At 40.5% G+C, this 144179-nt stretch overlaps 1 pseudogene across 1 annotated transcript; it reads left to right on the top strand.

Moving 5' to 3' along the window:
• Positions 1 to 124062: 124062 nt before the first annotated feature.
• On the top strand, positions 124063 to 124563 carry LOC309962543 (myocardin-related transcription factor B-like; annotated as a pseudogene). The gene has a single exon. The product of its transcript is annotated as a myocardin-related transcription factor B-like (transcript).
• The last annotated feature ends 19616 nt before the right edge of the window (positions 124564 to 144179 follow it).

Raw genomic sequence — 144179 nt, 5'->3', positions numbered from 1 at the left:
ATGAAACAGAGATAGTGTCAATGTCATGGGTCAATGGACACATGAATCAAGCATAATGACTTTCAAACTAGAAACAGTGGAATAAGAGATAGGAAAACACCAAAACAGAAAAAAATAAAATAAAATGCAAATAAATCCACAAATTATTTTTAAAGCAAGATTTAAATAAGATATTTGTTTAATATACAAGATTATGTCAAAATTAAACAATAAATAAAACTAATTACATTACATAAGCCAGGAACAAACATGAAATTTTTAAAAGACCATTTACATGCTGAAATATTTAGAGATGAAATAATATAAGATCTAAGATTTGCTTCAAAATAATATGGAAGAAAAATAATAATATGGGATAGAAGAGTGGATGGAAGTGTGAATGAAATAAGATACGTCATGTAATGACACTTGTTGAAGCTGGTTGATGAATAAACTGAGTCAATTACACTATTCTCTATGTGTTTGCATGCTCAAAAATTTTCATAATAAAAAAGTTTAAGATACTATTTATTGACAGATGTACTAGAAGAAAACATGAGTTAATTTCTTTATAACCTGGAATCAGGAAAACTTTCCTATTTGTCCATGTAAAACAGAAAAGTTTCATGGCGAAAAACAAAAACAAAACAACACCATAAGTAAAGACAAAAACAAATGTCAAACTGGAAAAAATATCTGTAACATATCACAGACATAGGGCAAATTCCCTAACATACAAAGAACTCCTAAAAGTTGAGAAGACCAATAATTCAGTACAAAAATAGGTAAAAAATACATATGTATATATATAAACAGACAGCTCACAGAAATGAAAAGATGCTCAACTTTGTTCATAAAAAGAGAAGCAAATTACACTGAAGATCTATAAGATCAGAACTACCTACTAGATCAGAAAAAAAATCCAGATCATAATAGCATGATCTGCTAGCAAGTCTATGGGAAAACAAGCAGTTTCCTATAATGGTGGTAGGAATGCAAAACTAGTGTCACCCCATGGAGACAAATTTAGCATTATTCAGAAAAATTTTATAAGAATATTTGATCCAGCAATGCTACTTCTAGGACTGTATCTCAAAGATGCACTGGCAAAATGCAGATAATGTAGGTACTAAGCTATTCATTGTGGTGTTATTTCCAATAGAGAAAGACTGGAAATAATCCAAAGTCCATTATTGAGGACTGGTTGGATAAACTACAGTACATCCACACAATGTGAGATAATGCATCCATAGAAATAAGTTGTAAAAAAAAAATCTCTAAATGTTGATGTAGATTTATCTCCAGATATATATTGCTAAACAATAAAAGCAACATGCAAAAAAAAATTGTTTATTGTGGTCTTTTTAAACTTTTATTGTTATTGTATGCTAACTATAACCATATTATTGTGCAAAAGGGGAAAATAAAATTTTTATGTAGCTATTTATATTTTTGAAAAGAAGCAATAAAAGGGCAAATTAGAAAAAAAATTTTAAATGGTTACCTATGAGGGAGATGGGGGCAGGATGAAGGGGATGAGGTAGAAGTCAGACTTCAGTGAACATATCTTGTTCCAGAGTTTTGACTTTGGAACTATATAAATTTTAAAACAAAATTAAATCAAAAAGGAATCATTAGTGCTTCAAAATTGAAAACAGAGTGAAAGAAATGAATCTAACTAAATATCAAATTGGTGGCATAATAACTCACAGAAAACTACTTCAATTGACTCCAAAACACTCTATCTTGAGTGTACCTCTCTAGTAGGATGTATTCTAAAAACAAAAAGAGTCACAGAGAAATCTTAATTTTCATTCAATACTCTTATTGCTAGTCATAATGCTAGTATTTCCATTTTTATTGAAGTACTGTATAGTTGACTTACAATATTATATTATTCTCAGGTGTACAACATAGTGATTCAATTTTTTATAGATTATACACCATTTAAATTTATTACAAAATAATGGCTGTATATTTCCCTGTGCAGTACAATGTATCTTTGCTGCTTATTTATTATATACATAGTAGTTTGAGTCTCTTAATCCCCTACCCCTATCTCACCACCCCTTCCCTCTCCCCACTGGAAACCACTAGTTTGTTCCCCAGATGTGTGAGTCTTTTCCAGTTTTGTTACATACGTTCATTTGTTTAATGTTTTAAATTCCACATAAAAGTGATACCATACAGTATTTGGCTTTCTCTCTCTGACTTATTTCACTAAGCATAATACTCTCTAGGACCATCCACATTGTTGTAAATGGCAGAATTTCATTCTTTTCTATGGCTGAGTAGTATTCCATTGTATATATATATAAACCACATCTTCTTTATCTGTTCATCTGTTGGTGGGCACTTGGGTTGCTTCCATATCTTGGCTAATGTAAATAATGCTGCTATGAACATTGGGATGTATGTATCTCTTCAAATTAATGGGGTTTTTCCCAGATATATGCCCAGCAGTGAGATTGCTGGATCATATGGCAACTTTATTTTCAGCTTTTTTGAGGAACTTCCATACTATTTTCTGTAGTGGCTGCACCAATTTACATTCCCACCAATTGTGTGCAAGGGTCCCCTTTTCTCCACTTCCTCTCCAACATTTCTTATTTGTAGGCTTTATGATGATAGCCATTCTGACAGGTGTGAGATGATGTCTCATTGTTGTTTTGATTTGCATTTCTCTAATAATTAGCGATGTTGAGCATCTTTTCATGTTGAGCATCTTTTCATGTGCCTGTTAGCCATCTGTATTTCTTCTTTGCAAAAATGTCTGTTCACATCTTCTGCCCATTTTTTGATGTTTTTTTATATTGAGTTGCATAAGCTGTTTATATATTTTTGGACATTAACCCCTTGTCAGTGATATCATTTGCAAATATTTTCTCCCATTCCATAGGTTGCCTTTCCAGTTTTTCAATGGTTTCCTTTGCTGTACAAAAGCTTTTAAGTTTAGTTAGGTCCCATTTTTAAATTTTTTTCTTTTATTTCTTTTGCCTTAGGAGACAGATCCAAGAAAATATTGCTGTGATTTATGTCAAAGAATGTTCTGACTATGTTCTGCCTAGTTTTATGGTTTCAGGTCTTACATTTAGGTCTTTACTCCACTTTGAATTTATTTTTGTATATGGTGTTAAAGAATGTTCTAATTTCGTTCCTTTACATGTAGCTGTCCAGTTTTCCCAGCACCACTTATTGAAGAGATTGCTTTTTCTCCATTGTATATTCTCACCTCCTTTGTCATAGATTAATTGATCTTAGGTGTGTGGGTTTATTTCTGGGTTCTTTGTTCTGTTCCATTGATTTGTCTGTCTGTTTTTGTGCCAGTACCTTGTTGTTTTGATTACCATAGCTTTGTAGTATTGTCTGAAGTAAGGGAGTGTGACACTTCCAGCTTTGTTCTTTTTTCCCAAGATTGCTTTGGCAATTTGGGGTCTTTTGTGGTGCCATATAAATTTTAGGATTATTTGTTCCAGTTCTGTGAAAAATGTCATGGGTATTTTGATAGAAATAGCATTAAATCTGTAGATTGCTTTGGATAGTATGGACACTAGCAGTGAAATTAAATTTGTAATTAAAAAAAAAAACCTCCCAGCAAACAAAAGCCCAGGACTGGACAGCTTCACAGGGGAATTCTACCAAATATATAAAGAAGAGCTAATACCTATTCTCAAACTATTCCAAAAAAATTGAAGAAGATAGAACACTCCCAAATTCATTCTATGAGGCCACCATTACCCTGATACCAAACCAAAGACACTATAAAAAAAAATATGACAGGCCTATATCTCCAATGAATAAAGATACAAAAATCCACAAAAAAATATTAGCAAATTGAATTCAACAGTATATAAAAACGATCTCACACCATGATCAAGTGGAATTTATTCCACGGACACAAGAATGTTTCAGTATTCACAAATCAATCAATGTGATAAACCACATTAACAAAAGAAAGGATAAAAATCACATGATCATCTCAATAGATGCAGAAAAAGAATTTGACAACAGTCAACATCCATTCGTGATAAAAAAAATACTCATCAAAGTTGGTATAAAAGGAACATATCCCAACATAGTAAAGCCCCTTTATGAAAAACCCACAGATAACCTTATACTCAATGGTGAAAACTGAAAGCTTCTTCTCTAAAATCAGAAACAAGAGAAGGATGCCCATTCTCACCACTTTTATTTAATACAGTATTGGACATCCTAGCCACAGAAATCAGATAAGAAAAAGAAATAAAAGGCATCCAAATTGGAAGGAAAGAAGTAAAACTCATTATTTGCAGATGACCTGATAATATATATTTCTCTGAAAACTATAAAACACTGATGAAGGAATTTGAAAATCATACAAAGAAATGGAACGATATCCCAAATTCTTGGATTGGAAGAATTAGTATTGTTATTTTGAAAACATTAATATTATATTATAAGATAAAGCAAATAATTGTGCCCTTATTAACCAAGATTTTCTGGATAAAAGAAAAAGTATACAATCAGAGTTAAGTTAAAACTTCATAAACTGAAGTTTGAGTTGGAAAACACTCATAAAATTTTTACTTTTACAAAATTTCACATATTTCCTAGTTCTGTCCACTTTAAAGTCCTGGAAGCAATGGTGACCCAACCTAGGACTCAAAATTAAGACTTCTAAACACCAGTTGCCAAAGAAGGAATAAAGGTTTTTTGGAGAAATTACTGCTTATAGCTCTGGGGTAGGAAATGTAGAAGATAAGCTTAGGACATCTTTCTTTCCAGAAAGGAAGAAAGCTGTAAAAGACTAACGTAGTCATCTCAAAAGGACACAGGAACCAACATGAAAGAGCTCCTGGGACAATTTGAGCATTAAAAAGAATAATGACCCTAATAGTTGAAACATACCAAATATATAAAAATCCATAGTTCATAATGATATTGATAAAATCTCATGTCACCATTGAAAGTTGCTAAGACATCAACTAATTACTCTGAACATCAATTAGTCCATTGAAAGGGTCAAGCATTTATTCTGCCTCTTCATACACATTGTATTTTCAGAGAAATCAAATGGTAAATGAAAGGAAAGCTTTCCTTACAGAAAAATTCCAGCTAATGAATACAGAAAGAAGGAAAGAATTAGATAATGACCATTTTTGCACTGCTTAATGAAATAATAGAATTAGATAATAATCATCAGTGAGCGCTGATTATTCTTTGTTGGTCCCTGATTCTCTGCCCTTCCGTGCACTGCCCTGTCACCCAGGAATCTGACCTCGATGAACTGCTTCACACGAGTTCCCAGTTGGCTTCAGCCAGTGGACAGCACCTGCTAGGGATGGAGAGTGGGAGGAGAGAGGGATGAGTGTCATTCTTCTCACTGCAGGCCAGACTGCATTTCTGACAATGGATGCTTTTCCCTTTGGCCACATCTCTCTTCAGGTGGCCCATCTTCTACCCTTCAGCTCTTACCTGGTAACAACGTTCTCTCCCTTCACCTCTTCAATCTTAGGGGCAGTAGCAGTCCTATAAGGTATATCTATACCCTGAATCCAATCCAATCTAGCCTCTAGATCTAACTCCCAGATGACAGGAAATATGAGTCATAGAGGAAGAAGCAGCCGAATCCATACCACAGGACCTTCCACAGGGAAAATATTTCAATACGTCAATTAAAAATGAAAGAGGAGGATGCATGAGAATAAGAGATTTGAGGACAACCAAATGCAACATGTAGAATATTTTTGAATCCTCATGCAAACAAACTAGCTATCTTGGAGACAATCAAGGAAATTTCACCGTGGACTTGGTATTACATAATATAAACGAACTACTAATTTTCTTATGTATGACAATGACACGGTCCCTGTGCTTTTAAAAATAAAAATCCACATTATCTAGACATGAATACTGAAGTATGTGTAAGTGAAATAACAAAATGTCTGGGGTTTTCTTTCAAATTATCCAGAAAAAAAAGAGGAGAGGATAAATGGAACAAGATGAGCATGATTGATATTGTTGCATAATAAAAACTTAAATATTACCATATTCAAGGGCAAGAAAAAGATATAAAATTCCTAAAAAAAACTGACAAAAGATGTAAAAAAAAAAACCCAAAAAACCTTGATGGAGGAAATTATAAAAATTTTAAAGACAATAAAAAGGCCTAAATAAATGGAATGGATAATAAATAAATGGATAGGCAGTATCAATATAATGAAAGATCAACACTGCCCAAGTGTATCTAAAAAGTCAATGTGGGGGAAACCTTCAAGATGGCGGAGGAGTGAGATGTGGAGATCACCTTCCTCCCCCAAAATACATCAGAAACACATCTACATGTGGAATAACTCCTACAGAACACCTACTGAACACTGGCAGAAGATCTCAGACCTCCAAAAAGGCAAGAAACTCCCCACGTACCTGGGTAGGGCAAAAGGAAAAAGAAAAAACAGAGACAAAAGAATAGGGACGGGACCTGCACCAGTGGGAGAGAGCCGTGAAGGAGGAAAGGTTTCCACACACTAGGAAGCCCCTTCGCGGGCGGAGACTGCGGGTGGGGTAGGGGAGGAGCTTCGGAGCCACGGAGGAGAGCGCAGCAACAGGGGTGCTGAGGGCAAAGCGGAGAGATTCCCGCACAGAGGATCAGTGCCAACCAGCACTCACCAGCCTGAGAGGCTTGTCTGCTCACCCGCCGGGGCAGGCGGGGGCTGGGAGCTGAGGCTCAGGCTTCGGAGGTCGGATCCCAGGGAGAGGACTGGGGTTGGCGGCGTGAACACAGCCTGAAGGGGGCTAGTGCGCCACAGCTAGCAGGGAGGGAGTCTGGCAAAAAGTCTGCAGCTGCCTAAGAGGCAAGAGACTTTTTCTTGCCTCTTTGTTTCCTGTTGCGCGAGGAAAGAGGATTCAGAGCGCCACTTAAAGGAGCTCCAGAGACGGGCGCGAGCCGTGGCTATCAGCACGGACCCCAGAGACGGGCATGAGATGCTAAGGCTGCTGCCGCCGCCACCAAGAAGCCTGTGTGCAAGTACAGGTCACTATCCACATCTCCCCTCCGTGAACCTGTGTAGCCCGCCACGGCCAGGGTCCCGTGATCCAGGGACAAATTCCCTGGGAGAACACACAGCGCACCTCAGGCTGGTGCAACGTCACGCTGGTCTCTGCCGCCGCAGGCTCACCCCACATCCGTACCCCTCCCTCACCGCTGGCCTGAGTGAGCCAGAGCCCCTGAATCAGCTGCTCCTTTAACCCCGTCCTGTCTGAGCGAAGAACAGATGCCCTCAGGCGACCTACACACAGAGGCGGGGCCAAATCCAAAGCTGAACCCCAGGAGCTGTGCGAACAGAGAATGGGAAATTTCTCCCAGCAGCCTCAGGAGCAGCGGATTAAAGCTCCACAATCAACTTGATGTACCCTGCATCTGTGGAATACCTAAATAGACAACGTATCATCCCAAAATTGAGGCAGTGGACTTTGGGAGCAACGATATATGTATATTTTTTCTTTTCCTCTTTTTGTGACTGTGTATGTGTATGCTTCTTTGTCTGATTTTGTCTGTATAGCTTTGCTTTTACCATTTGTCCTAGGGTTTTCTCTCCGTTTTTTGTTTTTGTTTTTTTAGTATAGTTTCTAGCACTTGTTATCATTGCTGGATTTGTTTTTCAGTTTGGTTGCTCTCTGCTTTCTTCCTTTTTTTTATTACATTTTTTATAATTAATTTTTATTTTAATAACGATATTTTATTTTCTTTTTTCTTTCTTTCTTTCTTTTTTTCTCCCTTTTCTTTGGAGTCATGTTGCTGGCAGGGTTTTGGTGCTCCAAACTGGTGTCAGGCCTGTGCCTCCGAGGTGGGACTGCTGTGTTCAGGACATTGACCACCAGAGACCGCCTGGCTCCAGGTAATATTAAACAGCAAAAGCTCTCCCAGATATCTCCAACTTAACGCTAAGACCCAGCTCTGCTCAACGACCAGCAAGCTACAGTGCTGGACACCCTATGCCAAACAACTAGCAAGACAGGCACACAATGCCACCCATGAGCAGAGAGGCTGCCTAAAATCATACTAAGGCCACAGACACCCCAAAACATACCTGCGGACGTGGTCCTGGCAACCAGAAAGACAAGATCCAGCCTCATCCTCCAGAACACAGACACTAGTCCCCTCCACCAGAAAGGCTACACAACCCACTGAACCAACCTTAGCCACTGGGGACAGACACCAAAAATAATGGAAACTGCGAACCTTCAGCCTGTGAAAAGGAGACCCCAAACACAGTAAGTCAAGCAAACTGAGAAGACAGAGGAACACACAGCAAATGAAGAAGCAAGGTAAAAACCTACCAGACCAAACAAATGAAGAGGAAATAGGCAGTCTACCTGAAAAATAATTCAGAGTAATGATAGCAAAGATGATCCAAAATCTTGGAAATAGAATGGAGAAAATACAAGAAACTTTTAACAAGGACCTAGAAGACATAAAGAGCAAACAAACAATGAGGAACAACACAATAAATAAAATAAAAAATTCTCTAGAAGGAATCAATAGCAGAATAACTGAGGCAGAAGAATGGATAAGTGACCTGCAAGATAAAATAGTGGAAATAACTACTGCAGAGCCAAATAAAGAAAAAAGAATGAAAACAATTGAGGAAAGTCTCAGAGACTTCTGGGACAAAATTAAATGCACCAATATTCGAATTATAGAGGTCCCAGAGAAGAAGAGAAAAAGATAGGGACTGAGAAAATATTGGAAGAGATTGTAGTTGGAAACTTCCCTAATATGGGAAAGGAAATAGGTAATCAAGGCCAGGAAGCGCAGAGAGTCCCATACAGGGTAAATCCAAGGAGAAACATGCCAAGACACATATTAATCAAACTATCAAAAATTAAATACAAAGAAAAAATATTAAAAGCTGAAAGGGAAATACAATAAATAACATACAAGGCAATCCTGATAAGGTTAACAGCTGATCTTTCAGCAGAAATTCTGCAAGCCACAAGGGAGTGGCAGGACATACTTAAAGTGATAAAAGGGAAAAACCTACAACCAAGATTACTCTACCAAGTAAGGATCTCATTCAGATTCGACAGAGAAATTAAAAACTTTACAGACAAGCAAAAGGTAAGAGAATTTAGCCCCACCAAACCAGCTTTACAACAAATGCTAAAGAAACTTCTCTAGGCAGGAAACACAAGAGAAGGAAAAGACCTATAATAACGAATGCAAAACAATTTAGAAAATGGGAATAGGAACATACATATCGATAATTACCTTAAATGTAAATGGACTAAATGCTCCCACCAAAAGACACAGATTGGCTGAATGGATACAAAAACAAGACCCTTATATATGCTGTCTACAAGAGACCCACTTCAGACCTAGAGACACATACAGACTGAAAGTAAGGTGATGGAAAAAGATATTCCCTGCAAATGGAAACCCAAAGAAAGCTGGAGTAGCAATTCTCATATCAGACAAAATAGACTTTAAAATAAAGACTATTACAAGAGACAAAGAAGGACACTACATAATGATCAAGGGATCAATCCAAGAAGAAGATATAACAATTTGAAATATTTATGCACCCAACATAGGAGCACCTCAATACATAAGGCAAATGCTAACAGCCATAGAGTGGAATCAACACTAACACAATAATAGTAGGGGACTTTAACACACCACTTTCACCAATGGACAGAGCATTCAAAATGAAAATAAATAAGGAAATACAGGCTTTAAATGACACATTAAACAAGATGGACTTAATTGATATTTATAGGACATTCCATCCAAAAACAACAGAATACACATTTTTCTCAAGTGCTCATGGAACATTCTCCAGGATAGATCATATCTTGGTTACAAACCAAGCCTTCATAAATTTAAGAAAATTGAAATTATATCAAATATCTTTTCCGACTAGAATGCTATGAGACTAGATATCAATTAGAGGAAAAAATTTGCAAAAAATACACACACATGGAGGCTAAACAATACATTACTTAATAACCAAGAGATCACTGAAGAAATCAAAGAGGACATCAAAAAATACCTAGAAACAAATGACAATGAAAACACAACGACCCAAAACCTGTGGGATGCAGCAAAAGCAGTTCTAAGAGGAAAGCTTATAGCAATACAATCCTACCTCAAGAAACAAGAAAAATCTCCAACAAACAACCTAACATTACACCTAAAGGAATTAGAGAAAGAAGAACACAAAAAAACCCCAAGGTTAGCAGAAGGAAAGAACTCATCAAGATCAGATCAGAAGTAAATGAAAAAGCAATGAAGGAAACAATAGCAAATTCAATAAAACTAAAAGCAGGTTTTTTGAGAAGATAAAAAAAATTGATAAACCATCAGCCAGACTCATCAAGAAAAATAGGGAGAAGACTCAAATCAATAGATTTAGAAATGAAAAAGAAGTAACAACTGACACTGCAGAAACACACAGAATCATGAGAGATTACTACAAGCAATTCTATGCCAATAAAATGGACAACCTGGAAGAAATGGACAAATTATGAGAAAAGCACAACCTTCCGAGATGGAACCAGGAAGAAATAGAAAATATAAACAGACCAATCACAGCACTGAAATTGAAACTGTGATTAAAAATCTTCCAACAGGGCTTCCGTGGTGGCACAGTGGTTGAGAGTCCGCCTGCCAATGCAAGGGATGCGGGTTTGTGCCCCGGTGCGGGAGGATCCCACATGCCATGGAGCAGCTGGGCCCGTGAGCCATGGCTGCTGTACCTGCATGTCTGGAGCCTGTTCTCCATAATGGGAGGGGCCACAACAGTGATCACCATGATCAACTGGAGTTCATCCCAGGAATGCAAGGATTCTTCAATATACACAAAGCAAACAACGTGATAAACCATATTAACAAACTGAAGAATAAAAGCCATACGACCATCTCAACAGATGAAGAAAAAGCTTTGACAAAATTCAACACCCATTTATGATAAAAAAAAAAAACCCTCCAGAAAGTAGGCATAGAGGGAACTTACCTCAACATAATAAAGGCCATATATGACAAACCCACAGCCAACATCATCCTCAGTGGTGAAAAACTGAAACCATTTCCACTAAGATCAGAAATAGACAAGGTTGCCCACTCTCACCATTATTATCCAACATTGTTTTGGAGGTTTTAGCCATGGCAATCAGACAAGAAAAAAAATAAAAGGAATCCAAATCAGAAAAGAAGAAGTAAAGCTGTAACTGTTTGCAGATTACATGATACTATACATAGAGAATCCGAAAGATGCTACCAGAAAACTACTAGAGCTAATCAATAAATTTGATAAAGTTGCAGGATACAAAATTAATGCACAGAAATCTCTTGCATTCCTTTACACTAATGATGAAAAATCTGGAAGTGAAATTAAGGAAACCCTGCCATTTACCCCTGCAATAAAAACAATAAAATACCTAGGAATAAACCTACCTAAGGATGCAAAAGACCTGTATGAAGACATATAAGACACTGATGAAAGAAATTAAAGATGATACAAATAGATGGAGAGATATACCATGTTCATCGATTGGAAGAATCAATAGTGTGAAAATGACTATACTACCCAAAGCAATCTACAGATTCAGGGCAATCCCTACCAAAGTAACAATGCATTTTTCACAGAACTAGAACAAAAAAATTCACAATTTGTATAGAAACACAAGAGTCCAAAGAGCCAAAGCAATCTTGAGAAAGAAAAACGGAGCTGGAGGAATCAGGCTCCCTGATTTCAGACTATACTACAAAGCTACAGTAATCATGACAGTATGGTACTGGAACAAAAACAGAAATATAGATCAATGGAACAGGATAGAAAGTCCAGAGATAAACCCACACACATGCCTGTCACCTTATTTTTGATAAAGGAGGCAGGAATATACAGTGGAAAAAAGACAGCCTCTTCAATAAGTGGTGCTGGGAAAACTGCACAACTACATGTAAGAGAATGAAATTAAAACACTCTCTAACATCATACACAAAAATAAACTCAAAATGGATTAAAGACCTAAATGTAAGGCCAGACACTATCAAACTCTTAGAGGAAAACATAGGCAGAACACCCTATGACATACATCACAGCAAGATCCTTTTTGACCCACCTCCTAGAGAAATGGAAATAAAAACAAAAATAAAAAAATGGGACCTAATGAAACTTCAAAGCTTTTGCACAGCAAAGGAAACCATAATCAAGACCAAAAGACAACCCTCAGAATGGGAGAAAATATTTGTAAATGAAGCAACTGACACAGGATTAATCTCCAAAATTTACAAGCAGCTCATGCAGCTCAATATCAAAAAGACAAACAACCCAATCCAAAAATGGGCAGAAGACCTAAATAGAAATTTCTCCAAAGATGATATACAGATTGCTAACAAACACATGAAAGAATACTCAACATCACTAATCATTAGAGAAATGCAAATCAAATACCATGAGGTATCATCTCACACCAGTCAGAATGGCTATCATCAAAAAATCTACAAACAATAAGTGCTGGAGAGGGTGTGGAGAAAAGGGAACCCTCTTGCACTGTTGATGGGAATGTAAATTGATACAGCCACTATTGAGAACAGTAGGGAGGTTCCTTAAAAAACTAAAAATAGAACTACCATATGACCCAGCAATCCCACTACTGGGCATATACCCTGAGAAAACCAGAATTCAAAAAGAGTTATGTACCACAATGTTCATTGCAGCACTATTTCCAATAGTCAGGACATGGAAGCAACCTAAGTGTCCATCGACAGATGAATGGATAAAGAAAATGTGGCACATATATACAATGGAATATTACTCAGCCATAAAAAGAAACGAAATTGAGTTATTTGTAGTGAGGTGGATGGACCTAGAGTCTGTCATACAGAGTGAAGTAAGTCATAAAGGGAAAAGCAAATACCGTATGCAAACACATATATATGGAATCTTAAAAAAAAAAAAAAAAGGTTCTGAAGAACCTAAGGGCAAAACAGGAATAAACACACAGATGTAGAGAATGGACTTGAGGACACAGGGAGGGGGAAGGGTAAGCTGGGACGAAATGAGAGAATGGCATGGACTAATGTATACTACCAAATGTAAAATAGATAGCTAGTGGGAAGCAGCCACATAGCACAGGGAGATCACCTAGGTGTTTTGTGACCACCTAGAGGGGTGGGATAGGGAGGGTGGGAGGGAGGTGCAAGAGAGAGGAGATATGGGGATATATTTATAGGTATAGCTGATTCACTTTGTTATAAAGCAGAAACTAACACACCATTGTAAAGCAATTATACTCCAAAAAAGATGTTTAAAAAAAAAAGAGTCAATGCAGTTCTAATCAATACCCAAACAGAGGTTTTCAAGGAACTTCATCTGCCAATTAAAAAGTGTGTATGGAAGAGCCAAGGACCATGAATAGTCAGTCATGAAAAACAACAAGGTAAGGGAAACTGCCCTACTAGGAAACATGTATGTATTAAATCCATAGTAATTAATAGAGTTTAGGCACAGAGATAGACGTATAGACCAAATGAGCAGTTAGAGAGCCCAAATCAGACCCCAATATAAATGATAACTTGATTTATGAGAGAGGTGGCACTGCATATCAAAGAGGAAATAATTAACTGTAGTTATCCATAATGGAAAACAAAATAAAACAAGATCAATACTTTTGCTATAGACAAAAAATCAATTCAAAGATGATTAAAAACTTAAAAGTAAAAAATAAGATGTTAAAGGTTTTGGATATGCCATCTAAATGACCTTAAAGTTAGGTAGGATATTTTTAATATAAAAATCACAAATCATAAAGTTAAAAATTAATAAGTTTGACTCTGTTAAAACAAAGAATTTCTTTTCATCAGTTGGTACCATAAGGAGAATAAAAGTATAATCCACAAACTGGAAAGAGATAGTTGTATCATATATAACACAGAAAAACGTCAGTATCCAGAATACATAAAGAATCCTTACTCATGACTAAAGAGTAAAAATGTTAAAGTGAACAAAAGAAATCATATAAGTTAGACTATGCTGGAACAACAAATAAACCTAAAAATCTCAGGGGATTAAACCCTGCAAAGACTTATTTCCTGCTCACAGATTGTCTGCTGAAGGCCAAGTGACTCTCCAGGGCTGCTGTCCTTTATGCAGTGATTCAGTCATGCAAACGGTTTCCATCCTGCAGGTCCACCATCTCCATATGCACCCCTGTGATCACTGTCTCAGGAGAAGACAGCTCAAGAGTCATGCACCAGCTTGCAAATGCTCTGGTTCTTCTCCTGGCCCATTGGCCAGAACTACTCATACAACCCTCCCAAGAGGAAGGAGGATGGGAAACTGGGGGGACTACCTAGGGAATAGTGAGCAGAAATTCCTCTGGGATAGGCATAAAGAAGGGGGGACATAGCCAAAGAAACATATGAGGAAATGCTCCAATGTAACCAGGGAAGCCCATACTAGAATCCCTATCAGATACCATTTTACCTACATACACACTGGCAACAATTCAAAAGTCTGACTACACCAATTGTTGTTGACAAGAGTGGGCAGCAACAAACCAACAAATCTCCTTTTGCTGATGGAAGAGGAAATTGGAACAGCCATTTTGGGAGACAATTTGGCCTCCTCTTGAAAAGCTGAACATGCACACAAACCATAACCCCGCAGTCCTATTTCCAAGTGGTCTTTAAAACTATTTGCTCATTGTAAAACCAGAGTTGTAAGCCATAGAGGCCCTGTCACGAACTGTGTGTGTATGTAAAACACGAGGTCACAACAGACAAAAACACTTCTGAAATTAAAATGTTGGTCCCTTAAAAAAATAAAAATTTTTAAAAATAAAATAAAATAAAACTATCTGCTCTTCTAAGGTCAAAAGAATTTTTTTTTTTGATTGTGTGCCTTCTTGCACAGTTTTAAGTTATCTAAAACGTTTTCTCACCAATTTAAACAGTCCCAGAAGTGGTAGTTTCTGGCATATGAGAAATATTGAAATTTTTACATCCCTAGAAAATGTATCCAAAGATATCTAAAAACCATATTAACTTGATAAATCCTCATAATTGCCATCTTCCATTTAAAATACAGGTACAAATTCTTCTTCAAAGTCAGAAATTTTACATTGTTCCTAATGTAATGCCTTATATGTTTGAAAGTATTTTATTGATCACTCTACTATACTTCTCTGCAATAAGAATATACCTTTAATAAATTAAAATGTATTTATTTTCTTAATGTTTGGCCCCTGGAATGCTTATGGCACCATGGATCACGTGGCGCCAAGAGACAGAAACAAATCAAGGTGTTGTCAACAGGCAACTCTACAAATATGTTGAGGTTACTCACATAATCGATTACTATACAACACTGAAAAACTGGTAAGCTACTGCTACACATATCAACATGGATGAATTTCCGATACATAATTTTAGTGGAAAAATCAAATCACATAAAAAACATGTAAAACAGACAAGATGAGACCGCTTACAAAAAAAAAATACAAAGCTAAACAATATATTATTGATAAACTTCTTTGTAATAGAACTCTAACAAAAGGGCAAAGGAATGATTAACCAAAATCAGAATGGCGATTGCATTCCTTCCAAGGAGGAGGGTGAAGGGTGGATTTAGAATAGGTGAAATGGCATTTACAATGTCCCACTCCTGACATTGGGTGTTTATTTTACTGTTTTATTTTTTATGCACAGAATATTTTTAAATGTTTTTCAAGAGGAGATTAGTAGCTACAAGGGTACTGACCGACCCGCTGTAGCGAGTCCTCATTATGACCCAGGTGATGTGCCTGGGGAATGTCCAGGAAGCCTGTCCTTTCTGCCTGAGCCCTCTATGTTGGGGTGCTGTCAGATCAGCTCTCTGCTAGAAAGCTCTCACATCTGCGCTTAGAATTTATCTGGTAGGACTGAATGTTTTTCTCTAAGACTTCATCTCCAGCTTTGATTGACATCTCATTGGCTCTTTTAAGCCTTTGCTTATCCACGCAGGAAATCTCCAGCATAGAGTATCATTTTCTTTTACACAAACAGAGTCATTCATTCATTCATTCACTCATTCATTCATCAAATGTTTATTAACCTCCTACTCTGTGTCAGATCCTGTGAAGACCACAAAGCAGTCTTTGTTCTCTTGAAGCCTAAGGGAATTTTAATATAAGAAGTCAGGATTATTCAAAGGAAAGAACAGAAGAAGGGAGGAAAAGAGGGGAGGAGGAGAGGGAAAGAAGAAAGCTTTCTAAGAAAAGGAGATAAACAGATATGAATAGTAAGGATTTTACTTCTTCCTTGACAAAGCACATCCCCTTTGATACACTTGCTTTGCTGAGGTGTCAGCATTTTAGGACATTCCTGCTCTTCAGACCACGTGAGAAAGGAAGCAAGAACTTAGTACCTGACACTTGACTCCGGTGTGTTTCTGTATGAGCACCTCTCACGTTTCTTGGGTTATGGGTTATTTTCAATGGTCTACTCTATTTCAAGTCTATTTCTTTAACCTGTCTTGAGCCACAGACTCCTGCGAAAGCCTATGGACCTCTTCTCAGAGTAATGTTTCTAAAATGCATAAAATAAAAATATACAGGGTTGCAAAGAAACCAATTACACTGAAAGGCAGTTCTATTTCTGGACCTCCCTGAGAGGAGAGGCTGGGATAATAATGGGGAAAACAAGACCAGTCCTACTCCACCAAAGGTAACCAGAGACAGTATTGTGACAACTGAAGACAAATGTATTTGCCTTGCCCGACAGAGGAATAAACTAACTCAAGAAAACTTGATTTAAAAGTGAAGTGGCTGATTGTCTATTTCCTAATAAAGCACTGTAATCAAAAATACTTAGTGTTGTACTTCAACAGTGCTTCATTTATCAAATGTTTCCAGAACATCCAATCCATTTCTTAATTTCTGTTTACTCATTCATCATCTCCACCCCCCTCCCGCCCCTGCTTTATTCCAATCTTTGATCTAAGTCTTAGATGTTGACAAAGGATTTGGCTTATTCTGACTCACTGCACAGGAGTCTATCACCTGCCTATTAAAGAAGCAGATAGCACTAAAGGGGATCTAACATAAGGATTCTCTACGTGAACTGTGACCATGACATCAGGAGCCTTATAGATTGCTTGGTTGCACACCTCATCATTCGTGGTAATTCATCCACTGGGCTTGATTTGGGGGGCAATGCTTTTTGACATGCCAAATCCAACACCCATCACAACTCAGCATCTTTACAGAAAATATTCAACAGACATCTATATGCATCCACGCCATGCAATGTGGTCCCTGCACCATATCTTCATTTGAGAAACTCCCCAAGCACCCATTTAATAAAAGCCAAGGACTTAAATATCGCCAGACCCAGGAGACAGAAATACCTTGCTATTTTCTCTTCTCAGTAATTGCCTTTTTTCTCAAAGAACTCAATCAGCTATATCTGCCATATAATACAGTTTCAGAAAAAAAAACTATTGTATTTCTTGCATTATGATGTCCTTTCTGATCATTGATATCAGTTTACATAAACATTAAAATGCATTACCCTTCCAAATAGGACTCAATAATAGCCACCCTCTCTCGCTTTGTCTCTCTCTCTCCTTCGCACATACACACACACATACCCCTTTACCCAGCATCTTCTCCCCCTTTACGTCTAGAGTAGAGGGAGAGGAATAAAAAATTAAAAAATATTAGATATTGCCTTTTGACGTGACTGCTAACACAATAAAGCCGCGTCGTAAACTGAATCATCGGAGTCTGCTGTTCTTATTGCCCTCCTTGCTGGTATTGCTTCATGGATATTAGAACCCTTAGGGATATTGGAATATGAATAAAGATTTTTTTTTAAATCAGCTGGGGTTTTTTTCCTCTTCGTTCTGTTTCTAAAAATAATGCAGTTTGCAAAAAACAGAAGGTTTGGTTTATAACACAAACAAAATTGTTACATTCTGAATGGGTTGTAAGTACCTGATTCTTTGCCTTTTTACTCATCCCTGCAAAAAAAAAAAAAATCTGCAAATCCATTTGCTAACCAGCTGTACCTCTGTGCGAAATAGATAACAACCTGGAAGAGCCAGGGTTTGCTGTGAATCGGTGCTGATAGGCCTGAATCTCATAGCTTTTTTTAAATGCTAATGACAAGAAACACTTCCGAAGCCAAAACGCTCTTGTAGATCTGTCTTCCTCTATTATGACTGATATTTGCTTGTAAGTACATAGAACACTTGTTCCCTGTCCCTTATCTGCGGTGCTGCAGCATGCTGACCTACATACCATTCAGCACAATATGACGCACAAACATCTTCTATATAATTTTTCATTTTCGACTTAAAAACAGTAGAGGCAAAATAGGATTGCTGCAAATCTAACAAAGAGATGGCATTATTTCCAAATAAAAATGTGCATTTTTCCAAAGAATTTATTTGTCTAGCAGCATGAAGTTCATACATAGCAATGCTGGGGAAAGGGTGCTAAATTGTGATTAGGAAGGAAGGACTTAGGAAGGGAAACAAAACCCATCTTTTCTACTCCCCGAGCATAATTAAGCTAACTTCTTTCTCACCACAATTAAAAGTTCAGCTTTTCTGAACCGTGTTTTTGCAGTGTCATGAAATGCGGCGGATAGAATAATCCTGAAATACATATAGTAATAACAAAGGAAAAAGAGTAGAAAGTGACAGGGGGAGTTGTGGGAAGGGAAGAAAGCATCTATTCTCACACCTGCCATTGTCAGAACACTCCAAACAGAGTTCTTTAGCTTTTCAATTTCTTGCCACCATGGCTGCCATGTTGGAGGTTCTCCCTCCCCTTGAAATGCTACTTGGGTTTCCAGCAAAACTGTTCATAGCTGCAGCTGAAACCTTAAGCTGGTGGTTATCTGATGACTCAGCCTCTCTAATGCTCTGCAAGACCATTGTAATTGCAAGTACAGGTGTGCCACGGAAAAAGGAGAACTGTATTTCTAGGACAGTGGCACAAAAGAGGCCAGTAAAGGCGTCAACAAGGTCAAAGGGCAAAAAGGGCGAAAACCTCTCATTAACTGGGAACACAGCTGGAAATCTCCACTCACACCGCCTTCCCTTCGCCAAGAAGAGGTGGCTTATGAGTGCACCTAGGTTTAATTTTTAATGATAAGCTGTCTTGGTTTTCCAAGTTTGATGCATCTAAAACAATTGGAAAATCCCCAAGTATGATAAAAACAGCTTGGGTTGTGGCCGAAATGACCTCTTTCCTTGCACTCTAAGTGATTTGTTTCCTAATTATTTTGAGGGGACCCGAGTAAGAGGGCTGCAACAAATACTTTTGCCACTGGTTGGATGTTGACAATAGGGTCTAAGTGCAATTCACCTCTCTGAATCATTATTTCATGGTTCTCTAAAAGTAGAGCAACCTTTTGCAAAGGGTTAGCAGTTATTTGAATTTGACCAGCTAGAAGCCTCTTTTCCAAAAACACAAATCAAAGATGAAATACATTTTCACACTTTTTGCAATTTTGCAGTTATTCCGCTTCATTGTTTGCACCAGGCAAATTTATCCATCAGTTGCCAGACCCCTGCTTATTTATGAGCACTGTTAACCCAGCATTTTACAATTTCTATGTGATACGGGGAGCAGAGCATTCTGGGTGAGAGTCTGGAGACTCAGGGTTTTCATCCTGGCTCTGCCACAAAGTAGCTGTGTGACTTTGAGCAAGTTGCTTGACCTCTCTGAAACTGTTTATCTGGAGTTTGGCCTAGTTAAATGATAAGAGCTCTTCTGGCTGTATCGACAACTGGCTCCCCGTGTACCTTTTCATTTGGGACCACTTATCTCACCACTGTTGGCTCGTGTTAACTGCTAAATACCATAGAACAATTTTCTAAGTGCTTATTTCAGATGATACTGAAAGCTCTCGGAAAACCCTGTCTTTCGGCATCACCATAGATATGCTTATGTGATAACCAGCTCCCACTTTACTATACATTGCTAATGGCAACATTATACTGCCACACAAGCTCCATAGGTCTAACTTATTAATGGTCTATGTTAATGCAATTTCCAGAAAGTATGTTGTTATTAAATTTTCTGGAATTTCAACACAGCAAAACAACATATAACTGCTTGATAAATTACTCTGAATAGATTTAGTAATTTGTGTAAGGGAGGCTCTCATTTATGTAAGACGCCTAAATCCTTTTAATTTCTAATTTTCTTATATTTATGCCATTCAGAAATACACTGCTGGTCCAGCAGGAATCTTTCCAAAACCCAAGTGAACTATTAATTTTGTTTGGGTTAAAGCATAAAATGTTAACAGTGTACAGTATCCACAATTTGCCAGTTACCCTTCACAATTCCTTCCAAATACGGTTTACGGATTTTTTCTCACATGACTGAGATTTTGTATAGCATCTCTGTTTTTCATCTTAAATTCAAGGCAAAAGATAGATGGATTTATTAAACAAGAGTTCCTAGCAAACATCAAATTAACATAAAAAATTTCACGGATTAAGCAATTTGCCTTTTATAGTGCTTTCAATGATTTGGATGAAAATACAGTCCAAAATTCTTGGTCCCCTTCCTTAAGCTTCTATTTATAAAATACATCCAAACAAAGATTCTACTTCCTCATTGCTATTTTTTAAAAATCACCGAGTTGTTGAATTCTGTCTGAACTATGCTAGGCACTATAGGTAGAACCATTTATACAGTTATAACCGCTGCCCAGAAAAGAGAGGGAGATGACAGTAAAGACGGATTCACCCACACAGAACATGCAGATTAGGAACTATAAGCATCGAAGAGAATTCCTACAAGAAATGTAAAAAGTGTTGAATGTTAAATGCTGTGCTCTGGTAACATCTATGTCTTAGGCTTCAGCAGAAAGTTAATTATACACGCACACACACACACGCACACACACACACACACACACACACACACGTCAAACATAGCAATATAGGTCAATGACTTAAAAATGACTCAAACACAGATGGATATTTCTGCTAGGGGATAATTTCTTACAGAATTTTGGAAGTCCGGAAAGAAGTTGGAAAGCAAATGAGGGAGCTGATTTTTACTTTGGTTTAACCAAATTCATTTATTTGTTTATTAAGTTATTGGGTTCTCACTATGTGCCAAACAGCATGTTTTGCTAAGTTCAATATAATTCGTGAGAGAAATAAAAAGCTCAAGAAAGAAATCAGTTCGATCCTTAAAGCACTTTCATTGCAACATTTGCAAACCAAGTGAAATGGATAAGCTATTATATTGTTAATGAAATATTTTAAATCTGATTTTTAAAATCAAAGAACAATTAAAGAGGTACTTCCTTAACTGTCTTTTTAATGTCACTACTTGAAATATTTCAAATTTTATCCCACGTGTCCTTTTGTAGTAAACAGAATATATGATCCATGGCATTTAACTTTGAAGATACAATTGATCTGGTAACTCAGATGATCCAAATCACTGTCAGGCTTAATCTTCAGCTGGGTGTCTGCTTCTGAGCAGAACTGGCCATTAGATTTAGTGGAAAGGTAACTAAGAAGGGTTGTGTTCCCAGCAAGGTGTGGCCAAATAAATGCTGAGAACGTGACCATTAAAGTTGCATTTCAGCATTATTTCAATTTGGTGACCTTGGGTCTGGAGATAGCACAGTAGATGACATCAGGAACCCTTCCCCACCCCTCCCACAGGTATACTGAGAAAGCTGTAACTAGAGTGATCATACAGCCCATTTGCCCAGGACATCCCACTTTACTCCTGTTATCCCAGCATAATTATTAATAGCTTGCACTCCCTCTTTCAAAAAGGCCCTGGCTAGGGATGATTAATTACTCAGGTCCTCTAATCATAATACAATCTTTGATACACACTCCAAACCCTGATCCATTAGAACAAATTCCAGTCCAGCCCCAGCACTAGAAATGTGGCAGTCTGCAAAGTTACAGACGCTTGCTGGAATTTCCCCATGCAATGGACACGTTCTTTAAAGAAACTGACTGAACGAGTCTGATTCATGGGCCTGACCTATAGAAACATGTCCTGTTGAACCATAACTTTCCTCTACTCACATCCCCCAAATTCACTAAGAATTCCTGGGATGAGCTGAGCTCAAAGCCTGACTCTGTTACAGACTTCTTAGAAACAGAAGATGCATCTTATTCACCTTGGTGTCTCTCAATGCCTTTACCACTCAGCCTTATTTGTAAGAACCACTCCATACACTTTTGTTGAAATGCCTGGAACATCCAGTCAAAACACCTGGATGGTTGGCCTCATTCTTTACTTTCCGGCTATTTATCATCATGTAGAGCCAAAGAAACCCAGAAAACAGACAAATGCCAGCCCTGAGAACGTCTGCGGGGAGAAGTGCCCAGGTGCACATGGATGGAAATAACGTCTACACTTAAACCTTTGCTTCCCTCCTAGTAACTTCTCAATCTATCTTCATGTTCTTTTCTAAGGCAACTAATTAGCCACTTTCTACAAACCAGATATTCTAGAGGTAGGAGCCAGGTCTTCCCCAACAAACCCAGCAACAAAACAGTTGTTTCCACCCAGAGCTCCTGGACAAATGAAGTCAGAGCTCAAGACAGAATCTTGCTAAGGAAATATCAATACTTGCTTTTCCCTTGTACAGCATCCCCAGAAGTCTTAACTGCATAGAGGGACCAGCCATAGTGATGGCAGAATAAGGAGGAGATAATGGGAGATTTTAAATGAATTTTTTGCTCATTCTGACTTTAGAAAAAAGTTGAAGTCTGTCCACAAGTTATTAGAAAGAATTGCAGTATTTGAATCAACCCTTATAGATTGTGCTGAAGCATTTTGCCCCCAGTTTTCACATTCCCAAATTATTTTATTGATTTATTTTTGGCTGTCTTGGGTCTTTGTTGCTGTGCATGGGCTTTCTCTAGTTGCGGTGAGCAGGGGCTACTCTTCGCTGCGGTGCGCGAGCTTCTCATTGCAGTGGCTTCTCTTGCTGCAGAGCATGGGCTCTAGGTGCGCGGGCTTCAGTAGTTGTGGATGGCGGGCTCTGGAGTGCAGGCTCAGTAGTTGTGGTGCACAGGTTTATTTGCTCCGTGGCATGTGGGATCTTCCCAGGCCAGGGCTCGAACCCGTGTCCCCTGCGTTGGCAGGCGATTCTTATCCACTGGGCCACCAGGGAAGCCTCCCACATTCCCAAATTTTAATTCATGAATTTTGAAATCACATCGTCAGCACACTTGTGATTTTTTTTTTTCAGATCACCCAAGCAGACTAAATAAATGAGGTGACTGCGCCTAATGGCTTTTATGAACCTACCATATTGGGATGGAGTCAAAACTGTCATGTAATTTGGCATCATCTGGTTAGAAAAAGAGTTTCTACAACATCCATCCATGTCTGAAAAACAACAAGAAAGCAAAGTGAATCTCAAGCTGGAAAGAAGGGATACAAAGCATTGGGCCCTGGATACCAGACTCCACATTCACACAACGTGCTCTTTCGGAAGGTTTGAGTCTGGGAGCTTTCTCCTTTCACTGGCCAACATAAAAGTGGTTTCAGCGAGAAGTAGGGAACAAAGAAAGACTTTCATTTACAAAAGCAAGTTAAATGGCACAGCGTGTTAGGAGCTTTTATTTATGCCGCACCTGGCATTATTTTTAATAATAATGCGGCAGAACAGAATTGGCTTCGCCAACGCTAACCAGGAAAGAGTGTGTCTCTGCATCCGTCGCATAATCCCTTGTCATGCACGTTTGAACCCCAGGCTCCCATCAGCAGTATCGGTCCTGACTGGAGGAGTCCAGCCGAGAGGAGGTGGGCTGGCATTCTTGGTGAGGGCTGGTCTGCCTCTCGGCTTCACCAGGTAGAGGATTGTCACCAGGAGCTCTGGTTTGAGCCCGCTACAGTTTGTGCCAGCTCCCAACTGCCGTTGGCAAAGCTCAGTGCTTCCCTGTCTCCAGCTAAAATGGTCTTTGAAACAGCCTTGCCAACAGAAGATGAACGAAGCTCATCTTTGAGCTTGAGGAAATCTTTTCATTCCTCCTGGCCAAGGCAAGATTTTGGACTTTTTAATTGTAAAATCTCTAACTTCATCTAAAAGCATTATCTTTCCCTTTTTTTTTAACCAAAGAAAATACGAATCAGGTATGTGGTTATGTCTTGCTCTGCTAAGGAGAGCAAATTCAGTCGTTGAGTTAGCCTGGTTCAAGCCTAGAGGGAAACGCACAGCACTGGGATGGTGCTTCTTTGAACGTGCCACTTCATCTTTTCGTCCATCAAACTCTCCCATTGGTACAAAAAGAATCTTGGTCCGGATCATCTCAAATCTCCATTCCGACTGTAACACGAGTCCATGGTGCTCTAAGAGGAGCTTAACATTACTATCACGCCCATTTTAGTTGGTTGTGAACATTTTATTTCGACACATTTAAATGCTGATCATTAAGGAAAAGAAAGTTTTGAGCTACGAAAACTTCAGATCCTGACCATCAGCCCCAGTAAATTTGCAGATCGAATATTATCTTCTGCTTTGGTCAAACAGATGCAGATAGCTAACCAGTTACTCAGAGTCTGACAAACACATCTGGTGGCAAGTTATGTGCCTAATCTGCTCTTAAAGGAGATGCTGCATTTAATTCACACATAGAACTCAAACCAGGGGTTGGGATTAACCTTGAGGCAAGTTTAGACTACCAAAAAAAAAAAACAGTAATAACCTTTTGGAGCATATGAAATCTTAAGTTAACATCACTTCTGGTTAATTATGCCATTACCCCCAAAGAGTCCAGAATTTAGCCAGAACTCTGAAGACTCCAAATATTCAAACTACAGCTTTTTTCCTTGTGATTTTCAAACTTTGAAAATCCAGTGTCATCTCCCATGCGCACACGCCTGTAACTTAGAAAATTCCAATTATAAATTTGCTCCTCTGCCCTAAAATCCCTGCCCACCCTCCATCTCATCGTGGAATGCTTGCAGATTTGCTTGGCTTTCTGATGGGAGCAACCCCGACCATGTCAGCCAGAAACAAATCTGACTTTAACACATGCCCCTGAACTGCCAGAGCGCCTATAAAAGCTCGTTGCAGACGGCAGTGAAGGAAACAGTGCCCAGTTCCAAAAATCCTTCTCTGCCCTCAAAGGGGCAGCTTGCAGAAGCGCTCACGTCCACTCTGGGGTCGTGCCTTCACTGGCTCCCTCGACTGTAAGTAGACGTTCCCTCCCACTGCAGTTCAGGCATTTCCTGGGCAGGTAGGCCACCATCTGAGCTTGTCCAAGCGTTTCAACGTCACTGGAGCTGTGAGCTCCGTTCCGAGTTTCCCCGCACCACACACTTAGTTGAAGCGAGGAGGGGGTGGGACAGAAAAGATGTACACAGATGTACAGAGTTGGCGTTTATGTCCTGTAGGGATACCCTTGAAACTTGTTAAAAAAGGTCCATCAAGACATCTGGCCAGCTGCCCTAATCCATATTGGGGTTTTTAGGCTACTGTTATGCCCCAATATGCTTTGAACATTGCCAATCTGCTTTCTCCGCAGAAGCAGCAGTGCGTCCCCTTTGATTTCTCAGCTCGTCCCCAGCCCTGGTGTTTATAGCGTCACGTACCGAGCACAATGAAAAAGCACATACTGTAGCGCGTGTGTCTGGCTAATGAAACGGGTCAGACAAACCTTGTGCAATCAGGAACAGGGGCTGATTGGCTTAGGCCGGGTCCATCTTGCAGACTGCAAAAGAGTCAGCCGTCGCCAGGGCCATGCGGCAGATGGACAGTTTGCATCCGATTTCCAGGCCAGCGCCAAACCCTTTAGAAGCTTTGGCAGCCGAGCGCCATCAGGCAGCAGCTTTGATGTCCTGCAGATGGCTGTGGCGGCCACCGAAACTCTGCATCCCAACAGGCCCAGGGCTTACTTTCAGGCAGCATTCACTCTGGCCGGGGTCCGCGGTCAGCCAGAGACGTGGGTCCCTGGGCTGCGGTGCACTTGACACCAGCCAAGACCTTCCAGCAGCTTCCACTTCCACATGGATAGCAGCTTAAAAATGTTATTTTTTTAAAGGCTTTATTGAATTTATTACAATATTGCTTCTGTTTTATGTTTTGGCTTCCTGGCCACAAGGCATGCAGGATACCAGCTCCCAGACCAGGGGTCAAACCTGCACCCCCAGCATTGGAAGGTGAAGTCTCAACCACTGGACCTCCAGGGAAGTCCCTGTTACTTTTTTAAAAAGAGTAACACACACACACACATACACACATACACCCCTGCTCTGATTCCTCCCATTTCAGATTTCCTGACATAAACATGCCTCTTCACCTCTTCCCAGGTCACTATCCAACCCCTAGACACAGTGGCCTTTCTTCTTCCCTGGTAACTGAGAGGCTTCTCAGATATTTAGCAAAACCGTCCACCCATGTCCACTTCTATAGAGATGGCACAGGCTCCTGGAGGTTCCTTTAAAACAAAACAATACAAACAAACATTTACAAAACAGAAATAGACTCACAGACATAGAAAACAAACTTATGCTTAACAAAAGGGGAAGGGGGGATAAATTAGGAGTTTGGGATTAACAGATACACACTACTTTATATAAAATAGATAACCAACAGGGACCTACTGTATAGCACGGGGAACTATATTCAATATCTTGTAATAACTTATAATGGAAAACAATCTGCAAAAGAATATATATATATATATGTATATATGTATAGCTGAATCACTTTGCTGTACACCTGAAACTAACACAACATGGTAAATCAACTATACTTCAACAAAAAAAATCAGAAAAAAGAAAGAAAGGCAGGGAGAGAGGGAGAAAAAAACTAAAGTATGGGCTGCTTCCTCCTTCCTCCAGATTTCCTGGTAAATAGTGCATGTTTTCTCCTCCCCAGGTCACAAGTTTAGCCCTCAGACAATCTCAGACTCCGTCTTCCTCTGGCATTGCCGCCCAAAGTGGCAGCAATTGCAAACTGGGAGGTTTTGAATTTGGTGTCCATTTTAAGACCCCCCCTTCCCCCTCCCTGAGCTCTGCTTCATCTGAGTCTGACTTGCCCTAAGCCCCAAAGCATACTCTTCGTGGTGGTCAGTCTCATCTTGTGCTCTGAATAGCCCAGAGTAATCTGTCGAAAAGCTGAGGCTGGAGGTCTTCCAAACAGAGCCCTTGCGCATTTGGTAGGAGCAGTTAATTCTGACTGGCGCTATTAGAAAGAAACCATGTCACTGCACCAGAGGAGCAAGTGTGGGCTTCTCCCACCCCCAAGATCAACCTGGAAATTTCCCACTTCCCTCCACACCCCCTTGACAAGCGGGCCAGAGAAGGAGAAGTTTAGAGCAAATGGCTGACAAAAATGAAAAACAAACTCAGTGAAAATAAATTCAATCATGTGTGATTTCCAGCCACTCAAAAGTAACAGAAATATTTGGTAAAAATATATAGATATAAATTGCCAATTAATGAAAACTGGTTAAAGCCAGTAAATAGAAAAAAAAATTAAAAGTTAATTAGAGCTTTTTGAAGCTTTGTTATATATACATCTTTTGCAGGTGCTACAAAAGTGAAAAATAACCAATATAATTACTAGGATTCAAAGATTCATATTTTTCCCATGAATTTATTTAGGATTATCAGTTTCCTTGTAGTTATACAAAAGGCCTGTCAAGGTGTATCCCACGTGTTTAGCTTGTGTGTTCCAAAAACAAGCCAAAATGCTGTTGTATTTCACGCAGTACAGGAAAGCTACTCTGAGGAAAAAAAAAAAATAGGTCAAGTTTTACCTGGATCTCTATCTTGGTTAAATTACCTTACATATGTTTTAATTTTTTTTTCTTATTCTTTCTGTCTTTATCTCTCTCTCTCTTTGTTAAAATACATCTGTGTTTGTTGACTGCCCCAGATTATTGCTAGCTAAGTGAGGAGTGTGTGTCCTAGCACCTGGTATAGTATAGGTAGCTTAACAATACATATCATTACATTATTTACAGCTTGTTTTATGGTATTCAATATTAAACTGCAAATTAACCCTTCAACAACCAGTTGAAGAAAACGCTCCGTTCGGCATGAGATACCCAATGAAACTTCTTTTTTTCCCCTGACAGAATTGTTAAGAGTACATCTACGACTGTATTCATAAACAGGGAAGTGTGTTCATTACAGGAGGGATGCCCACCAGAGCCAGCTAATTCCTCTCCCAGGAAATCTGTTTCATAATGATATTCCTTACTACACCACACTTGTACTTATGCTGATAACACAGGTTATAAAAGGGACTTAGGACTGCAGTCAATTAATGTACTGGCTCTTTAACCTCCTTTATTGGAGTACATTAGGCACCAAAGGGACTCGATGTTATGTTGCTGGCAACAAAAAGGCCCAAGCAATACCATTTCATGTCGTCTCAGCCCTGTCTTCAGTTCCCAGGAATACACGTCGTGATCTGACCTCATTAGGCTCTGATTCAGCTGCAGGCCGGTGCAAGGACACAGGGGGAAGGTTGGTGAGAATGGGTGCCGAGAAAGCACCTTTCCCATGCCTGATAAAAGAAGTCTCCGTCACGGAAGCCGGTGCCAGGGTCGTGATCGACTGTGTCTCCTAGATCATCAAGCTCTGCTGACGTTTTGTTCACGTTTGGAGGAACCGAAGCCCAGTGAGACAGGAACAGCTAACCTAAAGCCACCCAGCTTGTTAGCAGCAGAGCCAAAACTACAGCATTCAGAGTTCCTGGTTCCTAGAAGGGAGCTCCCACCCGATCCCCTGATGCGTTCTAAATACAAAAAGCAATCACTAATGAGCGATCATTAAAGACTGGACTCAGAGAAGAGAAAGGAATAGACAACTAAATAGAAATGAATTTTAAAAGAGAGATACAGAGAGAGAGAGAGTGTGCAGGAATTTTAAATTGGACTGCAAGAGAAAAACTACGAGTTCCAAAATAAGTCCTCTTTGTTAATAAGAAATTTGGTTTGGAGTTAGCAGATGCAAACTATTATGTATGGAATGGATGGGCAACGAGGTCCTACTGTAGAGCACAGGGAATTATATTCAGTATCCTGTGATGAAGCACCATGGAAAGAATATAAGAAAGAATGTATATGTACGTATGGCTGAATCACTTTGCTGTGCAGCAGAAATTAACACAACCCTGTAAATCAACTATACTTCAATTTTTTAAGAAAAGAAATTTGGCTTCTCTTTTCTCCTCTAACAAGCACTAATGGGGAAATAAATGTATGTGCTAGACTGAACTCAAATGCATTCTTAATAACGTGGAGTTTTCTAAAAGAAGCCTATGATGTAATTTGAGATAAGAAAGAGTCCTTCTCTAAAATGCTACCCAAACGCTACTGCTAACCTTTAAGGAACCCAATAGCGTCTTGTTCCTGAATTAATCAGTCTCAAGACTATCAGCAATTTAGCTACATTTTGTTGGTAATTAGTTTGATAAATTAAGATTTGCAAGAGAAAACATGGCATCTTATTGTTCCCGAGGTTTTATGGTATTTTTCTAAGATCAGAAGCTTTCTTTGAAAACGTTCATTTCTACTGTAAGGAGACAAACAGCAAAACCCAAAGTTTGCCGAGTCTGGCTCCAGACGACAACAGCCTTCCCCAGATCCGCTGGGCGAAATATCAGAGATTAGCCATTCATAATGCAAACTTCAATTGTGTGGTTTAAAATAATATTCGAATCCTAGGACTGTAGGCAGTGGCTTCTAGATAGTGAGAAACTATTACTTCAGTTCCTTCATGTTCTGCCTTATTTTCTATAATCATGAAACAAATGGGCTGGTGGAGAAATATTATGAAAAATGGTGAAACATGGAGAGATGCTTCCATGTTTATCCAAATGGCTCCCTGCGTATTAGGAGTGCAAAAATGGCAGATTAGAAACTAAGCTATTTTTCATCAAAACTGTCCACAAACAAGATGATTTCTTGGGGCTAATTTCCATTCAGGGGATAGTGAAACTTATTTTAAATGACCAAAGCCATTTCAGAAGGGGATGAGCATCTCAACAAGGCAATAGGGTCAGAACTGCTCATCTCGAAGACTCAAGATGCTCCAGGACTGCCAGTGATACAATTCCCTCCCTTTCACAATGAATGGAAATGAGAAAGGTATCTTCCTCGGAAACATGCTAAAAATATAGCAATCACCCGATACAGATGTGGTGTTATAAGCTCCTATTCCAAAGCATTCTGTTTCAGCCATGATTTCCATTGCAGAAAACTGTACTAATAGAAACATCCCGATTAATCTGAATTTGAGATATTTCATGCAATGTATATTACCTTTCTGCTGCCTGCAACCTTCTGCCAGGTTTTTTTTTTTTCTTTTTAGGAGGTGCTTTGAGGGGACCATACCATGAGAACAATACACAGCTGCTGCTGTATAGAGATATCTAATTGTCAATATTGTGGAAATTCTACAGCTTATTACGTGCATTCAGTCTAATTCTGGGCAAATTGCCAGGCACTTCGGGGACAATCAAGTGAGCCCCATTACACGTGGTACAGCATCACAGCTTTAAGATACCCGGCTGTTTTGCCTCTGGCCAGAGAATGTTTGTACCAGTGCTACCGAGTGAAGGGGGGTAACTCCAAATAAAATAAAATTTGTATTTTTTTCAAGTGGGCTGCATTTCAAGCCCAGATGTTAGTAATGAAAGATTCAATTTAAGGATTTAAATTACAAATAAATAAAGTATGAAACAGATGTGATTTTTAAGGAAGTTCAAATTATCCAGGAAGAAAAATATCTCTGTGCATGACAAAGTAATCAGGATTGTCTTGGAGGGTCTGCTGAAGACAATCTGCTGAACACAATTCACCCTTAGGACAGGATTGGTTTGGGATGGGAAGGACTGGTGGAGCTTGTCATTAAACAAAAATTGTGTTTAATAAAACTTTATAACCATGATTAATCCTACGAGGCCCTAAAGGAGTTTGCAGTTTCTGATAAACACATTGTCCTTGTTTGCAATGGTAATGATATTTTGAAGTGAATGGATTAAGAACAAAAACTCTGAGGGTAGAAAAAGGAAGGTTTGGCAAGTTCCATCTATGCAGAAATTGCAGGGACGTATAAGAAACAGGGGCCACCCATTAAGAGATCGTCTTGATGTGTGTGCCGCACGTGTGCACGTAGACGGGGCAAATATCACCGAGAAACCAAGCTACCGAGCAGACAGTAATGGAGCACATGTTTATTTATACAGACAAGCTAATAAGACTTTTTTCATTCTAAGCTGATCATTAAGTTTGCCTATCAAAAGGATGACAGTGATTTAAGGCACAGTGTCTCACATTTGGAGACTATGCCTTGAAAATGAAATCAGAAGGGACCAACCAGAGTTGCACTGTCCAGTACAGTAGCCACTGGTCATATGCGGTCATTTAAATTTAAATTCATTAAATTGAATTGAATTGAAAATTTTCAGTTTTACATCATATTAGCCACATTTCAAGGACTTAAAAGCCACCATGTGGCTAGCAACCATCATACTGGACAGCGCTGATAAAGAACACTGCCGTCACCGCAGAAAGTTCTATTGAATGGTGTTGTCCAAAATCAAGGCAGGAAGGTTAGATTTGGACGTCAAGGGGGTGAGAGTTTGACACTCAGCTCTCTTCATTCTAGCCACAGGACCTGGTGCCATTTGGTTCTCCCTCATCTTAGCATCCTGAATCTCATGCACACCTGTGTGAGCAGACGCACACTGTCAGCCGCTGACGCTCAAGCAAGGCTGACGAAAGTAACCATTATGGTAAGCTTCGGGAAACCCCACGGAAAAGCAACCCCACAAGCCCAGCTCTGCTGACCTGACCTCTCCTGCTGGTCAGTTATCTCCAACAGGTGACTGGGGACAAGCTCATCCTTGCTGTACAGGCATAACATGCATGCTGTAGCACCAACAACCAAACCTCGGCTAATCAAAAGGCCACAGGGCTTCCCTGGTGGCGCAGTGGTTGAGAGTCCGCCTGCCGATGCAGGGGACACGGGTTCGTGCCCCGGTCCGGGAAGATTCCACATGCTGCGGAGCGGCTGGGCCCGTGAGCCATGGCCGCTGAGCCTGCGCGTCCGGAGCCTGTGCTCCGCAGCGGGAGAGGCCACAACAGTGAGAGGCCCGCATATCACAAAAACAAACAAACAAACAAAAAAAGGCCACAAAAGTGAATAATTTTCTGTGGCACCTTGGATGTGGGGGAATGCAAACTGGTAAAGCAATAGCCCTCTAACAGGAGAACCGATTCAGAAAAGAAGCATTAATTCCCTAACATAAAAGTGCTAACGTGGGCTTCCCTGGTGGCACAGTGGTTGAGAGTCCGCCTGCCGATGCAGGGGACACGGGTTCGTGCCCCAGTCCAGGCTAACAATTGGTCGGGTCTGTGGTGGAAATCTTACCTCCTGGGCATCTCCTTGGTACCCGTTGGGCATCCTTGGAGCACCGGCTCACACACAAACCCATCCTAGGAGAACCACACAGCTTCTTTGTGCACGGGGCACCGTCCCTCTGCCACGTGAACTTTTTCTGACTCAAGTTGGACTCAAGTCAGACCGCAAACAGTTCTCCCGAGTCATAATCAACCGCTATATTCACTATAACAGGCTACAGAGGGCATTTTTCTTCTTGCCCGTAGGTAATTAACTTGCCAAAGTCAATTCAAAATCCTTGGATCTTGCTTTAAGTCAAGAAAGCAAAAAATGTATCATAATTGACGATTTCACAGAAATGCTCAATTGAAGGAGTGTTATGTTCTGTGTTACTATGACCCAGGCTCTCAAGTTGTTACCTACATTGAGGGAAATTTGGGGAATTCAATATTGCTTTGCAAAACTTAGCTTTTTGCCTTTCCTTAGATTTTAGAATTATTTTAGAAAGAAGACCCCACCACTGGTTATTTTCTAGAGACATAATATTTGTTTCATTTTCAAAGACACTCCTTTACTGTATTGTGCTATACACCTTGGATTTGGGGTCAAGATAAGCACATGGATAACCAGGAGATGTATGTGTGTTAACATCACTTGCTCACCAGCAATTTTTAAGAGCTTGAAGAGAAGAAAAAGAAAACTTGTTTTTGAATTAAAGCTTTTAAGACTCTTGGAGTATGTTTGCTTATTTCTTCTACAGCATAATGGTTAAAAGCCCAAACTCAAAGCAGATGGACTTGGACTTAATCTTGGCCACACCCCTCACCATCACAGAAGCTCTGTGACCCTGGACAAATCGCTTAACCTCTCTGAACCACAGCTTTCTCATCTGTGCGATGAAAATAACCATAGGAGCCATCTCAAAGAATTGTGATGAGGATTATTATAAACCAATAAGCTCAAAGAGTTTGCACTGTGTACGGCACAGAGAAAGTGCTCAGTAAAGATGAGCTCGTGATTACGATAAATTTCAGATGCCAAAGGTCAGCTATTTTAAGGTATATAAGGGACTTCCCTGGCAGTTCAGTGGTTAAGACTTTGCCTTCCAATGCAGAGGGTGCAGGTTCTATCCCTGGTCGGGGAGCTAAGATCCCACATGCCTCGTGACCAAAAAACCAAAGCATAAAACAGAAGCAAAATTGTAACAAATTCAATAAAGACTTTAAAATTTGTCCACTTAAAAAAAATCTTTAAAAAAAAAATAAGGTATATAAGATCAACAAACCCATTGTAGCAGGTTGAATGATGGCCCCCGAAATGACGCATTGCCTCCTAAGCCCAGGAACCTGATTTGTAAAACGGATCTTTGCAGACGTAATGAAGTTAAAGGTCTTGAGAAGGTGATCATCCTGGATTATCCAGGTGGACTCCAAATACAATAAGTGTTCTTATAAGAGACAGATGGAGGGAGAAGAGGAAGCAGGTGAAGATGCAGGCAGAGATCAGAGCTACACAGCCCTGCTCCAAGGGTCTCCTGGGGCCACCGGGAGCTGGACGCACAGGGAAGGATTCTCCACTTGAGCATGGCTGACCAACACCTTGATTTCAGACCTCTGGTCTCTGGAACTGTAAAAGAACATATTTCTTTTGTTTTAAGCCAACTCATTTGTGGTAATTTGTTACAGCAGCCTCAGGAGACCAATACACCCGTTCTGCTTTAAGTGCAATTATATGTATTATTGATACACACATAGTCTGTCACAATAGAAAACTGGGATGATTTTAAAGCGGGTCCCACACATAATAAAACGTTTTATTTATACTTAACAAAACTGGCAAAAAGTTAACGAGGGACCTCATTCTTCCTGAGCGTTTCCCTGACTTCTAGGTCAAACCCAGGAATGACCTCAGTGACCACATTAAAGGAGCAAGCCGAGGAAAGGGCATCCCGGTGAAGGCGTGCACTGATTCAGTCCCACCAATGGAATTTTTCCTCTGCCTCTTTTGAGGATTCAGAATAATCAAAGGAGAGTGCTGCTCAGAAGGAAAAAAAATAATTAAACCAATTTTATCTCATTCTATCGCAAGAAGGTTAAATAATAATCTCTTTAAGAACATGCCCATAGGACTTGAGGACACCGGGAAGGGGAAGAGTAAGCTGGGACGAAGTGAGAGAGTGGCATGGACATATATACACTACCAAATGTAAAATAGATAGCTAGTGGGAAGCAGCCACATAGCACAGGGAGATCAGCTCGGTGCTTTGTGACCACCTAGAGGGGTGGGATAGGGAGGGTGGGAGGGAGACGCAAGAGGGAGGAGATATGGGGATATATGTATATGTATAACTGATTCACTTTGTTATAGAGCAGAAACTAACACACTATTGTAAAGCAATTATACTCCAATAAAGATGTTAAAAAAAATAAAAAGAAGAGAAATCAGCAAAGCACACACACAAAAAGAAGAACACGGCCATAAAATGGCTTTGCCCAATCAGTACTCAGCAATGCCAGGTAATGTTTTTCCAGTGACGCTGGTCAAACCAGTTTGGTCACCTGCCTTAGTGACCAACATGGTCAAATGCATGACCCATCTGATCATGTCAGTGCTTGGCCCAGGGCGCTGCATATCCCCTTGATGGGGTCTGTGCACCCAACCCCCAGCTTCTGAATTCTCCACTCTCAAGTTGCCCATTACAGCTGTAACTGACTCAAGGACCACCCTTCCCAGACTGGGGCTGCCTCACCTCACATGCTGAAGCTGGATGTTCCTGGGAGTTTATAACTGCCGCTTCCCTTCCCCACCCACCCACCCAACAGTCAAAAGTCTGTCACTGGCCCCATGTCACAAAACGTCTGGTGGTCTGTAGGGGATACTGCCTTCTCTCTCTTTCCCATAGCTCCTTCTTCCCCATGTTTATTCTTCTTGTATTACCACAGGAAGGAGCAAGAGACAAGGGTTCTTTCCTAATGTGACTGCTCCGGAGGACTGGCTGTCTTCTCTTTTGACCAAAAGCACTGTCACCTTACAAGAACAGCCCTCTAGACTGGGCTGTTCCTGGGTTAGGTGCCTGATCTATCTCACGTAAGGCACTTAGGGGTCTCCATCCACCCCACTAAAGAGGGAATCCATCCCTACCATTCCATTCCCCCTCCTTTGGCGGTTCCTTGGAAAAAATGCAACTGTATACGTGACTGACCCCCGGTGGGTGCTTTCTAATACATGAGACTCTTTGCCCAGCACTGAAAATGCAGCAGTCCCTAATCTCATCCATCCTCAAAATTGCCCATTCTAGAGCCTACAGGCATGACCATCCGTCTTCAGTGTCTCTAGGGAACTGGAAACTCAAGGAGGCCTCTTCTGCCAGAACCATCACACCGTCTCTCCCCTGTGCTTTTCCCCCACTCAGAGAGCCCAGGTCAGATCAGCAGGCCCAGTGGCTCAGCAGACACCCAACCCAGAAACAAGATGCTAGTGTCCCTTCTCTCTCTCAGCTTCTGAAGAGAAGACCTGGTCAATACTGCCCACAGGGGAGGAAATATGGCCAGCCTCTGCAGCAACGTGTGGAGGTCAGCATGGACTCCAAAGCAAGGCCATCTGGGTTCCAGTCCTAGCTTCATCATTTACTAGCTGGGTGTCCTGGTTATTTATCTATTTCCTATCATCAATAAAGTCATTCTTTCACCGTTCTCTACGATGTACCATGAATTGGGGTAGCAGTCTACAGAGCGCATTTCCAGACTCTCTTGCCAAGCAGCCTACCATCTTACAGATTGAAGAAAAGAGGAAGGGAACTCAAGCTTCCTGCTCCCAACTCCAGTCTGCATCACTCCATCAGCAAAGGACAGCTGTGGCTCAACCACCTAATTCCTTTGGCGTCAAGACTAATAGCAGCCATGCTAGTGGTCCCCATCCCACCTTCATGAGCTGAGCCCCAGCCGGCCTTGTTCTTTTGGCTGCCTGAATACCAATCAAGCCTCCGCACCTGCATTACTGGCTGTTTCCCCACTCCCACCAGATCTCAGAACAGCAGTCAGCCATGCCTCCTGCAGAAGTCTGAGCACCATGCCTTCAAAACTCCCTTCCAAGACTTACACACTTGTGCTGCACAAGCTCCTCCTCTAAGCTCCCAGCTTCTGGTAATGCTTCCTCTTCCCCCTCCAGTAATGGCTGGGTCCTACCCCCAGAGATTCTTAATTTATTGGTCTTGGGTAGGGTCTGGGATCGGGATTTGAAAATACACTATTATGCATCCAAGGTGGAGAACCACTGCGATAAGGCATTTTACAAATAATGAGAAAAGTTTTATGCAGATGCATCCACATCTTATCACACTAGTTCTCTAAGACATCTGCAGAAATGTTGTTCACAGGTAAGGTGGAAGCAAGGAGAGCTGTGTAAGAAGTCAGAAAGTAGTTATTGAAATTCCACATGCCCAGCACTAAGTTGGGTATTATTCAGGACACCAGGAAGTGAAAGATGCAGTTCCCGATCAACTTTAATTTAGTTAGAGAAGTCAAGATTAAAACACAGAAAAAAAGTTAAGGGACTACACAGAGATGTAAGGAGGTAATTGGCCTGAAAACACAAAGTTCAACAGAGATAGTTTAGTTGAGTGTTCAACACAATCCTTCTCTCTCCTTCATGCCTCACCGAAACAGGTGAACACACTTACCTCCCCCGACAGGTCTCAAATTAGACTGCGAATGCTCTACATCAGAACCATCCGTGTCATTTTTAGTTGAAGATTCTTGTGGTCTGAAGCAAGATGGCAGAGTAGAAGGATCTTGAGCTCACCTCTCACAAACACACCAAAATCACAGCTAACTGCTGAACAACCATCAGTAAAAAAAAGACTGCACCTACGAAGAGTCTCAAGCCCCACCCCATTGTCTCTGAGTCAGAGGGGCCTAGCAATCTGCATTTTAACTTTCCAAGTGATTTTTTAAAGTCTCCAACTGATTCCCAAATAGGTGGTTTCCAACTATACACAGAAAAAAAAAAAAAACTTGGATTAGGGATTACTCCCTTCCATTTTCTTTAGCTAGCAGTGCCCTGCACCTGGGATCCATGGTCTGGCCTCTCACCCCATGGCCCCCTTTCCTCGCCTGAGCTCCTGACTTCCTGACCTCCTTGTCACAAGTTGTCTCCGGCACCAAACAGCTCCTTCAAGACTTGACCAAGAGCTCTGCACCAATCCCACCTCTAATCCCTACCCTCACACCATTATTGCTGACCTTGGATTCTACAGAGCCCACCAGCCCCCAGGGCCTTCTCCAATGCCTCTTACCTGTCTACCACAGCCTTGTCTCCTTGCTCTTAATCTTGCCTCTGAAGCTCACAGCAAGTTTCCCTCAGGCCAGATGGGCTGACACATCTGAGCTGCCCTTCCTGGTAAGAGGGGCTTACTCTGTACCTTGCAGTGTAGCACAGAGTGATGCTTGACTGGCCATCATGGCCACCAAAACTCAGAGCCTCAGACTCATCAATTGAGAGTTTTGAGCTAACCAGCTAAAGGCAGGAAAGTATATTCAATTATAGAAATTACCAAATTATGCCTTCCTCCCTCTTGGGGAGGAAAACAGAAAGAGCTAAGGGGCTTTGCACTGTTCTGAATAATACTACTGCATGTGTGTGACAGTTTCTGCTACACCAAAGCTCTCATGTGTCTTACCTCTGTTGATCCCTTCAACAAATTTGTAAGGGAGGCCATGCTGTTATTTTCATGCCCATTTTGTGATTGAGAAAACTGAGGCCTTATGTCTAGCTTCGGAAGACTCATGATCCTCCAGAAGGCTCTTTGGTCACCGGAGTCCAGATAGCCCTACTGCAGGGGTAAGGAGAATCAACATGTGCCAGGCATTTTACACACAGGGGCTTTCTCCTCTCTTCCTGGCTCATTCCTCACCAGCTCCACTGGCTTCCCTGCTACTCCTCCAACACGCCAGATACCGCCTGTCTCAGGACCGTTAACCCTTGCTGGTCTCTGCCTGGGATGAGCCTCCTCCAGCTGCCTATATAACTGATTCCCTCCTTCCTTCCTTCCAGCCTTTAGTCAAATATTCCTTTCTCTGGGAAGCCTTCCCTGACCAACCTACTTAAAATCCCAACTCCCCAACACCAATGCCTGTCCCTTCCCTGCTGTGATTTTTCACCATTTGACACAATATCTCTGTTCATTATTGTCTGTCTCCCCCACAATAGCATCTAAGCTCCACCAGGGAGGATTCTTATCTGCTGTGCTCACCACACAGAGTAGGCAGCCAATAAATACTTGTTGAATGAATACATTGTATCATCCAAACCCTCAGCATCCCTGCAGGATGAGAGCTGTTAGTTCCGCTTTAGAGATGAGGAAACTAAGACAAAGAGAGTTTCAGTGACCTGCACTCAATCTAGAGTTGCCACATTTAGCAAAGAAAAATCTAGGACACCCAATTAATTTTGAATATCAGAAAACAAAACAAAAAAGAAATTTAAGTAAGTCTATCTCATACTTGGGACATAACTTAGAAAAATCTGAAATTTTATCTGAAATTCAAATTTAACGTCACATGCTGTATTGTATCTGATGGCCATATTTAAATCACATTATAAGCAAGAGATAGAGCTGGGAATCTAACCCATGTTTCTTTGCCCCCAAAGCCCAAAGTCTCTCATTCTGAAAAAAGAGTTCAAAGACAAACCTATCCATCCCACAGAAACCACAGACGAAGAAACCACCTTGTCAGGCCTTGCCAAGTTTCAGTCGAGTCTCTGATATTGTTGTACCTACTCATCAAAGGGAAAAAAGCCCACTTCATTCTCCTGGGCTGTCAGTCTCATAGCTTTCATAAGCAGTAAATTAATTTAAAAACCTAGAGCCTCTCAATGGAATTACAGTCCTCTAAGTCAGTTGCCTGTTACTTATTCTGTATTAATAACCCCATTCTATGACTGGCCATTGGATATAGAGGAGTTGATCTCATAAAATTTTAAAGTAAACCTGTTTCATTCCCAGGAGGGTCCAGTGTGACAGAGCATATTACAGAAGATTGACAAGAAAATATTTGGGTAGCCAGGACATTCTCTGGAGCAGCATAAGATATTTAAATGATTTGTTGGAAGTGAGGTGATACTCTGAGAAAAGAATGGGGGCTGACATAAAGAAACTTTTTCTGTGCATAAGTGATCCCTCAACCAATCATGTAGGGAAACTAACCAAATCTAATGCTGTTTAGCTTCATCATCCCTCATTTAGATTTTCACTAGCAAATATCTTTCCTCACCATTACCAGATATTATCATTTCCTAAGTATGAAGCTTATTATATATGTGAGGAATTTGAAATCTTGGAAAGAGCAAAGCTTAGACCTCACGATCTTTTGAGGAACTATAGGGTCCCAGAGTGTCTCTGAGTCTTTTCTATGTAGAGTTGCTCTAACCAGTTTGCTTAATAAATCACAAAACTCAGCACAGACCCAACTGAGCTAGGATTGATGCACAGAGGACCTTGGGAAGGCATTCTGCACATCAAGCAGAGGGTGGGGTGGCCCGTGAGGCACCTCCTGTTGAATTAATCACACCTTACTTTTTTTTTAATGAGCCCAAGAATTCGTTCCACAGATGCTAGTTTACTGCGAAGGTATTTAAGTTATTCCTCAAGGTAAATTACAAGTTCAGAACCTCTCATGAACTATATTTTATTAATTCTCAGAACATGTCAGTGACATATAAGAGATGTAGTAGTTCTTACTGTCTTCCTATCATACCTTTCCTCAACTTCTTCTAAAAGCATAAGTACAAACACATGCCCATGCAGTTGTACACAAAACCCAGCCTGGCAAATTTAAGTCCTCATCCTCCACATCAAGGTGATTGATTGGGGGTGGACATGTGACCGGAAATGGACCAATCAGAGCCTTTCCTTGAGATTTTCTAATTGGTACTAGCAGAGGTGTCCTCTTGCCTCTTAGGTTTCAGAGCTAGAATAGGAACCCAAGGTTGACTGTCATCATAATTTCTGGCCATGTAAAGACAGCTGTCTGCCATGGGAAAGAATGAAACTGAGTAAGGACAAGCTGGACAGAGAGAGTGTGCTAGCAGAACAGAGCTCCCAGGAACCCTCCTACACTGTTGGTGGGAATGCAAATTGGTGCAACCACTATGGAAAACAGTTTGGAAGTTCCTCAAAAACCTAAAAACAGAGTTTCATATGATCCAGCAATCCCACTCCTGAGCATATATCTGGACAAAACTATAATTCAAAGAGAAGCATGTTCCCTATGTTTATAACAGCACTATTCACAGTAGCCAAGACATAGAAACAACTTAAATGTCCATTGACAGATGACTGGATAAAGAAGATGTGGTACATATATACAATGGAATGCTACTACTCAGCCATAAAAATGAATGAAATAATGCCATTTGCAGCAACATGGATTGACCTAGAGATTATCATACTAAGTAAGTCAGACAAAGACAAATATCATATGATATCACTTATATGTGGAATCTAAAATATGACACAGTTGAACTTATATACGAAACAGAAACAGACTCACAGACATAGAGAACAGACTTGTGGTTGCCAAGGGGGTGGGGGAGGGATGGATTGGGAGTTTGGGATTAGCAATTGCAAACAATTATATATAGTATTGATAAACAACAAGGTCCTACTGTATAGCACAGGGAACCATATTCAATATTCTGGGCTAAACTATAATGGAGAAGAATATGAAAAAGAATGTATACATATATATATGTGTGTTGTGTGTAACTGAATCACAGTGCTGTACAGCAGAAATTAATACAACATTGTAAATCAACTACACTTCAATAAAATAAAATTTTTTTAAAAAAGAACAGAGCTCCCTGGTTTAGTCCCAGGTGCCAAGACTACCCATTTCCTCCTCAAGCTCTTGCTTCAGACTTTATGAGATGACCCAGAATTCTTCCAATAAAACCTTTTTTCCTTTAACTTAGGCTATTTTTTTTTTTTTTTTTTTTTTTTGCGGTATGCGGGCCTCTCACTGTTGTGGCCTCTCCCGTTGCAGAGCACAGGCTCCGGACGCGCAGGCTCAGCGGCCATGGCTCACGGGCCCAGCCGCTCCGCGGCACGTGGGATCCTCCCGGACCGGGGCGCAAACCCGTGTCCCCTGCATCGGCAGGCGGACTCCCAACCACTGCGCCACCAGGGAAGTAACTTAGGCTATTTTGAGCTGAGTTTCCTATCACTTGTCACCAGAAGAATCCAGGCTTAAACACAGGGAGAAAATATTATTCCCATTTTATAAATAAGAAAAATAAAGCACCATAGGTTCTGTGGCTTGGCCCTAACTGTAAATATAACATCAGACTTCGAAATTGCTGCTATCTATCTGAAAACTAATACTTACAACACATCTCTCCTAAGCAGTGACTTTCAGGGTCTTTTACAGTTCACTTTAAAAAAAAAAAAAACATTTTACCCTGTGGCCCAGTATATGTATATATATATATGTGTGTATGAAGCAAACATTTCACATAATACTTACCCTTATTAAATGTGATGCAGTCTTTTATTCTCTATTCTATTTCATTCTTTCAAATGTTGTTTGTGACCCACTAAATTGATTCCACCTCCCACTAAGCTGATTTCACAACCCACTAGTGGATCCAAAACTGTAACTGTTTTAAAAAATTTGTACCACAGACCTTTTCACAATATACCGCTAACTAAATAATCCTTCCCCCCACTATAAATTTCCCTTAGGTGAAACTCTAGAATATGTAGATTAACTTGCACATTAGGTGTGGTTTGAGCATATGTAAATGCAAAGTCATTCCTACCAGGAATGATTAGAAAAAGAGAATATTGGGGGATGGAAGGAGAAAGAGGGAAGGTAGGAGAACTTGAAAGCAGGATTTTGCCATCAATCAAGCCGCCAGAGAGATAAAGGGAATGAGTCCCTACGATGTCAGCCTGGCCTGCAGTCACTTCCTGTGTGTGTCTGTCTCACCACAGGTTTAACGTGTCCAAACCAGAGTTCTGGATTTCCTGCCTCCTTCTGCTCCTCTCGTCTTCTGGACTCACTATGGCACCACCATCCACCAGAGTGTTCAGTGCAAAGACTAGTCTCCAGGCCAAGCTCTGACGTCAAAGCCTATCCCTAAGCCAACCAGCACTTCCACTGAAAGCACTCAAGTTAGACCACCACCACCTTTCACTTGGGCTTCTACAATCGCCTCCTAATGCTTACCCCCAGTCCACTCACCCCGCCACGACCCAGTCTCCACAGAGCTGCCGGGGTAATCTTTTAAAAATCTGAATCAGACCATGTCACTCCCCACTTAAATCCCTCCAAAGTCTTCCCCTTCACGTTTAGAACAAAATCCAACCACCTTAGCTCGACTCCCTCTGACGTCTCCAAACTCACCTTCCTCAATTCTTCACCTCATTGTGCTCCAACAATCCTGCCGTTCCTTGAATACACTACAGTCGTTCTCACCTCAGGACTTACGTATTTCCTGTTCCTTTCAGCTAAAGCATCCCTTCCCCAAATCTTCTCATTTCCCTTAGGTCTCTGCTCAAATGTCTTGGCCCCAAAGAAGCCCTCCTGAGCACCTAACCTGAAATAGCCCCTGCCTCCTACCCTCTGTTTCTCTTCCCTGTTTTATTTTTCTTCATTGCACTATCAGTACCTTAAACTATCTTATGTGCTTGGTTAAGATCTGTCTCCCTCGGTGGATCGTAGCTTCCATGAAGACTGGTGTTAACGGCTGACCATCATTAACAGCTGGTGATCAAGCAAAGCCAAGTGTATGGCTCACAGCAGCCAAGAAAGCCAATGCCTTGACAAAGTCTTAGTAGCAACTCAGAAGGGAGACGTGAAGGGCAGGAGAGTTTAAAGTCTGGGGGTTCAGTTTAAGACAAGTATTTCAATACAAGTATCCTGATTGGAATTGAGTACATTTGCGATAGAATAGTTTAGGATTGGTGGACTCAGAGGGCAAGGATTTTTTTTTTCTCTTTTCTTTTAATTGAAGTATAGTTGATTTACAATGTCATGTTAGTTTCATGTGTATAGCAAAATGATTCGGTTATACATATATATCGATTCTTTTCTAGATTCTTTTCCATTATAAGTTATTATGAAATATTGAGTATAGTTCCCTGTGCTATACAGTAGGCCCTTGTTGGTTATCTATTTTATGTATAGTAGTGTGTATATGTTAATCCCAACCTCCTAATTTATCCCTCCCCTGCTTTCCCCTTTAGTAGCTATAAGTGTGTTTTCTGTGTCTGTGGGTCTATTTCTGTTTTGTAAATAAGTTCATTTGTATCTTTTCTTCTAGATTCCACATATAAGCAATATCGTGATATTTGTCTTTCTCTGTCTGGCTTACTTCACTTAGTATGATAATCTCTAGGTCTATCCATGTTGCTGCCAACGGCATTATCGCTTTCTTTTCTCTGGCTGAGTAATATTCCAGTGTGTGTGTTTATATATATATATGTATACACACACACACACACACACACATACATACCACATCTTCTTTATCCATTCATCTGTCGATGGACATTTAGGTGGTTTCCATGTCTTGGCTATTGTAAATAGTGCTGCTATGAACATTGGGGTGCAGTGGGCAAAGGTTTTGAAGAGTAAATAGCCATTTGATAACCTAGTCAAGTATTATTCTGAGAAAGAGTTCTTATTATCCTCATGAGACCTAGTTTACTTGCCTTCTACTCTAGAAAAAGTAGATTTTCACAGGTTCCTGAAACAAGTTTATTTGCAAATTCCTCTTCCCAGACAAAAATTTTCTGGGAGAGTAGTCATGTTAATGCAATCTTAGTTCTTAATCCTAAAAGTTGCATGTGGTTTCATATATAGTGATCTTGTTTGTCTGGGTTAATAACATAAAGTGTTTAGAAGCATGCCTGACACATGATAGGCACTTAAAAAATGTTTGTTGCTATTGTTCTGTAGTTGTGGAAAGTTCCTGGCAGGTACACAATAAATATTTGTTGGATTAGTTAATTAATTATTATGGTTCAAAGGACTAAGACAGAGCTAAATCAAACATGAGAGAGAAGACCTTGAAGACCTCGATGATCATGTCCTGCTCTTTCTTTACGAGTTCTTACGTGGAGCTATTATGGCAGGGATACTGGGAAGAGTGTCAGAGGAATTGTCTGCCTTCGTGAGCTGAGTGGATTAAATGAAGACTCCTCAGTTCTATCTTCACATCAAGTATCCTTGTACTGTGGACCATGGTGGGACCTCATCAAAAGTTAAAAATATAAAAAGCAAAATTGTTGAACTCTCAGACAGAAGATCAGACCGGCGATATCTGGGCCCTTCATCGCACCCACAAAAAAGCAAACGACTTTATGTCTTGTTGAAACTGCAGGGGGAGAGAGATTCTGAAAGTTTTATATTAAGCAAGGATGGTGAACTGAAACTGATTTTGCACTAATAATAATGTAAGATGTGTAAAATCCTATACATAATGGCGAAGTATAACTTTTTATAGTTGAAAACAAGACTGTCATACAAATATAAAATGAACACCTGACTAAGATTTATTAACTCATTAATGAGGGAGGTAGTAAGAAAAAGGTAAATCTAGTTCAAAGAACATTTTGAGGAATGGGTTATTTATAGGCATTTAAAAATAAATGTGAGAATTAGATTGCTAGGTTAGATACAAAATGGGAGTAATGTTCCACAGGACAATGAAAACCATAACCTTTGGGGTTATCTTTGCTACCAGACAGAAATTATTTGCATCTTTGCCCTACAAGATCTACAAGTTAACATGTAACTTCACAGAGTTTGAGCCCTTAATTAATAGTAAATAGCAAAGTCAAGCAAAGGAGCATCCCCAAGATAATTAATTATCCTTAGGTGGTCTTGTTAGACTATGCTCCTATATATCATTGCAAAGATATGCCTTTGCAAAGACATGCTTTATTTCCAAGCTTTGGAGAATTTTGTATCACAATATTCTCTTCACTTTGGGTGTTATCTTTTTTATTTTCATGAACTTAATTTCCGTAGCTTCTATAGGTTCGCTCCATCCTGATCCCCAACTCTATAGTATCCATAAGGTTTACACTTTTCAACTGCAAATTCTACCACGAGAGAGAAGTTTTTTTAATTTGTTTGTTTTTGGTGGAAGGTCAGCCTCGTGATTGAAAAGAATCATTTTGCATACAGATGGCCAACAGGCACGTGAAAAGATGCTCAACATCGCTAATTATTAGAGAAATGAAAATCAAAACTACAATGAGGTACCACTTCACACCAGTCAGAATGGCCATAATTTAAAAATCTACAAATAACAAATGCTGAAGAAGGTGTGGAGAAAAGGGAACCCTCCTACAATGTTGATGGGAATGTAAGTTGGTGAAGCCACTATGAAGAGCAGCACAGAAGTTCCCCAAAAAACTAAAAATAGAGCTACCATATGATCCTGCAACTGCACTCCTGGGCATATATCTGGACAAAACTATAATTCAAAAAAATACATGCACCCCAACGTTCACAGCAGCACTATTCACAATATATATTTATGGAAGCAACCTAAATGTCTATCAACAGATGAATGGATAAAGAAGATGTAGTGGGACTTCCCTGGCAGTCCAGTGGTTAAGACTCTATGCTTCCAATGCAGGGCACACGGGTTAGATCACTAGTCGGGAAATTAGGATCCCACATGCCGTGCGGCATGGCCAAAAGGATGTGGTATATATACAATGTAATATTACTCAGCCATAATAAAGAAGGCATTAATGCATTTACAACCCACACAAATCTTATTTTCTAATAAGGAAATAATACCAGAAAAGAGAAAATTTTCACTATACAGTATGCAAATTATAGGCTCATTTGCATAAATTATACAAAGAATTTATGTACAAATCCTTCTACAGGGACCCCAGATATTATGGTCAAAGCCTTCAACCCAAGTTTTACAAAAGCTGAATTTATGCTCTTTAAATTTCTGTTTCTAATATTACTGCTTACTGAAAGCTAAGTCTGCACTGTTAAATCATATGTAGCAACATATCCAGATAGGAAGCATTTGGTTGGTCTAACCAGATTCAGAGATACAACTTAAACAATTTGTAGAAATAAAGTTAGAAAGTCTTTTGGTTCAGCCACTTCAGATATCAACTTGACCTTCACTTTGACCAAAGCTATACAGAGGCCAATTCTAGACTGAGATATAAATGCTCAAAGGGCAGAGATACATCTCACTACTCTTTGTATTCTCCATGCCCATCATGGTTCCTGGCACATAGTAGGTGCTCAATAATACTTGACAAAGAGCAGTAGTGAGTGTGGAGCAGCCAGAGCACCCTGAGGTAGCAAAGATGGCCTTGAAGAGGACTCACGTTGGAATCTGGGTAGAGAAGGGACACACCCTCACTGCCTGTGTTAGTGTAAACTATACTTCTTCAGCCTCAGGACTCCCTGCAGTTATGCAGTGATACCTTCATCTATAATTTTAGTAACATATGAAAGTTAAGTGCTCAAAATCTGCACATAGCTTATTCTTTCATAGGGATTTGCCAACAAATCCTTTGCTGTTTCTCTAGGAAAGTAGTAAAAGGACTTTTTCTTTTTTAAAAAATTTTAGTGAAGTATAGTTGATTTACTATGTTCTGCTAATTTCTGCTGTACAGCAAAGTGATTCAGTTATATATATATACATATTCTTTTTCAGACTCTAAAAGGACTTTTTCTTTAACTTTTTCTTTAGCATCCAATGGACGCTCCTACAGTGTTGTGGCTCCTTAATCAGTGGGATGGGCAACAGGGCCTTACAGCAACCGTTCTCCAGCAGGCACCCGTGATAACGCCAAGATCAAGGTGATTCTAATGACCCGCTTCAAAAATCAACCTGCCAGACAATCACAACTGCCCCCCCAGGGGCCTTCTTTGTTTTCCCTAGTCCAGTGCAACCTGTAAATGAACACAAAACTGATTTTCTGAAAATATAACTTTGTGTTATCTCTTACCTTAAAAACATTCCATGGCACAGACCTACTAGACAATGGACTTGAGGATATGGGGAGGGGGAAGGGTAAGCTGGGACAAAACGAGAGAGAGGCATGGACATATATACACTACCAAACGTAAGGTAGGTAGCTAGTGGGAAGCAGCCGCATAGCACAGGGAGATCAGCTCGGTGCTTTGTGACCACCTAGACGGGTGGGATAGGGAGAGTGGGAGGGAGGGAGACGCAAGAGGGAAGAGATATGGGAACATATGTATATGTATAACTGATTCACTTTGTTATAAAGCAGAAACTAAGACACCATTGTAAAGCAATTATACCCCAATAAATATGTAAAAAAAATTCCATTTTGGGGGAGAAAAAACAAACAAAACAGGAGTTGGGAACTGGAGGGCAAGGAGGGCATCCCTCAGGGACCTCCCCACTGTTATGCCCATGCCCAGAATAAATGTCCAGTAAGTCTTGGGACCACAGGTGTGTCAGAACACAGGTCAAACCCCTTGGAACCAGAAATAGTGGTTTTGTAAAACATACTCCATTATGCATCCTCCTGCCCTGTCTTTTTTCCCAAACATTCTAGGAGGGCAGAAGAGGAGGGTCTTCCTGGGAGGGTGTCAGCTTGACAAATGCACCTGTGACAAAAATGCTGTCCATTTGTAGAGCAAGATACAGTTTCATATATAATCACATCTTGATTCTCATAGCAACCCACCTTCTGGATCCTAAGACACTGATCTAAAGCAGGGCTTCTCTAACTATCCCTGGTGATGAATCACTTGATTTTTCTGTTTCCAATCCATTGTATATCAATACTTTTATAAAATAATGAATTATTTCTTCATTTTTATAATAAAAATGTACAAAGTATAAGCCCACACTTTTATTATTATATTCAACAGATATAAAAATAGGCTTAAATTGCTTTAAAAGTCTCTGAATATTTGCTGTTAAAATCTGGACTTGTCATGTACCAGTAACGGTTGCAGACTGGTACCAGTCAGGGATAAACACTGAGTAGCAATGGTCTAAAAAGCATGCTGGAAAACCCCTTAGCACACCAGACAAACTCTCTTTTCTCTTTCCCTCTGGGCACTCTGCTTGAGAAAAAAGTCATACACACAAGAGACACAAAATGCCTAAGGATTCATTTTTTAGAAGGGGATAAGAATATATTAATAAATCACATCGGTTTTATGACATGAATCCAGCTTGAATATCATGTGAGTTTCAGTGACCTACATCTGTCACTAAATGATCAAGGAAAGGTCAGTCCTTGGAATATGGGTGATTTGGTCTCTAGGGACATATTAACAATATATTTAGATCACCATACCAGGGATCATCACGGAGAGTGTGAACTTGTTTAATAGTGTCACATGCTTAAGTCCAAGGCAATTCCCAAAACAAAAGCATCCACCATTCCGGAAAGAACTCTGACCCTCCCCTGTTCCCCCTCCTGCTTTGCGTCTGAGACACTCTGGCCATTTCAAAGTTCACACCATGAACAGGAAAGATTTCATGTTCCCATCTATGCCAAAGATCCTGCAAACTGTTCAACATATTTTCCTTCCAAAGGTAGAAGAGCCAGGGCCTAATTCCCAACCCACTGGCTTCTTCTAACACCTCTGTTCATCAAACGATTTTCTCTTCTTCTTGGACTAGTTTACATTCCTCCCTGCAGGATGGGACAATGGAACTTGGATAGAAGAGATGTGTATATTACTTCCGGTCCTGTCCAATAGACACCTGCCAAAGCCTGGTCCTTCACGCTCTTTTCCTCTTCCGGCAAGGTTGGAAGCTGCCTGCTGTAGATGAAGAAGCCACAAACCGAAGGAACCAGAGTCCCTGAATCCGAGCTTAGAGAAGCCTCTCCCCAATCAGTAACATTCATTCCAGACACTGAGAGTGAATCTGAAATGGGGTTATGCCTTTGGGATTTGGGGGTTTGTACATTATAGCAGCAGATGTTGCCTTAGTTAATATGCCTTCATAGTCAACTATTTCAACTATTTTTCTCCATCATTGTGCAAATTGGCTGGTGAGTTAGAACTTCTTTATTTATCCACTCTTGTCGTGATCCATTCAATGGGCCTGTTCTGGATCTTTTCATCCAAAAATTATTTATTGAGCACCTACTATGTGTCTTCATTGGACACATTCAAAAATTATTTATTGAGCACTTACTTTGTGTCTTCATTGGGCACAATTATCATATCTAAGGGTCCCTTAAATTGAGACACAAGAGAATAATTCTTACTTCTAATTTGGTTCTAAAGTGACTGGGTTTAGAGCTATGATTACAAAGCAGAATTCATCTGTAGACTCTTTAACGCCCACCCCTTCTCTCCTCTCTACCCTCCTGCCGCCACCCCTGCACAGCTGTGTGCCAAACCACAGGTGGAGCTTCAGGCTGTATGATTTTAAGAAAGAAAAGGAAGTTTTCCCCAAGAGGTTTTCTTGCTCATCCTTAGTTCAGATCCACGATTTCACAGGGACTTCTGGGAGGATATTGTTTCCATTGCGCTGGTGACAGAGAGACACAGAGAGGGAGCATGCTTTGCCCTGGAGAAATGAGAGATTTCGATTCTTTTTATATGTGATCCCATCCTCTGGGTCCTCGAGTGACTCTCACTAAACGCCCAGATTACTTGTTAAGCCTTTTTAAAGTCTGGTTATTCCTCATTTGGTGTCACAGCCCTGAGACAGAGCTTAGCAGGAGAGCAAAAGGACCCAGAGTTTTAGAGCATATCTGAATGTGGCATTCCGATGTACAGAATTAAATGGGATTTACCTGTGCACCTTACTCCAGATTCAACTCCCAAGCAGGCGTGTTCCCTGTCAGTTTCATCACGCATTTGCCTCCTAGCTAGATGTTCTGCAGTCTTTGCAGAAAGTCTGTTCCACATGGACCTTCCTACACAGCTGAGGGGCTCCCTCACAAGCCATCAGATTTGTTTACTTGAAATGGAAAGTAGGTATTTGCAAATCTATTTTGATTTGAGTTTTTATAAGTTAAAAAATGAAGTTTAGATGACTATAACCCAGTATATTTTTATTCTTTCCTGCCCCTTAAAACCAACCTATGGTCCTATTTCTCCAAGGAAAGAGTCTTTTATTGCCCCATTGTCCCATCCATACCACTCCCTACGTCACTGTATGTAAAAATACTGCTGGGAAATTAAAACAAGAAATGCTATTTTCCAAAGAAACCGAAGCATATCTGAGCTTAGGCAAATGATGCTGTTTTAAGTGATATTGGCAACTCAGAACCGCGTCCTGTACCGTGTTTTGCCCTTTGTAAATGGTTAATTATGGTGATGGAAATTATGCAGACACCCACAGACCTATCAGGAAAAAGGAAAAGAAAGAAAGCCTCGGGTTTCCAGACTGCAGACCTAAATCAGGGACCAATGCTCACTCAGAATACGGATTTCAGGAAACTTCCAATCACCCTCCATCTGCAGGATTTAAGCCCCCAAGGCCAGAACCTTCTATTTTTCATATTTGGGCTGTGACCTGGGCCTGAAATCAGATACCACCCCCCCTTCTCCTTACCACCCTCCCTTGTGCCTCAGTAACTCTGTTATTTCTCCTATTAATATCTCATCAACATCGGGCAGGTGCTTCCTGTACGGAGGTTCTTCATTAACGAGTTGTCAGTAGGACAAAGCCAGATCCCCACTGCTGAAGGAAGCTGGCGTGAGCCCTGGCAGGAGGAGGCCAGAGAACATCCTGCATGATGATGACACTTTCTAGCGAGTCCGTGTTTTCCTGTCACACTTAAATTTGGACTCATCTATCTGACTTCCAAAAACTTTCCTGGCACTTCCTCCTTAAGCAAACATTCGTTCTCAGATTAAATCTATTTAGATGCTCCATGTCATATCTGAATCAGCAGTTTTTAAATACTCGATATATCTTTAAATGCCAACAGACAAGTATAGCAGGTGTTTAATTGTGGTTTAAAGATCCACATTGTTCACATTTTACAATCACAATTAAAATTAAACAATAACACCAAAGGAGTTCCGGTAGACAGCAATAATACTTACCCGTATAGTGAAACTGAAGGATCCAGATATAATGATGCCCATTGTAGTAACCCTGTGGTGACTGATTGCTATTCTGCCGTTAGGAAACAACCAAGAAATGCTTTATTTTTTCAGAATTATCAATTTGTTTCTAGGGTATGTGAACAATGGAAACCTTAAGGGAGAATGCAATAGTTAGTGAGGTATTAAAACAGTTACATAACTAATAAAAACACTAAATCAACTTAGATATGCAGCAGTGTGTCATTTCCATTTTAATAAAAAAGTACATTATTCTCTTCCCGAAATTACAAAATTTTATTTTATATTTTACTCCGTGCCAACATACTTAGAAAGTTAAAAAGTCATAAATCTACAGTTTCTGGAATTGTCATTTATGTGATTCTCTAGTCCTTAAAAAAGATAAAAGAAAAACGGGCACTTTCATAAAACGATTGATTTGAAAAATTATTTGCATTCGCTGCTTGCAATGTTTTTTTCTTTGGGAGGTTGGGACGGGGAGCACAGGGAGTTATAAATAAAACACACTTGATTTTCATAGCATCCCTGTATGCTGAGCGTTAAGATCTCTGGATGGGCCTGCTCAAATAGGCAGCGTGTGGAAATGCTTTATAGAGGGGAGCTTTCACATCCTTTGCGGTGCAGCCTGCGCGGTAACAAAGGCTCAGGCGGAAGGTCAGACTCTTGTTCAATTAAATCCAGGCACTGGCCAGATGGGAGACAGTAGGGAAACTGAGCCAGAAGGCAGCAGCAGCCTCTCATATTTGCAGGCCTGAGGTGCCTTAGAACTCCCAGTTCCAAAACTGAGCCGAGCTGGCCAGATGTTCCACCAAGAAATTTAGACGTGGGACTTCCCTGGTGGTCCAGTGGCTAAGACTCCATGCTCCCAATGCAGGGGACCCAGGTTCAAACCCTGGTCAGGGAGCTAAGACCCCACATGCCACAACTAAGAGTTTCCATGCCACAACTAAAGATCCCGCGTGCTACAACTAAAGATCCCGCATGCTGCAACTAAAAAAGATCCTGCATGCCACAACTAAGACCCAGTGCAGCCAAATAAATTAATTAATTAATATTTTTTAAAATAAGAAATTTAGATGCATGCATTTTTCTTCTCTGAAAACATAGAGACAAGCTTACCAGCAGGGGCTGCAGGATGGTTTCCAAGCACCCTTGACAATTCTCCTGAGTTTATTGCCTGAATTGTTGTGAAAACCCTCCCACAGGGAGAGCCGAAAGTAGCTGTTGAAAGACCTAGCTGTAGAACTGTAGGACTGCAAGATCGTTTGAGAAGAACTGAGCAAGAGGAAAAAGGTGAAAACTAGAAAGGACCTTTGAATTCATCCAGGGCACTGAGTCTCATATTTCCACCAAAATACCCCAGAACAGTGGTCTCTGCCTTGCCTGCACTTTAGTATCCCGTGGAGCGTTTTTAAATATGTACATATATTGATACACATTTAAAATATATACATAGATTCCAGGCCAGTTGAAGCCAAATCCCTTGGGAACAGAGCCTGGGTGATTCTGACACACACGCACATCACCAAGGAACTTGAGGGTGGATCCTCTTGCCTTAAAATTTGTGCACATTTTGTAATTTGACTCAATAAGGCATTTTTGTTTCATTAATTAGATAGGTTTTCTTTTCCACGAATATTCAAGTAAAATCAATGAACCAGGAAGGCGTGCCATATCTCCCCTGTGACTTGCCCTGCACCTGAGAGTGTTACAAATGCCAGGGAAGCAAGGGTCTAACTCACTGCATAAATGAAGAAACTGAGGCTCGGAGAGGTAAAGTCCTTTGGGATTTCTGATGACACTCTACCATCTGCTCCTTTGTACCATATGTAAAGGGCAACTTAGTGATGAAATACTCTGGATTCTATTCAAAAGAACATAAGAAAATATGAAATGGCTGGAAAGTCTGATAAGAGAAACCAATAACAAAGGCAGTTACAATTTACTGAGCCCTGCTAAATATCAGAAATTTGCATATTCATGCATTCATTCAACAAATTTTATTGAATATTATTATAGGAAAAGCACTGATCTGGACAGCTGAGGATACAACAGATATTAACATGAGATGTGATCCCTGATTTCCTGGAACTTCAGGCTACTGGGGGAGACCAAGATTAAGCAAAAATCACAGTAATGAGGAAATAACTAGGACCTGTGATAAATGCTCTGTGGTTCCATGAGAACAACAAGAAAGGCAATCGATGCAGGAGACCCAGGAAAGGAAAAGACCCCTGAGCTGACAGCCTGAAGGACGTAGTTCAACAAATGGTGGGAGATGACAGAGTGAGGAACAAGCATTCCTCACAGAGAGAACAGCATGTGCAAAAGTCCTGTGGTGAGAGAAAGCAAAGCACTTCAGAAGAGGTGAGGGAGGGTGAGAGTGGCTGGAATGGAGACAGCACGTAGAGCAGCAGACAGGAGAGGTGGGCAACAGCCAGGTCAATCTTTATATCCATCTTACATGGAGGATGTCTTGGTTCCAGAGTCTAAATAACACAACCCAAGGTCACATCACTAGTAAGTGGCTGAATGGAAATGAAGCACATCTGCTTCCCTGAATTACCCCTTTTGCTGTCCTGCCACTGCTCATAAATGCTCCGAGGTTGCCTATTACACTTCCTGTGGACTTCATGCATCGCATAGTGAGCACCAGGCTCAAGGGCTTAGTCGGGAGGGTCTGCCAGTGCTGAATGGAGGACAAAGGAAGCTCATAGGACAAGACCCAACTTGGCCTCTGAATGACCCGGAGTCAAAGAGCAGTGAAGCAAAGAGAGAGAAGCTACAGAACAGCTGAGGCAGCCAGTGCCACCCTGAAATCTATGTGAAATGTTTATGTTCTTACAAACAACTTCTCTGGTATTATTTTGTATTTTTTTTTCTGCACCCCACAGAAAACTCAACTTTAAATGGTTTAAGCAATAAGGATAGTTTATTGTTTCACATAACACAAGTTCCAAAGGAGGATAGCTCCAAGGATGATTTCTTCTGAGGCTCAGTGAAACCATCGAGGACCAAGTCTTTTCTGCTCCACCCTCCTTAGCTTGTCTGCTTTGTCCTCAATGAGCTTTCATCATGGTCACAAGATGGTTGCCACAACTTAAGTTTCACCTGTAGACAGGACAACCACCAGCCAGACGAGGGTCTGTTTCTTCCTTGTGTCTCCTTTTACAGAGTGAGGAAATATCTTTCCAAATGTCTCTGCACCAGAAGACTGATCCTCAGATCCCAGTAGCCAGAACTGGGTCCTATGTCCACCCCACGCCGTTAACCGTCTAGAGCAATGAAAAGACCACACGAGGTTTAGACTAATCAGGATTTACTCCCAAGCTGGGGATAGAGTCACCTGAAAGGCACTCATCTGAACAAAACTGGAGTTCTTTCAGCGGAGAGGTAGGGGAACTTATTTGAGGTAAGGAACCAGTAGTATTCTTTCAACTCCGCTTGACCTGATCAGAAGAAGTCCCACCCTCTGGGCAGCAGGAATTGAATGATTTCAGGTAGATGACACCTTTAAGATCATTTAAAAATCTAAATGGAGTAACTGTGGTTCAGGCATCCGAAATGGAGCCACATGGCCGTTGTGGATGTGGTTTCTGACACATACCTGCATCACTGAGAACTTGAATTTTCTCTGAACTGTATCAAACTCAAGGACACCACCAGCCATTTTCAAAACAATATCTGCTAGTAGCTGCCAACTGCAACCTTTAAGTTTCAAAGACCACCCCCCACCCCGTGACTATGTAATCATTTCAGACCCCAGTTAATCCTTGCTTAGCAAGCATTCTTACTTCTTGCCAGCTCCAATCCTAATTCTTTTTTAAAAAAATTGTATTGAAGTATAGTTGATTTACAATGTTGTGTTAATTTCTGCTGTACAGCAAAGTGACTCAGTTATACATATTTTTTTCATATTCTTTTCCATTATGGTTTATCACAGGATGTTGAATACAGTTCCTTGCACTATACAGTAGGACCTTGTTGTTTATCAATACTATATATAATTGTTTGCATTTGCTAATCCCAAGCTCCCAATCCATCCCCCACCCCCTACCACCTTGGCAACCACAAGTCTGTTCTCTATATCTGTTGTATCTGTTTTCACTTCATAGATATGTTCATTTGTGTTGTATTTTAGATTCCATATAAGTGGTATTATATGGCATTTGTCTTTCTCTTTCTGACTAACTTCACTCAGTATGATCATCTCTAGGTCCATCCATGTTGCTGCAAATAGCATTATTTCATTCTTTTTTATGGCTGAGTAATATTCCATTGTGTATATGTACCACATCTTCTTTATCCATTCATCTGTCAATGAACATTTAGGTTGTTTCCATGCCTTGGCTATTGTAAATAGTGCTGCTATGAACATAGGGGTGCATGTATCTTTTTTTTTTTTTTTTTTTTTACGGTACGCGGGCCTCTCACTGTTGTGGCCTCTCCCGTCGCAGAGCACAGGCTCCGGACGCGCAGGCTCAGCGGCCATGGCTCACAGGCCCAGCCACTCAGCGGCATGTGGGATCTTCCCAGACCGGGTCACGAACCCGTGTCCCCTGCATCGGCAGGCGGACTCTCAACCACTGCACCACCAGGGAAGCCCGCATGTATCTTTTTGAATTATAGTTTTGTCTGCGTATATGCCCAGGTGTGGAATTGCTGGATCATATGACAACTCTGTTTTTAGGTTTTTGAGGAACCTCCATACTGTTTTCCATAGTGGTTGCTTTACATTGCCACCAACAGTGTAAGAAGGTTCCCTTTTTCCCACACCCTCTCCAGCATTTATTTGTAGACTTTTTAATGATGGCCATTCTGACCGGTGTGAGACAGTACCTCATTGTAGGTTTTTTGTTGTTGTTTTGTTTTGGTTTTTTTGTGGTACTCGGGCCTCTCACTGCCGTGGCCTCTGCCACCGCGGAGCACAGGCTCTGGACGTGCAGGCCCAGCAGCCATGGCCCACGGGCCCAGCTGCTCCGCGGCATGTGGGATTCTCCCAGACTGGGGCACAAACCCGCGTCCCCTGCATCGGCAGGCAGACCCTCAACCACTGCGCCACCAGGGAAGCCCCTCATTGTAGTTTGTATTTTCATTTCTCTAATAATTAGTGATGATAAGCATATTTTCATGTGCCTCTTGGCCATCTGTATGTCTTCTTATGTCCTTGTTGGTTGCATCATTTGCAAATATTTTCTCTCAGTCTGTAGGTTGTCTTTTCATTTTGTTTATGGTTTCCTTTGCTGTGCAAAAGCTTGTAAGTTTGATTAGGTACCATTTGTTTATTTTTGCTTTTATTTCTATTGCCTTGGGAGACTGACCTAAGAAAACATTCGTACGATTTATGTCAGAGAATGTTTTGCCTATGTTCTCTTTCAGGAGTTTTATGGCGTCTTGTCTTATATTTAAGTCTTTAAGCCATTTTGAGTTTATTTTTGTGTATGGTGTGAGGGTGTTTTCTAGCTTCATTGATTGACATGCAGCTGTCCAACTTTCCCAGCACTACTTGCTGAAGAGACTGTCTTTTCCCCACAGTATATTCTTGCCTCCTTTGCCAAAGATTAATTGTCCATAAGCTGTGGGTTTATATCTGGGCTCTCTATTCTGTTCCATTGATCTGTGCGTCTGTTTTTGTGCCAATACCATGCTGTTTTGATTACTGTAGCTTTGTAGGATTGTCTGAAGTCTGGGAGGGTTATGCCTCCTGCTTTGTTCTTTTTCCCCAGGATTGCTTTGGAAATTCTGGGTCTTTCAAATTTTAGGATTATCTGTTCTAGTTCTGTAGAAAATGTCACAGGTACTTTGATAGGTATTGCATTAAATCTATAGATTGCTTTGTGTAGTATGGCCTTTTTAACAATATTAATTCTTCCAATCCAAGACCATGGGATATCTTTCCATTTCTTTGAGTTATCCTTAGTTTTCTTTATTAATGGTTTGTACTTCTCAGCATATAAGTCTTTTACCTCCTTAGTGAGGTTTATTCTCAAGTTTTGTTGGGTTCTTTTTGATGTGATTTTAAAAGGGATTGTTTGTTTATATTCCCTTTCTGATATTTCATTGTTAGTGTAAAGAAATGTAACCAGTTTCTGTATGTTAATTCTGTATCCTGCTACCTTGCTGAATTCGTTTAACAAGTCCTTAAATCCCACAATGTGATATTTCTCACCACAATCACTCTTTAAAGCTTCAATCATACACTCAACGCACATTTTGTGTGGAATCTTTAGGGTTTTCTATATATAGTATCATGTCATCTGTGTATAATGACTATTTTACCTCTGCCCTACCAATTCCTACCCTAATTCTTGACAAACAATTTATGTAACCTTGTGGTTTTTGCCTTTTTAAGCCTCCCGCGTTTTGTATTCTGGTGGAACATAATTCAAGTGCTTCTTGAATCTGCATCTCCGGGCTGCAGTCCTTAACAGACCACAAATAAACACCTCTTATTTCCATCAGGTCTCTGTTTCTGAAATTTTGGTTAACAAAGTTCATTGACGGTGCTTCTAATCAGCTCAACCTGGTAGAAATAAAGCAGTAAACAATGGGCAAAAAAAAAAAAAAAAGACAGGGCTTCCCTGGTGGCACAGTGGTTGAGAATCTGCCTGCCAATGCAGGGGACACAGGTTCGAGCCCTGGTCTGGGAGGATCCCAGATGCCGTGGAGCAATTGGGCCCGTGAGCCACAGCTACTGAGCCTGCGCGTCTGGAGCCTGTGCTCCGCAACGAGAGGCCGAGACAGTGAGAGGCCCGCGCACCGTGATTAAGAGTGGCCCCCGCTTGCCACAACTAGAGAAGCCCTCGCACAGAAACAAAGACCCAACACAGCCAAGAGTAAATAAATAATTTTTTTTTAAAAAGACAGTCCAACTTTGAATCCTGGATCCCTTCAAGCTGGGAGGGAGAGAACTGGACCCAATTCTGGGCAAGGCCTGACTGTGGCAGCTGTGAAGAAGTTATCCAACCTGCAGCTGTATCTCATGCACTCCACTGCCCAAGTTAACCTGCTCACACGTGAGGGTCAGTAACACTTTCAGGCCGGCCAGCCCTAAAACCAAGGACAGAGTTTAGTTATCCTCAGAGCCTATTATCAATCAGGGGGATGAAAATCACGGTGCAATCATTTGGCACATCGCTCCCTCTGTTTCCATCTCAGTGGACCAGAGTGAGCTATAACCATTAATTAGGAAAGATTCGTGACCCTCCTGAGATGATAGCAAGGTTGGAATCACAGATGCCCATCACAATTAGCTCAGAGGACAAACAGGCAGGCCACCTAGCACCTTTCCTGGGACTCAGTGACAAATGATCTTAAGATTCAACAACTAGTGGGTGACTCAGAAACCACTGGAAGACATTTTTTAAAAAAAGGTCTTATGCATCTGAGTTGCTAACAGGACCACCAGCAAACTTGAAGTTAGGGCTCTTCAGTAATGTCGCATCCCCTGTCCTCTGCAGACAACATCTCCCTATTCAAACACCCTTGATAATTCCGGGCTTTCTGATAGAGGAGGAGTCATGACATAGGGACACCAAGGAGTAGGATCAGACAGCCACAAGACATGTGGGATGGAAGGGACTCTCAGAAAACAAGGATCCTGGGATCAGAAGACGACAGAGGTGAAAGGTGTCTCAAAAGAGTGTAGAACGACCTCCTCATACCACGCTCCAGGAGTCATGGAATCTCTTGGTTCCCCCAGAAATTTAGAAAGATTAATGCCACTAAAAAATTATAGAGACCCGCTCCATGGCTGCAATATTATAAACAAGCCCTTAAATCCCATGATGTGATTTTTGTCACAACCATCACTCTTTTTTATTTTATTTATTTATTTATTTTTTTTGCACTGTGTCGGGTCTTTGTTGCGACCTGCGGGATCTTCGTTGCAGCATGTGGGATTTTTCGTTGCGACACTCCTTGCAGTGCACAGGCTTCTCTCTAGTTGTGGCGTGCAGGTTTTCTTTCTCTTCGCTAGTTGTGGCGTGGGCTCCAGAGCGCATGGGCTCTGTAGTTTGTGGCACACTGGCTCTCTAGTTGAGGCGCACGAACTCAGTAGTTGTGGTGCTCGGGCTTTGTTGCCCCGTGGCATGTGGGATCTTAGTTCCCCAACCAGGGATCGAACCCACATCCCCTGCATTGGAAGGTAGCTTCTCTACCACTGGACCATCAGGGTAGTCCCCACCATCACTCTTTAAAGCTTTCATTATGCACTCAACACACATTTATTGGGTACCTACTATGGGCCAGTAGCTGTAAAGGTGACTTTAAGGCCCCACACTTGGCATTTTGCATATGTAATTACCCTTCCTGGCCATGACCCTAAAGAGAAGCTACTACTTACCCCATTTTAAAAGGCTGGTATATTTCAAAACCATAGCTGGTGAGTTTCAGAGATCAGATTGGAATCCTAGCCTATCTGTGTAGTGCCACAAAAATGCTGCCAACAGACCACCCCAAATATCAGTAGATTAAACCTACATTCATTTATCCTCAGTGATCTGGAGGTCGTCTGAGGGCCATTTGATCCAGGCCAGGCTTGATTCAGGGTGACTCCAGTTGCCTCTCACTTTTCTGGGAGCATCAGACTGCCTCAGGTGTGCTGTTGTCAAGACCACAGTAAGCACCGTTCAGACTTGGTTACATGGTCCATGCCAACATTCCATTGGCCAAAGAAAGCTACATGGACAAACTCAGGTAAGGGCAGAGGAATATATTCTACCTTTTAGTGAGAGAAACTGCAAAGTTATATGGCAAAGGGGCCATTTAGGTAATCCACCACAGTTTAACTTCAAAACCTATGTACACTGCTGCCAGTCTCTCCAGATAAACAAATAAATAAAATATGTGTAATCGAAATGCATCTAAGATGCTGGGAAACTTTGGTGAAAGGGAAACCTCACTCAGCCCAGAGGGTCAGGGAGGAGGTGCAGCAAGACTGCTAAAAAGAAAGTAAATTAAGCTCAAATGGCTTCTGACTGAAGTCAAGGAGAGGCGCAGGCATGAAAATGTCAAACTCTGGCCTCAGCAAGTTGGTCCCAGCAGGAAGCAGCCTAGGGAGTGGAAGAGGTTTTGATGACTCAGATTAACCCAGGAGACAAGCACACTGGAACTGAAACTTTCTGTGGTTTACCTAAGCCAGGCATCAGCTCTCTGGAGAGATGGAAGTTATGATCAGTTAAACAATTTCATCAAACTTCACACTGTAACCCTTGGGCAAAACCAGAAATGATTATTCACTGGTAGGATTTTAATAGCAAGAGGTGGGCAAATCAAAACTCTGACGGAAGAGTGGCATCCAGTGGCCAGGGGTTAATTTGCAAGGAGCCACAGATGCAGGCATACAGATACGGCAGTTGCTGGCTAACCACATCCCAGGGGAGGTTCAGCAGACCACGAGGAGTGGCAGGCACCAGCCTGGGGCCCGCAGAGGAGAGAATCCAGTGAACGACAAAGACAGATATGGTCCCCCTCCTCCTGGAAGAACTCAGGAACCTTCTGAATTTCCTTCACTCCTGGTGTTCCCATCCAATCAGTTCTACCAAGCAAACTGTATCTTATATACTAGAATGTAGGTTTAATTACCTCGCAATGCACATCTCTAGTCCTGGACCCATTAAATTTCTTAAGTAGCTAACGTAAATTTTATCTCTGATTTTTCAGAATAGTTTGGTCTGCTTTTCCTTTCATTGCTGTAAAACAAAACATACCACCCATACATCAAAACCTTTAAAAAAGGACGTCTATGCAAGTGATCCGCCTTCTCACTCTGGAAAGGTACATGGCTATAGGAGACTGATTTTCCTTTATAGCTGGAGATAATATCTGAGGTCTCAATCAAACTTTACCTAATTTAAAACATACAAGCATATTCTCTGACCATAATAGAATTAAAGTATAAATCAATAAAAGAAGAATAACAGGAAAATTTCCAAATACTTAGAAATTAAACAAAACACAGTTAAATCCATGGATAAAAAGGAAAAAATTTCCTTAGGGAATTAGAAAATATTTTGAACTGAACAAAATCCTTAGAGAGAAATTCATACATGAAATGCTTCTATTTTTTTTTTAAAGAACATTCTCTAAGTTTCCACCTCAAGAAAATAGGAAAGAGCAAAATGAGCCCCATTTAAGTTGGAAAAGGCACTAATAAAGATAAGAGCAGAAATCAACAAAACTGAAAACAGAAAAACAATAGAGAAAATTGATGAAACAAAAAGATTTTTTGAAGATCAATAAAACGGACAAACCTCTAACAATACTGACGAGTGCAGAGAGATGAAACAAATTCTCAGTATCAGAAATGGAATAGAGGATCTCACTATACACCCTCAAAATATTAAAAGGATCATAACAAACGCCTACGTACACAAACTCAAAAACTGGGATGAAATGAACCTACTCCTTGAAAACCACAAACTACTGAAACTCACCCAAAATAAAATAGATAACCTGAAAATTCTAAAAATATTAAAGAAATTGAATTTGTAGTTTAAAACATTCTGCAAAGGAAATCTCCACGCCCAGATAGTTTCACTGGCAAATTCTACTATATGTGTAAAGAAGAAATTACACCAATGCTACACTTTCTCTTCCAGAAGATAGAAATGGAGGAAATATGTCACAAGTAATTTTACAAGTCCAGCATTACCTTTACACCAAAACCAAAGACATTAAAAGAAAATGAAACTACAGACAAGCATCCCTCAGAAAGACATAAAAATTCTCAACAAAATATCAGCAAATCAAATCCAGCAATATATCGAAAGAATAATACAACACAACCAAGGAAGTTTATTCTGGGGAAGTGAGACTGGTTTAATATTCAGAAATCAGTATAATTCACCATATTAACAGCCTAGAGAAGAAAAGCCATGTGGTTATATTAATAGATTCAGAAAAAATATTTGACAAAATACAACACCCATTCATGATTTCTTAATATCTCTCAGCAAACTAGGAATAAAAGGGAAGTTCCTCAAAATTATAAAGGACACTTACAAAAAAAAATTGCAGCTAATATCATACTTAATAATGAAAGACTGAATTCTCCCCCTGTCAGTCAGAAACAAGACAAGGGTGTTAACTCTCATCACTCCTACTCAGTATTGTCCTGGAACTCCTAGCCACTGCAATAAGGCAAGAAAAAGAAAGAAAAGATATACAGATTGGAAAAGACAAACTGATTGTCTATGTGGAAAATTCTAACAAATCTATAAGAAAGAAAGAAGGAAAAAAGAAAGAAAGGGAGGGAGGGGGAGGGATGGAGAGAGGGAGGGAAGGAAGGGAGGAAGGAGAAAGAAAAGGAAGAAAGAAAGAAAGAAAGACAGAAAGAAGAGAAAGAAAGAAGAGAAAGAAAGAAGACAAGAAAATCCTAGAATTAATAAGTGAACTTAGCAGGAGTGCACTATACAAGGTCAACACAGAAAAATCTATTATATATTTTTTAAGTCCCAGTTTACTAATCTGTAAAACAGGGAAAATAATAAATTTTGCCTGTAAGTTTGTTATGAGAATTAAACATTTAATATATGCAAACCACATAGCATAGTGTCTTGTACATTGTAAGTGCTTGATAAAAGTTAGCTATCACTTACTATTGTTAAGTATAGGAAGGTAGATATGGATGCACATGAAGCTGATATGAAAAAGATCTATGGGTTTCATGGATGAAAATCTAAATTAGGTCAGTGGATCTAGCTGCCCAAAACTGCTAAGGCAACCTTAGGACTGTATTCTGAGCTCTGCAAAATAAGGATATATTAAGGCAATATGAGACCTCCAACTTGAGTTCTGTGTTCAGTTTTGGGTGCCATATCTTAACAGGTACATTGGGAAAAGCACTGACTTCCTAACAGAGTATGAACAGAAGGATGAATGTGCGGGAACCCACGCCATGATCGAAGCAAGGAGGGATGTTTACAGTGGAAACATAATGGTTAACGGTTGTAAGATAGCTGTCCACAAATATCTGTCACGTGGAATGGGGCTAGACATTCTCCAAAGCATTAACCTATGACCAGAAGGTAGACAATATACACTTATTTAACTATTATATTAGAAATAATATTTAAAGCTCCTCTCAGCTAAAACAAGTAACCTTGTGGGGTGAACAGGGATTATAATTTGATCCGCATACTTATAGATAAGGAAAATTAAGGCTAAAGCTAAAGTACTTGACCAAGATCTCAAAGCTAGCCCGTACAGAGTCATGATTTAAATCATGGCCTCTTGACTCTATCCAGGGATTTTCGTGGTCCTTTAGTAAATCAGAGAAGCTAGGACTGGAGTCTAGAGTCTTTGGCTCTGCTATTTGGTCAAGTGGCCTGGGACTCATGAGTGAGGCTGAAGATAATATTCAACTGTTTTGAAGCAACATTCTAATTATGCTGAAGTTAGACCATAGCGCTGAGTTTAAATACAGAAGGATGCAGAATCTAACCACTCAGCTAGCTACAACCATCCCCCAAATGAATGTGGGGTAGGGTGATGGGGTGTGAGCAGATGCTATTGATGGTTTTTGCTGAGTGTTTGAAAACCCACTGTGAATATTGATGCCAAGAGCTTGTTGCTGGCTCTTAGAAACAAACAGAAGATGGAACAGCCATTTTTTTCCTTCGATACAGGATACTGTTAGCCAAATGCAGAATTTCAGTTTGATTAAGAAACACAAGTCCACCATACATTTGCTCCTATTGTTAAATTGTGGTTGTTGATGCTTTGGGGAGTAGACTCTCCTGAAAGAATTATACTAAACCACAGTGTACAGAGGCCAAGGCAACTATGCCATATGTGTGATGATGCCCTATCCTGACAGCCAGATCAGCCAATGAATGGATTTTTTAATGATTATTCAATCTCTTCCAACAGAACCTCATTAGCTCCAACCATTGTCACCCTCTATCCTGCCAATGAGTCGAGTTTTCAGTTCAGTGAAAGCTTAGAATTTTCCTACTCATGCAGGCAGATTAAAGCTCTCAACTAACTCAGGTGTAACTCATTTAATTCACCACCCAACTAATTACTGCAGATGCAGATAAACCAGGCTAAAGGGAAAGAATTCACCTCATAACACAAAACAAAGAGCAAGTAAGCATGTTTCTGAATACCCAGCAAAGGATGTGTCAGATGGCAGACATCTTAAAAAGCAAACAAATGTTCCAATGACTTCGAAACTCAATGAATTCTAAGAAGAAAAAAAATTATAGCACAGTCTTTGTGCATTTGGGGTCTACTTGGTTCAACCTTGAATGCCATCTAACAACAGAAATAAAATCAACTGTTTCAATCAAGTAAAATTTGAATTCATCAGGTTCTCACACAATTTCATATTAAACCATATAGTTTTCCTCCCCAGATTGGGCTTGATTAGCAGTGAATAAAGTATGGAGACTAAAATCAAGGACACTTTAAAATGTGAACTGTCTGTCCTTCGGAGAGGTTAACTTTGAAATATGAAATTAATTGAATGTCTTTTGCTCTAAAGAACATTAATTGGATGTATCTTATTGCGTTAAAAAAAATTGTGTTTCAAAGGAAAATAATTTTACAAACCAGACTTTTGTTTTGACAGGTCATTTTCTCAAAAGGCATATTCAGGAAATCAGTTATTTGAGCATATACTTTGAAAACAATACAAAACCAATTTTAAACATCCCATTAGAATAATTCATTTTTTCATTTACAAAGGTTATGGACTGAATAAAATTTCAGTCTTGGCAGAGAGTGGTATTCTTACTTATGGAAGGAAATCTCCATACAATTCTTTCTGTTTAATAAGTAACTACTACATGGTAACATTATATCCATCATATTCCTACTAACCCATCCCTGTGAGATGTTTGGGGAAATATTTCATGGTGCCATTGGGCAAGAACTACAACCCATTCTGAGGAGAAGGGCCAAGGAGAACAGTCTGAGAATCAGACAATGTTCAAGTACCATCTCCATCATTCAGTGTGTGTGACCCTAGCAAATCCCTAACTCTCTGAACCTCAGTTTCTTCATCTGTAGAGTATCACAGCCTTGTAGTAACATGCAGCAAAACTGAACAGAAATGAGCCTGTCAGCCAAAATTTCATTAAAATGACCAGGTCATTGGAATCTTGACTCAAAATCAAACTGCAGAAACCCACTCAGTCTGAATTTCTATGTGCTATATGACAACACACAGGGAGTGTCTGAAATTAGCATTTGGGATGACTACAAAAGAATGTGTTCAAAATAACTGACTTCTGTTTCTACAGCGAGAACTACAGATGACTTAACACATACAAGGAACCAGATACCAACCTCCAATTCTCTCTTTCCTTCTCTCTCTCTCCCTCCTTCCCTCTCTCCCTCCTTCACCTAAGTGCTCTGTGACTGTGTTTTCTTAAGCAGCAGGCTCCTTAGCCATGGGGCAGTGGGCGAGTTGTTTTTAAACTCTCTTTGATATTAATTTACTTCTAGCTTGGAGGAAAAAAACCCATCAACAACCCATTGCTCTCAAACATGGGGGTCATGATTCTTTTTAACATCCTTTAAAATTTGCTCAGCAACCATAACTCAAGATTTTTCCCAAAATTTATTCTCCAGAGTCAAATCCCAAAAGATTCATTGAAAAAACACAGGTAAGGAAGCTCAATGACTAAATGTCTGGGAAACATTGCATACTTCACTTTGCTCTTGGAAATTCATTCTTCTTAGATTAAAGGAGCTAATATTTGCAGGAAATAAACCTGTTTAACTTTGTTTAACTTGGTATTTCCCAAACGTATTTGACCCTTTCCTCAAGGTAGCTAATTAGAAATCCCACTTTAATATTCTACCAAACACATTTAGGTAATTCTGATCCAATCACTTGGTACCCAGTATCATGTGGACCAGGAACTTTTTTTAAGACAATAGGAAAGTCTCAAAAACCTAGAGTTTAAGCAACACTCTTCTGAATACTCCCTGGATCAAAAAAAAAGTCTCAGAGGAAATTTTCTCTTTATCCTGAACTTTAGAAAATTCACCAGACATGTTTATCAGTAATTGCTATTTCCAGGGAATTCCCTGGCAGTCCAGTGGTTGGGACTTGACACTTTCACTGCAGGGGGCCCAGGTTCCATCCCTGGTCCAGGACCTAGGATCCGGCAAGCCACACAGCGCAGGCAAAAAAAAAACAAATAATTTTTTTAAATAAATAATAATTGCTATTTCCATAATACCCAGTTCAGTCACTTTGCCTGAATTGTGGTAAACTCTTACAATCCATTGGCCTGGAGTTGTTTTGTTTTGTTTTTGATGCAAGTTTTCTTCTTACATTGTTTCTGCATGCTTGAATTATTATTTATCTGCTTTCTTCCCTCTAATCAGTTTTATCATATTTTTTCCTCTGTGTTCTTAGAGAATATTGTCCTTTAACTCAGTAAATCTGAGTGGGGGAGGGATGTTTGCAATCAGTAATGTGATTCTCTGCACACAATGAAAGTTTACATTACTATCTGCATCTTAGCCAGTTCCCCTTTTATCCCACCCGGCAACTTCAGGGTGTACAGAAAGAGCCACCTGAGATAATGCAGATAATGCCCCTAGCATGGCATCAGAACAGCAAATATACAACAAAGGTCAGCTACTGTTGTAGCCATTATTCTCATTTATATAAATAGTTGAGTACCCACAAAAGAACTAAAGTAATGTTTTTGCAATAAAAAAGAGAGTATGCAAAACTAGATATAAAAAGCCATAAATGGATTCTTCCAGAAGACAAAAAAAATGATAGTCATTACGTTTCTTTACATTATTTAGATAGTAAAAACAATTTGCAGAAAAAATAATAAGAAGCAGGTGCAAGAATCACCATCGGTCAACATTTCTGGAAGGTCCAAGGTCAGGGCACTCCTCTAACCTCTGCTCAACCCCCTACACTTTGTTCTCCTGTGATATCCAGATAGTAAATAGTAAGTTACTTTGGCTCTAGCTTGCTGTTCATACCAGGAATAAATGATCGGAGAACTCTAGCTTTAAAAAATACAGTTACTCGAAAGAAAGAAAGGGAGGAAGAAAGAAAGAAAGAGAGAGAGAGAGAGGGAGGGAGGGAGGGAGGGAGGAAGGAAGAAAGAAAGGAAGGAAGGAAGGAAGGAAGGAAGGAAGGAAGAAAGAAAGAAAGAAAGAAAGAAAGAAAGAAAGAAAGAAAGAAAGAAAGAAAGAAAGAAAGAAAGAAAGGAAGGAAGGAAGGAAGAGAGAGAGAGAAAACCATACCATAAAAAAACTGTTTTTCACAGCCACGTAACTGCAGCAATAGAGCAGTAATGGCTACTAAATACTACCCTAATCCTACAAGTGAACAGATTATTGAAAATTTCAAAGTGGCAGCTTTGATTTGAAGATTCACCTCATTGACTATCTAATTCATTCCTAATGACATAATCATTGGTGAACAGTAAATGCAATTCAGAGGGTCAGAACTCTCCTATTAGTCATTAGCTTTTAAATCTAGAGTGCTGTTTTACTACTGAGCCTTGTATTTCACTATTTAAAAGAAGAAGAAAGTACCCCCATTTCCTAGGTGATGATTGTTAAATGGCTGCCACAAACTGCACATGGTTATTATAGCGCAAATAGAGAGCTGCTGGAGACATACAACAAAACACATTTAAATCTATTCCACCAAAAAAAAATTTTTCACAAATAAAAGTCAGCTAGAGAGAAATTAATTACCTTATTATGTTCCACAAGGAAAACAAGTGTTAGATACCCTGCTGCATTGTTTGTGGTAAGCAATCAATATTTTACTGTCTAATCATATTTAACTTTACGTGTATATCTAAATCCCTTTCTACTAGGAATTCTAATACAATACTCTAAGCATAACTCATGGCCATATTCAGGTAAATTAAAGATTCCCTGAAATACACCACACGAAGGAAGTCATATTTCATCCACATCTGTTTCTCTTATTCATTACCTAAGCCTTCAACCCCCAATTCTCTCCATGGTTCTTTATTCATTTAAACAAAATATGTTCAACTGGACTTTTCTTCATAAGGCATAAATCTGTACACTTACCTATCATAGACCATTCACAAAGACCAAAAGTTTTTATATACTAAGCACTATAGCAAAATAGGTTTCTAAAATGTTCCGTGATTAATTAGAGGATTGTACTTGCTTGTACTGAGCATCTTTGAAAGGTTTGCTTTAGATACAACGGCCTGTAGCTCAAATATTGATCTGTTTCCTGGATTCTGAAGATGGATGGGACAAGACCATAATGTTTGGGTTTGCAATAGTTAACCTGAAAGCCTTTCATAGGTGCCTGAGAAATTGTTGAGTGGTAAATATCAAGAGCTCTTTAACCACGGGGAATGTTTTTGTACCTACTATTGTATAGGGTTTTCTTCTTATTTGAAATTTGTTATCAATGCCTCCATATTTCAAAATCCGAGATAGGGAATAATGTTTTGTAAAACGAGATAGTGGTAAATAGAAAAAATGGATAAGGATGATGTTGGTTTTATTCTTGTGTGTATATTAATGTGATGAGTTGTAGGAGAGGGGAGGGGGGGAAACCTGTCTTTTTGTGCCAGCTTGAAGCTCCTGGACTTGATTTATTTTATTTTACAGCTTATAAGATGGTAATGCTCATTTGACTTTACACTTAATGTTTAAAGTTAATAAATGTTTTCATCTCCATGTCCATATGACTGCTACTTCCTTTTCTCTAAATTTCAAAAGTGAATATTCCCTTACTGCATATTTCTCAGTAGACTCTAAAATCTACACTAATACTGGGTATTTCCAAGGGCTGTCAACAAAGCCTTAGAGGAAATAATGGGTCAATAGCCTTTAACATATCCACCCCAATGTTCACAGAACCCCGTCCTACCTCATCTGGAAAGACAGCAAAGAAGTAAAAGGAAAGGTTTCCATCTAATGGGGTTGAGTGGAATCGGTACCCCTATATGAATGCATTCATTAATCCAATTACATTTATAAAAATGAACAAGTTGTTTGATAGGTGGATTGTATAGCTTTGAGCAATGCCCTCATATATATTAATGGTAGTATTTTGTAACCCACAGAGGCAAAGACGGACCTATTCACCAATGGAAAGCTCTTTTGCAGATTTTTTCCCAAGGGCATTAAGTTCTCAATCTAGTGCCTTTTCAAAAAGAAAATTTCAATGAAGATATTTTTATTAGAGGGGTTAGGGAGAAATGTGGAAGTTTTGCCAGAGCAAAATGTTACTCCTTTTCTCCCATGCCTCAAAAAAAAAAAATACAGGAGGTTCCTTAAAAAACTAAAATAGAACTACCATATGACCCAGCAATCCCACTACTGGGTATATACCCTGAGAAAACCATAATTCAAAAAGAGTCATGTACCACAATGTTCATTGCAGCTCTATTTACAATAGTCAGGACATGGAAGCAACCTAAGTGTCCATCATCAGATGAATGGATAAAGAAGATGTGCCACATATATACAATGGAATATTACTCAGCCATAAAAAGAAACAAAATTGAGCTATTTGTAGTGAGGTGGATGGACCTAAAGTCTGTTGTACAGAGTGAAGTAAGTCAGAAAGAGAAAAACAAATACCATATACTAACACATATATATATATGGAATCTAAAGAAAAAAAGGTCATGAAGAACCTAGGGGCAAGACGGGAATAAAGACACAGACCTACTAGAGAATAGACTTGAGGATACAGGGAGGGGGAAGGGTAAGTTGGGACAAAGTGAGAGAGAGGCATGGACATATACACACTACCAAACATAAAATAGATAGCTAGTGGGAAGCAGCCACATAGCACAGGGAGATCAGCTCGGTGCTTTCTGATCACCTAGAGGGGTGGGATAGGGAGGGTGGGAGGGAGGGAGACACAAGAGGGAAGCGATATGGGGACATGTGTATATGTACAGCTGATTCACTTAGTTATAAACAGAAACTAACACACCACTGTAAAGCAAATATACTCCAATAAAGATTTAAAAAAAAAAAATACAGTGAAGATTATGCCAAAAGCCTTCAGGAACAATTCAACCTCCAACTGAACCTGGGAAACACTTGCAAATTATCAGATTTTATATGTAAAAATAACTGCAACATATTATGTGAAACTAAGTTCTTCTGAAGTCTTGATTAATCTAAAGTTTTTAGGAAGGAAGTGACTCACCAGCACTGTCATCTCATGACATTGGAAATGTTTTCTCAATCTTTCAACCTTTATTTACAGTAAATACTTATTTGTTTGCAACCACTTCAACAATGAAGATCGTGAATAAGAGAGAATACATATGTTAGATTGGACCGTCTCATCGTTCTTTGCCCAAAAAACCTCTAACAACTGACCAAATTCTATGGATTTCAACTAAAGTCCACACCTTGCAATATAACTCCCTTTCTCTCTTATGGCTCCCTAATCTGTATGTAATGGCAGCTCTTAAGTTCCTCACTTTGAATAAATCCAATTAACTTTGACCATTTTTCCTGTCCTGTCTAGTTTAATTCCATCTTGCCTGTAAGTGAGACCCAGAAAATGTCAGAAAATTCATGATAAATCCCAAGAAATTCCAAGCTAGTATTTTAACAAATTTTACATGAGATGCAGCTCATTTTCATCATGTTCATAAAGCTCAATAAAAGAATGTCACACCACAGTCAAAATTGTATCAATAGGGTATAACTTCAGTGCTCCATCTAGATTCCCATAGATCTCTCAGGAGCTTGTTTTGGAGAACTTCCTTCAAGCCACTGGACACACTCTTGTGCATTCTAATGACTGAGAGATTCAGGAGTATGAAAGTCCAGCTTCCTTGCCATAGGTTTGGAAAAACTGCATTTGTAAAACAAGAATTGATTGTCATAAAAAGGAGCAAAGATAAGAGACTTTGGCAATTAAAACTACAATTGTCATAATAAATTTGACAGAAAAGATGAAAAAAAAGACGAGTAGATCTCTCAAAACACTGAGGAGAATTACAAAGAAATGGAAAATATAGGGGGGGATCAGTTGAAGAGATTCATGAACAAGATACAAGAAGAAACTAAGAAAATGAAGTGAAAAAATAGTTGGAGACAAATTTCCTGAGCTGAGAAAAGACAGAGCCTATGAGATTGAAGGCAACCACAAAGCGCCTAACAGGATGAACTTAGGAAGACTCATCCTTAGTGATACCTTAATGAGATTTCAGACTACTGAAGATAATAATATAAAGATCCAAAATTGGCCACCAAAGAAGAACAGGTTACCTGCGAAGGAAGGAGAATCATAGAGACATCAGATTTCTCATCAGCAACATTAGCTGCTAGAAGATGATGGAATCATCCTTTAAAGTTATGAGTAGAAATTATTTTGAACCCAAAATTCTATTTCATAGAAAAATCCTGCATTTTTAGACAAAACGTTTATCTCCACTAATCCTTTGTAAAAAGTAACTTGAGGCTGTAAACAGAAATATGAGGAAGACATGGAATCTAAGAAATATTATATCTAGGACTTCCCTGGCAGTGCAGTGGTTAAGACTCCACACTCCCAATACAGGGGCACGGGTTCAATCCCTGGTCAGGGAAGATCCCGCATGCTGCGTGGCATGGCCAAATAAAAGAAATATTATTTCTAAAGCAGGAGTTCAATGAAAACATATCCCAGGAGGAGAGCTGTGCAACAGAACTAGGAAATAATTGTTCCAAAATAGAATGGGAGGTAAGGGAATCCAAGAAAATTATGTCTAAGAAAAAGGTGTAGGGATTTCCCTGGTAGTCCAGTGGCTAAGACTCCAAGCTCCCAATGCAAGGGCCCCGGGTTTGATTCCTGTTCAGGGAACTAGATCCCACATGCTGCAACTAAAAGATCCCACATGCCACAACAAACAGCCCGTATGCGACAACAAAGATCCTGTGTGACGCAACTAAGACCCGACGCAGCCAAATAAATAAATAATTTTTTCTAATTTATTTAAAAAAGAAAAAAGTGTATCCCATTCCATTCATTTTTTAAAAAACTTTTATTGGAGTATAGTTGATTTACAATGTTGTGTTAGTTTCAGGGGTACAGCAAAGTGATTCAGTTATACATATACATATATTCATTCTTTTTCAGATTCTTTACCCATATAGGTTATTACAGAATATTGAGTTCCCTGTGCTATACAGTAGGTCCTTGTTGGTTATCTATTTTATATATAGCAGTGTGTATATGTTAATTCAAAGGTCCTAATTTATCCCTCTCCCCACCATGTTTCCACTCTGGTAACCATAAGTTTGTCTTCGAAATATGTGTCTGTTTCTGTTTTGTAAATAAATTCATTTGTATCATTTTTTAAAATTAGATTCCACATAAGAGTGATATCATATATTTGTCTTTCTCTGTCTGACTTACTTCACTTAGTATGATCATCTTTAGGTCCATCCATGTTGCTGCAAACGGCATTATTTCGTTCATTTTAAGGCTGAGTAATATTCGATTGTATATATGTACCACATCTTCTTTACCTATTCTTTTGTCAATGCCATTCCACTCTTCTCTTTTTTTAATTTTATTTATTTTTGGCTGCGTTGGGTCTTCGTTGCTGCGTGCGGGCTTTCTCCAGTTGCAGCGAGCGGGGCCTACTCTTTGCTGCGGCGCACGTGTTTCTCATTGACCGGCTTCTCTTGTTGCAGAGCACGCGCTCTAGGTGCGTGGGCTTCAGTAGTTGCAGCACGTGGACTCAGTAGTTGTGGCTCACGGGCTCTAGAGCTCAGGTTCAGTAGTTGTGGTGCACGGGCTTAGTTGCTCCGCGGCATGTGGGATCTTCCCGGACCAGGGCTCGAACCCGTGTCCCCTGCATTGGCAGGTGGATTCTTAACCACTGCACCACCAGGGAAGTCCCCACTTTTTTTTTTTTTTCGTTACATGGGCCTCTCACTGCTGTGGCCTCTCGCGTTGCGGAGCACAGGGTCCGGACGCGCAGGCCCAGCGGCCATGGCTCACGGGCCCAGCCGCTCCGCGGCATGTGGGATCCTCCCGGACCGGGGCACCAACCCGTGTCCCCTGCATCGGCAGGCGGACTCTCACCCACTGTGCCACCAGGGAAGCCCCCCACTCATTTTTAAATAGAGAACCAAGTTGACCTTAGCAGTTAGATTAAAACATATGTTTATTTTGTCATGGTGGGGAGGGTCAAAATATCAATTAGAAAATCCAAGAAAAATTAGTTGTATAAGACAAAAAATGACTTAAATAGAAAAGAAACTAACATATGGCATGATTCTGAGCGATTAAGCTGGGTAAGAACACTAAAGTGGAAGGAAAATATGTATAATGGATACTTTGGTATTCCACCTGTGCCCTTCCTCAGGGCTGACTCACCCATTCCTGCAGTTGCTGGTAATATCAAATGCTGGCTGCTCACATCTTCGTTCCTCACTGGCAATTGCCCTCAGCCTCAGAGAACTGTCTTGCCCAGGGTTACATTCTCTGTAGGACTGTCTGAAACCTCAGTTGCAACCACACTGCACGTCAGCTTCTCCCAATGCCCGATCCTGCTTTCCTCACTTCTTTGTGAGTGAATCTCCCAAGAGCACTCCCTATGCAGTTCTCCATCTCAGAGCCTGTTTCCAGGGAGCCCAATGTAAGGCGCGTTGTAAAGTCACAAAGGTAAAAGGGAGAGCGGGGAATTCAGAAAATTGCACGTGATTCTCCCTCTATAACTGGCCCATAGCTTTCATGTGGAGAGATGGAGAGGGGAAGAGAGGAAATTAACAGAGATATGTGGAGGCCAGAGAGTAAAGAGATCTGGATGCTACACTATGGAGTCTGCACGGGAAGTCAAAGCTGTATGAGCCTGGGCTGTGGTGAGAAAAATGAGACACTGTCTCTGAAAATGCTTTGTGATGAGATTCAAATGTAAATGATTAACAGACTTCAGCCTATGATGTTTGAGCGTGCCCACAGGCCTGATAAACCGGGCCAACTACAAGTCTATTTACAACAAGAACTAAGAGAATCCTACCCTATGGGGAAAAGGCATCAGATAGAAAAGCTGGTCTAATAACAGTGGTTATTGGAAGACGGCACAATTCTGAGTTATGAAGTGTCGCTTGGATTTGTCCACCCTGCCCTCACTGCCCTCCAGCCCCAGCCCCAATGAACTTTGTGGCAATGGGGGATGGAGAGAAGGAGAGGGGACAGAGGAAGAATCATGAAGGAGAAGCGATGAATAGCAACAGGAAGAACTGGGGCAGTAGAGCTCTGTAAGACAGTTGGCACAAATAGCCCTGCTTCATCATGTGACCCCAAATTGGGAGAGACATATATTATCTACTTCTGCCAGGAATACAGTGTGGCTCTGGCATCCTGAGAACTCCAAAAAGCGCTATGCACAGTTGCCACCAAAGGAATCCCAAACATCTGCGGCAGTGATGCTCAGAAGAAGAGGAAGATCCCATGGAGAGCAGCTCAGCCCCGGGCCCCAGAGGCAAGGAAGTGCCCCATAACTGGAGACCTACACAGAAGGAAGCCAGAGCAGCAGGGGGAAAAAATGGGGGCCATAAGTGGTACCCAGCAGAACCCATGTGGGACTCCCAGCAATAAATGCTGGACTCTTTTCCAGAAGCAGAGGTCCCGCAATTATAGACGAGAGTCAGAGAAATCTGTGTTGCTACTGTTAATGTCATCCCATTTCAACAAGGATTTATGTAGCCTGGAGAAGCATAGTAATAATTGCTATTATTATTTACCAGATAATAGCAATCTTTATAAGAAAAAATTGCCTTTCATTTCTTATTAATCACTGCCTAGCCTAATCCCCTACAAACAGGTGCTGAATAAATGTTGACTAAATGAATAAATAAATGCATGACTACTTTATTATCTCAGGTTTCCCTGAAATTGGAACATAAAAGATATTATGTTAAGGTGTAAAGAATGGCACATCAGGCTCATAATCAAAGGATGACTAGTGAATGACATCAAAGGCCACAGATTCTGGGATGTTGCAGAAGCACTAAAACTTCCATGAGTGTATCATCTGTAGTCTGAAGACTCCTCTGGAATTGATCATCTTTTCCATCTGCAACAACTCCTTGGGGTGGTCAATGTCATATGCTACTACCTCCTGGGTAAATAGCATATCATTCTCTGTGCCTGTCTAAAACTCTAAGGAGAGTTATTTGTCATCAAGTGCGTCTTTCCACTGGGCAAAAGCTGGGTCCTCAGTGTTTGCTTATCATTCAGAGTGTGTCTTGAGCTGTACCAAAACCTGGATCAGTTTCTCCTGCTCAGTAGTGGTGAGTTACAGATGTGGTCCTACCTTCTTCTTGGCATTGCCAACAGCAATGTGCTTTGACCTCTATCAGTAAGAATTTAGAACACAGTTCCCCCTTTTCAACTAAAATCTTTGTCCCAAGTAAAACTTCTGCCAACTAGACCTCATCTGAATGCTTCTGTGCTAGGCCCCAGGACTCATTTGGGTTTGAACCCAGTCTGTTCAGAAACCACAAGTTGAACATAAATAAATAAATATTTAGAGTATGGGGGTGTTCAAATAATTGTATGAACCAAAAATATTTTTAAACAAAATATTCTACCTCTTATCTTCCTTTTTTTTAACCTGTAACTATTTATTCCCTCCCCTTTAACACACCTTGGCAGGGAGAGCCTAACAGGTTTCATCCAATAAACATGGCCCAACCCATTTTTCTTATCAGATTTCTCTCTCCTGAAAAGTTTCTGAAGTGAGGAACGATATTATTGCCCTCAACTGTAACATGATCTATTTCTCTGGTCTCCTTTAAGCTGTTTATCATTTGCTTCACTATTTCAGATGGAATTAATCTTTGAAAAACAGATAACACTCTAAGATGTTTTATGGCTAAAAGTTCCATCAAGACTTTTTCACAACTTGGTAATGGAACAGAAAGCAGCCAGGTAACTGCATTGCTGGTGCTGTAATAAATGCTTACTACTGCATTCGCTAAAGCCGTCAGCGTTGCTTCACAGACATGGAGGAAACCTCTTTGGTTCATAAATCATTGAAATATTTCAGGCCCTTTTGCATGAGCCAGAGATATTCTCAGAGAGCTGAGCATCAATAACAATGAAACCGACATGACAACATGCAACAGCAATCTGAAACATTGTATGGGGAGTTCCAGCCTGCCTTTCATTGGAGGAATACTAAAAATAAGTACATTTCACCACCCCTCCCCCAACGCCCGCGAGCACGCCACTTAGACAACTTACTACTTCTAGGGCTAATTAAGCCTTTTTTCCTTAATAGAGACACTATAACCAGACTTAATACATGATGGAAATTTTAAATTTCAATCTACTTATACGGAATGAATCTAAAATATATAAATTAGTTGAACATATTAAGCATTATCGGTGAACTCGACTTGCAATATTTTGCAATAGAGAATCCTGCTCAGGGACAGCTTCTTTTTTTCTATTAATTTCTAGTGGAGTATAGTTTCTGTACAATGTTGTGTCAGTTTCTGCTGTGCAGCAAAGTGAATCAGTTATACGCATACATATATCCCCTCTTTTTTGGATTTCCTTCCCATTTAGGTCACCACAGAGCATTGAATAGAGTTCCCTGTGCTATACAGTAGGTTCTCATTAGTTACCTATTTTATACATAGTAGTGTAATATGTCAATCCCAATCTCCCAATTCATCCCACCCTCCCTTCCCCCCTTGGTATCCATACGTTTGTCAGAGACAGCTTCTTATTGGCAAAATAGGTAAGTACCACCAAAAGAAATGAACTTGGTCTTTTTGAGACTCATTCTCTTTTCCAGTTGCTCAGGCCAAAACTCTTAGAATCATCCTTGATTTCTCTTTCTTTGACACCCCACTTCCAGCCCTGAGCAAACCCCGACAGTCCTAATTTTACATAACTGGAATCCAGCATCTCAGCACCTCCACAGTCGCCACCTGACGTAAGCGTCTCCAAGCTGGTTTTCCAGCTTCCTCCTTCACCCCTCTATAATCTATTCTCCACCAGAAGGCAGAAGATCCTTTAAAAATGTAAGTCACATCCCATCACTCCTTGGCTTCCATCTCACTGAGAGTAAAAGCCAAAGACCGACCAAGGTTTAGAAAGCCCTCCACTGAGGGCTGTCCGCTAATTATGCATTTCACCGATAATGCATAATATGTTCAACTAATTTATATATTTTAGATTCATTCCGTATAAGTAGATTGAAATTTAAAGCTTTCTGAGCTCATCCCCACCATTTGCCCTCAATTATTCCCATCTAGCCAGTCTGGCTTCCTCCTGCCCTTCACCTTCTGCTCTTGCCTGAAGAAGGTCTTTGCACTTGATATGCCCTCTGTCTAGAATCAATTTCTGCAAGATATCCACGTGGTTGGCTCTCTCACTTGCTTCAGAACTCTGCTCAAACAGTACCTTATTGGGGAGGTTTGGCCATCATACATAAAAGAGCTCATGGACTGGATCCAATTTATGTGCCTCTGCAGATTTGTTCTGTTTCACCTGTCCCCAGGCATCACCAGTTTGCCCTGCTTCCCAGGTAGAGGAGCCCCAGTAAATACAGTGCATGTGATCAAAACCCTGAAGTCATCTCTTACCTTTGCTGGCTGATTCAACTCTTCCTTCTGGGAGAGAGTCAGCCCTCCGCAGCTCCTGAATCCGGGGTCAACCCAGCTGGACCCATGAAGATTCCAGCCACCCCAGTAGCTGCCCAGAGAGGCCAGATAACACAAATCAGAAGTGAATTTGATCAGTGAGAGACCAGAAATAGAAGGAAATCAACATAAGTTGCTCTCCTTCTCTTGTTAGTTCCCCCAAGTACGAAGCTCCATATGGACTCTCTGGGAATGTCCTGAGTGACCCACCTGTTTCTTCTGAGGCTGTGACCAGTTAAAAAATGCACCACCTTTTATTTGTTTTCCTGATTGCTCTGTTTTGCATTCCTTTCTCCCTCACCTTTACTGGTCTGAGATTGCTCCTCCCAAAAGTATTAGGATGTAAGCTTTGTCTCAGGTTCTGTGTCCTAGGGAATCTAAGATATGCATACACGCGCGCTCACACACACACACACACACACACACAGAGAGAGAGAGAGAGAGAGAGAGAGAGAGAGAGAGAGACAGCTATACTGCAAACCCTGATCCTGCTATATTTCACTTCACTGCTTGTAGTCAGCTATCTTTACGTCTATCTCCCACTGTGAAATAGAAACCGCATGAGATCACTGACTTGGTTTCTTTTGTTTGATGAAGTATTCCCAGTAGCTAGAACAGTGCCTAGCACCTATAGGCATTTAATAAAAGTTTAGAAAATAAATAAATGAGAAGTTTGTTTGCAAGTGTGGAATTTAGCTCCAGAAACTAGAGAAGTTCAGGTTTTTATACGTGACCTGCCTTTTGATGTTAAAACTCCCATCTGGAAGTTTTCCTATTCTTCTTCCTCTCCTAATTTCACCAAACCTCACTGGCCACCTCTCCACTCAAAACTTAACTTCCAAAACTCCCTTCCCCCACTTAGGCTCACTTCTGATATAACCATTTCCATAATCATACTAATCATTTTTTTCAATGCCCCTAGATGGGGCACATACATACCTAAGGTGTACTTTATGCATCTTACCCATTCTCACACAACTACATAATATCCTAAAGTAGACTCAGCCTGTCTTTATCCACCACACACCCCCTCATAGACATGCACAGGGATGTTCCCTCCCCACATGCAAGCCCCTCATGCTGATTCTGCATTAATAATGACTACTCATTACTGAGTGCATAGATGTGCCAGGCATGGTGGTGGACATTTAGTCCTCACAACAACCCTGAAAAGTGTGAAAATATCTTAAAACTCATTCATACTAAAATGTTTGGGACCTAACTACTGTGTGTTCCCCTCAGAGTTATTTGCCTGGAGGAAGCTGACGTAGTCAATGGCAATGAATCCCTCTGTTACAAGTTCGTGCATCAGGAAGCAAGGACTCCATGGGGAAGGCAAGGCTCCTTCCTTCCTCATACTCTTGAATTTACAGTCCTGTCCAAAGTAATGATTCTCTGCTTTGTAACTGTCCTGAAATTGCGCCGTGAGACTATGTTCCATCTCTTTATGTCATTGAAAGCTCCTTGAGATCAGACATGGCTTTTATTTCTTAGGTGTTCCTGGAAAACTGCATTTGTCTCTTATCCTAGCCTCCCATCTCCCTCTGCTCTAGCCTGTCTGTACTTCCACCAACTGATTCATTCTCCCAGACCGTGGTCTCCAAGGTAGGAGTGCACAGATCCAGGTAATGAACAAGATGATTTTGGGGGTTTGCAGAAACATATATTTATTATGTGTGTGTATGTATGTGTGTATATATATATATATATATAAAATATATAGATTTAAAAAATAAAAAATTACATAAGCTTTATTACATTTCATATACATAGACTCATACTGCTGTCTTCCCCTGGTCTATATGTAAGAATGTCAAGGGCACATAACATACATGAGACACCTAAACACAGAGCAGATGACCAGGACCCTGTTGCCGCTCTTGCATATTTAGTGCTTTACAGTTTAGGTATATCTGGGTAACAGTGAGGTTACAAACTATATAACTGAGTTTTAACTAACTCTGGGAAATGGACACTTGGCTTAAAAATTCCTGCAAAGAAGCCATCTATGGACAAGAATACCAATTTTGCAAGCTCAAATGAACAAGAAAATGACAGCATTAACACATTTACCCCAGTAGAGATTTTTCATCTAACACGTTATAATATAAAATCAGTGACAAGAAAGTGGCTAAAAAAATTCAAAGCTATCCAGAAGACCATTTAAAACATAGATTTACATTTATTTTCATTAACAGTGAACTTCATCCTATATATATATATGTGTATATATATGTGTGTGTATATGTATATGTGTGTGTATAGTATCTTGACATATTGGTTAATGACTTTGATATGCATATGTAGAATTGTGCTTTGAAGTGAAAGTTAATGATAATTTGAACCAGTCACAATTCACAAGACATTTTTTAAAATAAGCATCCGAAACAAAGAGGCAATCCACTGCAATTTTTGGAAGGATGTTTAAATTAGGCATTACTCAATCCACTGTCTTACAAAATTTCAGGAAACATGTAATTTCCTTTTAACAGTGAGAAACAAAAGGCTATGCGCAATTACAAATATCCTTTTTTTTTTTTTTTTTTGCTTTGGTGAGTGCTGAAATAATACATACAAAATGATATGGTACAAACCAATATGGACACCTTTGTCAGAAAATACAGGACTTTTTAACCAGATTAAAACTCTTCCAAACAAAGAATTTCTGTGGAATCTGAACCCATTTTGATAAGATACATGGAAAACATTGCTGAAATTTTGTTTTTTCATCTTTCTATTTTATTAGATTAAAAAACACAAACAAAACCAGTAGGAACTAAGGGAAAAGATGGGGAAAGAAATACAGGAAAGGGCTAGACAAAAATCAGCGATGACAGGAGAAGCAGAAGGTGAGGGGGTGGGGGGAGACATTAAGAGCCCCAAGTCAGAGCAGGAAAGAGGTTTCTGAGGACAAGACATCGCTTCATTTGATGACAATTTTCTGGCGCATGGCTCAGGGCCCAGAGCCTTAGAGGGGCGCAGGAGGTGATGGACCAGGTTCCCAGGGCTGAGGCAGTGGGCAGAAGCCCATGGACAGTGATGTACCTTTTGTAGGCCTCAGGGATGATCTTGAAGCTGGAGCAGTGACGTGGCAGATGTCTGTAACAGGGTCCTGGGCAGACCTCTCCAGCCGGGACCTTTGGGGACCACCCTTGGAGAAACCATTCCTCAAATGTCCCCTCATCCCTAAAAGTGATGGAGGCACGTGGACCTCCAGCAGGAGGGAGGACGGGTCCAGGGCCAGCGCCAGGAGTCCCTGCAGAAGCTGTGGGAGCAGGATCGAGTCCTTTTCTTTAGGGCCTGGCTCCCCAACAAGTGGCACTGTCACTGAATGGGAGGTGGCGACGGACCCCGGGCACTTCCGCCTCTTGGGAACCTGCTTCTTTCTGTCAGCCTCGGGCCACTCATGTGTCTCCAGTGAATGTCAGTCAAGCTCCTCTGTGATTTTGGCCTCCCCGAGCAGCTTCTCCACTCCCAGTGGGGCCCCTCTCGCCCCTGTGGCCGGCCCTGCTTCTCCTGTACCTGAAGGAATGTGGTGTGTGCACAGCTGTAGATGGACGCGGGAACTTCCCACGGCCAGAGGCACTGTCCTATAGCTCTGGCGGGAGCAGTGCCTTCTCTTCTCGGCTTTTCTGAGCACTACCAGCCCAGGTGCTGCTGACATTTTGAGGCCTCAAGCTCTTGAGAGCCTCCTTATCCTCCTTTTTTTTTTTTTATAACTGTATTTATTTTATTTATTTATTTTTGGCTGTGTTGGTTGCACGTTGCTGCACGTGGGCTTTCTCTAGTTGCAGCGAGCAGGGGCTACTCTTCGTTGCAGTGCACGGGTTTCTCATTACAGTGGCTTCTCTTGTTGTGGAGCACGGGCTCTAGGCGCGTGGGCTTCAGTAGTTGTGGCACGTGGCTCAGTAGTTGTGGTCCACGGGCTCAGTAGTTGTGGCACACGGGCTCAGTAGTTGTGGCACACGGGCTCTAGAGCGCAGGCTCAGTAGTTGTGGCGCACGGGCTTAGTTCCTCCGTGACATGTGGGATCTTCCTGGACCAGGGCTTGAACCCGTGTCCCCTGCATTGGCAGGTGGATTCTTAACCACTGCGCCACCAGGGAAGCCCTTCTTATCCTCCTTGATGGCAGCTCCATGCTTCCTTCTCGGCTATTCTCCATCACCGGAGTGTTCAGTCCCCTTCTCCAGGTCAAAGTCAGAGTCTACTACATCCTGCGTCTGACTGGTCCCCTTGGTCCTCATCATCTCCTGAGTCCTCTGTGAAACCCCATAAGCTATCCGGTAGAGCTCATCCTCCCCCATTGCTGGCACCCTGAGGTCTTCTGAGGGCCCGGCCCCCAAAACTCCAACCGCTCGTGGACCCTGCACCTCCTCCAGCCGCTGCTCACACAGCATGGTCCTCGGAGCTCAGAGCCCACGCTGCTACCTGCAGGCCGCCGGCAGCCTGGAAATTATTTTTAAATCAAAAATTGGGACAAATTACACAGTGTTATGTTTGATATATAATGAAAGTATCCCTATTTCTATTTTATCAAGTCTCAGCATATGGTTTTTGCTTGGTTGTGTTTCAGTAATAAAATACATGAAGAATTTCTTTTTTTTTTCAAACCGTCAAAGGTAAAATATAGACATGAGCTATATTCTCAACAGTAAATTACTTCTTTAATGGTAAAGCTGTGTAAGTAATGGGGCCACTCCTTTTACCAACTGTATTAAAGGACTTTGGCTAAGATTACTGAGGCAGATCATATGTGACATTCATTCACCTTGCTCTGCTCTACACAGGCAAGCACAGAACACCATCAGTGTGGTAAATTTAAGTTTACTTTTTTTAATCTTTAAAATATGTTTGACTCTTTAGGAACAAATTGAAATAGGAAGTAACCATGAACATATTTTCTACAACACAGAGATTTGCTTATGGCAAAGTACTCAAAAGGGCTAAAAACATATATTTACAGAAAGACAAGTGCTCCAGACATGCTAAGCTTTTCTATGATGACAAGCAGGCTATCAATAACATGCTACCTATCAAGTATTTTTTAAAAGACAATAACAATAACATTAATAACACGATCTGTCCCTTCAAGGTGGAAGTAATGTTTCAATAGTAAATAAGAAGGAACTACCTTTTCTTCTGAAAAAGAAAAAAAGAGGGCTTCCCTGGTGGCGCAGTGGTTGAGGGTCCACCTGCCAATGCAGGGGACGTGGGTTCATGCCCCGGTCCGGGAAGATCCCACATGCCCCAGAGTGGCTGGGCCCGTGAGCCATGACCGCTAAGCCTGCGCGTCCGGAGCCTGTGCTCCACAACGGGAGAGGCCACAGCAGTGAGAAGCCCGCGTACCGCAAAAAAGAAAAAAAGAGAGAAACTCAGGTTACTGACGGAGCACATTGGAAAAGGATATCAGAAAGATGTCCATTGTTATGTAATTTGGATACAAAACTAGACTAATAAATATATCATCTATTTTTTTAAAATCTCATATCAGCACATTCTAAAACCTTGGAAATAAGATTTTTGTAACCAGTTTTAACTCTTCCAAACAAAGAATTTCAGTGGAATTTTGATAACAATGAAAAATGGTAAAACCTATTTATTGCTTTGCAAGAACCACTGATTGACATCAGAGAAGATGAAAACCTACTAGCCACATTTTAACAAAAACCTTTCCATAATTGGTGAATGGAATTTATTTAAAACAGCCAATAAAGGAAAATTTTCCCTTTGGATTTATGTGCCTTTGTGAGACATAGTTCTCAATTGCAAAAACCACTACAACAAAGTACTGAAAAAAAGTGAATTAAGAAAGACATTTAAATAGTTGTATCAGAAAAATTTTGAGTTTCAGAAAACAATGAAGCATATTCAAATTTAACAGTAATTTCAGTGAGAGCAAAAAGACTTTTGTGCCATTACTAATTAAAATAAAAATAAAACAATAATCGCTTATTTCATCATGAGCTCAGCCTCTTTGGGTTATAATGGTATAGACTTTATGATATGCATAACAGGTACTGACACAGTAGTTTGTCTATAATTTGGAAATAAATAAATATATATATAGTGAGGATGTATACTGGATTTTTTTTTACTAATAAGGACCTGCAAATAAAACATTTTGGAAGGCCATGTGCCCTATGTCAGGGCTATTCAGTGTGTTCTGTGAACCCACCACATCAGTGTGACATCATTGGAAATGCAAATTCTAAGGCTCCATCCCAGACCTACTGAATCAGAATCTTTGGGGAGGGTGTCAGGAATATGTGTTTTAACAAAACCTTCAAGTGATTCTCTGATGCACATCAGATCTGTTCAAGACCTTGCTCTTTCAGCGTTGCCTGTTGGATAAATTAAGGCCAGACTTCTCACCATATCATTCAAAGTCTCTCCAAATACAGCCAAGCCTCCTTTAATGGTCTATTTCCATGACCCCCCACCATGTTGGATGTCCCAGGTGTTCTTGGATGCCCCCTTCTTCCCTCCCCTCTGCCTCGTTTATGTTCTTTTCTCCACTGGATTCATCTCCGGCCCTATTATGTCTGCTTAACCAAAATCTCCACAACCTTCAATACCTGCCTCAAAAGTTACCTATTCTAAGAAGATTTGCATGCTTTTAGAGGAAGGGGGAAAATACTTACCTGCATGTTCTCTCTCCCTTTTTTTTTTTAATGCCCAGAGCATCTTGTTTGTTTATTTGCCCTGACACTGACTGTGTTGCATCATGCATTATAGTCATGCAGGCACTTATCTCATTCCCTCTGTAGATTGCAGGCTCCTTGATAGAGAGAATTTATTCATCTTCCTTTATCCCCTAGTTTAGCACAGTCCTAGCAGACTCTCAATAGTTTGCTACAGAGTCGAAATAAAGTCCCATAACTGAGCTCTACCCACACCGTGGGCTTCCTTCATCATGCTGTTGGGGACATTGCCTCACCATGGAGAACCTGGATTTCCCATGGACTTTTCTGTATACACTGACTGTCTCTTGCCCTCACGTTGCAATTCTGAGCTGGAAGAGCCTTCCTTCTCACTTGGTCATGACTGGAGTTCAACACTGAGCCTCAAATGATGATCAAAACCAAAAATGGTTATCATGTTTGAGGCTTACCAGTGTCAGACACTCTACCACGTATGACTATCTCCTTCTGCCCTGGTGATGACTCTATTTGGTGGGCATGTTACAACTCCCATTTTACCAGGTGAGGAGACTAAGATGCAGAGAGGCTAAGGATTAAGTAACTGGCTCAAGGTCACAGGGCTAACAGAGTGGTAGAGCCAGGACTGGAATTCAGGTTGGCCGGCTCGAGCCTTCAGAATTAACCTCTCCATTACCCTACTAACCACAGAAGATAACATTGCTCCAGGGTCTTCCTTACATCATCCCCAAGTCACCAGCACTCATAACCACATGAAAGAGCCACGTGCACTAGATTCAATCTCGATGACAATATAAAAACTATGATTTTACTATAAAATTTCAACTTAAATCTAGATCAAAGATATCTAAATTACTCTTCATTTGGGCTATAATCTCATATTCCAAAACTTAAATGCTTAAAAAGAAAGTTTTGTCTAAGTTAAGATTACTAGCTCAAACTTTATTTGAGAGTTAATACTACTTTTCCTCTAAAGTAATCAGTACAAAGAGTCCTTTTCTTCTTATAGTAAAATATGTCATAGAACTCGAACTAGTAGGCAATCACTATCTTTTCTTCATAAGAAAAAAAAGCCTTTGAAATATGTACCATAACCTCTGAAAAATACAATTATCTTCCCTAAGAATTGAGGCATTTTTTTCTGACAAAAACAATGGGCAACTGATCTATAGTTCTTTTCTTCCTCAAAAAAATTATTGTATATTGTGTAATGATCATTATAATTAAAAATTAAGATGGCTTGCAATAATTTCACCATTATTTGATTCAAAATCTTTATAAAATATTGGCATTTTCTAACATTTATTTTTCCTGTCTATGTTCCACTTAAGGCCAAATTTTCAAACCCAGCTGCCAAATTACACATATAATTACTGCATTTGCGCACAAAAATGTGATAATTGCTTACACAATTTCAGAGGCCAGCTTGAGGCTCCTTTCCAAATTTGTTTTACATGTACAGTGTGGTGTATGTAGTTTTATATGAAAATGGGGGAAAGTAGAATTCATGTTTTGTCTGGGTAATACATGAAAATAGGTACAAAATAAAGCCTTTCTATAAACGTCTAGGTCTGTCTTCACATTTTCTCCCCATAGATCTTTATAGAAGAAAAGTCTTATAGAGCAGCTCAAACTTGAGCTGGAGTTGGAGTCATGGCAATGGAAGGGGATGGTGGCTGGTATGATGCCATGAACAGAACAGATGCCTATTTTGTGGGTGGTTGACATGTTGTCATGAGGCATTCATCTGTCTATGAACTGCTTCTGTCAACCTGGCTAAGAAGAGATAAAGACAATATAAGGCCCACAAATGTACAGTCAGCCAAGACAACACCAACCTCAGTAGAGCAGAGTGGCTGAGCACTGGAGACTGGGGGTTTACCCTTCCAGCTTTGCCTGATGGTTGACATAATGTTGGGCAAATATCCACCATGGACATGGCTCACAATGGCTACTCTTAGTGGAAGGTTTGGTTCAAGAGAAAGAAAAGAAACAAGATCTAGGTAGTCATACACATTAGTGAAATGATCTGAGATGCTTTTGTTTCTGCACAAATAGGATAGAAAATTATGCCTAGTTCCACATAAGCTAATACCTAGGCTCAAAAAATATACTTGCCAAGCTCAAGGACTATGAATCTGATCTCTGACTAGCAGACATCTGACTGTGGAACTTACCAGAAGCAATTAGGCCAGAAGTCCACTAAACAATGAAGGAAGCTCTATTGTCAAAGAAACCTTCAGAAAGATCATCCTCCCCAAGGCCTACCTGAAATCATCATAACATGTCTTGAGCACTTGATGTATGTGAAGCAATGTTCTAAGCATTTTGCATGCAATCATTCCCTCTTTACATGCTTACTAATCCTAAAAGACGAGAATTATTATTAATCCCATTTTACATCTGAGGAGACTGAAGTGCAAAGAGTTTAAGAAATTTGCCCAAGTTCAGACAATTAGAAAGTAGAAAAGCCAGTTATTAGAACCCAGGCATTCTGACTCCAAAGCCTTTACTCTTAACCACCAAACCATGTTGCTTATCAGATAAAGCCAAGGAAAATAATGGACAAGGGATAGCCTCCCAAAGAGAAGACCTTGGGCAGCCAACATGGCCCTCCATAGAATTCACTATTGGAATGCAGTTCTCACCATTTCTGTCCGGCAGGAATGATATCATTGTGGACTAATAACTATTATGTGTTGTTTCTCATTCATCACTTTTCCAGTTATCCTATTCTTTCTTCATCATGGGGTTTCTATGGGTTGTGTTGTATATGGATAACATATTATTACCAATGGTCCTATACCAATAGACTATGAGAAGTTTCACCCCGATGTGATGGAGTGGACCCCACATCACCCAAAAAATCAAAACTTGGAGCTAATGCACCAAATTTTGGGTTGTCTCTACTGGGGAAACATGGGTGTTTCTGAGAGGATGAATGGAAAGAAGGGTATGCATGGGTGCTGGGTAGCCAGTGGACATTCACTGATAACTTAACCAGGATCCACTCCCCCTTTCCAGGCTCATGGGCTCCTCATACCATTCATGGGCTTTGGGAGCCATAAATTTCATCCCCAGTCACAGAAGTGAGTGAGTCCTGATTAATGCCCAAATCAGAATAATCCTTCTCCACCTCCACATCAACCTGGACATGACAATTGGTTTAGGAATGATCAGTAATCCAACTGTAAACCAATCAGTACGTAGCATCTATTCACCATTATTGGTTCAGTTTAGTCCAAACAATGCAAAGAACAAGGTTTTTGTTCACTGGTTAGGGGTAAAGGTACCTTCTCCTCTATCCGGATGTAAATGTGGAAACATGTCACCTTGATGACCACTGGCAGCCACCTTACAACCACAAAGAAAGTCAGTCATGGAATGAAGCTAGAACTGGATAGTAGAGTGAAAGAGGGAAGAAAACACACTAAAACTAGGTCTTTGATAATATCACTGAACTGGATCAACCAACAGTGAAACTCACCCAACTCGTGAACTTCCAATTACATGAGCCAATAAGTCTCCTTTTCTACTTAAGCCAGTCTGAGTTTTGTTTTCTGCTAATTGATGTATCTTCTAAGGTTATTTGCATAGTTTTCAGAAATAATAGCCTAGAAAGATCTGATTTCTCTGTAGCCTCCTAAGAAGTTTAGGCTGATACCTGGAATATCTGCTCCAATTCCAGTGGTGCAGACTTCTTGTACCATGAAATTCAACAAGTTCTAACTGGTTTAGGAGGCTCTAAGGCAGTGTACAGCAATGGAAAACACATAGGACTTGGTTGAGCTCAAATCCCAGCTCTTTCACTTACTAGTTGGATCAGGTGACCATATAATTTATTAACCAAATCAGGATATTTGTGAGGAAAGGGAGTGTTAAAATAATGTCTCTGAAAAACAGTCATAAACTGGAATAGTGCCAGGAAAATAGGTGTGAACTGTCCATCTATATCTGGGTTGCTTTGGATAAATCTTTGAGTGCCAATTCACATATCTGTAAAATGGGGCTAACAGTATTTTTCTCTCATGGTTGTTAGAGGATTCAAAGAGATACGACACATAATAGGTGTTGGGAGACAATTAAAAGGCCATTGCACTTTTTTATTCTAAATGCTTCTATACTGATAATTGTTTAAAAAAAAAATTGCTCATGGGAATTCCCTGGTGGTCCAGTGGTTAGGACTCGGGGCTTTCCCTGCCAGGGCCCAGGTTCAATCCCTGTTTGGGGAACCAAGATCCCACAAGCTGCTCGGCACGACCCTAATTAATTAATTAATTAAACATATTCACATATTTACTGGGTGGTTTAGAGATTTTTCTTTAGACTATAAATATTAATGAGAAGAAATGAATACAAATATGAATCTATGAAAACCTCACGAACTTTAATAACACGAAAACCAGGGCCAATTTTGCACATAGGTATGGTAGGTTACCACCCTTTAGACAATTTTCAGGGGTGCAGGAAAATTCCCCTTCCTCCCAATAAACTTTTTTTGGTGATGCCTAAAATTCTCCAACTATTGAAAATGATTGGCCCTTACATTTCTACAGCATGCGACAGTTTAGAGTTTGCTACAGCCTGAACTTACAGAGTAATCAGTCAGTCTCATAGCAGTGACGGTAGAGCTGGGAGCAGCTCCTAAAGGAGCGACAGCACAGGGTACCCTGCCTTGAGTTTTTTCACCCTCTTCCCAATATGCCCAACCCTGAACATTGCAGTCCTACAGACTTTCAAAGGATTTTGTCATTCTTATCCATTCTATCATCAATCCAAACTTTTCCTTGCTAGCATGTGAATGGATCTTACAAAGTCAAAAGAATTATTTTTCAGCACCCCCATTTGATCTTTACATCATGAATTTGAGGTCACATCAGTGTTAGCAAGACACTTCTCTGAGGCCTGAATGCGGAACATGTATCAGTCAGAATCTACTCTGAAGGCAAAAACGACACCAGTTATTCAAACAGAAATTTTAATATATTTGTTAACTGACTAAAAGTTAGGAAGAAATCTAAGGTATCTTGGAGGTAACAACTTCAGGAAACAGCTACTGCCCCTAGGACTGAGGGAATAAAGAGAAGAGACTGAAATTATTAAAACTCAAATTATTAAAACTGACTTCGAAAAGGGGCTCCATGGAATTGAAGCTCAGGCCTCGGAGGAGGGGGCACTGCTCACCTGTTCCTGGTACCCCTGAGTTCAGAGGAGGGTCCTGGTGGCTGGGACCCAGACTTCTGAGGAGGGCACTCCAGCCAAGTGGCACTGGCATCTCTGAAAAGAGCACAGTGAAGGTTTTACAAGTGCTAGAGAAACGGCAAACTAGATTCTGATGCTGCTCTAGGAAGGAACTGCCCCTACCTGGGTAAACAAGCAGGGCTGGGGTTACAGTCACAGGAACAGGAAGGACCTTGCCGTCTTCCTCTAGTGCCCCCTATTTACAGAGCCTACATGCAGTCAGTTTACAAAGCCGCATGTGTTTTGCAGAGCCCCAGCTTCAGGATCACAAAGCAAAGGACAGGTTTGGAGCTTAGAGATAATACCTTAATGACTAACACAGAACAGCAAACTTTTACTGTGTGGAGCAGGAACCCATAATCTGACTCTTAAGATAAAAATACCCAACTCCGGGCTTCCCTGGTGGCGCAGTGGTTGAGAGTCCGCCTGCCGATGCAGGGCACACGGGTTCGTGCCCTGGTCTGGGAAGATCCCACATGCCGCGGAGCAGCTGGGCCCGTGAGCCATGGCTGCTGAGCCTGCGCGTCCGGAGCTTGTGCTCCGCCAACGGCAGAGGCCACAACAGTGAGAGGCCCGCGTACCGAAAAAAAAAAAAATACCCAGCTCCTTCAAGACATTTCCCATGCCTTCTACACCACCACCAATGAAAGTATTTTGAAAACTGTGAAGTATCATTGAAAGAAAAGTGTATAGTTATTATTTCTTCTGGAAGACAGATCTGAATAGGCAATCCCTAACAGTTTGGATATCAAGAGCTGACTTGTTGACATCTTAGTGACCATTTTTGTCATATGAACTATTACCAGCCAGAGACATCATAGTATTTCTGTTCCTACAGAAATTGTGAGGATGCCTTTTTCCCCAGGAAGCATCTTAGACATTGTGATTATTCTCTGTAGATATTCATGGAGACATGATTTGAATATCTCTATTTTCTCGGGGAGCTGAAGGAGAAAATATTGATTATGGAATATTCTGAAAGTCACACAGCATGTTTAAAGCTAATAAAAAGGCACATTGTGGTCATGGTAGAATTTTCAAAGAGGTAATGATCATGGCTTCACTGTGCCTACCTGTTTGGCAATTCTTCTTTTGTATAAAGTATCATTCATTATATTGTCTAGGTCTTTGTTGACTGAGCTTGGACAGATTTAACAAGACAGGAAAATCTGTATTCTTATACCAACTTCTGACAACCTTAATAGACATAAAAACCCTTCTGATGTCTTTCCTGGTGCAGTACAATGAGTGGCCAACCACAAACGTGTTCAGAAACTTCCTTTAACTGGCAGATTGGAAGACTGGCCTTAGACCAGTGCTTTGAACTCCAGTATTCCTAAATGAGACCTAAAAGATACATATAACTTGAACACAGTTTGTTCTGGGAATCTCCTTCCGGATACATGGGGGCAGAGCAGGGCAGAGAAGGAGAATGACAATTGTCTTAGGCTTTCAAAGGCCTTAAAGAGCCATAAAAGTTAGACAAAAAGACAAGAAAGAGGCAAGATCTGAGGGTTAATCTAAACCCCTCCCCAGAATGGAGGGATAACGTCATGTGGTAAATGCAGTTCCAGCACTTAGCAGTCATAGCATATCATATCAAATCATATCCTACGTATGAGTAGTTCACAGAATGGAAACATATAATAAATGTCTGAAAATTAAGATGTTTTCATCACAGCCACTGCCTAAATGGCTCGTGTTTGGTTGAGAGGTCACTAAAAATAACATAATAATTTAAAATGTGGTCTCTGGAACCATGCTGTCTAAATGCAAAACAAGGTACCTCTTATTAATTAGCTACACAATCATGGGCAAGTTACTTAACTACCTATGCCTCAGGCTCTCATCTGTAAAATGAGGACAATAATATACCTACCTAAAATTAATTGGGGTAAATAAAGTGTCACAAAAGTACAATGGCTTAAAGATTATAGATATATTATTAATATTATATTCACTATGACTCTTATAACTAACCATGTTTCCATCTTTATATTGGCTGCCAGGGAACTCAGAGTCAAATTTATAATACTCTCTCAGCAACTACGTAGTAATGACATAAGCATTTGTGTCATAACCAAATCTTTATCAGAATTCCATTCCCACTTTTACTCTTTACTTTATTTTCCAATCTCTGTATGTTTTTTTCCTGTATTGTTATAAATATCTTTATAGGTGTCCTCAGAATCATTTTGAAACACACACACACACACACATGCAAAAATAAATATTTTTGTCTTTTTAAAGTTGTCCTCAGACTCCTTTTGTAACAATAAAGCATAAATTAAGTAAGTGATAGTATTTTCCCAGACAAGACTACGAATTCCTCAAACACAAAGGGCCCATTTATCTGACTAGCAACCATTCAAAAGTATGATAACACTCTCTATTGGTAAGGCTGAGGGAAAACAGGCAATTCAGTAATAGTTATCAAAATCACAAATTCATGAAACTACTGACCCAGCGTTTTCTCATCTAGGCATTTATCCTACAGATATACTAGTACTCAGACAAAATGACATATGTACAAAGTTACTCACTTCAGCCTTATTTCTAACAACAAGAGACTGGAAACAAAATAAATGTCCATCAATAAACAGCTGGGTAAATAAATTATTTATTTCACTTCTCAAACATTTGTATAGATCTTTGGAATGCTCACGGTCTTGGACACTCAGCCTATGATGTCTGGTGATTAAATTGATCCCAACAGAGCCAGTAAGCATCAATCTTCATCCTACTTTACCACAATGTCTTATATTGCCAGGCCAGTTTTTTGCTGCCTATAAGGGTCATTGAGGGTAAATGAATTCCTAGTACACAGATAGCACATTGTTTTCATTTATGCATTCAGTCTCATATATTGCCTACAGGAATGTAAGTTAAACTCTTACAGAAGGCACTGGTGCATTAAATTCCAATGCAGAACCTTAGAAAGAGACTTGGACTACTAATATTAGGCCAGACACTCTGTCTTTCTTCCAATATCTGAGCATTTTACATAACACAATCAAAAATAACAACCACCACGACACTCTACATGCTGTGATAAACCAAAACCAATAGGCTCATTGTATTAGTTTTCTATTGCTGCATAACAAATTACCCCCAAACTTAGCAGCTTAAAATAATAAACACTTATCATCTCACATAGTTTCTTGGGTCAGAGATCCAGGAGGGGCTTAGATGAGTGGTTCAGCATCAGGGTCTTTCATGAGGTTGCAGTTAATGTCGTCTAGGGCTGCAGTCATCCGAAGGCCTAACTGAGGCAGGAGGATCTGCCTTCAAGGTGGCTCACTCATGCCTGACAATTTAGTGCTAGTAGGAGGTCTCAGTTTCTCACCACATGGACCCTCCCATTGGGGTTCCGTGAGTGTCCCCATGACACGACAGCTGGCTTCCCCCAGAGAAAGTGATCCAAGAACAAGCAAGGTGGACATTGCAATGCCTTTAATGACTTAATTTCGAAAGCTACACACCATCTCTTCTCCCACATCCTGTTCTTTAGAAGCAATTCATTGTCTGGCTCACAATCAAGTAAAGAAGAATTAGGCTCTACTTTTTGAAGGGATAGTTCCAAAAAATTTGTAAACCTATTTTAAAACCATCAAGATCATCTTGTTTGCTTCTAGTCCCCCAAATAAAAAATCCATGAGTATTTCCTGTAAACTCTGTAACAAAAACAATTTTATCCCCAACTTTGGCTAAGCTGGTGTCTGAAGATGTATCATGACCTTCATGGATATGATAATCATGTGAGCAAGTTGCTGTTTGCACCATGAATAGATTAATTTTGCAGTTTTTCCTTAAATACTAGTTATGTTTTTGATAGACCAGTGAGTCTTTCTGAAGTCTGCCTCCTTTGCACTCTTTGCAAGTGAATTTTTCTCTCTTTTTCTAAATACCTCTGAGCATCTCTTTGATAATGTCTGAGTAGGACCTCCTACCTTATTCACTATTTCTTCCATCTAACCTCACAGAGGAAGAATATTGTAGAAAAAATGGGAAATAAACTTGCCCAAGCAAGATCAGAGACCAGCAGGAGCACACAAAGGGGGAATCATCATATGTTTCTACTTGCCGTCCTACACTTCTGCCATTGCTGTGAGAAACACTTTCCCCAGGTAGGCCCTGCTCCATCAGCCTGGGTCCCAGAATGAAAGTGCATTGAACAGAGCCATCCCAGGAATCTGCAAATCTGAAGCATGAAGCAGAGAAGTCCAGCCAACACTCAGACTCTTGAAGAAAAATAAACATTTATTTTAAGACATCATATTTTGATGTAATTTGTTAGGCAGCATAAGCTAGCTGATACACCCAGTTTTATTTAGATGACCACTTCCACACCAATAATCTGTGACCAGCAAGTTTGTCCATGAAAGAAAACTACATCTTCTGCACATGTTTGAAAGAGAAGGGGGAAATTGTTCTCAGAAGAAGGTTTTGGCAGGGAGTGGGGAGAGTGCAGGGCACACAGATCAATAGAGATGCACCAGAGTCTGTAATTCCCTAACCTCCATCTGTGTTCTCATTCCTTTATTCAACAAGCATTCTATCCAGTGAATTCTTTATTTTTTTTCTCACTTAAAACTCTTCTGCTACATTTAACAAAAATGCCTTTCTGGAGTTGGTGTGATTCAAAAGAAGACTGAGAAAGAAGAAGACTGGTTTCAAGCAAAGGGCTCAGCAGCATGCATGGGAAAGTGGAACCAAGAGGTGAGGTGTTGGAGAGGATAGAAACCAAAGAGGCTGAGGTAAGTGATGGATTGTATGCAAACACCTGACCCTGACCCAAGGAAGCACACGTGTGGCTGGTCTAATCTTTCTCACCTCAGCTGCATCCTGGGGAGCACAATGGCAGGGTTCTTTGAGGAAGAGTGTTGGCAAAGCCATTGAAAGTGGTGCCGGGAGAAAGCCAGAGAACTGAGGGGCACAAAATGACAGCCATCGTGGCATTTTCCCTTGCTCCTATAAACCACGTTTCTGTCATTCCTTCTTTCTTGCCCCGCACACCACCGCCAACAGAAGTACCTGGAAGTTACAAAATGAATATTTGAAGCCCCCCATTAGTGCTATCCCTCAGTTATTAGAGTAGCTTGTTCTTTAAACTAGAACTTTCCTGTAACATATCCCTGATCATTTGGGGCTTTGATTCCTCTGTTTGAAGGGTGTCACATATCCTGTCAAAATAACTTCTTATAGCTCCCTAACAACTGTGGGTGGCCTGTGATCACCTTGTCAAAGTGTCTTTTACACCCAGAGCTGGTTGCCAGATTCCACGTGACTTACTTCCTGGCTCCCCCTCCCTGCAACTTATGCTCCAAATATCATCTCCTTCCTCGTTTTTTTGTTTGTTTGTTTTTTGTTTTTGTATTGTTTGTTTGTTTGTTTTGCTGGCAGTTGCTGGGGCCGAACAGCAATTTGCAGTTATTTATGCAGCTTAAACCCTATTGTCAACATCCTTATCCTCAATACACAGCCATTCCAGGGGTGTGAGCTGAGCTTTTCGGGTGTCACCGTGAGAAGGGGAGGGAGATGGGCTGAGGTTCACAGAAGCAAGGTTTCCTGAGGTCCTCAGCCAAAGCACACATTGTTGCCGAGCTGCTTTTTCCCCTTCTCGCCTCTATTTGGGGTGGATTTTCATTTGGAATTATAAACAGATCACAGCTTGCTGTTTGTTTGCTATTGTCAGGTCAGACCCAGCACTCAGGGAGAGGGTGGTATCACGGAATTTTCTTGGCCATTTAACAGGGATGATGGAATTTGCCTGCATTTATATAGCTCCTCCTCTCCCGGACTCTCAAAGGCCTCCTCAAACAGAACTTAATCCTCTCCAATGTCAGGTGTGGATGGAACATTTTCCCCTTCCTCCCTCAAGCCCATTTCAGAGGGTATAGTTCAAGGAGAACAGGTGAAAGCAAATAGGAGGAGGGGGATGAAGGCTGACACGTCCTTAGAGAACCACAGGTGTGGCCTTTGCACTGCGTACACAGAAGTACCCCTTCTGGGTGGACATCTTTCCAAAAGGCATGCTTCTGCCTACACTGATGCAGTCCCATGCCAGGGCACAGCTTGGTGAGTGGACTATAAACTGGATTAGGCACCCTTGTCCCCTCAGACAAGAGTTTTTGTACATGGCACAACAGTACAGGTCAGCCCTGAGTTCTTACACCCAATGAAGTGAATTAGGTTTTTGTACTTAGGGTGAGAATTTTGTCCCAGAAATTCACTATATACCCATTACACTGTTGACCAATTGAAGAGACCATCAGTGCCTTAACATCTAAGTTGAAAATTACTGTTCAGAGACCTCTAGGAGTTTTTGCAAGCGTCACCTCATTTATTCGGTAAATATTTATTAAGCCCTTATGTACTAAGCACAAGCCCCCTCCAGGAGCCTAAAGTTCTTTGGAAAGACCACAAAAACTATGATAAATCACTGTCGCTGTGGTAGGCAGCTTCTGACAAGGTCCCCAGTGATCCTCACCTCCTGGTATTAATGCGCTTGTGTGAGCTCCTCCCCTTGAAAATGAGCCAGACCTATGGCTAAAGGATTCTAACACATTCTAAAGAGCAGTCTATAGCAAAAGTGATGGCCTGTTGCTTCCCTGATAAGGTCACAAAAGGCTGACTTCCACCTTGCCAGTGTTCTCTCACTTGCTCACTCCGGTAGAGCGATCCACCATATTGTAGATGCTCTGTGGGGAGACCCATATGGCAAAGATCCAAGACCTCCAGCCAACGGCTTGTGAGGAACCAAGGCCTCAGTCCAACAACCCATGAGGAACTGAATTCCGCCAACAACCATGTGACTGAGCGAGGAAGTGGATCCTTCCCAGTCAAGCCTTGATATTAACGCTACCTTGTGAGAGACCCCAAGCCAGACAGGACCCACCCAGATGCCTCAACCACACAAACTGTGAAATAATGCATGTATGTTATTTTATTTGGGAGTAATTTGTTATGCAGCACAAAGCTATAATCACAGGGTGTCAGGCAGGACCGTGGTCATCTCCAGGCTCTACTTCCTTGAGTAGGGAAGGATTCACTTCCACATCCACTCACAAGATCGTTGACAGAATTCAGTTATTCAAAGGCTGTTGGACTGAGGGCCTCAGTTCCTTGCTGGCTCTTGGCTGGGGACCACCCTTAGGCCTTTACCACATTAGTCTGTGGGCTAGCTCACAACATGGAAGTTGTCTTCCATCAGAGTGAGCAAAAGAGGGCAAGCAAGGCAGAAGCCAGGGTCTTTTTGTAACCTAATCTCAGAAGTAACATCCCATCACATTTGCCATTGTCTATGGGTTAGAAGCCCACACTCAAGGGGATGAGATTACACAAAGACAGGAACTCCAGGATGTGGAGCTCATGGGAGGCCATCTTTGAAGCAACCCGCTGCATCTTCTCTGTCATTTCCTCACCCCATCCCTTCCCCAGGCCCTCACAAGGCCTGGGAGATTCTCTCTGCCCCACTGTCTCTCCATTCTCCCATCACCATGTTAATTTGTACACAGCCTTTGCAGCTATGTAGATTCTGGCCAAGCCTCCTAATGAGCCCACCTACCTTCTTTCTACTCTCCCAACCGGTACTCAGAAAACTGATTACAATTTTCAAGACATCACATTGTATCATATAATTTTTCTATTTGAAAATGGTCACTGGCTCCCAAATTCCTCTCCTATCAGTAAAGACTTTTCTCAGTCTAACTCAATCACTGTTCCAGTAACAATTTTCTTTTCTTTTCCAGTAACACTCCCCTCCAACCATACAGGTATACTTATTGTCCCTAGATCACAGCCAGCCAACCTCCCTTTCCATGGCTTTGTGTGCTGTTCCCCTCCCTTAAATATTCTCCCTCTTCTCTCCAGCTATCTGAATTCTCCCCCAAATTACATGACTCAGCTCAAGTCTGTCTCCTTTCTGAAGCTTTAAAACTTATGACAGAGTGTCTGGACATAGCTTGTCAAGTAATCTATGTGTTAGCGTAGTTTGGTTCATTCTGGAGCCAAATGGCCTCTTCCTCCTCCTGATTCTTGAATTACCCCTTACTCACTGAACCTCTGGTGTGACACTTATCACAGACTTCCATTAGTTTGCAGTTCAGTAGAAAAATAATAAGCTATCTATAGCTGCATATTAATTGAGGATGTGAAACAAGTTTGGAAAGAGTAGAACCTACCATCAACCTTGACCATAGTCACGATATGTTCTAGAACTGTCCTATCAACCTTCATAGGATTCTATTGCTTATTATCCTGTTTTCAGGGATTCATCATTAGCCCAGAGACTGTACAGCAATTTACATTCATAAGCATGAAATTCTTGGAGTTCTCAGACACTATTTCTTAGCTTCACCTATAATGTAGTATAACAATCTAACAGAAAACAAAAACTAATAATTAGTGTCACTTACTAAATACCCTAGATTATGTTGTTCTATCTAATCCTGACAACAGCCCATTTTACAATAGAGAAAATGGAGACCCAGAGAAGTTAAGTAATTTGCCAAAGGTAAATTACTTTTGGTGACTGGTGAGACCAAGATTCCAACACCAATCTGACTGATTCCAAATCCCATGCAACTCCCTCTTCTGGACACCATAACTGGGAGCTATGGCCTCATGCATGTTTAGGAGAAATCATATTTATTTTGCATGGTTATCGTTGGATGGAAGGCAGCCTATACCATTCTCCCTGAAATGATTTTATCATCTTTTAGCAGCTGTGCCAATCCAATCTGTGCCTGTAGGAAAATCATCTTTCTCTACGAACTCCAGATGAAATGATGTGCAGACTAGACAACCCACCAAGAAAATTTAATTGTAAAGAGGGATGGATGGTGGAAGTTGATGGAATCATCCTATGCCACACCAGGTCCTGTAATGTCATATTCTTATTGGTCTTGGAAAAAAACAAATAGGTTTTTTTTTTTTTACCCCAGAAATAAGTTGCCTTCAGATCCTATCTTCTAAAAGAGCTTTTCTGGAGAGATATCAGCATAATATATTTTAAAAAACAAACACACAAATGTGTTTCCCAGAAATGGAAAGGGATATAAGGTACAGCTTCATTTCAAATTAGCAAACCTTATCCCAAAGATATCTCAGGTAACTGCTTGATTAGCACTCTTTCCTGGGCTCTCCAGAGCCATCCATTCAGAGACTGTCAAATGACAGTGTCTAATGTTGACATTAGCTGAGACCATCCATCTGACAAAGCTGAGGGTGCAGAAAGAGTCAGGGGGATGCTAAAACTTGATTGATCGAGGTCTGGGAAACATCTCTCTGGGAACCATGAGTGTGGCCCGTGGACAGAGGGGGGCAGCAGAGAGCTGCTGGAGAGGTAAGCTCATCAGGGAGCTTCCAAGGGGGCAGGTGGTTCTGGTCACCATGGAGACCTTGGCTGGAACATCCGGCCCCAGGGTCAGTAACCCAGCTGAAGAATTAGTCCTGTTGAGATTCCTGGCTGGGATTCACACATAGGACACTCCATTTTCCACACTGTGGCCAGAGATCTTCATAAACCTGCCCCTGATCGTGTCATTCTCCTGCTAAAAAGGCACTTTAACCAATCTCCCCATTGCTTAAAACAAGTTCTCAAGCTTCAGTGTGTATCAACATGACTTGGAGGACATGGTACAACATAAATCACTAGGGCCCCGCTCTCAGAATTTCTGATAGGCTAGGTCTGGGACGGGACCCGAGATTTTGCATCTCTGACGAGGTCCAGGTGATACTGATGTTGCTGGTTCCCACTGGTCCAGGGACCACACCTTCAAACCACCAGCTTAGAAGATGCTGAGCCGCCATTCCCCTCCTGCCTAATTCCTCTTGTATCCACTCACTTCCACCCTCACACACAATGCTCTACCCGGGGACTTCCTTCAGCTCCCCAAGGGAGCCGTGGCTCCCCACACCTCTTGGCCTGTTCATATCTGCCCTCTCCGCTGATACGCTCACCCTCCATCTCTTCACCTGGCTGAGACTTACTTGTCTTAGGTCCCTAGTTAGACGCCTCGCGCTTAGGATCTCCCATAGCGCCCTGTGCTTCACCTCCTACACTGTGTTGCAAACAACTGTGTGTGTGTGTGTGTGTGTCTATCAGCCTTGTGAGAGCAGGGGCTCACCACCACACCTGCCACGCTCAATCCACCATCACCCGTCTCATCTGGATTCTCACAGTAACCGTGCTACATTTCTCTGACCATCTTCCTTTTCTGTTCTCAATGACTATTTCAAACAATCTTCATTCTCTTCAGATCTCTAACCTTCACACCTCCTCTATCACACTAGACAGATGGCCTTGCCTACTCCCTCACGGAGAAAATAGAAGCCACCAAACAGAAACCTCGCAACTTCCCACCACCAAACTGACAAACCCACCAGCATCTGTACCCACCGCATCCCCCTGACCTCCTGTTACAACAGAGGAACTGCCTGTACTTTCTAAGTCTGTCTAAAGCCAGACTCTCCATCTATGCAGTGGTTTCCCCTCTCCTACTACCTCAAAAAAACCCCACTATCAACACACCTTCTCCACGTTTCTTCAACCTCTTCCTCTCCCCTGATTTTCTGCCTGCTATTTTCAGAACTCGCTGACCTTTCTCTTCTATAAATAACCATCCTCCTTAGGCTCCATGTCATGATTTCTGTTTCCTCATTTCCCATTCACTCCACAAGCCATTTTTCCTCAGAAACTGTACTAAGGTCGTGAAGGAACTTTCTTTAGCTGAATCCAAGGATGCTTTCAAGTTCCCATCATCCTTGCCCCAGGTGACTCGTTCTTCCCTTAGCTTCCATGAAATCCCAGCCAGGTTTTCTACCCATCCGCCCGTTCCTCTTGTACTTCACTTGTAAATGCTGGTATTCTGTTGGGTAAATCCTAGGACCTCTTGTCTGAAGTCTGCCTGGATAGCATGTCCATTACTGTCAATTCAGTTACTACACACATACCAGCCACTCCCTTTACGGGAGAGGTCTCCAGCTCTCTGACGTCCAGATTCAGAAAACAAATTGCCCGTTCTATGTATTTTTCTTTGGTGTTCAGAGGTCCCTCATACTTAACTGAACTTATGATCTGCCCCCACAGATGCTCCTTCTAGGTGCTTGTTATTGAAGGAAATGGCCCCAGGCACGTGGCCTTGACACCTCCCTCTGCCTACTACTCCCTGCTCACCATATCCACAATTCCTCAATTCTACTAGACTCTCTCCCTCTCCCCCACTACCACAGCCCCAGCTACCATCCCATCTCTCACAGCTACAGCCATCAGGCTCCTTGAAATATCTCTGGCCCCGTCCAATCAATTTCTCCCACTTTGCTGGAGAGGTCCTTCTAAAAACAAATGTCACCTCTTTGTTTAAACCCCATGATGGATATCCATCACTGGCGGGATACTTCAGTCTTGTTTTGACCCCATACCCCAGCCACCAAGCATGCAGCCCGTACTCACCTCAGGGTCTTTACACATTCTGTTCTCTCTCTGGACTCCGGCTCTCACATCCGTCCTTGCCTAGTAAACTCCCGCTCATCCTTTAGGGCTCAGCTTTAGATTCCCTGAGGGAAGTTTCATTGACCTTCCATCAGCGCCCACTACCCTCTCCGCCTACACACTCTCCCTGCATCTCTTCGCCTGGCTGGGTTAAGTTTACCAGTTAAACACTCTCACAGCACGCTGTACTTTGCCTTCATAGCACTCAGCACAGTTGTGGTCCATCAATTATTTGTGAAAATATTTTTTAATGCCTCTTTCTCTTCACCTAAGGATCACACAGCCGAGGATCAGATCCTCCTTATTCTCTGCCGTATCTCCACTACCTTTTATGATGCCTGGCTTGTACTGAGCTGACAACAAACCTTTGTTGAAGAAATAATGAATGATTAGAGAAAAATATGCCATAATTTGAGATTCAACACCTCCTGGACTGATGCTTTGCTGATTCTCTACATTTCGCAATTTCCTCTGTATTCAGCAGATAATAAATAATAGCTCATATTTCTTCGGAGCTTTCTATTTTGTCTGTCGCTGTCCTAAGTGTATTACATTCTCACAAAATTCCTGTGAGCTAGATACTATTATTATCTTCATTCTATAGTAGCAGAAACTAAGGCACAGAAAAGTGAAGAAACTTACCCAAGGAAACAGAGCTGATCAGTAATAAGCTGGGCTATAAATCAAGATAGTCTGGCCTACATCCTGTGTTCTTAAACACTATGATATACTGTCTCTCAAAATCTTTGTGGTACATACAAGGAAGACCTCTGTTGAGTGTGGAGACTTTTGCATTAATAAGGGTGCTATTACAGAGAAAGGAAGACAAAAATTTTTGATACATCAGTGGTTGTCAGAATTTAATGTGCATTACAATTGCCTAGAGAGATTGTTAAAATACAGATGCCCCAGCACCAGGTGCACCTGGTCTGAGGGGGGAGGCCCAAGAATTTGCATTTCTAACAAGTTTCCAGGAGACGCTGATGCACTTGGTCCAGCAGCACACTTTGAGGACTACTGCAGGACAGAAAGGATTTTCACAAGCTTTCTCAATCTTTAAAAATGCTTGGTACCCTTCCTCTGCAATCTACAACTTCTTTGAAGTTGGTTGCTATTGATTTCAAATGTATAGTGAAAAAACTCAAGATTTTGAATCAAAGAATCACTAGAACGTCTCTAAGAAGTATACAGCCCCCCAAAATAACCACGGAATGGTTTGTATTTCCTGAGCCACCAGACATACCACATCTCCTCATCCTCCTGGTGTGGTTGAGGAAGCCTTTTAGAATTCCCTGCAGGGCTGGGAATTGAGGCCATCCATCCCCCAGGACTAATCACAAATATTTTATAAAGATGAAGTTTCGTTATATCTTTGTTCTTTGTATCTTGGCTTTTGTTAGCGCATTTTAATTAGGATCTGGTATCTGCAATAAACAGTAAACATAAAGAGCTTTGCAAAAATGTATTAGACTGTTTGTTTTCACACTCTAATGCATATTTGCACAATTTTACCATGAAAAAAGGAAAACATGCTAAGCTCTTGGGCTCTATCCCAAATGTCCTGGAATAGAATCCGGAAATTACTAAAAATGCATCATATTCCAGCAATTAACCTAAGAAACGAGACTCCATTCTCTGTGTGAAAAAAGAACATTTTTGAGGGGAGAAGTCTGTGGAGGAGAAGGCTTCTCGATAACACATGTATCGCATTCTCCAAACTGGTTTTGAAATTTGGACTATTTCCCTTTCATGCTAAAAGAGCTTAATAAACAAATTAAGTTGAGTAATGTTTTGTTTTTCTCTTTCAGAGTGTTAAGAAAGCCGCTTCTACTAAACGAAGACGGGAAGGACTGCTAAGCATGAAACGAGGGATAAAATAATCACATGTGGTCTCATTTTTAAAAGTTGCTGGGGATTAATAATTTTCTTGTTAAATAGTTATTCCCTAGAATGAATTATTATTAAAACGGTAGAATCATGGTGAATGCTGATGACAAACGATAGTTTGGGGGATTATATTTGAACATATCCTAATCAAAAAGTAGCAAAAACTTTAAAAATCTCCAAATGTGGCTCTTGTGTACAATTGTTATTGATAGGACACCTTGATAGTGTTCGAATACGATGCAAAAACCATAAAAGTGTGAGCAATTCAGAGGCAATAAAGTGATTTTCCTTCTGTATCAATCCCTTAATATGTTTCCAAATAAAACACAGGATTAAGTAATTTATTTTGTTGCATGATTTATTTATGGATTGAAACACAGTAAACAATAGATAAAAGGCATAGTCCCAGGCATCAATTTAAAGTATAAAAATCATTATATTTTATTAGAAGGAGGTACATAAAAATGCCAACGTGATCTGTAAAGAAAGGAAAAGTGTTAGCTCATTGGTCCCAAGTCTAAGTTAGACTTGGTTTTTCTAAATCCCCTTTAGGGGAATGATATGGCTGAATTTAATTAGAAATCTGTTTTTGTAAGCTTAAAGTTGTGAAAAAAGTTAAAAGGTTGGATCATGCAAAAATAAAAATGGCTGTGAGGATCTTAGGGAATTTGAACCGGTAAACTTAGATTTTATTTCCTGCCAACTGTTTGCAGGAGGATTAAGAGATGTACGGGAATTATTAGTTTTCAATAAAAGCCAGCATTTTATAAAGCAATTAATTTTTCATTAGTTCCACATAATTTTGGCAAAATATAGTTTTGTTCCAATAAAGCTATTACATTTCAAGAGGTTACTCTAAACTCTAGCCATTAACTTTGCATTAATTCACCATATTTATAATAGGCTAAACTACAGGCAGGAAAGTAGTAAAAATTGTTTCAGAATATATTAGAATTAAAAGGAAAAAATTAAGATGAAAAATATTAAAAAACAGGTCATAAAACTTCTAAATTTCTAAGCGTGGTTATGCATTTATTTAAAAGACATTTTCCTATAATGTTTCTTAAGCATATAAAATGAATTGTACAAAGTTCACCTTAAGTTTTTGCATGGGGTTATCTTGGAAGTATCAGATATTTTATTACAATACATGTATGTTATAATTACAATAAATGTATGTTATAATACAATAATAAAACATACTTTAAGAATTAAGAAAAATACTTATTAGCACTGAAAATCTATTCACAGAGCCATAAACTACCCTTCTCAATGCTAGAACTACTTCAGCGCATCCACAAAATTCCACTCAGATGGCCCATTCACCCAGATAACTGGAGTGTCTCCCCTCCAGTTTGAGGTCTTTAAACTTCACCAGAATGACAAAGAAGCCTAGTTGAGTGAGGATAAGAGACCTCAAAGTCCCAGCAGGAGAATGTTTCTTAACTGTTTACCTCCAATTAGGCCTCAATGGACAACACACTCATCTCTACCACCAACCTGCTCCAGGCCAGAACCCCCTTGATCCAGTTCACTGCAGTATTCTCCTACCAACTCCCTCAAATCCCATTCTTGTTCCCCATCTCAACTCAGCTTCCATACTGTGGTCAGAAAGACCTTGTAAAAAATGTAAGTCATGGAAGCAACCTAAATGCCCATCAACAGATGAATGGATAGAGAAGATGTGGTATGTGTGTTTATATATATATATATAAATATATATATATATATAAACACACAATGGAATACTAATCAGCCATAAAAAATGAACTAATGCCATTTGCAGCAACATGGATGGACCTAGAGATGACCATACTAAGTGAAGTAAGTCAGACAGAGAAAGGCAAATATCATATATATGTGGAATCTAAAAAAATGATACAAATGAACTTATTTACAAAACAGAAACAGACTCACAGACATAGAAAACAAACTTATGGTTACCAAAGGAGAAAGGTGGGGAAGGATAAATTAGGAGTTTGGGGTTAACAGATACACACTACTATACATAAAATAGAAAAACCACAAGGTCCCACTGTACAGCACAGGGAACTATACTCAATACCTTGTAATAACCTATAATGGAAAAGAATCTGAAAAAGAGTAGATATATATTTATACCTGTATAACTGAATCACTTTGCTGGACACTTGAAATATTGTAAATTGACTATACTTCAATAAAAAATTAAAAATAAAAAAGTGTTTAAAAAGTAAGCTAGACCATGTCTTTCCTAAACTGAAAACCCTCCTCTGGTTTCCCTTGCCCCTTGACTAGAATCTCGCTCCTACAGAACCCTTGACTTCTGTTTCTCTCCTCTGAGTAACACTTTCCTTGGCAGTCAGTGCAGCCCAACCCTGTGAGGTTCCTTCAAGGATTCTGTCCCCACTCCTATCCTTGGTCATGCACAGGCACCAGATAAATGCTGAGTTCCTATGTTACCACCACTTTGGTTCTAAGACATTTGTCCCAGCATGTTCTTGATGAGAATTTCTGTCCATCCAGTTTTCAGATTTGTTGACTGGTTTTGTGCCTCTTTTTGCCCTTTGGACGGGGCAACCAATACACTCCTTCACATAGGATCCTGACCCCCTCTCAAACATCACCTTTTTACAAACCCAGCCTTGTTCAGTGTAGGCCCAGCATCTTCTTCATGAGTCCTGCTCAAATACGAGGTACCTTTGATTAGGTTATACCAGCACCACGTGGGTCCAGGGAAGAACCTCACAATCTAGTATAAATCTATTCTCTAATGACTGCACATGTGCTCATATTGTCTCCCCAGCCCCCCAGTAGCTCATTAGGTCTTTGAGGGTAAGCTATGTACTTACTTATTTACATTATGTTAGTGGAGTGCTGAGGACTTAGCAGATGTCATACCCACCATGCGCTCAGCTCAGGGCATGATGGGTCTTCACAATGAGCTGGCTCCCAGACAGCCATGAAGGCAGGACTGACAAATCCAAACTAGGAGTGGGCCGATCATTCACTCATTCACTCAATTACCATCCACCCAGAAACCTTTATATCTTGATAGCTACGCTAGTTGAGGCAGAGAAAGAAATGAGTGAAACATAGCTACTTTTCATTTCTTTCCAAATTCTTGAATCTCCATCAGCATGCACATGGTACATTCACAACACACATGCACACATATATACATTTTTGCTTCTCTGCTCAGTATCTTTTAGACTGCTTTACTAAGAATAGTGGATCATTGTATATGCAGGAAATCTAAGAGGTAAAATGGAAAACAATGAAAACTAATAATAGAATTCACTTAAGTGGTAAATTGGTGGATAAATGTACAAAAATCAATTTCCTATATACAAACAATAATCAAGTAGAAATTTTTCCCATTTGCAACACCAATGAAAAGTATAAAATAGTTAATAATAAACCTAATAAGAAGTATGTATAAAGAAAACTCTATAAATTTTTGAGGCACATAAAAGAAGTCTTGTGTGATTTTAATGGAATATTAAGTTTCTGTATCAGAAAACTCATTACATGAGGTGTCATTTGACCCCCAAATGATTTAGAAATATTATTCAATGTCAATTAAAATCCTCTAAAAATTTTGGAATAAGGCAAAATGATGTTCTTGTGAAAGGATAAATGGGAAAAATGCAAAAAAAAAAAAAGAAAAGAATAATTGTGTTAGCTGTCTACAGCTGCATTAAAACTTACCTCAAAGTTTAAAACAACAAACTTTTTATTATGTTAGCTCCTGTGAATCGGGACACCAAAGTGGTTTAGCTGGGTGCCTCGGGCTCGAGTTCTCTCCCAATGTTGCAGTCAAGGTCTCAGCTGGGATTGTCATTAACTGTCATCTCCTCTAATGGCTCCACTGGGGTAGAAAATTTTTTAAATAAAATAAATGAAAGGTATAACTACATTTTTTAAACCTACATATCAAAAATCACCATCAGCAACCACTGGGGTAGGATCCACTTCCCAGCTTACATAAGTGGTTGTTGGCAGGATTTGATTCCTCCTGAGCTATATAGGACTGAGCACCTCAGTTCCTCACTGGCTGTCATCAGGAGACCCCCTTCAGGTCCTTGCCACTTGGCCATCTCCACAGGGCAGCTCAAAATGAAGCAGCTGGCTTCTCTCAAAGCAAGTGAGAAAACAAGAAAATATCCAAGATGGAAACCACAACCTTCTTGTAACCAGAAGTGACATAACATTACCTTTACCACATTTTATTCACCAGGGAGTCACTAAATCCAGCCCACACTCAAGGAAAGGAGAATAACCAAGGGCATGAATACAAGGAGGCAGAAATCATAGAAGCCCGTCTTAGAGGCTGCTTACCCAATAATCAAGGGGAACTTGTACTGCCAGCATCAGAATATACCATGAAGCTATAATAACTAAAACAGCACATTACTGATGGCAGAATAGACATTATTCAATGGTGCAAGATAGAAACCTTCAAACAAATAAAAGTATATGTAAGCATTTAGTACATTAAAATAGTGATCTTGGGCTTCCCTGGTGGCACAGTGGTTGAGAGTCCGCCTGCCAATGCAGGGGACGTGGGTTCGTGCCCTGGTCCAGGAAGATCCCACAGGCCGCAGAGCAGCTGGGCTCATGAGCCATGCCGCTGAGCCTGCGTGTCAGGAGCCTGTGCTCCGCAATGGGAGAGGCCACAACAGTGAGAGGCCCGCGTACCACAAAAAAAAAAAAAATAGAGATCTTTAAATAAATGGGAAATCTCAAATCACGTTGAGAAAATTTGTTATCCATTTGGGAAAAAAAATATTATATTGGATCTTTGCCTCACTGTATGACCAAGATTAGTTCCAGGTGTTTGAATAGTTAAATATATACTTTTGAGGAGGGACATAAATGGATATTCAGTTCTATCAGTAACATTTTATTTCTTAAGCTAGGTGGAGTATATGGATATTTGTTATATAATAGCAAAACTTGTAGCTCACTACACATCAGGCACTGTTATAAGTACTACACATATGTTAATTTACTTAAATTTCAGATCTATCTTACAAAGAAAATTCTACTATTTCCCCATTTTAAAATAAGAAAACTAAGGCACAAAATCTCACACCTTGAAGATTCATGCCTATTGTATTAGTCATCTATTTTTACATGACAAATTATCCCCAAACTTAGCAATCTTCAACAACTAACATTTATTATCTCATACAGATTCTGAAAGTCAGAAATCTAGGAGTAGCTTGGCTGATTCTGCACCAGGGACTCTCATGATATTGTAACCAATGGGTCACCTGGGGCTGTAATCATCTGAAGGCATTATGGGGCTGAAAGATCACTTCCAACTCTACTCATGTAACTGTTGGCCTGAAGCCTCCATTATCTTCCTCACTGGCTACTGGTAGAGGGCCTCAGTTCCCCATCACGTGGACCTCTTCATAGAGTTGATTGAGTGAACTCAAGGCATGGCAGCTAACTTCCCCCAGAGCGAGAAACATGAGAAGGGGAAAGAGAGAGAGAGAGAGAAAGAGAGAGAGAAGCCTCAATGTCTTATATGACCTAATGTCTGAAGACACACTCCGTCATTTGTACAATATCTACTCATTAGAAGTGGGTCATTAAGTTTACCCCGTACTCCAGAGGAAGGAATTTTTTTGGTTGTATTGGGGCTTTGTTGCTGCACGTGGGCTTTCTCTAGTTGCGGCGACCAGGGGCTACTCTTCGTTGTGGTGCACGGATTTCTCATTGCAGTGGCTTCTCTTGCTGTGGAGCACGGGCTCTAGGCCACATGGGCTTCAGTAGTTGTGGCCCACAGGCTTAGGTGCTCCATGGCATGTGGGATCTTCCCGGACCAGGGCTCAAACCTGTGTCGCCTGCATTGGCAGGCGGATTCTTAACCACTGCACCACCAGGGAAGTCCCAGACCTCCACTTTTTGAAGGGAAGAGTGTCAAAGAATTTGTAGACTTATTTTAAACACCCATGAAATCAGGCTCAGAAACTGATTGACTATTACATATATTGCCTCTTTTATATTATTCTTCATGCCAGTTTCTATGTGTGAAATATTTCATACTAACTTAAAGGTTAAATATAGAAATTAAAAGGATTAAATGAATCATAGGCAAGTATTGTTCAATGTTATGACGGGTAAGGGCTTTCTAAGCATGACACTCAAAATAGAAGCCAAAAAGAAAAAAAAAAAAGGTTGAAAGGTATAACTATTCAGTATTCTGTAATAACCTATATGGGAAAAGACTCTGAAAAAGAATGGATATATGTATATGTATGGATGAATCACTTTTCTGTACACCTGAAACTAACACAACATTGTAAATCAACTATACTCTAATATAAAATTTAAAAAAATTTTTTAAATAAAATAAATGAAAGGTATAACTACATTTTTTAAACCTACATATCAAAAATCACCATCAGCAAAGTTAAAAGTCAAATGGAAAATTTAGAAAAAAATATTTGCAACGTATATGACAGATGAAAACTTCCTGTCCTTAGTACCAAAGGTGCTTTAAAATCACTAACAAAAAGATAAATACAGGGCTCCCCTGGTGGCACAGTGGTTGAGAGTCCGTCTGCCAATGCAGGGGACACGGGTTCATGCGCCGGTCCGGAAAGATCCCACATGCCACCGAGTGGCTAGGCCTGTGAGACATGGCCACTGAGCCTGTGCGTCCGGAGCCTGTGCTCTGCAACAGGAGAGGCCACAACAGTGAGAGGCCCACGTACTGCAAAAAAAAAAAAAAAAAAAAAGATAAATACATTCATTGAATAATAACTTGACATAAATAGGCAATTAAAAAGAAAAAAATAGAAAATACAAAAAATGTGAAGAAAATATTCAGCTTATTTGATTTTTAGTAATCTAAGAACAGCAATTAAAAATGAAATCTGTATGTCTTTTCAAGTTAGCAAAGATTGGAGAAACTATGGTATTTTCAAGATTTGGAGGAAAAGAGAATTTCATATGTCCACAGGTATATAAATGGATACAAATTCTGCAAGGAAGTTTTCACTATATACCAAAATCTTTAAAGAGTTGTTTGCCCTTTCACATAACAACTCTGCTTCTAGCAATTCATCTTAAGAACTAATTGGACAAAAGTGTACATATACAGATGCTCATCACAGCATTTTTTATTATACTCAAAAAAATTGGAGCAGCTTAAATGTCCAAAAACCAAAGGTTTTGTTAAATAAATGATGGTACAGTGGTGAATGATGGAAAACACCACCATTAAGGTTTTAGAAGTATATTTACTGATATGGAGGAAATTTATGAGATTAAATGAATAATATATTTTAACTGGCATATATAACATGATACGATTTTTGAAAGAAAAAAATTTCAATGTTATGTGCATAAAGCATATGTTAATAGTGTTAAATGAGCAAAAAGTTAATAACATTATCTTTAAATGATAAATTTTAGGTGATTTTTATTTTCATCTGTTTATTCCTATTAAAAAAATACTACACGAAGTAAGCCCAATTCATAAATCCAGAGTTGTTTCTTCAATGACCCCTCAGCCCTTCTCCTTTCTCCCTCACTACATGAATAAATGATAGAAGAGGCTGGAACCTGTTATCACCAATTAATAGTCATTAACCCCCTCCCCTCTAGCACTGCCTCTGTAATTTGCATAATACAGAAATGAGTCTGAAATCCTCTGCTCAGGATCTCCATGCACTTTACTGAACCTACTAGTGTTTCTGCTTTTAAGCTAGAACTTTAGGCAGCATTTCCAAAATCATGATATGTTCACATGTAAAACAAGTGATCAAAAATGTACATGAATACGAGCCTGTCTTACGCACCTAAAAAGCTTACAGTAGCTTTTATCAGTGTAGTTTACCATTTCTCAAAACCGCATCTATGTCATCTGCCTCTGTCATTTTAGAGACGATTGAAAGTTTGATTTTGAATATGAAAAATGCTTAGACTGCATAACAGGTCTATAACTGATAGTTAACCACTCATATTGAAAGGTAGCCAGGGTCAAATAGACTATCCATTTATTACTCTTATGTCTTATGGATTAATGTTTTTAATTAATTTGGCCAAATTGTGGTCAACTTTCTGTTAAGGAAATTAAAATCCAAGAAAACAAGTAACCACTTTTTGATGTACAAAGAGAAATTCATATTCACTTAAATATTTTAAAAGGTCAAAAATGACCATATAAATTGCATACTAATAATAAAACATATTTCAAAAGGCAATGGTCAACACAGAGTACTATTCACTTTTTAAAAAATAGAGCATTCCTATTTTAGAGCAAGGAAGAATTTGCAATACAAATTAAAAGATGAAGGAATTCTAAATTTTACTTAGTAAGAAAGAATAAGTGAATTTCATCTTCTTTTCTTCTTTAACTAATAAAATCTCACATGCTCATTCCTATAAGGCAGCACATACCAGATCAAACCAATATAAACTTACAAAGACTTTTTGAAATTATGCAATTAGTTTATTCATTTGGAAAAATTTTTATGAGTGACTTCCTAATATTTTCCCACATCATCATTGATTATCTTTGGAAGAGAAGTATTGGCTGAATGGTACTTGTCCTTTTAGAATATCAAAGAAAATATTTCATTCTTTTAGAGATATCAATTCCCACTGAGAACCAACTCCTCTGGTATTAAATAAATAATAAGAATAAAGTTACAATATCCAATGTCTGATTCAGCACCCATCTTAATGAGCTTTAAGGCCATGTTAAGTGCTTTGAAATCTTCAGAGAGTATGAAGGACAATATATTGTACCACTCATTTGGAACATAACATCATTCTATCAGAGATTAATATTTCAATTCTTCATTTTATTTCAATATTTTCACTTTGATCTCTTTTGCATTGCCTATCTGTATTTTATGGAAGAAGCAGGGTTTAATATAATACAGAAATAAGCAAAAATTCTAAGGAGCTCAGAAATATTTGGGGGGTTGTCTGGTCCTTTCTACCATTGATTTTTAATAAAAGCATATTGCATTAAATTGAACAGCACCAAACTAGTACTTGAAAGAGGCATCTGTTACATAAGAGAAACAAGCTCTGTTTTCACTGTGGGACTGCTGGCTGATCATGTACCCAGTCGGGGCCTCAGTTGTCTCATCTAAAAAAATGATGGCTGGGTGAGACAATCTCCAGCTGCAATATTCTTCGAGCACATGAAATCTAAGTTGAGAAAAACCTGTACTGAACATGTCTAATCAGGGTGGCTTGTACTACAACATAGCGGTACTTCCTTAGAAGTCCCAACCTAAGAATCCTCAATTTTTGAAAACTCCAAAGTTCATACATTGAGAAAACCAAATCCCCTCCCAGGAAAGATAAAATAATCACCTTCAAATATCAATTCATCTTGACTAATGGCATAATTTGTTCAAAATACTTCTAGAATCAAACCAGTAATTCAGTCTGGAGCTTATCCATCTAGAGCCAAAGAAGTTTACTTTTATAAGTGAATATATCAGAGATCGTCATCTGCAAGCTACCCCTAAGTTCCCAAGGGTTAAGATATGTGGAAAATAAAAATAAACAAAAGGCTTTTAGTAATTATTTAGCTTAACAGTTTCTTCCCTTTTCAGTATCATTAAGAATTCACGCTTCCCCGGTGGCGCAGTGGTTGAGAGTCCGCCTGCCGATGCAGTGGACACGGGTTCGTGTTCCGGTCGGGGAAGATCTCACATGCCGCGGGGCGGCTGAGCGCGTGAGCCATGGCAGCTGGGCCTGCGCGTCTGGAGCCTGTGCTTAGCAACGGGAGACGCTACAACAGTGAGAGGCCCGCGTACCGCAAAAAAAAAAAAAAAAAAAAAAAGAATTCATTTCACAAAACTAACTAAAGTTTAAAAAATTCCATTTTGATTTCACTTCTAGTAGGTCTGACTCCCCTGAGATGAAAACACTGAGGTCCATTTCTTTGAGACTTGGGTCCCAGACAAAGCTTTGCCTTCCCTGAGAGAGGAGTACACTTCCTCCTTTCTGATGGCTGATTTGTAATTTATCATGCTTCCCTCGTACCCCACCTGCCAAGAAGCTTAGACTTAAGGTCGAAACCCAATCACAGCAACCACGTGAACGGTTGAAGTTAGCATATTTTCCTTGTCCTTTTTCCTATACCCTGCTTTTCTATTTTATTAACCTTGTTGCTAAGTTGCATTTTATAAGTTATTGCAAACTCTTTTGGAAAGAGGTGAAGTATAAATAAATACCACTGTGAAATGAGCGTAACGTAAAAATTACAGTCTATATTTAAAGAACAACATTCTTCACATCTATACAAGGATATTAAAATTAAAAGTGAACTTATTTGGAAGTGAACAGCATGATATCAGCAAAATTTAGACAAGTAAGTAATTTGTTTATTTGACGCTTCATCAACTGTCTCAATCCATTTTGCTTTGTTAATCTCTCAGGGAAAATTGAGGCCTCTCTGAAAACTTGGAGTGTTCAATTCAATTAAATATTTTGTAAAAATACATGTAACTAATTTTTACGTGAATGTCTAACTTCAAAGTGGAAACAAAACTCTTAAGAACTGGAGGCTCTGTGTTATTTAGGGGAGCACTGGCTGCAACAACAAACCCAAAATGCGTAAAGACTCAAACACATTTGAAGTTTATTTTTTGTTCATGTAAGTTCTACAGGGGAGTGAGTGGAGTGTTTAGAAAAAGGTTCACAGATAAGGTGACACTTGAGAAGGCCCTTCAAAGACAGGAGGGATAAGGAGATGGACAGGAGGGAAAATCTTGCTAAAATGAACAGGCTAGAGAAATAAACCAGGATCACATCATAGAGGACCTGGGACTGGAGGCTAAAGAGTTTGAAATTCATCCTGTGGATGATGGAAAGTTCCTGATGGATTTTAAGCATCAGGGAAACAAGATAAAACTGCATTTTGCTAAGACTGTTATCCTGGCCACAGTGTGGAGGAGAAATTATGGGCCAGAGTGGAAATAGGGGGCCAGTCAGGAGATAGTTGTGGTAGTTATTACAAGGTAGGTTTACTATATACACTAGGACAAAGTTCCTGGGCAGAAAAACACCCCTCACCCCACTCCAACCCTTAGGCATGTTCACAAGCAACAGGAAATTTCACACAGACAAATGCTCCTAATCTGTACATAGATGCTTCCAGGCAGTAACCTTAGCTCAAGTTGTATTTATGAAATGTGTGGAGCTAGATGAGAATGACTTCCTCTTTATTGATTACTTTCAATTACACATTGGGATAGTCTTTTGCCAGATATGCCTTATGATTTAGATCAGTGCTTCTTTATCTGTGAGGAAGGACCAGGTTTTGTGTTTTCTTTTTCCAATATGTCACAGGCTGACACTTTCTTCAAATACAATAATGATAAATTACTAGAAAAATGAAATGAAAAAGCAAAGAATACAAAATACAAGCTCTTTTTCTAATTTTATTGAACAAACAAAAAAATAACTCCGTCAAGTTGCTATCAGAGTCTCTGAACGCTTACTCTCAATTTCTGCCGTGTACCAGTGAGAGTTTGCAGACTGGCACAAGTGCACAGACCACACTGAGTAGCATTGGTCCAGATGGGCAGAGCAAGAGGTATGGAGCACAGGAAAAGTGACAACCTCCAAGGGGATCCTAGACTCCCCTAGTTTATTCTCCCCAAAGAGACTGAATGATGACAGTACTAAAACCAGTAGGCAAAAGTGGTCAGACACAAAGTCCAGCTTTGTGTTATGAAATAATGTAAACAAAGCAGTTTTTTTATTAGATTTGTGTCAATGGGGCTGTTTCCCTCCCATGTAACTTTGCTTTCAGCAACCACTGAGACCAATATTTAAACATGTTAGCACTGATGAGCAATGCCAGAAAAAATATAATCAAAGTGACTAAATTAATAATTTATACACTAACAACTATGTGAAAATATAAGGCATGAGGAATTAAATTAGAAAAAAAGTGTAATCCAAATTAGAGTGCATCTCAATTAAATTAGATTCCCCAACAGTGCTGTAAGTTTAGTTAAAGCCCATAGCACTACAATGACCTTAACATCACTAATGGTAACTAGGCTTGAAGCATATGTGGTATATTTGAAGCACTTTATAAATACTTATGTGGATGCTTCACTTAAGCTTAAATGGTCATAAGATTCTTCCCAGACCTCTCTTTACAGGGCAATAATAATAGCTATTTATTAAACACTGGTTGGCTTCAGAGACATTCTCTTTAAATACACCCCAACAACCCTGTAAGATAAGTATTATATTCTCCCATTGTAAAGATGAGAAAACTGAGGTTCAGAGAAGGTAAATACCTTATGAAAGGTACACAATTGTTAAGAGAAGAGAGCACTTTGAAACCCTTATCTCTGATACCAAAGCATGTCGTTATAGCCAATATGCTCTACTGTATTCTGCCTGAACCACTGGCTCAAAGTGGAGCTTTGACCCAGAGGCTAGAGACAGCCTGGCTGGAGTTGCTTTCTCAGCTTTGACTGAGATGGAGATACACTAGTTCTTGACCCTCACTCAGTAGTAAAATCCCTAGCAAGGTGCTACCACCCAGGACAGCCCAATCTCTGTAACTGCCTGTCTTTTTTTAACTTTTTATTTTGTAATAACTTTAAATTAATAGAAAAGTTACAAAACTAGTACAGAGAAGTTCTCATATACCCTTAATCCATTTGCCCCTAATGTTAACCATCTTACATAACCACAGTACCATTAATGAACTCAGGATGTTAACATTGTTACAATACTGTTAAGCTACAGACCTTGTTTGAATTTTGTCAGCTTACCCATTAATGCCATGTTTCTCATTGCATTTTGTTTTTCTCCCTCCTCTGTCTCCTCCAATCTGTGACAGTTCCTCAGTCTTCGTCTTTCATAACCTTGACACTTTGAAGAGCGCAGGTCAGTTGTATTGTAATATAATACAATATAATCTAATAATGTATTATAATATAATACAATATAATACAATCAGAATGTCCCTCAATTTGGATTTGCTGGATGTTTTGTCATGCTTACCTTACGGTTGTGGATTTGGGGGCAGAACATCACAGAGATGATGTGCCTTCCTAGGGTACTGTCTCAAGCGATGCACATTGTCACTGTCTTATTATTAAGACTATGTATGTCACTATTATTATTAACCTTGATTAAGGGGTTGTCTACCAGATTTCTCCACTGGAAAGTTACTATATTTTCACTTTGTATTTATTTGGAGACAATATATTTTGAGATCCTCCTGCCAGCCTTTTTAATTTTGACATATCAGCTTGCTAATTTTAGCACAGTTTTTTCCAGTGGAAATGTATTTTAACAGGTGATTACCATGGTTTAAGATATTTACTATAGATATTTTTTGCATTGAATCTGATCAATCCTGACCATCTATCTATGTTTTAAAGACTATATGTATACATGTGTGTGTATCTTTATCTGCACACATACATATTCAGATCTGTTTTGTGAGCAAGTTGTTTTATAGTTGAAGTATAGTTGACTTATATTAGTTTCAGGTGTACAACATAGTGATTCGATATTTTTAAAGATTATACTCCATATAAAGTTATTATGAAGTATTGGCTATATTCCTTGTGCTGTACATTACATCCTTGTAGCTTATTTATTTTATACCTAGTAGTCTGTAACTCTCAATCCCCTACCTCTATCTTACCCGTCCCTATTGGTAACCACTAGTTTGTTCTCTGTATCTGTGAGTCTGTTTCTGTTTTGCTATATTCATTCGCTTGTTTTATTTTTCAGATTCCACATATAAATGAAAACATATAGTGTCTTTCTCCATCTGACTAATTTCACTAAGCATAATACCCTCCAGGTCCATCCCTGTTGTTGCAAATGGCAAAACTTCATTTTTTTTTATGACACTGACTGTTCAGAAGAGGTTGGTTGGAGTGGACAAGCAGAGAACAAACCTACTCATCATTGAGAAGGAAGAACAGCCTCTAGGGGACTGGATGAGGAACAGAAAGGCAAAGTGAGGATAGTCAACAGAGAAGAAGTAGAGCCCCAGAGAACTCTGGAAAAAGGCTATGAATTGTCCCTGGCCCCATTGTTCAATATTCCCTTGATAATTTAACCCCCACTCACTCATCCTCAAGTTTTAGCAAGACACATTACCTTCCATGTTGAAACTACATTTCCCAGCTAGATGTGGCCCCATAACTAAGTTCCCAACAATGGCATGTGAGCAGCAAGTGCTGGGTGCACTTCATCAGAAGGGCTTTTTCCCTCTACTCTCTTTCCTTCTTCAACCATGATCCTAGAACAGGACTTCTTGTCCATTTTGTATCATGGACTGATTTGGCATGCTGGTGAACCCCCTGAGACCTTAACAGAATGATGCTTTAAATACATAAAGATACAAAGGATTACAGGTCTTCCCTGGTGGCACAGTGGTTGAGAGTCTGCCTGCCGATGCAGGGGACACGGGTTCATGCCCCGGTCCGGGAAGATCCCACATGCCGCGGAGAGGCTGGGCCCGTGAGCCATGGCCGCTGAGCCTGCGCGTCCGGAGCCTGTGCTCCGCAATGGGAGAGGCCACAACAGTGAGAGGCCCCGCATACTGCAAAAAAAAAAAAAAAAAAAAAAGATTATAAAGGAAATCAGTCATACTGAAATTATAAGAATTATGAAGGAAACCAATCATAATGAAATACAGTTATAAAAATTTTTTTAATGTATGATACCTTACTCTGTGTATTTCTTTATTGATATATTACATAACAAGATTTAACAAGGGAGGGGGTCCAATGACTAACATGGTTTTAAAATGATGCATAGAAATGGTAATTTGAGATAATTGCAATAACTATAATGTGATTTGATAATACATGTGCCTTCCATTGGTGACAAAGTCACCAGTCTGGCTAACATCACTATGGGTTGTTGCCTATAATTGAAGGAAATACTATATCTCTGTTAGAGGTTTTTTAACTCAAGTTCATAGACATCCTAAATTCTATCCATAGACCCCAGATTAGAGGATATTGGAGCAAGAAGACAGAAGGACTGACCCTGCATGACCCATGGAACAAAGTCACCACTTGCTCTGGACTCCCTCCCTATTGATGTCCGGACTGTTACTTAAAAAGAGAGAAATTTCTATATTGTTTGAACCACTTTGCCGTTCTTTTTTCTGTATATGACTTTCAGTTACGATAGCTGAGCTGTACTCCAGCTCACTAGTTCTCAAACGTTTTGGTCTTCAGACCCCTTTACAATCTTGAAAATTGTTGAGGACCTCAAAAAACTTTTATAGGGGTTATGTGTATCAATATTTACCACATTAGAAATTAAAACTGAGAAATTTTTATTTTCTCATTCATTTAACAATAACAAAACCATTATAAGTTAATATCAATAGCATTTTTATGAAAGATAGCTGTATTTTCCAAAACAACAACAAAAAATTAGTGAGAAGAATAGGTATTGTTTTACATTTGTGAAAATCTCATTAGTTTCTGGTTTAATAGAAGACAGCTGGATCCTCATATTTTATTCTGCATTTAGTATGTTTTGCTTTGTTGTTTTGATTGAAGTATATGAAGAATATTCAACTTCACACAGATATGTAGTTGGGAATGGGAGGGGTATTTTAATAGCCATTTGAGATAATCTAGGGTATTTCTCATTGATATTATACTAAAACTTGACAAGTGGTAGTTTCTTAAAAGTTAGTTGTAACGTAAAATCCGAAAATATACAAATGAACTTTCGTACCCTGTTGCATTAAAATCCATTGGTCTGTCTTGCACTTTGAAAGGCTCTCTTACCCATGTGCAATTTTGTCTCATGAACTGGTCATTTTGAGAATATTGGTTCATTGAGTTATGCAGATCTTCCAAATGTTGATGCATCGTTAGACAATATGCAAAAATCACACTGGTTAAATTCACCACAAATCTCATCAAAAAAAGTTTTTAAGTATTGGGAAGCTGTCAAGCTCATGGTGGTGGATACAAGTCTTCCACAATTATAATTTTCACTTGAAAGCTCAAATGCTATCATTGGCAACAAATACTGTCAGTTGTTTTCCTTGAAGTGACAGGCTTCCTTAATACAGTCTTAAGGAAATATCTGCCAACCACTATAGCTTGTCTATCAGTCATTCTTTCAAGTAAAAATGGTTTTCTGCAAAAAAGAGGCTAATTCATCTCACAGCTCAAGCAAGCACTTTGTCTTCAGACAACCCTCACAGTTCAGGATGTGAAAAAGTAGTTTACATACACTTCCCAGTTTGTCCCCCAGAACATTAAAAAGACATGCACTCAAGGGTTGAAATTTGATTAAATTAATTTTGTTTTATTAATTAAATAAAATTTCTATTTCTTTATCAAAGACATTCGTAAGTGAAACTGACTTTTTAAAAAAATATATACTGCGAGGGCCTGGTAGTGAAGAATACAATCGTTACTAGAATTTTGGTATCACAACCTTGATTTGTGCTGAGGTACCAGCAGTTTCACCATCAGTGCAAATGGCAATACAGTGAAAAGGACAAATAAAATCTTAGTGTTATTATGAAAACAGTCTGACCTGTGGAATGCCTGAAAGAGTCTGAGAGACCCTTAAGGGCCCAGGGACTGGACTTTTTGAACTGCTGCTGTAATTAATACAACCTCCAGGACCTAAAACAGGTGATAAGCTGGGTGGGAACTGCTCAGGGAAAAGGAACACAAGGTGACAAGAAATAAGTCAGTATCTGCACATGACCCTGGCCAACGGTCATGACCCTGAAGAAGTACTGTAACAGAGCAGGACCCTATGGGGCCTTCCTGGGACAGAGCGCCCACCAACACCATGTCCTCTGTGACTGCCTCTTGTCTGTAGAAAAACTTTAGCCAAATAATAAATTTAATCAGATGAAAAAAAAATGCAGAAGCAAAGGAAAGCAGTAAAACAAGACAAAATAATAATACTTTAGCCATTAAACAAAGTCAAAGACCTTTAGTCCCTCCTCAAGGGCTATAGATAATATCCTGAGCCCTATCCTGTGAGCTGTTTTGCAGATACTGAAACCCCCATCAGGTGGAAGAAGTTAATGACCTGATGACCATACTGTAGCCATGACATAAACTACTCCATCTTACACAGTTCTGAGAACTGGCCTCAAGGAATTGGGAACAAACTGACCCTGGAATTGAAGATGAACTGTACGTAAAACAATCAAGATGATGCTGATCAGACCACAGCATGACCACTTTCAAGACGACTGTCAGAGCTTCCTGTGCTGTTCTGCATGTAGCCCCCATCCCCACCCCCGCCTGTGCACCACGAAAGTCCCACTTCAAAAACTCTTGTCCCCAGATCGGCAATGGGGAGTTGGTTCTTTGGGACATGAGTCCACCTTCTCCCCGGGATTGCTGGCTTCCTCAGTAAAGCTATCTTTCCTTCTACCCCACACTTGTCTCTTAGTATTGGATTCTTGAGGGATGAGCAGTCAAACCCAAGTTCAGTAACAGTATGGACCTTGGTTCCACAGGCTGCCCCTGGGCTGGCAGGCACTTGGGTTTCATTAACTTCCCTGTCCTCTCCTGTCATGGCTTTGCCTGGCCAGTAAGCCAGTAAGTACTCTCAGGTTCTGAGATCTCATAATTCCTCTTGTTTTTTCCATGTAGCATTCCTCCTACACCCCACTTCTTTTCCAGACTGCCTATTTTCTGGAACTGATCCCACCTCCACGTCTGTCCAGGTGTTTTGCAGTGGGATGAGTAAGGTTACAGCATGACGCAGCTCTCAGGCTGCAGCTAATCAGTGCAGAGGTGGACCCAAGACTCAAGCTGTGTCCATAACCCTTTGCTGAAAATGTTGACTCTGGGGGTGCAAATGGGTCAGTCTCTCTCCAGATGGCTGACGCTGTAAGATAGAAACCAGTGGTTCTCAAACTAGGCATGCATTAGAATCACCTGGAGGGCTTGTTAAAACAGACTGCTGGGCCCCACCCAGAGTTTCTGATTCTATAGGGCCTGAGATTTTATATTCTAATGATTTCACAGGTGAGGCTAATGCTGCTAGTCTGGGGACCACACTTTGAGACTGATGTAAAGTTCCAGAACCATCAGGGATCAAGGGCATGGTTCCCATTCTACAACTAGAGAGGTTGAAAAAGATATGTCTGGAGAGATAGAGAAAAAGAGATAAATAGATAGACAAAGGGAGAGAGAGAGGGAGAGAGACAGACATAGATAGAGACAGAAACGGAGACAGACAGACAGAGAGCCTGAAATATAGAGGTAAGATTCTTAGATACTATCCTGGTAGTTTTCAAGGGCTGTTTCCATTGGTTCCTGAATCTCAGCCACATGCCTATCTTTGGGCTCCAGAAAATCCCCTGCATCCTTGGGATATAATAAAATATGGGTTAAAGTTGGGTTTCTGCCCCGCTAAGCTCAATATCTTCTTAACAGATACACCCTCCCAGAACCATCCCTGCAGAACTGGCTTTTCCCTTAAATTCTATTTGGAACCACAAACCAAGACAGTGGAAACAGAACAAATGTCATGAAGCCTCTCACACACACCAAGACCTCAGCCAAGATCTGCATCAAAGCTGCTAGTTGGTGAAGAAGAGCCCCAAACCCCAATAGGATTCTCAGCCACAGCTCAGGGGATAGCATCATGGATGGAAATGCAGGCTCTGGGTGAGAATGCATTGGTTTCAACCTCACTCTGCTACTTGCCAGCTGTATATCATGAGCCAATTGCTTAAACTCCCTAAGCCTCAGTTTCCTTATCCATAAGGTGAGGATGACAATAAGACCTGCCTCAAAACATTCCTGTGAAAATGAAACAGGATCAGTAGGGCAGCTTAGCACAGCATCTGGCACAGGGTGAGCTCTCAAAAATGTTGATTACAGTTATCTTTTTTTTTTTTTTTGACCACACCACATGGCATGTGGGATCCTAGTTCCCCAACCAGGTATTGAAGCCATGCCCCCTGCAGTGGAAGCACAGAGTCCTAACCACTGGACCACCAGGGAATTCCTATGGTTATTATTAATTATTGTTTCTGGTCTCTTCTCACTGTGATCCTGGATCTGCAGAACCACATTCATGGATCCTGGTCTCTGATCCTCTGGATTTGGCTTTTGGGCTTGATCTCTCCAGGCTATGTTCTCCCATGTAGGGCTCTTCATCCCAGTTCCAGCTCTAAGCAATCTAGCTGATAGATCTACCAGGAGATAATTCCGGCCCCCAAATCATCATGGCTGTTAATTCCATCAAAGGTTGAGAGTCTTCAAGGGAGTGTCCTAGCCCCAACCGTCTGGGCAAGAATTCCAAGGCAAAACAAGGCCTGGGAATGGATTTCTGCAAGCTGGTAATAAGAGTCAGCTCATATGTGACAAGGGACAAAGATGATGGTAGCAAGCTGAGGTGGGAAGAGTTCTGATCCTGGGTTCTGGTGTTATAGTGGCTTCTCATGCAGTGTCCATGGCTTCAGGTATGAGGATCTGGCGTCAGTTAAGAACCTGCTAAGGGGGAGATATAGCTCCTGTCAGATAGGACACCAACATCACCTGCCACTCAACCACGTTGAAAAATCAATCTCTGTCTTCAGTTTCTCCTATCTTCATCCTGCTAGGCCCTGTGCCCTAAAAACCCAGGACAGCCACCTGCTACAGAGCCAACTCCTAGAGTGAGCCAGCAGTGATATCCTAACAAGGGAAAACACAGAAAAACAGATAACCCAAGTTCTATACCCTTTGGGTATTTCCATCCGTGACCCTCATCTCTGTCATCCTCAGAAATCCTCCTCTCTCATGCCCTCATGTGCTTCTACTGCCTCATTCCTCCTCCCCCAGTTCACCTGGCTTCCCGTACTTGCCTTGGTGTTTGTATCTCTATGTTCCCTGGGACTGCTGGCCATGACTGAATGTGACCCTTCTCCAGGACCAGTGTCTCCTTGACAGCCTTCTCAAATTGAGGCTGTGGATTCTCCCATGATCCCAGCATCTCCCCTGCCTCTTCCAAAACTCCCTCCTCTGATGTTTTCCTGTTAAGCCGTCTCATTCACTCCATGGCCTGAGTTACTGCCTATGTATTGATGACTACTAAATCTTCATTTCCGTTCCATCTTTGCCTCTGATCACCAGACTCGTATATCTAACTGCCCTTCGAAATCCCTAAAGTTGTCCCTGAGGCACCTTCAAATGAAATGCTCCAAACGGAACCCCGTATTTTTAAAGTTGCACACTTAATTTTTACTCCTGTGTCCTGTACTTCAACACACGGCCACGTAGCAAGGAGATGAGGACTTCTGCCAACAACCAACACCAACGTGTCAGCCAAACGAGGGAAGACACCTCGGAAGTGGATCCTCTAACCTCAGTCAAGACTGCAAGTGATGGTCTCGCGAGATTGCGGGCGGCAGTGCGCTGGAAGGAGGTGGCCTGGGAGCTTCCTCCCAGAGCCATCCTTGCAGGCTACTCGGATGAAGTTGAAAAGAGCTCGACTAGGTGCTAAGGTGCTAAGAGAGTGTAAGACAGTAAAATAATTAAATATTTTTACTGAGTCTCTTCAACAGGCCACATTTAAGAGGTGTCTCGTAGCCTCTGCTGCCAGAGGCTGGAACACCATGGGTCACACAGGGACACTAGACACCGAGGATGAAGTGGGACCTTTTAACCCATCTTTCTCCAAGTCCTCAAAGTGAAGCCATTGCCCACGAATTGCAGGGGCTCTCCTTGCTCTCCAGTCAGCACCTGCCCCCTCGGAACAAAAGGAAGATTATGCTCCAGCCGAGGCTGCAGCAAAGAGGACGAGAGGACAGCTAATGGACCAGGGCATCATGCCACCTCCGAAGAGCCCAGCGGCACTCCAGGAGCAATTAAAAGACTTGGAAGGGGCCAGAACCATAAACTCTTTGAAGCACAAGATCTGGAGCGGACCCGATGGTTCTGAACTTGTCAGGATGCCCATTTTAGAAAGAACGTTTGCAGAGCCATCCTTGCAGGCTTCTCGGATGAAGTTGAAAAGAGCTCGACTAGCTGATGATCTGAATGAAAAGATTGCTCAAAGACCTGGTCCTATGGAGCTGGTAGAGAAAAACAACCTTCCTGTAGACTCCAGTGTTAAGGAGGTAATTCTAGGCATTGGGAAGGACGACTGTCCTCAAACTCACGGCAATTTATCATTTGACAAAGACAGCAGTGATGCTTTGTCTCCAGACCGGCCAGCCAGCTAGGAGTCGCAAGGGTCAGCCACATCCCCAAGTGAGCCAAGAGTTAGTGAATCGCCATCTCCTGTGACTACAAACACTCCAGCTCAAGTATCACCTTTCTTGTTTTGACCCCTAAACAGAGGAAATGCTTTGTTTTTTATATATTGAGGTAATACATTATCACCAGAAGAAAAGTCTGAAAGTGCAGAAAAATATAGATTTTCACATGTAATCCAACCACTGTTAACATTTTCAATAGATTCTTACATTTTATTTCTGTTCTATATACACATTTTTAACAAACAGTTTTGCAACTTGCTTTAAAATTTTTTCATATAACTTTTTTTGAGATATAACGCACATATCCTAAAATCCACCCTTTTTTCTTTTTAACTATGTTAACCAGTTTAAGCATACAGTTCAGTAGTGTTACGTATATTCACACTACTGTGCAACAGATCTCCAGAACTTTTTGTCTTGCTAAACTGAAACTAAACCCATTAAACTGCATCTCCCCAGGGCTTCCCTGGTGGCACAGTGGTTAAGAATCAGCCTGCCAATGCAGGGGACACGGGTTCGAGCCCCGATCCAGGAAGATCCCACATGCCGCAGAGCAACTAAGCCTGTGGGCCACAACTACTGAGCCTGCGCTCTAGAGCCTGAGAGCCACACCTACTGAACCCGCATGCCACAACTACTGAAGCCCGTGTGCCTAGAGCCCATGCTCCGCAACAAGAGAAGTCACCACAATGAAAAGCCCGTGCACCACAACAAAGAGTAATCCCTGCTCACTGCAACTAGAGAAAAGCCTGCATGCAGCAACGAAGACCCAATGCAGCCAAAAATAAGTAAGGAAATAAATGAATAAATAAAGTTCATCTCCCCATTCCCCTAGGCCTGGCAACCACCATTCTGTTTCTGTCTCTATGAATTTCACCACTTTAGATATCTCATATAAATGGAACCATAGAGTGTCTTTTGTGACTGGCTTATATCACTTAACATAATGTCCTCAAGGTTCATCCATGTTGTAACATGTGACAGGATCTCTAAGTTTTAGGACTGAATAATATTCCATTTTATGTATATACGACATTTTGTTTATCCATTCATCAGTGGACATTGGGTTGCTTCCATCTCTTGGCTATTGTGAACAGTGATGCTATGTACATGTGTGTGGAAATATCTCTTCGAGACCCTCTTTTAGTTCTTTTGGGCATATACCCAGAAGTGGGATTGCAGGATCATATGATAGTTCTATTTTTAATTTTTAAGGAACCTCCATACTGTTCTCCATAGTGGTTGTACAATTTCACACTCCCACCAACAGTGCTGAAGGGTTCCAATTTCTCCACATCCTTGCCAACACTTGTTAATTTCTATTCTTTTGATAGTGGCTATTCCAATGGTGTGAAGTGATATCTCACTGTATTTTGTTTGTTTGTTTGTTTTATTGAAGTATAGTTAATTTACAATGTTGTTAGTTTCAAGTGTACAGCAAAGTGATTCAGTGATTCAAAGAATATATATATTCTTTTTCAGATTCTTTTCCATTATAGGTTATTACAATATGTATTGAGTATTCTTACTGTGGTTGTGATTTGCATTTCTCTAATTATTAGTGCTGTTGAGCATTTTTCTTATGCTTGTTGGCCATTTGAATCATCTTTGGAGAAATGTCTATTCAAATCCTTTGCCCCTTTTAAAATCAGGTTATTTGTTTTTCTATTGTTGAGTTGTAGGGGTTTTTTATATGTTCTAGATATTAACGCCTTATCAGATATAGGATTTTCAAATACTTTCTCCCATTCCATGTGTCACCTTTTCACTCTGCTGATAGTATCCTTTGATGAGCAGAAGTTTTTAAGTTTGATATAGTTCCACTTGTGTATTTTTGGTTTTACTGCCTGTGCTTTTGATGTCATACTAATAAATCATTGCCAAATCCAATGTCATGAAGCTTTTCCCCTGTTTTCTTCTAGGATTTTCATGGCTTGGGGTCTTACATTTGGGTCTTTAATCTGTTTTAATTTCTGTATATGGTATAAGATAAGGAACCAACTTCATTCTTTTGCATGTGGATGTCCAGTTTTTCCAACACCATTTGTTGAAAAGACTGTCCTTTCCCCACTGAATGGTCTTGGAACGCTTGGACAGATCATTTGATCATATATATAAGAATTTATTTATGGGCTTTCTATTCTATTGCATTGGCCTATATGTCTGTCTTTATGCCAGTACCACACTATTTTGATTACTGTAGCTTCATAGTAAATTTTGAAATCAGGAAGTGTGAGATCTCCAACTTCATTCTTCTTTTTCAAGAGTGTTTTGACTACTTGGGGTCCCTTGAGGTTCCAGATTAATGTTAGGATAGATTTTTCTATTTCTGTAAAAAAAAAAATGGCATTGGGAAAATCACCCTATTAAAGTGTATACTTCAAGGGTTATTAGTATATTCACAGACTTGTGCAACTCTCACCACTATCTGATTCCAGAGTACTTTCATCTTCCCAAAAAGAAGCCCATACTTATCAACAGTTTCCTCCACTCCGTCCTAAGCAACCATCAGTCTACGTCTACTTTCTATCTCTGGAATTACCTGTTCTGGACATTTTATATAATTAGCATCATACAATATGTGGTCTTTTGTGACTGGCTTCTTTTACTTAGTATAATGTTTATAAAGATTCATCTATGTTGTCGCATGTATCAGTACATCATCCCTTGTTATGGCTGAATAATATTCCACTGTGTTGACATACCATATTTTGTTTATTCACCAGTCAATGGACATTTGCTATTATGAATAATGGTGCTGTGAACACATGTGGACAAGTTTTTATGTGGACATATGTTTTCACTTCGCTTTGGTATATACCTTGGAGTGGAATTGCTGTGTCATATGGTAACTCTATGTGCATCTTGCTTTTATATCTTAATAATAATCACAGTAGTGTTCCTTGTCAATAAATATGCATTCATATCATTTTTTAAAGAAAGACTTCAAATGACCACAGCACCAGCCAGCATCTTGACTGCAACCTCATGAGAGACCTTGAACCAGAAGCACCCAGCTCAGCTGCTCTTCAATATCTAATTCACAGAAACTGGGAGCTGATAAATGTTGATCGTTGTTTGAAGCCAATAATTGAGGGAGTGGAGGTAATTTGCAAGACACTGTGGTAGGCACTGGGATATAGTGGTAAAGATGAGAGATGTTATCCCTGCCCTCTTGGAGCTTTCAGACGATCTATGCCCTAATCTTTCCCTCACAATCATCAAAATATTGGTGCCTGTTCACAGTCCAGATCTTGCACTGCCCAAGAAATATCATTCAGTATCTCTGCTTCACAGGCCCTTGACCTCTTTAGTTTCTAGGATGTGCATCTTCTGTATTTCAGCAACCGGCTCCTGTGACACATGCTGTGGTCTTGTCATGGATGCATAACTGGACCATCTGTAAAATGTTCAACTCCAATGTGCAAGTTTTTCCCACCTGGTTATTTCTCTACTCATTATACCTGCTCTGCTCTCCTTAAGAGATCTGGTCCACGGAGCTCTCCTTGTCTCCTCCTCTGTAGAATCTCTCAACCCCTTCCTAATTTTATTTCCTTCCTTATCCAGACTAGATCCCATGCTCCATCACACCACATCGACCACTTCTCTGCTGGGACTCTCACTTAGCCTTTCCTTTTTGTCTCCAAACTTGGATATTTTCTCCTCTGTATGGCTATCGTACACCTATCAGTGCCCCACCCATCCACCTCAGCATCTACCTCCATCCCCCAATGGTTGCTTACCAAGGATACCTACACCTCTATCTCTGATGACTTTGTATGTCTGTGGAGCAGACTCAGCCAGAGTTCACAGGGCATTCAGTAGTGCTAAGTGCCCTGTAAGCAGCCCTCAACTAATGGTGAGTGAGGAGATACAGAAAACACCATGTTCTGCATCCACATTTGATCCTTACCATTGACCAGAAATTCCTCTCTTTTTTTGGCCAATCCATGCAGCTTGCAGGATCTTAGTTCCCCAACCAGGGATCGAACCTGGCCCCAGCAATGAAAGCGCCAAGTCCTAACCACTGGACCACCAGGGAATTCCAGGAAGTGCCTCAATTTGTGATGGCCATCTTTGCCTCTCATGTGCAGTGGCCAGCTCAAGGAATGTCCTCACTTACCCTCAGTGCCACTCTCTTCCTGCTTGACAGAGAAAGTGGAAAAAATCCAGTAGGAACTACAATAAATTCCCTTTCCTACCCTTCTTCTCTGGGGGGGAAGGAAAGCAGCTTCCTTTCCTCTTTTTCTCACTCATTGGTAGGAAAATTTGTCCCTCCTATCCAAGGTGAGTCTTTCACCTGGATTCTGGATCCCATTTTCTCCCCTTTCATTACTAAAGATCTCAGATCACCCCTGAACTGACACATGTGATGAAAACTTCCTAGTTATCTTAATTTATCTCCCTGTAGCACCCGAAGTGGCTGAACACTCTCTTCTGAAATGACTTCCTCCTTGGTTTCTGTGACATTCCTCTCTTGTAGTTTTCCTTCTACATCTCTGGATACCCCCATTTGGTGTTTCCATTAATCAGACACCCCTTAAATTTCTCTCCAAACCACCCACTTCTGTCCCCATCACCACATTGCTAGTCCAGAATACCTCCATCTCAAACCAAGATTACTGAGTGATTCTTCTAGCTGCCTCTTCAGCCCGGCTCACCCTCCAGCCCAGATCGATCCATGACTCCTCATCAGTTGGGTCTTGTGGATGGCAAGGTTGGTGGTAGAGGTAGGAGGTGCTAAAGCTGGCCCCTCCCTCACTGTGCTCGTCCTGGGAGATGTGAGAGATTTTCCACTGGGGAGCTGCTGCTTCTGTCTTGGAGAAATCTCATCTGCTACAGTTGCACTTGAATACCAGCGCTTTTTAGACAATCCCATCTGACTTTCTAACCCAGCAACAACTGTGGAGTACCCCTTAAATTGAATCGTCCTTTGGTCTTGATATCTCACATATCTCTAAATCCCACACATCAGCTGCAACTTTCTGATAGTACTACCCAAGGATTGATACTGATTGGTAACAATTGTGAATTGTTGAATGAATTGTGAACTGTGAGTATCCCATTCACATTTGGAATGCTCATGTCTTTCAAGTCTGAAAGAGGAATGACATGCTTCACACAAAAGTGAATGCAATAGTAAAGATTATATTTTCCCTTTGATTTTGGCCTCCAAGAATCTCATAATTAAATTTGTGTTTCAACTTAATAACTCTCCAAAACCCCTATCTGTGGTGTCTACAGAACTTTGTTCTCATTTTCCAAATGTCTGGATCTTAAAGTCTTAGTTGGATTTTCCCCCTGATGTATGAGTTCTCTACTGCTGCATACCAAATTACCACAAGGTTAGTGGCTTAAAACAACATGCGTTTATTATCTCTGCTTCTATGGGTCAGGAGTCGGGCAGAGCTTAGCTGATTCTTCTGCTTAGGGTCTCACAAAGCTGCAGTGTAGGTGATGGTTGGACTGCATTCCTTTCTGGAACTCAAGATCACATAGTTGTTTGCAGAATTTAGTTTTGTGCAGATGTAGGACTGAGGTCCCCACTCCCTTGCTGGCCGTCAACCAGGGGCCATTCTCAGCTCCATGGAGGCCCTCACGGTTCCTTGTCACATGGCCCTCTCCCAGCCCTCTCACAGCATCACAGCTTACTTCTTCAAAGCCAGCAGGAGAACCTCTCCAGTCTGCAAAGATAGTCTTACACAACGTCACATAGTCATGGAAGTGGCCATGCTATCACTTCGGCCATCTGATGTAACTTAAGGGAGTAACTATCCCATTGTATCCACAGATCCTGCCCAAACTCAAGGGGAGAAGATTATAGATGACATGTATACCAAGGGGCAGGAATCTTGGGAATCATCTTAGAATTCTGCTAACCCTAACCCTAATCTTACATTTTTATTTATCATGTTAAAATTTTTTGCATAACTGTATATATTCTGAAATCTATCTCAAATATTTTAGAGAATAAGTCAAGAGACCATCTCACGCTGTATGGTAGATTGATTCTAAAAAGGGCTCACCCCAATTATTCCCTTCCCTGGATCCATGCCTCATGTGATGTGACTTTGTAGCTCATTCCAGAGATTCTCAGATGGGCTTATGTCTTTCTTTGGCCATAGATTGAAGCTGAAACAACAGTATGAGAGTACTGGGCCTAAACTCGAAGAGGGAGTTGCATGTTTTTGCTCCCTTCCTCTTGGACCCACACCACTGCCATGGTAACAAGCCCAGGCTCGCCTGCTACAGAGCAATGTAAGCTCCCATCCTGGCCAGTCCTAGACCACCTGGCCCCCAGCTGACACACCAGCTGGCCATAGACCCATTAGGGAACCTACCCAAGACTAGCCAAGCCTATTCCAGGTCAGCAGAACCTCCCTGTCAATCTATAACTTCATAAGAAATAATAAATGATTATTGGTTTAAGCTATGAAAATTTGGGGATTTTTATTATACAGCAATAGCTAACTGATGGATGTGGGGAAATGCCAGAAAGGACTTGACTGTATAGTGGAAGTAAAGCATCTAAAAAGGCACAATTCATTCACCGTGCCCTCAAATCTCTGTGTTTCATGTACTCAATCACTACTGCTGATGGTGGAATGTTTTCAACCTATGTGGCCCATAATATTCATTCAAAAGACTGATGTGTGACTTGGAGTCCTTTCTACAATGATTAGAGCAATAAAGAGATAGAGAAATCAAATAGCTAAAAAAAAAAAAAAAAAAAAAAAAGCATCTTGCTGTGCTGTTCTAGACACAGCTGCCCTAATAGAGAAATGTGCAGTTTTTACTTTCCTTGCAGTTTTTCAGTTCAGAATTACTTTAAAATAAATCCCAATGAAAGCAGTAATCAATTATGTCAAGAAGAAAACAAAGTTTGATCTGAAAATACTAACGGAATCTAACATTTTAGAAATAAATTACTGTGTCATGTCCTATGGCAACACTGCATCAAACTGCTTAAAGATAAATTGTACAATCAACTCCTGGGTATCTGCATGTGGATTACCCTTTTGGTAAACTACAAAGGGAAAACATTTAATTCTAGATTTTTATCCCTCTTCTCTTCAGTGTATTTCTCTACCACCTTTCTAACTACTTAGTCATGACATGCTAAGGGGACAGAAACTGAGTGTAATACAGTAATAATTCACTTATATTGCTTCATACAAAAATAAGGTATTCAATATTAAGTAAATTTCCAAGATGACCTAAAAGCACACTTGCTTCCAAAAAAAAAAAAACTGACCATTCTGATATACATTTTTCTAAAATGTATTTTACATTTTCCCTCCTTAGGAAACAGAATGTGCTTTATCCTTAAATAAAACTTTATTGTACAAGGTACTTTAGCAGTTGTTAAAAGGATGCAAAGGTGAATCAAAACAGGATTCTAGACTCCAGTGGCTTACAACTGAGGGAGGAAGATGGGTAATAAGACATGTACATAGATTATTCTAGCAGTAAGTTCATTAGAATATAAAGAAAATTTTGAATCCATTTAGTGACATGAGAGAAGGCTGTGTGGAGTTGGATCTCAAGGACAAGAGAGTGAAGCAAGAGAGGCACTTGCCCCAGGTGCAGAATTTAAGGGGGTATCAAAAAACTCAGTAATCAGTAAGGAAAGGATGGATTGGAAATTTGGGGTTAGCAGACACAAGCTATTATATATAGGATGGATAAACAACAAAGTCCTACTGTATAGCACAGGGTATATATTCAATATCCTGTGATAAACCATAGTGGAAAAGAATATAAGAAAGAATATATGTATATGAATAACTAAATCACTTTGCTGTACAACAGAAATTAACACAACATTGTACATCAACTATATTTCAATTAAAGAAAAAGAATAAAATTTTGTTTTAACCAAAAGAAAACCTCAGTAATCAAGATATGTAATATTTTAATGTATAATTTTTAAAGGTCAAAAATTAATGCAAAAATATCTATGATGAACAAAATATCAAAATTTTAAATAAAGACTGGACAAGTAACAGTACCATGCAGAGCCATATTGGAGTCTGAGGCAAAAGGAAAAACCCATAAAAGGCCATTTGAGTTGGGGACTAAAGAACCCACTAACTAGGAGGTTACGCCATTTTCTTAAAATTATAGTCAGTTGTAAAAAATAGTGGTCTACTGCAAGGAATGATCATTTTTGTGATCATTTACAGCTTTCTACAATTTTGGGTGCCACACACTGAGTGGAATATTGAGGTGGAGATTGCACATGTGTTGATGACATGCCAACAGTGATGCTGAAAGCTCGGCCTCTCTGCACCAGTGTGAATCGAATCTCAGTGACAGAGTTTTGGGTGAAGTAGAAAAGAATAGCTTTATTGCTTTGCCAGGCAAAGGGGGACACAGCAGGCTCCTGCCTGGAAAGAAAACTATGTGTCACAACCTGGGAGGATTTGATGAGGGGTTTTATAACAATAGCTCAAGGGTGGGGTTGCTGATAAGATTAGGGCATGTGCAAGATCTCCTAATCTTAATGAACTTCTCTGGTCCCTTTAATCTCGCCTCAGGTGGTTTTCTGGCTGCTCCTCCCTTGATTAGCAACTGTTCAAATCTGCCCTCAGGGAAGGTCATGGAGGCTGGAGTCTTGCCTACAAGAAACTGGGACAAAAAGGCTTCAGTGCCCAGGAGCCCCACAGGGTCCTTCTCTGTTTCAATAGTAGCAGATATCGGCTTCAGGGATTTTGTCTCCTAACCAATTTGGATGATTAGATAGAATCTACAGCCTGATACCAACCTTCAAGTTGTAAGTCAGAATATTGGGTCAGAATTGTATGGCTCTAATAATAACATTAATGTTTTTCCCCTGACCCCCCAACACCCCCCCTTTCTTCTAGAGACAGGTCTCTCTAGGCAGCTTGAAGCATCCATCTGCCTTGGGGGGAACTAGGACTGCTAAACAAGAATGCAAAGAGAAAGAAAGCTATAGTTTAGCCTCTGACTTGGAAAATAGAATTTTCAAATGCATAGCAAGACTGAAAAGCAAAGTTCTGTCAAAAGAAAAGGAATTTTTGGATTTCCCTGGTGGCCCAGTGGTTAAGAATCTGCTTACCAGTGCAGGGGACGCGGGTTCGGGGACGCGGGTTCGAGCCCTGGTCTGGGAAGATCCCACATGCCACGGAGCAACTAAGCCCCCGGGCGCCACAACTACTGAGCCTGCGCTCTAGAGCCCAAGAACCACAACTACTGAGCCCGAGTGCCACAACTACTGAAGCTGGCGCACCTAGAGCCCGTGCTCTGCAACAAGAGAAGCCATCCAATGAGAAGCCTGCGAACCGCAACGAAGAGTAGCCCCCGCTCACTGCAACTAGAGAAAGCCCGCGTGCAGCAAAGACCCAAGGCAGCCAAAAGTAAAAATAAATAAATAATTTTTTAAAAAAATTAAAAAAAGAAAAGGAACTTCTGAATTCCCTTATCTCCAGCTTTAATTTATCAAGAGGAGCTGACTCATCTTCCATAGTGAAGCTGAGTAACCCATCCACCTTTGGCCAAGGCCACAGGGCCTGCTGCCCTAGGTAAGGAGGATGTGATACCTAGAAAGTGAAAAGCCCAACATGTGCTACTTCTCATAGGATTTCGAGAAGAGAGAAACGCAAGAGAAAGGAGATGCGCTTCTCTGAAAATGGCACGGGTTTTGAGAGTTGGACAAAGTGACAGGACCAGAGGGGATTTTCATAAACTCAATTTTAAGGCACAGGAGGACATTGCCTCCCAGGCTGCCCAGACTCCAGCTTCAGGGACAGCCCCCTTCAGGTCAAACAAGAGCAGGGTTAGGCAGAGTAAGAGCCAGGGTTTAGCTTTCTTGAATCCAAGTTAGGTGTGGACAGAACTTGAAAGTTCTCCCATGCCCCCAAGGGGAGATAGAAAGGTATGTGAGATGAGAGCCCAGGGGCTTTCTGGGACTCACAGTGGGAAAGAACAAGGTCACCTCGAACCAAGACCCTGCGGTAAACTGCCTAAGCCATGAACAGGGGAGGGTGTGCCAGTGTGAAGCGTGGCAGGTCTGAGTGCATAGGCGTGCATATAGGTGCACGGGTTAAACAAGGCATGGTCACATGGGAAGACTCCCAGGTCCTGGCCAAGCCAGTTAACTGTACTCTCAGTTATACGAGCTGCCACCTCTAGCAGCTTACGTAATCCAGTCTGTTCTCTTGGCCCATGTGGTAAGATGTGACCATGTAGACAGAGGACAATTCTACAAAGACCAGGAAAGCCAGAAGACACCATGAGGTGGACACTGTCAATGCTCTGCCCAGATTCCCTGGTGTCTCCTAACAGCCCCCCCCACCCCCACCCCTTCCAGTGTGCTTTTGCCTCCAATGCCTGCATTTGAGACTCTTCTTTGGAGATGAAGAGACGAACTCTTCTTCAGGCTACTGGAATGACTATGGAGGGAATAAGAAAGCCCAATCTCTTCACTCTAAGTCCTCAAGTGGGGACTACTTTGGGAAAGCACTTAAGACCTCAGAGTTCCCTGCAGGACCAGGTTGAGACTACCGCCTACCTGCCTTTGCCTGAAATTACACCATTACTTGGCTGGCTCTTCCTCCTATTTTTTACTGGTTCCTCCTGTTTGTTATTGTTCCTCTTGTTCTTTTTGAGTTTCCTGAGGTGAATGCATAATTCACACATTTTTCTTCTTTTCAGTGTGATAACATTTAAGTGTATGAAATTTCCTCTGAGTGCACTTTTGATGTAACACTCTGAGTTTTAATACGATGTGAATATGAGTCATAGTTCTAAATATTCTATTACTGTATTGACTTCTTCTTTAATCTAAAAGGTAAATTGGAAGACTGTTGTATAATGTGCAAGTGTTTAAGTTTCTATTTGGTTAAATAGAAATAGCTCGAAAAACATATGTCCACATAAAAGCCTGAACATGAATGCTCATAGTAGCATTATTCATAATAACCAAAAAACAGAAACAACCCAAATGTCCATCAACTGATGAATCAATAAACGCAATATAGCATATCCACACAATGGAATATTATTTGGTAATAGAAAGGAATGATATACTGATATAGTACACAGATGAACCTTGAAAACAGTATCCTAAGTGAAAGATGCCTGTCACAAATGACACATTGTATGACTTTATTTATATGACCTGTCAAAAATAGGCAAATCCACAGAGATACAAAGTCGATTAGTGGTTGCCAGGATAGGGCAGCAGTGTACGGGGAGTGACTGCTAATGGTATAGGGTTTCTCTGGGGGGGCAGGGTGATGAAAATGTTATGAGACTAAATAATGGTAATGGTTAAACAACTCTGTGAATATACTAAAAACTGCTGAATTGTACATTTTAAGAGTGAATTTTGTAAAGCAATTATACTCCAATAAAGATGTAAAAAAAAAGAGTGAATTTTATGGTACATGGATTATGTGTCAATAAAGCTATTTTTTTAAAGATACTATTGTTAGCATAAAATGATAAAGAAAAGTTGGTTGCTCCTATTTCCATAAACTTTATCCATAGGATCCGTATACCCAATATTTGTAAATTGGTTGCTCCTATATCCATATCCAGAAAAATATATAGATGGAATTTTTTTTTCTTATTTTAGGTCCTTGTTGTTTATCTTTTTATATACAGCAGTGTGTATCTGTTAATCTCAAACTCCTAATTTATCCCTCCCCAGCTCTTGGAATTTTTTAATGTAGCATACATACATAAATGTGCACTAATACACATACAACTTGACAAATTTTCTAACGATGACGCACCAGTGAAACAGCTCTCTAGATCAAGATGTTACCAGCATGCTAGAAGCCCCCTGAGGACTCCCTCCCAGGCACTCCTTGGGAGCATTTCTTTAAAGAATCCTCATCTCTAGGTCTACTTCTGGAAAACCCAACCTAAGGGAGTGTGGATACAAGGATCCCTTTTCTCTGCCCTCCCCCAAACACCCAGAAGCCATTTTTGAGAGAAGAGCAAGAGGCTGAACTTTTACCTGAAAGAATCATCATCAGAGGCTGTACTTCAACTCTCCTAAATGATTAAACTAAGAGAGGTAAAACTGAAAAAGACTCGCCAATAGCCATTGACAAGTGGGCGTGGTCATAGCTCTCCAAGGGCTGGGGGACCATGAGAAAAGTCAAAGCAGGTACAGAGAATTAAAGTAACTACAGCTCCCTGCACATCTGATACCACGTGAGTTGATCAGGTAATCCTGCCAGGGAGACATGCTATGTAGATCACAGAACTCAGTAACTGGCACATAGCCATGTCCACTGAAGGTGACTATTCCCCACGGTCTTGCACTGTGACCCCAGAGAAGTAGTTTAACCTCTCTTGGCCTTTGAGTCCTCAGCTAGAAATAAAGGGGGAGAATGCTGAATTACATGTGGTTTTCACATCAATGGTAAGCTAATTATAACTGGTACAATGAACTTCCACATTTTCATCAGAAAAGGCAAAGCCTCATCCTTATAAATGACCAGGACAACATAGGTTCCAGCCTTAGAGGGTCTGTGATGAAATCCCCTGTGACAGGCTTCCAGAAAGCAGGGAGAGGGGTCAAGTTACCCTGTGGCCTTCCTTTGCCTAGGACCAACTGGGTAACCTTTGAGGAGGCACGTCAGTCCTTTAAAGGAAAAATATGCTGTCCCTTTGAGAATAAACGAAACCCCCTAGGTGAAAAAGACTTGGACGTGGTCAGCTATAAGTCAAACATTGAAGAGGACTGCTTTAAGTATCCAATTCTTTAAGATGCTGTAGTGGAAGGATTTAGGTAGAAAGGAGACCAGTACTAACGGATATCTTGCTAGCGAGATTCTTCTACGGCTGAGTATTCAGTCCTGACATTGTCAAATTTTATAGGATGGTAAAACCCACCTCAACAGAAGAATGAATTCAAAGCTTCTTGGAGTAATAATATTCAAAATTGTTCATGGTCTGGTTCTTCATGCTCCTTTAAAATCATTTCCCACAAATTCTGTTGGCTGTTGGGTCATAGGATATTGTTCTGCTGTTCCCGTTAACCATCCCCTGTGTTTTTACACCCACTACTCTCTATTTTGGGCTTTTTATATAGTTTTTATTCAATAATTCCTATTTTTCTTTAAGAGTCAGACTCACTTAATAGCAAAATGGGTTAGATCTTGGCTTTAGAAAAAATACAGCTATAAAAGACATTTTGGGAGATAATTGGATAATTTGAATATGTCCTGGATATTAACTGATAGTAGGGAAGTACTGCTAATAGTATAATCATTATGTAGGAGAATGTTCCTACTTTTAAGATATGTACCTGAATTATTTAAGATGGAATGCTTGACATCTGTAACTTACTTCCAAATGGATCAGAAAATAGAGAAGATAAAGCAAAGATAGTAAAATGTTAACAAATGTCTAATCTAAATGGTAGGTATTCAGATGTTCATTAAGATGTTTTATTCTTTTTTCTTCCCTTTTTTGTTGTATTTTTTAATTTTTATTGGACTATAGTTGATTTACAATGTTGTGTTAGTTTCTGCTATACAGCAAAGTGAATCAGTTATACATATACATATATCCACTCTCTTTTATATTCTATTCCCATATAGGTCATTACAGAGTATTGAGTGGAGTTCCCTGTGCTATTCAGTAGGTTCTTATTAGTTATCTATTTTATATATAGTGGTGTGTATATGTCAATGTCAATCTCCCAATTTATCCTTCTCCCTCTTCCCTCTTGGTAACCATAAGTTTGTTTTCTATGTCTGTTAGTCCCTTTCTGTTTTGTAAATAAGTTCATTTGTACCATTTTTTTAGATTCCACATATAAGTGATATCATATGATATTTGTCTTTCTCTGTCTGACTTACTTCACTCAGTATGACAATCTCTAGGTCCATCCATGTCACTGCAAATGGCATTATTTCATTCTTTTTTATGGCTGAGTAACATTCCATTGTATATATGTACCACATCTTCTTTATCCGTTCCTCCATCGATAGACATTTAGGTTGCTTCCATGTCCTGGCTATTGTAAATAGAGCTGCAATGAACATTGGGGTACATGTATCTTTTTGGATTATGGTTTTCTCCAGATATATGCCCAGGAGTGGGATTGCTGGATCATATGGTAGCTCTATTTTTAGTTTTTTAAGGAACCTCCATACTGTTCTCCATAGTGGTTGTATCAATTTATATTCCTACCAAAAGTGTAGGAGGGTTCCCTTTTCTCCACACCCTCTCCAGCATTTATTGTTTGTAGATTTTCTGATGATGTCCATTCTGAACAGCATGAAATCTCATTGTAGTTTTGATTTGCATTTCTCTAATAATTAGTGATGTTGAGCATATTTTCATGTGCCTCTTGGCCATCTGTATGTCTTCTTTGGAGAAATATCTGTTTAGATCTTCTACCCATTTTTTTTTAATTGAGGTATAGATGTTTTACAATGTTGTGTTAGTTTCTACTGTACAGCGAAGTGGAGTTCCCTGTGCTGTACAGCATGGTTCTCATTAGTTATCTATTTTATACATGTTAGTGTATAATATGTCAATCCCAGTCTCCCAACTCATCCCACCTCACCCTTTTCCCCCCTTGGTGTCCATACGTTTGTTTTCTACATCTGTGTCTCTAGTTCTGCCCTGCAAACTGGTTCATCTGTACCATTTTTCTAGATTCCGCATATATGCGTTAATATACGATATTTGTTTTTCTCTTTCTGACTCACTTCACTCTGTATGACAGTCTCCAAGTCCATCCACGTCTCTACAAATGACCCAATTTCATTCCTTTTTATGGCTGAGTAATATTCCACTGTATATATGTACCACATCTTCTTTATCCATTCATCTCTTGATGGACATTTAGGTTGCTTCCATGACCTGGCTATTGTAAATAGTGCTGCAATGAACATTGGGGTGCATGTGTCTTTTTTTTTTTAATTTTGTTTAGTTATTTTGGCTACATTGGGTCTTTGTTGCTGCGCGTGGGCTTTCCCTAGTTGTGGCAAGCAGGATTACTCTTTGTTGCAGTGAGCAGGCTTCTCATTGTGGTGGCTTCTCTAGTTGCAGAGCACGGGCTCTAGGCATGTGGTCTTCAGTAGTTGTGGCACACGGGCTCAGTTGTTGTGGCTCGTGGGCTCTAGAGTGCAGGCTCAGTAGTTGTGGCGCACAAGCTTAGTTGCTCCGTGGCATGTGGGATCTTCCCAGACCAGGGCTCGAACCCGTGTCCCCTGCATGGGCAGGCAGATTCTTAACCACTGTGCCACCACGGAAGACCTGCATGTGTCTTTTTGCGTTATGGTTTTCTCTGGGTATATGTCCAGTAGTGGGATTGCTGGGTCGTATGGTAGTTCTATTTTTAGTTTTTTAAGGAATCTCCATACTGTTCTCCATAGTGGCTGTATCAATTTACATTCCCACCAACAGTGCAAGAGGGTTCCCTTTTCTCCACACCCTCTCCAGCAGTTATTGTTTGTAGATTTTCTGATGATGCCCATTCTAACCAGTATAAGGTGATACCTCATTGTAGTTTTGATTTGTATTTCTCTAATAATTAGTGATACTGAGCATCTTTTCATGTGCCTCTTGGCTATCTGTATGTCTTCTTTGGGGAAATGTCTATTTAGGTTTTCTGCCCATTTTTTTGATTGGGTTGTTTGTTTTTTTGATATTGAGCTGCATGAGCTGCATGTAAATTTTGGAGCTTAATCCCTTGTTGATCACTTTGTTTGCAAATATTTTCTCCCATTTGGTAGGTTCTCTTTTCATTTTGTTTATGGTTTCCTTTGCTGTGCAAAAGCTTTTAAGTTTAATTAGGTCCCATTTGTTTATTTTGGTTTTTATTTTCATTACTCTAGGAAGTGGATCAAAAAAGATCTTGCTGTGATTTATATCAGAGAATGTTCTGCCTATGTTTTCCTCTAAGAGTTTTATAGTATCCAGTCTTACATTTAGGTCTTTAATCCATTTTGAGTTTATTTTTGTGTATGATGTCAGAGAATGTTCTAGTTTCATTCTTTTACATGTAGCTGTCCAGTTTTCCCAATACCACTTATTGAAGAGACTGTCTTTTCTCCATTGTATATCCTTGCCTTCTTTGTCATAGATTAGGTGACCATAGGTGCGTGGATTTATCTCTGGACTTTCTATCCTGTTCCATTGATCTATATTTCTGTTTTTGTGCCTGTATCATACTGTTCTGATTACTGTAGCTTTGTAGTATAGTCTGAAGTCAGGGAGCCTGATTCCTCCAGCTTTGTTTTTCTTTCTCAAGATTGCTTTTGTTATTCAGGGGTTTTATGTGTTTCCATACAAACTGTAAAATTTTTTGTTCTAATTCTGTGAAAAATTCTATTGGTAATTTGATAGGGATTGCATTGAATCTGTAGATTACTTTGAGTAGTATAGTCATTTTCACGATATTGATTCTTCCAGCCCAAGAACATGGTATATCTCTCCATCTGTTGGTATCATCTTTGAGATTTTTTTTCAATCTTCCTTTATGTTTGAAATTTTTCATAATGAAAAGTTGGGGTTGGAGGAAACAAAAGTAAATTCCTGACATTATCATAAACCAAAGGTACTTTGACCTCTGCATTTGGGGCCATATCTCACCTCAGCACTAGTACCACTATAGGGCATGCTTGCTGACATACATGCAGCAGGAAAATTTGTCAACTTCTTGTTAGCCCTCCCTCACTCTCCAGACACAAGCAGGACACAAGGAAGTTTAGTTCGAATTGCCAAACTTTAGGAGAGTGCTTGTTAAATTGTAAAATCCTATTGTCGATGTAGTCAAGTGTTGGGAAAGCTAGTGAAGTAGTCTTGTTCAGGCTTCAGAGGCAGCTCCAGGCCTCTCTCTGACTGGACAATGATGTGAAAGCTGGCTGCATGCCAAACTGCTGAGCTACACCCAGGCCAGCAGGGGTGGCGCCAGCACACAGTAAAAACTACTGGATAAGATAAAGGGTAAGTCATGGGACTTCTTGAACCTTGAGGGTCTGGCCAGCCCCAGGGGATCAAGAACATTCCAAGACTTACGAGTTAAGACCAAGGCATTTATGACAATAACCAGGGCTGCAAACTTGCACGCAGACTGATTGGTATTAGCCTGCGGCCTGGTGCTAAAAGCTGGGCTCCTTCAAGCGGCAAACTGAAGTCTCACCCATGGGGTGGACACACCACCAGGACCTTCCCAACTGGGACTCCAGATTGCTCTTCAAGGGACTTCCCAGCACTGCTTGGATCTGGATGTAGGTGCTTCCCCAATTTGGTGATGTATAAACCTGTCTTTACTATTCTTTCTTAGTTATACTATTCTTTTCTTAATTAGTGTACTGTAATCTTTGTTAATTCAATAAACTCTCTCTAAATTCTTGTTTAACTGAGTACAGAGTGGTTATTTTGCCAGCGAATCCTGCAAACCTTGAAACCAAAAGTAAGGTTATGAGAAAGTGGTCTTAGACATGAAAAGTCTTAGATGTGAAATCCAATTTGGACTGGGGAGAAAGTATTCCTGGTAGGGTATAAATGTGTTTGGAATAAATATGGGGAAGACAGAACGGCCAAAGTCTGTTTGTATGGCAATGAGTAGAATTTGTTCTCTCATTCATTCATATCGAATGGCCTGCTTGGATCAACACAGCTGCCTTACACCATACCTATCCAGGATCCAGCTTTGCCTGCCTGTCTTAGCCTCTTCCCATTTCCTGCATTTGGTTCCCTGCCTTGCATTGGGTGTGTGGCATTTCCAGGCTCTCAGGTCTCCTTGGTGTGGCTCATGCAAATGTTTACTCAGAGTTCCCGGATCATCTGCTTCTATAACTGCATGGCTTTCAGCAAATCAACACTATTGATTATCAAAGTCCTGCACCCTCTGTAATGCCTGCGATCATAGTGAATCACTCCAGCTTTGCAAGCCATGACTTGGAAGTCCCACTTGACACCCCTCTCTACGTCACATGCAATCCATCCACAAGTTCTGTCCACTGCAGGCAAAGCTCTTGAATTTGCCCACTCCCCCAACTCAGTGGATTAATTGACAAAGGTTACTCACATTTCATGTCCATTGTGGGTCAGCTGTGTTCTGCTGCATGTTGTCTTCATTCTGTGACCCAGGCAGACGGAGCAGCCGCTATCCAGAACACTGGCGGTGGTGTGGTAAAGATAACCGAGAACATGGTGAACCTCTTGACGGGTCTTGAACCTTCTGCTCATAGATGTCGACGTCAAACATCGCTACTGTTGGGAAAGGAAATCTCACACAGTCTTTCAACACCCACTGGACCACCTAACAATGGGTCTTGGACCTGGATCACTTCCTTACCAAGAGATAAAGAGCCCACACTGCTTATGCTGAGCTCATCACCTTGGGTGGGAATATCTTTCCTTGTTTCAGGCTCAATGCTGCTTTTTTGTTCTGCTTAAATGGCACCTGGCCAACTGCTATTTCATTCCTCCGTGGGGGGGGGGGGGTCGGGTTTCTTCGTGTTGGCTGTGGGAGAGACCTCAGCCATGGGGGACAAGTGCCCGCTACTGAAGCTGATCTCGTGTGTCTCTTCTCTGTGTAAGTAAGCGTTGTTCCATTTAGTGCTTGACTTCATTGTGTTTTCTTTGGTGATGCTGATACCAAGATGCAGTGGGCAGAAGTGTTGAGAGTCCTCCCCTGGGACTGGTTACCAGTGCAGGGTACCCTGTTCAACAACTCCCCTCCCTCTATCATCTTCTTGGTAGAAGCAAGTCACAAAGCCACACCTTATTTCAACAAGATGGGAGTGTATAGTCCTCTCTCAGGGAGAGAAAATCCAGGTTGGAGCTGGGCAATGAGGTTCAGAGAACATACAAGTCCCTGGGAAGTCTAGGAAAATCACGGTGTCCCCTGGCTTTGGGGTTCTGAGTGGAAAAACAGGTTAACAAAGCAGGGATTCAGGCAATGGAGGAACATGACAAGGGACAGCCACTGAAAGTGGGGTACAGGTTGGGTGCTTGGTCGCAGGATATGAATTAAAGAGAGGAGAGCTCAACTCCAGGGGAATAGTCCCAACACAACCTACAGCAGTGGCAGAAATGAGGGGATAGGAGCAACTATGAAAGAAGGATAAACAGAACTGATGGATGATCCAGTGCAAATGGGGTGGGAGAGAAAGAGTCAAAAGGCGACAAATATTCTGAGCTCTCTAGGAAGCAGTATTGTGGGATCTTGTCAATTTCATTGACTCAGTAAAGCTGGAACTACATTTCCCAGCATTCCTTTCCCTCTAAAATTTCAGGCTAGCACTTGCCATAAGAAACAATTCTCCATGATGTTTGAAAGGCAGACGGGAAGCAGCACATAGATTTTTTTTACCCCACAAACGTCAAAGCAAGGTGCTGGCCATTGTCACTGACCTGCCTGGGGCACATCTTCCTTCAGCTCCTCCGGCTGCTGTCAGAGCAGGACACCAGATTCCCTCACGGGACACCCAAGTCTCCCCCAGGTTGGAGTTAGTGAGAAATAGACATGGATTTCAGTTCATCCTCACAGATTTCAGATTGTCCTTGTGCTTGTCCACATCTGGGTTTCCTTCCTGGTGGTCTGGTTGGCCTCTAGGGACTTCAGGCTGAGTTAGAGCATCAGCTTTCCTGGACTGTCCCACAAGCTCCCACCGGGTGAGGGTCACCACCTCACCAAGGCAGGCGTGGCACGTCTGTCTCTCCCACTGATTCTGACA

The sequence above is a fragment of the Leucopleurus acutus genome, assembly GCF_964270905.1.
Source record: "Leucopleurus acutus genome assembly, chromosome: 5".
Taxonomy (NCBI): Eukaryota; Metazoa; Chordata; class Mammalia; order Artiodactyla; family Delphinidae; genus Leucopleurus; species Leucopleurus acutus.
This window is presented reverse-complemented; position numbering and strand designations above follow the sequence as displayed.